General features: G+C 55.9%; 2 protein-coding genes and 1 long non-coding RNA gene across 3 annotated transcripts; all 3 read right to left on the bottom strand.

The window, feature by feature from the left end:
• Positions 1-20,206: 20,206 nt before the first annotated feature.
• On the bottom strand, positions 20,207-44,199 carry LOC307177853 (disintegrin and metalloproteinase domain-containing protein 29-like). Its single transcript, XM_079905300.1, has 4 exons — positions 43,781-44,199; positions 26,173-26,360; positions 24,367-24,483; positions 20,207-21,811 (listed from the first exon to the last, which is right to left on the bottom strand). Exon 4 carries the CDS (start codon positions 21,501-21,503, stop codon positions 20,316-20,318), a length of 1,188 nt encoding a protein of 395 aa, XP_079761426.1. The 5' UTR covers positions 21,504-21,811; positions 24,367-24,483; positions 26,173-26,360; positions 43,781-44,199; the 3' UTR covers positions 20,207-20,315.
• Positions 44,200-63,347: 19,148 nt separating this feature from the next.
• On the bottom strand, positions 63,348-96,046 carry KCNJ12 (potassium inwardly rectifying channel subfamily J member 12). Its single transcript, XM_079904314.1, has 3 exons — positions 95,542-96,046; positions 70,386-70,507; positions 63,348-65,024 (listed from the first exon to the last, which is right to left on the bottom strand). The coding sequence occupies exon 3, from the start codon at positions 64,960-64,962 to the stop codon at positions 63,679-63,681; it is 1,284 nt and encodes a 427-aa protein (XP_079760440.1). The 5' UTR covers positions 64,963-65,024; positions 70,386-70,507; positions 95,542-96,046; the 3' UTR covers positions 63,348-63,678.
• Positions 96,047-110,049: 14,003 nt separating this feature from the next.
• Positions 110,050-112,744, bottom strand: LOC307177952. The gene is made up of 3 exons (XR_013825114.1): positions 112,617-112,744; positions 110,796-110,916; positions 110,050-110,142 (listed from the first exon to the last, which is right to left on the bottom strand). It is a non-coding gene; the product is annotated as an uncharacterized lncRNA (long non-coding RNA).
• Positions 112,745-142,031: the final 29,287 nt, after the last annotated feature.

A 142,031-nucleotide genomic window follows, 5' to 3' on the forward strand; every position in this document is an offset into this window, starting at 1 on the left:
CCCAAATGTTTCCCCACTTTCGCTAGGGTATCTGCCGGGAGAGACATCTGCCAAGGCCCTGAGAGTCCCCAGCATCCCCACTAGGCTGCTGGCTCCTGAGCTCCCTGACAATGGGCACCTCAGCAGGCCGGGCGACACGGCAGGAAACCCCAGAACTGCTCACCTCAGGACGCGGCAGGCACCACCACGGCCTGATCAGAGACAGCAGAGAAGGGCTCCCCAGCTGGGACACACACTCTGCATGAGTGGCCTCTCCTTGAGCCATTATATCAACTCGTGTGACTTGAGGGAAGGAAGGACCGAAGCACACCTGGTTCCTAAGGAGGATGGTATAGGCTCGGTCACGTCCCCCCAAATCCACATGCTGAATCCCTAACCCCCCGTGCAGCTGGCCATCAGAACCCATTTCCCTTTTTCCTGTTCACAGCTACCCTGCACCTCCCAGCCTTCCCACCCCTTCCAGCTGGGGCGTAGTGTCTCGTGTTACCAAGGTAAACAGGTGGAGGTGGTGAGGGCCTTGACCAGCCTGCATCCTACGACGGAGGGCATGATGCCCAGCTGTTCACTGCACCCTGCTGGTTGGAGCCCTCACCTGGAAGCAGGGAGGAGAAACCAGGGGGACAGAGACTGGGACCTGACACCCACCTGCCCTGGACTCTCACAAGAAGGGGCCAGACACATCTTGAGCTTCAGCCCAGTTTGGGGAGACACTTTGTTCCAGCAACAAACTTTTGCCTTAAAAGCCAAGGTGCTTTACAAACCCCTCCCCAGCTGTCACAGAAAGGCTTCATCTCATCACACATCTCAAACCCCAGCTCACGCTGAGACCTCCTCTCAGGTGATGGTGCTTCAGAGCAGCCCCTTTAAAAGATCGCTGGAGTTCAGCTCTCCCAGCCCTGCCTTCAGTTTAAGCGAGAAGTTTCCTTGACAACCTTGACAAGCCTGCTCAGTTTCCTTGACAACCAAGCTTTTCAATCTCCCAAACTCTTCTCCTTCAAACATTCCTATTCTAGGCTTGATGAACCTAAAGTGACAGTGCTGTCATCACGTGCCAGAGAGTGACTCCTCCAAGCCCGTAGTTACTGGTTACATGATGCTATTGATGATGAAATCCCAGAAGAGTCAGCTTTGCAATATAACCATTTCTGGACTCGGCACTGGGTCCCTTTCCACGGACAGAGTGGAGTGGCTGTTTCCACGGACCCCGTGGTGGAAGAGCTCACCTAATGCAGCCAGGACTTTATCCCTTCCAGGTGATTCCAGGGTCCTCATTCTCCCCACCCCAACCCACATGGCTACTGTCTGTGCCAGTCCATACGGGACCTTGGCAATCTCCTAAAATGAGGGTTATTTTATACCCAGGTAATGGGTTGAATGCTGGCCCCAAAAGATGTGTCCCCCCAGAACACGTGAACAGGACCATATCTGGGAAAAGGGTCTTTGTATATGTAGTTAAGGATCTAGAGATGAGGTCATCCTGGGTTAGGGTGACCCTCAATCCAATTGAGAAAGTCCTTATGAGAGACAAAAGAGGAGAAACACAGACAGCGGAGAAGCCACGTGAAGACAGAGGCAGAGACGGGAGGGATGCAGCCGCAAGCCTGGGGATGCCTGGAGACCCCCAAAGCTGGAAAAGGCAGGAAGAACCCTATCCTGGAGCCTTTGGAGAGACTTCCGTCCTGCAACACCTTGATCTCAGATGTCTGATCTCCAGGACTGGGGGAGGATGAATTCCTGTTGTTTTAAACCACCCAGCTTGTGGTCATTTGTTACAGAAGCCACAGAACGGTCACACAGACCCTGCTCTGTAGGATCCTGGATTGCGGGTCTCATTAAAGGCAGACAGAGGCTGGGTTACAGAACCCTTAGAGTCAGCACTGGGCCCCAGAAATCCTAAAGCAGTGGCTGGACACCAGAATGTTGAGGGGTCAGTCAGAAGCCCATCCCTGAGGGTGCCGGCTGCACACGGCCTCCCCAGGTTTTTACACCTCTACATACTGGGGATAAGTATTTCCATCCTGATTCAGGACTTCTGATGTCACCATTCAAGTTGCTAATCAAGAACCCACTAGTTACACAGATGAAAACCCTATCAGGACACTTGCTCCAGCGGTAAACAATTCTGAAGTTGGTCAGAGATGGGGAATCGTCTCCCATGCAGCCAGCAGCCCCCCACCCCACAAGGAGCGGCCTCATTGCAAAGCTGGGGGACCGTGCGGAGGCGTCTGTGAGTAAACGTGAGCTGAGCCCCAGGCCAGCTGCTGCTGAACTGTTCCCACCCGTCCCAGGTAAAACACCTGAGTATGTACAAGGACTTGAAAGCCTAGAGGAAGGGCCGTGGAGCCACCCCAGCGACAGCACACCAGCCGAGTTGGTGCCTGCAGGCCAGCCAGGATGGTCCTGGCCCCGGGCGCTCTTCTGGAAGATTTCCATTTCCCTGCCTGAGGTACCCCTCCTGTCCCGGCCCCCACTGCTTTTTTCCTTCCTCACCTCTGCCCGGGGAGAAATTCCAGCGTCACTTATGGGTGACACATCCTCTTCTTTATCAGGTGGGAGCCTGGCAACTCCTGCAGAAAGTCCAGCAGAGCCCCACTCACACCGGGCCACCCACAGAGCCGCGGCCCCTCACTCCCACCCACCAGCCCAGCCCCGAGACTACTGACGGGGCAGAGAATATGGCGTCAGGCACAGCTGCAGGAGCCCTTGCTCCCTGGAGCGGTGTTTATATTGACCTCAACCCAGGCACACCTGGGGAGGGCTGGCCCGCACGATCAGGCTGCCCAGGTCAGCCAATCCTCGCCCCTCAGGGGCTCACAGTTGCAGAAAATGGGCCTTGCTGCACCGGCCAGGTCCAAGGAACAGGTGTGGGCTCCTGAGTCAGGATAGACAAGGGGTTGCAGTTCTGGCTTGTTTTCTAATCATTTTATCTGGCCCATGAGTGGGAGACAACTTCAAGAAGGCCCTCTACTAATGAGAGGAACCCAGGAGTCAGGGAGAGGAGGGGTGGTGGGTGGAGACAGAGGCCTGGTGCCCCGGCTGCAGTGGAAGCCTCTGGAAGACCAGGCGTAGGGAGGCCGCACAGAGTGAAGCCCAGGGTCACAGACCTGTCCAGGAGCTGCTGTTTGTTAGTTCAGGTCCTGCTCTGAGGTGCTCTGTGTCAGCTCTGATGAACAGGTGAGCTGGGGGTGCTCTGAAATGAGGGCTACGTGCACGGTTCCTGTGTGCACAGCCTTGCCGGGGTACCTGCCCAGGGGAGCTCTGTATCCTGGGAGGGGCCTGACCACGAGAGTCCCGTGGGCTGCTGGGTGCCTGCTCAGGTGAGCTCCATATCCTGGGAGGGGCCTGACCACGAGAGCCCCGGGGGCTGCTGGGTACCTGCCCAGGTGAGCTCCATACCCTGGGAGGGGCCTGACCACGAGAGCCCCGTGGGCTGCTGGGTGCCTGCCCAGGTGAGCTCCATACCCTGGGAGGGGCCTGACCACGAGAGCCCCGTGGGCTGCTGGGTACCTGCCCAGGTGAGCTCCATACCCTGGGAGGGGCCTGACCACGAGAGCCCCGTGGGCTGCTGGGTACCTGCCCAGGTGAGCTCCATACCCTGGGAGGGGCCTGACCACGAGAGCCCCGTGGGCTGCTGGGTACCTGCCCAGGTGAGCTCCATACCCTGGGAGGGGCCTGACCACGAGAGCCCCGTGGGCTGCTGGGTACCTGCCCAGGTGAGCTCCATACCCTGGGAGGGGCCTGACCACGAGAGCCCCGTGTGCTGGGAGGGGGGGCGTGTGTATGAGCGTCCTCTCTGTGCAGCCGGCACAGAGTTGCTTAGCAACTTCCCTGTGGGCAGTGCTGGGATGAAAAGAGAACCAGGAGATACCACAGACCCCTTGAACCCCTGTCCATCTAGAGGGATGAGGTGAGTAGGCAGGTGCTGGCCACTGTGCTGCGTGAGGGAGGCCCCACAGGTACCTCTTGTGTCGTCCACCTGACACCACAGAGGCCTCCCCGGACAGAGCAGACAGCCTGCCTGGGGCAGGTGGCAGCTCCTGGTGATGCTGCAGGGGACATGAGAGGGACGGACCAGGCAGGAGGGGGTGGGAGCCCAGGCAGAGCCATGGGGCTCGAGGCCGAGGGGGCCTTTCTGGGTCTGAGCTGGGAGTGGACGTGCAGGTGGTGCGTGTGATCCAGGAAAGCTGCCCTGGTGACGTGAGGCTGATTGTGCTTCAGTGACAAGCTTCCGGGTGATCCCAGAACAGCATAGTGAGACGGATCCTGTTAGAAGAAGGTAAGTGAGTCCCCCCAAGGGGAGGCTCTGTGAGCTGGTCCCGGGAGGGGGTGAAGGGAACAGGCGTGGAAGCTGCGGGGAGTGGGCAGTCTCCCTGGGCGGGCGGCGGGTGCAGACCCCACTCCGTGTCCCACAGCTGTGCTTCCGGCTGGATTACCTGGCTTCTCGGAGCCTCAGCTTCCTGGTCTGCTCATGGGGTGATGGTAGCATGGACTGACTGGTAATTTGCTCAGAACAGGGTAGGAAGGGGTCTAGTGGAAATTCCACAGAACACCGTCAGTGTGGGAATCGCAGGCCCTGTTTCCCGCAGGTCTGTCTTCAGGATCGGGAGAGCAAATCCAAGCAGACTTGCAGCAGAGCCTGGGGACGGGCTCCGTTTGGTGGGTCCCCCTGTTTCCCGAATCTCGGAAGGAGCAGCTCCAGCGGGCAGTGGCAGGTTCATCCCACACCTGGAAGCATCCAGACCTCAAGGCCCAGCAGCCCCGAGCCCTGTGTCTGGGCCCCCGGGAGGCAGACGGGACAGGCCGGCGTCCTCCTTGCCCTCTTCCTGCCCAGAACATTCGGGATCCGGGCCGTCATTAGGGAGAAGCAGGGATGGGGGTGTCCCATGTGGGAAGAGGACACGGAGCGGCTTTTGCACGTGGACGTCCACACTGGGAATGTGGGTCGGTGGGACGCGGGCACAGGAAGGGGCAGGCGGGGGCCTGAGGAAGCAGGGCGGGGCCGGGGGTCCTGGGGGTGCGTGCGAGCTTCGCCTGTGCCGGGCCTCACACTCCACGGGGCTTCCCTCCCCTGGTCACTGGGCAGCAGGGGCCGAGCAGCGTTGGTGGAGGGACCCCTCGTGTCCCCAGGCCCTGGCAGCATCAGCCCTCCAGGTTATGGGTCGGGGAGCCTGAGGGGCGCAGGTCCAGCTGTGCCCACAGGGAGGCCTGGAGGGGTCGGGCGGGAAGCACGGGTGTGGTCTCGCCTGTGCGGAAGCTCCCGAGCTAGTGTCCAGTGGGAGCCCTCACCTCGCACTTGGGTTTCAAGTCCACAGCTCAGATCACCTTCTAGCCGCTTGGTTTGTTTTCTAGACACAAAGTCCTAATATCTCCTATGTCCCCTGCCCGTGAAAAGGCACGTCTCACCTGGCACCAGGTGCTGCCTCTGGTCCCTCCTGACTGGACGCCCAGCAGCCAGTGTCACCACGTCACGACTGTCAGGGGGTGTCAGGCGTGGGGGGATGAGAGCACACGGTCCAGGCCCACGAGGGGCCGTGCCGTCCACGGAGCCGGTGCTGTGGCTGTAGCTGTGCCCTCCCCACCCCGCGGGCAGAGACCCCCGTCCCCTTACAGACTGTTACCAGGTGAAGTCATGTGCACCCTGCTCGGGCCCCAGCCTGCAAGGCGCTCTGCCTCAGCGGGGAAGGTTTCCTTTTCCCACGTGGGTTCCAGTAGGCAAATAACAAAACCAAAGCCGAGACCAACACAGCACAGGCTCTACTCAGTGGCCAAAGAATGGAGAATCGGGAACTGAGTTCACAGATCACCTTCTGGCCCCCCTGGAGAGAGTGGTTTAATTTTAAAGAGTAAAGACAAAGGGAGGAGGAGGGAGGCTAGTGATGGGATTAAGAGGCCTTCCGGGGGGAAGGGGCGGGGCTTTTTCCAAGGGGCTGGGGTACCACCTCCTTTTACCCGTTTCTGGTCCTTCATGTCCAGCCATGGCCGCCAGTGGGTGTGTCACTTAATATGCTGATATAGTAAATTCAACACGTGATGAGACTCAGGGTCGGTTGGAAGTCACATTCGTTGCCTTCTTGGTCCCAGCTGGTTCCATCTGTTTGTTTCTGGCTTCCTTTCTTACCTCTGGACCCCTTCACTTAAATACTTAGGTGAACTCCTGCTGAAGGTGGGGATGGAGGACAGCCCTGTGAAAGGTGGGTGCACGGGGCTTGAGCAGGGCCTGGAGCAGCTCTGACAGCAAGAGGAGGCTGAGACGGGCGGTCAGTCTGACGCCCGCACTGGGACCTGTGGTCGGCATGCGGAGGTGGTCAGCTGGGGGCACATGTCAGGGAAGGTTCTCGGTGTTTACACAGAAGATGTGAACGTGGGCCCAGATGCCGAGCTGCCTGCAGACGCTGCTACAGAAACCCGATTCTTTCCTGAGAAAACTGGTGGACGGTCATTCAGGCAACAGGGCAAACTGCTTGCTCTGGGTTTCTTGTGGGGAAGTGAGGGCGTAGCAACAGGGGCTCAGACTGCGTAACCCCACAAGCCCTCCCAGGACAGCCCCAGAACCACTTCTGGAATGGCAAGCAGAAGCGGGTCTTCCACCTACTAGACGTGGAGGAAAGGGCCGGGGGCTGCAGGGCCGCCCTCACCTTCAGGGACTGGTTGGGAGGCTCACAGGACTCGGCACACGCTTGTGGCTTGTGTGCTCACAGCTGAGATGGGTCACAGCACACAGTACGGATGCCTGGGAGGGAGGGCCCCTGCTCCGGTCAGCTCATGACCCTTCATGCACCCTCCTTCCCTCGAGAGTCTCTAGGGTCTCTCTTCCCCCAGCGACAAAGGGCAGAACCATGACAGTTACCCGCACCCCCGTGACCCCAGGGAAGCTCACTAGAGACTTGGCACCCGGCTGGGGGCTGGTCACATGGTGTTGTCTGCCCTCACCCTCCAAAATGCCAGTGCCCAGAAGGGGAGCCGGGGTTCAGCATGAGCCACATGGTTTGTGCAAACAGCACAGGCGCAGCGGGCTGCCCCTAACGGGAGGCGGGAGGGTTTAGATCAGGGCAGGGAGCTGCTCACCAGCTGCATTAGCTTCCCGGGGCAGCTGTGACGAACGACCACAAACGGAGGCTCAGAGCAACAGAAACCTGTCCTCTCTCAGTCCCGGAGACCAGACGTCTGAGGTCAAGGTGTCCCAGGGCCGCGCTCCCTCCGGAGGCTCCAGGGGAGGGTCCTGCCTGCCTCTTCCAGCTTCTGGGGGCTCCAGGCGTCCCTGGGCTTGTGGCCTCATCCCTCCCATCTCTGCCTCCATCTTCACATGGTGTCTCCTGTGTGTCTGTGTCTCTCCTCTTGTCTCTTAGAAGGACACTGTCACTGATTCAGGGTCACATGGATCCAGGATGACCTCATCGTCAGATCCGTAACTAATTATACCTGCAAAGACCCTACTTCCAAATAAGGTTCCATTCTCAGATTCTGGGAGCCATGACGTGGACATAACTCTTTGGGGGCCCCCCCCATTCAACCCACCATAGCACCCAGTTCCCAGATGCCAGCCGACCTTCCTCAGGACAGCATCAGGCTGGTGATGTTCTGTCTTTCTGCATGGAGTTGTCTCTCGTTTCTTGTGGTAACAGTGAGGTTGGGTGGGTGGCATTGCCGGCTGACCTCCCAGTCATTCCAGGGACCATGCTGACGTGTCCTTCCTGGGAGGGTGCGAGCACGGCCAGGGCTCCCTGTGAATACCCTACACTGACCACTCGGTGGTCAGACACCTGCATGGGCTGGACCGGTCCCCGGCACCTTCTACCACATCCACAGCCTGGTGGACTCTGCGGGCCTATGACCAGAAGGTGTGGACCGGCAGGATCGGTGGGAGCCCTCCTGCCTGCCACGTGACCTCCAGCCCACCACAGACCCTCCAGTCCTGCCATGGACATCTCCATCCCATTAACCCCTAAGACGCCTTCTGGGAGGGGTGAGAACTTGGCCGTGAAGAAGACAGGGCAGGCCCTAACTGCAGCAGGTGGAGGCAAGGACTGGGGGTGCTTGGCTATTTGTCCCCCAAAGACCCAGGATGTGGGCTCTGACTTGATGGGTCCACCTCCACCTGGGCTCACCTGGGGGGTCGCTGCAGGGAGAGCGTGTCCTTGGGTGATTTCCAACTCTCCCCACATCAGCCTCACTCCCTGGGCCCCCCTGGTCCCATTAATAGTCTTTAAATAGTGTCTCTCACCCATCAGGCCTGCGTGGGAGATTTTAATATTGTGCGGGAGTCCAGCCACCAGCGCCCATGTGTCCTGTGTGTCTTGGGAGGGGAGGGAGCCTCGCTCTCACATTCCTGCCCCAGTGCACCTGCGGTCGGGGGCAGGAGACCCAGGCTCTGTTCCGGCAGAAGCTCCCTTTCTGTGAACAAGTCTTCCCCCACTCACGTTATCCTCACTGGAGACTCAGGAGGCCACAGCATCGGGGCACCTCCAGCACCAGGACCCCACCCTAGGGAATCTCTCAAGAGCAGGGACTAGGCCTGGAGGTGGAGGGGAGGAGGGAGCTGGTCTCTTCAGGATCCCCGGGGCTAGGATGCCTCCTACGCAGGAGGGTCTTGGACTCAGCGTAACTACCACCCAGGGTCTCCTACCCCTCCCCTGGTAGAGGGGCCCTTCAGATTCCAGGGCCCCAAGATCCTCCCCACCGACTTCTGACCCCAACTGTGGAGCTGGGGACCCAGAGACCCCCTCCCCGGCTTCTTTTTCCTTGGAGGCTCCCAGAATTCCCTGAAGCTGTTATACCCAGGGTTTATTATGGTGAAGGATGCAAGTTAAAATCAGCGAGGACAGGGGGACGAGCAGGGTCCAGCCTCCTCGGCTGTGGCAGCCCAGGGAAGCCCACCTGAGTCCTGAAGTGCAGGGCTTATTGGGGTCTGTCACGTCAATGTGGGGACCACCATGTGCCTGACCTTAGCCTCCAGCCCCCGGGGGCGACTCAGGAAGCCCCACCGTGTATCACGCCGTCAGCACAGACCAGCCTGCAGCGAGGCCCACGGAGCATGGACACTCCCGTCAGACTCAAGGTGACCTCTGGAGCCAGGACAGAGGGCCGGCCTCTCAGTGGGCAGGTGAACCCACACCACACAGGCCCTGGTGCAGTGCCCGTTCCGTGGGGTCAGCTGGGTGCACGCGGGTCAGCCAGTGTCTGTGTGTCTCAGCCTGTGACCACAGACCACACTGTCCTGCTCTGCTCACAAGAGCGAGGCCAATGGAGGGAAAACGGGGATGGGAACAAAGCCGGGTCATGGTCCGGCTGGGTGAGAAAGGGTCCAAGGAGCGAGAACTCGGCTGCCCTTGCCTGGTGAGCCGAGAGCTGACGTCCACCCTGTGGGCAGCCCCTCTCCCCACGTCCCGAGGTAAGGCTGCCTTTCCTGCACCCTGGGCAGTGTCATGCCTGTGTATACAGCAGGACGCACAGCAGTGCACGCAGCAGGCCTGATGCCTGCCCTTGCCATGTACTTGGGGGCTTGGTGAGGGTGGAACATGCCGACAGGACATGGGTCGACCCCGGGGAGGATGTAGGGGTGAAGCGTTTGGGAGACTCTGGAGGGGATCCTCACCTGTTTGCACAGGTGGACTGAGGATACCGACCAAGGATGGGCAGGCGGGGAGCCCAGGAAGGGTCCTGGGTCATCCCTGAGGCTGGATGAGGGGTGTGGAGCTGGGGGTGATCACAGGACAGTGCGGAGACAGAGCATCCGAGGCAGTGGGGAAGGTGGAAGACTGTGCCCGGCGGGAGGATGGAGAGACCAGCAGGCGTCGCTGCAGGCGCGGGTAGCAGGGCTGCTCCCTGCAGGGCAGCGCCAGAGCCCCTCACCACTGGAAACCACGCAGTGTCCGGATAGAACCCTAGAGGATGGGGGCCGGTAGGGCGGGAAGAGTTTGTAAAAGTCACCTTATCTCCACATGTCCTGGGGGAGGGGTCCCCGCTCCAGCCTCGTTCCTTAAGAGTCTCCCCACCTGGGGAAGTCGACACACTCAACAGCTGGTCGTGCACGGCTTGGAATTTGTCCGGAGGATGAAGGGGAAGGGGGGGAGAGAATGAGAAACAAGCTCTACGTGTTTGGATGGCACATACCACTCAAATTTCCAATCAGGAGGAGGAATTTCCCAAAGGCTCAGGCTGCCCCCGTAACCAGAATGGGGCTTAAAGCGATCCTGCCACTTTGTGGCCGGTTCCAGAAACATGTTGAAGACAGGTGCTCAGGGGCACTGCAATCCACAACGCCTGCAGGGCTGTAAATGACAACTATGGTGGAAAAATGTCTTGGGGTAAGTAATTGAAAAGGACTTGAAAACAAGGCAGAATTGCAGGAACCGGCTTGCATGACGTAGACTGGACTCGCCGTTAAAGCACATGAAAGCTGCTCAACATTGCCTACGAGTCAGTTGGCCAAAAAGGGCGTAAAGGTGTAAATCCATACGGCCTTGTGCCAACCAAACATGCGGGAAAAACAAATCAACACTACAGAGATGCGTCGCTTTGCCCAGTCACAAGGGCCGCCCTCACAGTGTGTAAAAACCAGACATGGAGGCGAGGACGTGGAGAAAAGGGAACGCTGCTGCGCTGATGGTGGGAATGTCAACTGCTAACAGCCACGCTGGAGGAGGGTATGATGTTTCCTAAAAATGCTAAAACACAGAGCTATAGGGACTTCCCTGGTGGCGCAGTGGTTAAGAATCCAACTGCCAATGCAGAGGACACGAGTTCGAGCCCCAGTGCGGAAAGATAACACATGCCACGGAGCAACTAAGCCCATGTGCCACGACTACTGAGCCTGTGCTCTAGAGCCCATGAGCCACAACTACTGAGCCCATGTGCCACAAGTACTGAAGCCCGATGCCTAGAGCCCATGCTCCACAAGAAGAGAAGCCAGTGCAATGAGAAGCCCACGCACTTCAACGAAGAGTATCCCCAACTTGCTGCAACTAGAGAAAGCCCACGTGCAATAACAAAGACCCAACACAGGCAAAAAAATGAATTAATTTAAAAAAATAGAGCTACAGAGCATACGGCACTTCCAGTCCTGGGTGTATATCTCGGGATAACCATAAATCCATAGGACACAGGAACTTCAACTATTAGTGCAGCCCTTTTGCAGGAGCCTCGACTTGGAAACAATGTAAATGTCCTTGGAAGCAAAAAATGGATAAAGAAGATGTGGTACTTCTGTACAATGGAATATTACTCAGCCATGAAATCAATGAAATAAGGACAGTTGCAGCAACTCAGGTGGACTTAGGTACGATCATTCTAAGTGACATAAGTCAGACACAAAAAGACACTTAGCATAAGATATCACTTATAAGTGGAATCTAAAAATGGCTACACATGAACTAAATTACAAAACAGAGTCACACATTTAGAAAAGAAACTTATGGCTGCTAAAGGGGAAAGGTGGGGTGGGGTGAGGCATAAACCAGAGGGTTGAAATAAGCACAGATACGTTCCAAAGACCAAAGAGGTAATCGACAAGACCTACTCTATAGCTCAAAGAACTGGACTCAGCACACTCAAGTCACCAGGAAAGAATATATACGGCTGGTAAGAATCTGAAGAAGAATTTATGGATGTCTCTCTGTAAGTGAATCAAGTGGATGTGCAGCAGCAAGAAAGACAGCATTGAAAATCAGCTACACCCCCTTATAAAAATAAATTTAAAAAAAAACCACAGGGAGAAACTTACAAAATTCGTTCAGGGGCTGTGATGAAACCTGCATTGACCCCATCTAGATCCACAGCTAAACGGGACAAGAGCAGAGGGCTCAGTCTCTGTCTCTAGGTTTACAGTCTAAAGCTAGCTCAGTCATTTTACCTCTGTTCATACACTGCTGATTATTTTCAACAAATCACAAAGGTATCAGCATTTTATATTGACTATTTGGTGCTTGAGCTGGAGTACCAGGCAGCACCTTGAGTATATTCATCCAGGCTGAGCTACGCTAACCCGGAGCGCTACTTGGAGATGCCCAAATCTGTAAGGTAGTCATAACAGTCCCTGCACTTGCAATAATTTTCTTTATAGTTGTACCCATTATATTGCAGGGTTTGAAAACTGACTTGGGCCACTAATAACTGGGGCACCTGAGGTAACATTTCCCCAAATAAATCATATAAACTTTTGACTACTTCCCCCATCATTCTTACTCCTACTCATATCACCAGTAGAAGCTGGTTCTGGCACAGGTGGAGCCGTGTATTCAGCTCTAGCCTGCAGTGTGGCCCACGCAGAAGCCTCTGTCGACCTAACCATTTCCTCTACATGATACATGAAAGCAATAACTCTTCCCAAACCATACAAACTATGGGTCAGTAATGATACTGACGCTACAAATACACAGATTATGAAGATTTAAATGTTGACTCCTCTGTAATCCCCACATCAGAGCTAAAACCAGGAGAATAATGACTAATAGAAGTCAACAACCCAGCAGTATAGAGATAGTCACTGAATATTAGTTTCATCTGAAATTGCTGTACACTCCTGAGCTGTTCCTTCTCAGGCCTAAAAAGAGCTGCTAACCCAGGACGCCTAAATTAAAGAATCCTAATACCAACAGGACCAGGCCGATGTGGGCAATGATCAGTAGAGGTTGTTTTCCTGAGTTCAAAGACAGGACAGAGGGATATGGCTGAGATATGGGGTGAATCTGGAGCCCATGGGGATGCACTCTCCAAGCTCCATGATAGGAATGGGGCCTCTGGGGTCCCAGGCCACCCACCGCGCCCTCCCGAGCAGGATCTTGGCAACATCCCCTGTCAGTGATGAGGCAGCCCTAGCACTTGTCATGCCCCAATGCTGTGTCCTATGTGGGTCCCATGCTCTTGGGACCACACCCACACTCTGCAGGTCCATGCTGCAGGGTCCTTCGTGCCTCAGGAGTAGAGACCACACAGCAAGCAGCTCGCTCCCCAACCAGCAGGAGGAGGGGAGGAGAGCAGGGGCACCAGGGGAATCTCACTCAGACAACAACACCACAGGGGTGCCAGCAGGGCCAGTGATGATGCAGATGAGGCCCAGGACAAGAGGTGGAACCAGAGGACCCAAAAGGCAGCTGGTCAGGTCCTGGCTCATCTGCACCCCGGACACCTTTGTCCCTCACACACCCCCTTCCTCATACACACTCTCCTTAAATGCAGATTCTTCAGATGCAAACAGGCAGAGCTTCAGACTGAAAGTCAGCTCTTCCAAAGTGACCCGTCAGCAAACACTGCAGGATCCCACTCCAGTGGGTGCCCTGGAGTTGACAACTCAGAGACTGAAGTGGATGTCGGTGCCAGGGGCAGTGGGAGGGAACGGGGAGTGAGACTTGCATGGTTGTGGAATTTCGGTTTTGCAAGATGAAAAGTTCTAGGAATGGTGGTGACGGCTCCACGAGAAAGTGAATAGATCTGATGCCTCAGAAACGTGCACTTAACATGGTGACGATGGTAAAGGGATGTGACGTGTGTTTTATTTCACTTAAAATAAATTCCTAAAATACTGTCTTGTTAATTGAGATTCCATTTCGACTCCCCTTCATCACCAATGTCGGAGGCCCAGACACAGTCCCCTACCTTAGGGGCCATCATGGTACCCTCAGAGCACGTGGGAGACCATTCTTAGGGAGGGCTAGTCTGTGCTCACCTGACCTCTGTCCAGGGGGACCCAGGCAGTGGAGACCCCCATAGATTAGACATATGATATGCTATGATATTAATATGATACCACCAAGCATCGTCACTCACCAGAACACAGGGCAGCAGCCCACTCAAACATGCCTGACCTCATATGAATGTGACAAGATTAAGAGAAGAAAAGGTACCACAGGTTAATCAGGGCAACATCCTTAGTGCAGAGGTTGGAAATCTCAAAGGGGAAAAGACACACTGCAGGCAAAGAGCACATATGGGGTCTCCCCGTACATGATCCTGACCCATGCAGATGTGGTGAGACCCACACAGTCCCCGCACCCTATACCTGGGGTCGCACATCCACACTCACCACGGTGACCCACCTCCCCAGACCCTGCACCTAAAGTCACACGTTCTCACTCAACAGGTGACCCCACCTCCCCAGACCCCCCCACCTGGGGTCACAGGTCCACACTCACCAGGTGACTCCACCTCTCCAGACCCTGCAACTGGGGTCACACCTCCCCTTGGTCAGGACACCATGGCTCTGCTGGTGGCTCCCCTACTGTGGAAACAAGCTGGGTCCCTGGGACCTCCTGGGATGGCAAAAGAAGTGGCAGGTGGGTCTCCTCTCCCCACACTTGTCCCAGAGAAGTCCTCCTCTTTTCCCTTTGGTTCTGTTGATTTTACCTGTGTTTAAAGCTTTCATGCTAGAGGTGAACACACTGCTTGGTTCTGGCAGGCTCAGTCCCTTCTTGTCTCACATACTTGTTGAGATAACTCACAGGACAGCAGGGCTGAAGCCGAGGGGCAGCTCTGGACGCTGCTGAGTAGGGACGGGAGACTGGAAGGAGAGCTCAGCAGCAGCCTCAGCTGTTGCCCATCGGCCTTTTGCCCAAACTGCGTGCCCTGCAGTCAATTCACCAGCTAAACCTGCCTCCCTCCGCACCATGCACGTGCTGGTGAATTGGAATCATCGGCAGGTAGCCCCCCTGCAGATCCTCCACAAGCCCCAGGGAAGGTGAACCTTGCAGGGATTAAGACTAAGGCCCCGACCACAGCACTGACCCTTGGGAGGACCAGGTAACCACACTCAGAAGAGAGGCTGTTATGTAGACAAGCCCACCTCAGCTCCAGACCCCAGACATCTAAGCACTGACCTTCAGATCCATGCACGGATCTTCCCAGTACTGAGGCCAGGCCGGGTTTCTACCCAGGTCCCCATAGTCCTAGTGTACACAGAACATGGTCAGGTCTAAATCTTCTTATTATAGACAACACATGGTCAGCTCTAAACATAATCAGTAGACAGGACAGACAGAGGTCTAAATCTACCGTGTAGACAGGACTTGATCATGTTTAAACTAGCTTAGGGCTGATCTCATAGGAGATACAGGTCACACACATGGGTCTCTCATCTTTGGACACCCACATCAGGAAACTGAACAAAATCTTTGTTATTAAACATTTCAACAGGCAAAACAAAAATGTTACCGATTTCTCTGGCCACCTGATGGTCAGGATCCACGGGTGAGCCACGAACTTCTTAGAGTGCAGCCCAGTCTGCTGCCAGGATGGACAAGAAGGGGCCTGATTCCAGCCTCCCAGGCTTCCAGAAGGAGGCGGCCGCACTGGAAGCCCGGGCAGGACAGTCCTGCATGGTCCGGGCCGGGAGATCCGGTCTGTCCATTCTGCTGGCCGATTCCGGGTGGGGCGCTCAGGGCCGCTGAGAGCCCTGCACTCAGGTCCTGTTCCCTGCAGCGTGTGTGTGTGTGTGCGTGTGTGTGTGCGTGTGTGTGTGTGTGTGTGTAGAGGGGGCGGTGGCTGACGGCTCCCATGGCTCCCGTCCCAGGCACCGCGCTGTCTTCGAGGGGAGGCACGGGGAGAGGTAGGGGCACAGAAGCCTTTGGAGAGGAGAACCCACCGCGGAACTCCTTGCACACTGGCTCGCCCCACCCGGGGACCCGCCTGCCCATCGTGGGCCCCATGTCACCCCCCCAGCCCCCACCCCCGAGGGCAGGGCGCCTGCTCTTTCAAAAGCACAGGGTCTCACATGAAGGAGACCCAGTGAGGGCGGTCACCCCCCTCCTGATGCTGAGTTGGCGAGAAGAACCCCCTTGACTGGGCGATGGGACCCTGTGAGGAAAGAGGTGGCGGCCCCAACCAAGTCGGGGCCCGGCTGAGAGATGGGAACACGGGAGCCAAGTGCAGGGCCTGGAGGCCAGGCCAACAGGAGGGGCACCCCAGGCCCTGGCCGGGCTCTCCAACTGTGACATTGTAGCTTGAGGGGACCTGGGGCAGGTGACTGAATGTGATGGGGGTCTAAACTGGACCCTGAATGGGGCTTAAAGAAGGTGTGAAGGATGTTACTGAGACAGTGACAGTCATTGGAAGACAGACTCTGTGTCAGGACGTCCTGCTCCATCCATTTAAATCCCTGAGATCTGTGACCTTTGCGTGGCCACACAGGATTGTTAGGGCAGGTGCGTGCGGACATATCTGGGGCACGATTCAGTCTGCAACCAGCTTGCAAGTGGTTCCAGCAAACACACAGTGTGCGCACAGGAAGCACAGCACACACACATGCAGGCGCACAGCACAAATATATTCACACGCTAGCATATGAACACACACGCACGCATATGCCCATGCACACACTAACGTGTGCAAGTGCACGTACCTATGCACATGTATGCAAACAGGCACATGCACACGCATAGCGCACACACAGGGAATAAAGTGAATTCGTAAAGCATCAGTTCCTGAACACAAGTGAGGCTGACATGTATTCTTCCCTTTTTCTTAGCTTTGATGTTTTTCACGATAAAAAGTTTAAGAAAAAAGTTAATGGCAAATGACTTTTGGTTCATAGGACTTTCCGAAGTTACTCCACAAATATTATAAAACATGAGAAATGAACGTAGATATTACATGTGTCCATTAACGGACGAATGGAGAAGCAAAACATGGTCCATCCATAAAAGGGAACGTTATTCAGCCTAAAAAGGAAGGCAATTCTGACACAGGCTGCAGCAGGGATGAACCTTGAGGGCATTATGCTCAGTGATGTAAGCTAGACACAAAAAAACAAACAGTGCTTGATCCACTCATACAAGGGCCCTAGAGCAGTCAGAAACAGAGACAGAAAGTAGGGTGGTGGGTGCCAGGGGCTGAGGGAGGGACCATGGGGAGTGAGTGTTTAACGGGGACTGTTTCAGTTTTGCAAGATGAGAAAGTTCTGGAGGAGGATGGCGGTCAGGGTTGCACAACAGTGCGAATTACTTCATGACCCTGAAATGTGCACTTAAAAATGGTTAAGACAGTAAATTTTATGTTACGTGTATCTGACCACAATTTTTAAAACATTTTAAAAAACAACAGGAAATAGTCCATGAATGCGACAAGATGCACAACTTCACTAACAACCGAGGGATTAAAACCATAAGAAAACGACTGTGCACACACCTACCGGAATGGCAGACATGAAGACACAGGATCAAATATCAGCAGGACGTGGAGCAATGGAAAGCCTGGTGCGCAGCGGGCGGTGCAACCACTTCTGAAACAATCTGGCCTCAGAGAGCGCACTCCGTGCACACAGACCCACAGTGTTCCTCCCAGCTGAACACAAACCCCCCAGCCCTGCACCAGGACACACAGACATGGACTCTGCAGCCACAGGAGCCAAACCTGAGAGAACCTGAAGGCCATCACAGGCGGATGCAGAAATAAACCATGCACGCTCCTAGGAAGGAATATTCCACAGCAATGGAGTACATTGTGTTTAAAGGTAGTAAAACTATAAAAATTATTTTTTAAAAAACTATATTCACAAGATGAAAGAATCTCATGGACACAATGCTGAGCCATGAACAGCAATAAAGCAGCGAGCACGGTCCACCCACTTACGGACTTTGGAACTAGGCAAAGCTGGGCTGCGTTGTTTAGGGACGCGTGCTTGGGCGTAAGCTATGAGGACAAGTCACTGACACTACATCGGGAGAGCAGCTACCTCACGGCGGGGGGGAGGCTGGAACGAGGGAAGGGCACTCCTGGGTGTCCACTCATCAGGTTCTGTTTCTTGATCTTTATGATTATCTTTTACTTGTATATAACCTAATCCTTAATATGTACTTACAGCTTATCATTATTCTTTATTAAAAAGGTGGTCTCCCCAACAAAGTAGAAGGAGACCTGCTTCTCCCAAGGAAGAAAAGGAATAGTTTCTACCAGTGAGGTATCGATACCATGGCTGCTTCAACCATCAAGCCTGACAGCAACTCCCGTGAGAGGGGCACCGGGGCCACAACACTCAGAAGGAGGCTCTGGGGCCTCAGTCCTGGGTCACTGCCTCTGAGGAGCCCACGGCACCTGGTCAGAGTTCTCAGTCATTCTGTGCACGACCCTTTTGCCTTGGTTGCTCTGGCACAGCTCGGCCGGCACCATCGCTGGGAGAGAAAGAAGAAACGTGTGGAAGAGGGAACCGGGCTTCAAGCTGACCCACCTCCTTCTACGGAGACGATGCCACAGTCCCTAAGAGAGGACAGCAAGGCCACAGAGTTATTTGTAGTGAGGTGGATGGACCTAAAGTCTGTCATACAGAGTGAAGTAAGTCAGAAAGAGAAAAACAAATACCATATGCTAACACACATATATGGAATCTAAAAAAAAAAAAAAAAGCGTTCTGAAGAACCTAGGGGCAGGACAGGAATAAAGATGCAGACGTAGAGAATGGACTTGAGGACATGGGGAGGGGGAAGGGTAAGCTGGGATGAAGTGAGAGAGTGGCATGGACTTATATATATATATATACATACTACCAAATGTAAGGTAGATAGCTAGTGGGAAGCAGTCGCACAGCACAGGGAGATCAGCTCGGTGCTTTGTGACCACCTAGAAGGGTGGGATAGGGAGAGTGGGAGGGAGACGCAAGAGGGAGGAGGGGATATGGGGATATATGTATACGTACAGCTGATTCACTTTGTTATACAGCAGAAACTAACACAACATTGTGAAGCAATTATACCCCAACAAAAATGTTAAATAAAAAATAAAATAAAAAAGACTAGTGTCTGTTATTCATCAGGAATTCCTCAGCATACATTCACTGAAAGCGCACTGAAATGTAGGTGCAAGAAGGAAGGGAAGGATTAACATTCACAGGACTCCCTCTGAATGCCAGAGTAATGATAGGCATTTCTACCTACCTTTCTGCTGGAATTTCAGTGAATGCTACATTCAGCCTTCTGATCTCCATGTCCCACCTTGGGAAATATGCTCTCCAGAGTGTCCTAGTTTATGCTTGGTGGGAATGGAGCCCACATCACTCTCACCCCACAGACCACAGCCACCCCAGAAGGAGACAGACAGTGCTGGTTGGGAGGGGCCCTCTATTACCCTGAACCCACTTTGGGTTTAGAGAAGAAGAGAGTAAATAGAGGAAGCGGAAAACCCCAGTGTTCAAGAGCACTGATTTGGAGAAATGTCATGAAGCTGCCCCGAAAGAAGCCCATGAAAATTTTTGTTATTACTGGGACCAGTGAACTCAGGTCAAGACCCAGCTGCTGACTCAGGTCCCTCTCCGGGCCAAAGTCTCAGGCTCAATTTGCTCTCTTAGAGTTTACAAAATATTAAAGGGCACCAACAAGTGGTTTTTCAAGATTTATTTCGGAGTGCTGATCAGCGACCTATCAAAGAGACCTGATGTGAGAACATCGATGCCTCTCGACCGCCCCTGATGTCCAGAAACCTGCCGTCCTCTCCTGCAGACTTCAAGAACATGGTATTCATCTTTGCCATCTTATTACTGATTTCATCATATATATTGATATTACTTCTACATTACCAATGGTTGTACAGGGGTCGGGAGGCTGGTTTATAATTTATTTATCACCTACTACACTTCCTTAACTCTGGAGGTCTTGACATTTTTAACACTGGTGGCCACACCAAAGAGGAGTGCAGCTATGAAGGCATAAATGCGACCAAAGACCAGTTTCAAATATAGGATCGAGGCTTGGCTTGTTTCTACTGAGCGAATTCTCCTTGAACTGGGTCCGCTGTCCGTGCTCCCTCCAGGACCTCTCTTTAAGCACAGTGGAGGCTCCCAGCCTACACGGCAATGGCAATTCCTTCTATTGTTGCAAATTCCCCTATGATTGCATTTCTTAGGGGGACAGTCATAAGTTATTGCATCTATACGAGCACTGCAGGTGCTATTGAGACAGAACCTCTCAGGAGCACAGGGGGTACCACTTCTCACATGACCAACATCAGTTGTTTCTGGGGAATAGTGACGGCCTACTCCCCAACACCAGACCCCTGAGATCTCTGACTGATGGAACGAAACATGTTCCTGCAACCGGGGAACATGAGTGACATTGCTACACTACAGCCTTCCACATTTTATGTCTGCTTCTCCACAAGCAGCATGGTTCAACACCCTATCATTTCTTGTGCAGTGTCCAAATCGACTGGCTTTTCGATTTATTGTACAGCAGACATCATGAGCGTTAGTAGCGTGTCTTCCAAAGATTTCTCTGCAGTGCATGGTGCGGTCAGTGCAGTTTCCATGATAGCAGTAGCCTTCTTCGGTACAGGGCGTTCCATCCTGCATATAAAAGTCTTCCGGGCATTGACTGGTTGTTCCAAAACAGTACTCTGGAAGATCACATGTATTTTGGATTGGTCTGCAGTGTCCCAGGTTCAGAGTAGATACAGTCTGTACAGCACAGTCCTTCATTACAAGTAGCCCCTTCCGCCAACATACAGTCATACTCGCAGCATTTGTTGCTATAACACTGCTTGAAGGGGCCACGGTCACACTGCTCCCAGTCCTCTACTATATAGTTTCCACAACGCGTCTTTATCAGGCTTTCATTAAAATCGCTCACCGTCGTGTTAAATATACAACTGCCCCGTATCGCTACTATGTTCCACCAGTGCCCGATGGAGCAGTCACTGAAGGCATCTGTCAAGCCTGGGTATTTTGCCATAAGGCAGGTGGTCCTTCGCATGCAATAGCAGTTATCACCGTCATACCACAGACCAAAACTTCTCCCAATGAGTTGAGTTGACACAATAGCTAACATTAAATAATGTCTGCCTAGATAACCAACGAAGAGCAGGCTACGACTGGTGTTACACACGGGATAGGTCTCTGGCTCAAACTGGCCTGGCCGTGGTCCATCACGGATTACCATCAAGGAGGAAGCGCTTTCTATGACTCGTCTGAAATTCTTTGCGTGATAACGAGCGTATGCACCACCTGGTGCTCTATAGTCATTCATGACAGTTGGATCTCTTTCATTAACTAGTGCCACTGCGACTAGATAGAACCTGACAGCAAGACCTTGTTGAAAGGAGTCCACTATACTACACATACGTACCAGGGTTTCCACACACTTAGACACACTGTTGTATACACGATACATTGAATTAGAATATTGAACAAATCCTTTCATAATTCCCTTATGTGCTGCAAACACCCTAGCACCACTCCTGGGGGCTACACTGACATCTGCTTCAGGGGACGGTGGGTGTCTATCCTCCTTGTGTCCCGGTCCATACGCAGGTCCTGTTGCACCGGCATCTGCCACTATCTGAGAAACCACATGTTCAAACCTTTCCGAATCCTTGAGGGGTTTGATTTCATGCGCAAGGTCATCCAACTTCATAATACCTTCAAGACCCCCATAGCACGTGTCCACGGTGACCATGGAAAAAGGAATCTCCTCCAGGTAGCCGAGGTAGTAACAATCTGAAGGGACGAAGGGGTAGTCCATCTGCAAGGCTCCTTGGTCATCCAGAGTCATCAGCAGCAGGTGTCCGGGCCAAAATAATTTCTTGCGCCGCATGTGGATAACGTGCCTCTGGCCCCCAAAACGCAGGCTGTAGGAGAGCCAGCCTGGCGTCTGAACACCCTTGCCTCGGTGCAACTCCTTCCTGGGTATCACCAACTCCGAAGAGAGGTAGCGCCACGAGGGACGGCCTTGAGAGCACTGGACTGGAGCCAGTACTGCCCAGAGTCCAAGCAGCAAGACGGCTGCCCCCAGAGTGACCTGGCCCTCTGCCAGCCTTGGGGCTCTGCTCAGGGACACCTGCCAGTGAGTTAAAAGCAGGATCCCAGGGGAGCCAGGTCGACACCATCTGCTGTGGCCACTTCCTAAAAAGGAGACAGGGATAGAGCAAAAGAGGTCACTGGGTGGGTCTCCTAATGGGATTAGGTAACAGTCCCAGGGCGTGGCAGTGGATAGGTCTGGATATGAACTCAGCCAGGGCTGAGGTGGGAGAGCGGAGGACTATGTCCATGAGTGCCACCGTGGAACTGAGGGCTTACGGGGTCAGCATCGTTCCTCAATGCTCTGTAAAACCCTTCAGAGGCCACCATCTGGTGCTCCCTTGTTTATCAGATTTTATTTTCCTTGCCCCAGCGGGTGAGGAGAGCCCCTGCTCCTGACCACGAGAGCCCCAGGGGTGCGCCCTCTAGTCCTTCTCTGTGGTTCTTTCCTGGACGGCGGTAGGTTCCTCCCGCGCATGTGCTGATCCCTTCTCTCTGTTGGTTCCCAATGTGAGAGAACAAATATTTCACTCTTGTGAAATTTTGTACTTGTTTTGAGGGGAGGAAAAAAATCGAGTTATCAGGTCATGATCAGAAGAAAAATTTCATTGTCCTCCAGACTACGAATATTTCCCTGCCGTTTAAACCGGATGTGATCGGGGATGAACTTCCAAGGGAGGACATTTACTCCTTGCCTTCTGCCTGCTGTTCTGTATTCCTCCCCATCCCAACTGGGCCTGCTCATCCCTGATGGATCTAACACACCGGCTAATTTTCCCCTCTGAGAGGGCGAGAGTTAGACGCTCGTTCACTTCCACATTAGGGTTTTCGCAGAGCACAGGATGAGGATAATTGACGCATAGAAATCTAATGATGTTTCCCTTACCCCCTGTGCAGCCCCAGGGCTTCACCCTACATGCTCCCAGTTCTGCTGTCTCAAACGAATTCCCACTGACCTTCTGAATGTTAATTCTACTCTTTAATTAATTTATACCCTGTACAAGATGACGTACTCTTTTCCCTCTATTCACCATTTAATTATGCTTACACATATGGCTTTTACCTTTTTGCTTCTCATTTCTTTCTTCTTCTCCCATCTTCTATCTGGGCCTGTTTTCATTTTACTGTAAAATTATATCTCACAATCTCCTTTGGTGCCTGTTAGCTGACAATGGACGCTAACTTGTTTTTTCATACTATGTCTTCCATTAAAGTACTTTCTTCAGCATGGAATGCTTTCTTAAGGCCCAGTTTCATAGGTACGGTACTGCAGACCTGCACTAATCCCCCCCTCAGAATCCGGAGGCCACAAGCCCTTCTGTCTGCCTACACATCATGATGAGAAGCCTGACTTAACTACATATCTTAAACCACTTGAAGAGAATCAGACTTTTCCTTCAGAAATGGGATGATGGGATGAGGCCATGTGCCCACGTGACTCAGGATTTTTCTCTCTTCCCAGGTACCCAGGCTGAGAACCACATTGTACAAAGGCATGAGGGAGAGGCTCGGCCTCACCTGTGTCGTCCACATGTTCCCAATTTCAGAATATCCCCTGTGGAGGATCCACATTCACCCAGGGAAGGGGCTGGAGCGGCTGCTGTGGCCTGGGCTCAGGGGCACACTCAGGACAGCATGACCTCCAGTCCTGAGTCAGCATCTCCAGGGACACAACCAAGAAGCAAGTGTTCTCACAGCTGTGCAGCTCCAAGGCCAGGAGTGCAGGCAGGTACAGCTGTGCCCGAGCCACTGCAGTCCGAGTGCGTGGTGAGCCAGACACAAGCCTCCTCGCAGGGGCAGGTGTGGGGGCTGCGGGTAACAGTCAGGGTCTCCCGGGAGATCTCAGGGCCTCAGAGGGAGGTCAGCGCTGCCAACGCAAGGCTGATCGCAGGAGCAGGCGCAGATGGAGGTTCAGGGCTGCTCCCTGCCGGGGTCTGGGGCTTCCTCTCCTTAGAGCAGTCTCCCCCAGCCCATCTCTGCCTCGTGATTCTATGCTTAGCTCTAAAACCTCTGAATCAGGAAGATGTGCTGCTATAGGAGGAAAGCACTCCCATGCACAGAAGGCAGAGTCCCTCACGACTGTTTACTCCTGTCCATAAATACCAGTTAATTCTCAAAACTTCTGAAGTCAGTTGGCTAAATCCATACAAGAGGCTCTGCTGCAGTCAACGACGCGGCACTACACGGCACGGCTCAGAGCACAACCAGCCAGCGAGCAGCACCTTAGAGCGCATGACGGGTATCAGGCGACACCGGCATCACACACCCAGAGCGAGAGGAGGCAGGCCCTGGTGGTGGCGGTTATTGACTTGACACCACGCTCACAGCACCAACAGCATTAACAGTGGACATCAAGGCGATGCATGGTGACACCCATCCCCCCCCAAAGCTCCATATAGAAGTTCAGTCTGATGATGCCACAGGCACACAGGAAAGGAATTTGAAAACTTTATCACCTCCATTATTGAGGTGTCTGTTGAGAGCAGGGCAGACCTCTCAAGAACATCAGAAATGGTTTGAGAGCACCAGCAATGGAGACGGATTAGGGTTTTTAATGTGGTTCCTGGGTGTGGGAGGGTTAAGTGTTATGCTCACAGGCGGGGCTCACGTGGTTTTGATCTCCCACCTGCATCGAAGGAGGGAGAAGCTGTGCTTCTTACCGAATTTCCCAGCAGTGGGCAGAGGAAGAAGAGAGGAGTGAACTTCAAGGTGTCAGCTCTCAAACAGCAGAAGATAGAGTAGGACTATTTCTTCCACTTAACACCTGCAAAAACTAACTGAGAAGAAAGGAGAAAAGGGCCGTTATGGATAGAAAACAATCTGAGTCCTTAGAAAGTGGGGAGAATGATTATATGTTGGTTAGCAATAATAAGAAATAGCAGACAAGAAGTTCTTCAGTCTCTCCCCACTTCTAAGGACAAGGCTTCCAATATGAAAATTCCTCGTCAAGCTCAAGGGTGAAGTCCACCCATGGGCTGCAGGAGCTCACAGCTCCCTCCGCAGACAGGGCTGAGGTCCCTGGGGAAGGCAGAGCTGTGGTCCGGAAGAAGAGGAGGCTGTGGGTTCTTCTCCTCTGCCTGGTGACACCTCCCCAGGTGTCAGGTGTCACCTGACAAGGGTTGCAGGTGTCAGACACGGGGCTGTGGGGATGGCTGTGGCCACAGGTGACTGACAGCGACTGATTCTCCTTGTTGCCAGGTGTCCTGTCCCAGGTGCAGGTACAGGAGTTGGGCCCAGGACCGCACCTTGCACACCCTCTCCCTCACCTGTGCTGTCTCTGGATTCCTCATCCCAACCAGTGGTTATTGCTGGAGCTGGGATCCATCAGCCCTTGGGGTAGGGGCTGCACTGGTCATCAGGAATATGCTAGAAAGATGACACAGCCCCAGCCCCAGCCCCTAGGAGTTAACTCCCCATCTCCAGAGACACACCCAGGAACCAGTTCTCCCTGCAGCTGAGCTCTGTAACCACCGAGGGCATGGCTGCAGACTGTTCGAGGGACACAGGGAGGGGAGGTCAGGGTGAGCCCAGACAGAAACTTCCCTGCAGGGAGACAGGAGGGTCTGGGCTGCAGGTTTCACTGAGGACCATGAGGCAGGGCTGAGGCCCCCAGGGGTGCTCAGGACCCACTGAGCACAGAGACCAGCCACACGAGCAGGTGCGGATGAAGGCGGAGGTTTCCTGCCAGAGCCTGTGGTTCCCTCTGCGTCTCACCATCTCTCGTAGACCCTCTGTACGTTTGTAATTGTTCGCCAACCATAGATCTCTGATTAGAAGTTTCTGCTCTAACACGAGCACACAGTCTCGCGTGCGCCAATGCAGAGTCCCACCTACGGAGCCAGTAATGACTGCTCACGGCCACCAGAAGCAGGGATGTGGGGAGGCCTGAGGATGTGTGGGACGAGGGATGTGTGAGGCTTGGCTGCTGCTTTCCTATCAGACTGGGAGAACAGACCTCAACAGAAATCCTAGACAAGGACAGTCTTTGCTGTCCTGGTCCCAGCCAGACGGAGCCTAAGGCTGGGCGAGTCCCTGAGAGAAGCCGATGGATTTTCGATCTAACCTTCCTCTCACCAGACTCAACGCTGAACAGTGAACACTCATCAGGCTGTCTCTTCTTCTGTGAATCAGTTTTCTTTCTCCTTCATCTTTTTGTCCCCAAACCCTTTCTCCTTCCACTCTCTGAAAAGGGGTCGTGACCTTTCTGTGGTCTAAACCCCAGGGGCAGACCCTTTACCTGGAGCTTAGGTGTGGCCCAGGCTGTGGCTCCTGCAGGCACCTGGGAAGGTGTGATGGGACTTTCAGACTTGCTGTGGACCAGGACGTGCCTGCTGTCCTTTGCACGTGCACTCGCTGGGGAAGCTAAGTGGACACGAGTACTCAAGGGAGTGATGTTTGTTTAGACACAACGGGATGTGGAGTTTGAACTTGTCCTGATCAAACTCTTGTGGGGTCACCACCCTGACCTGTGGCTTCCAGCAAAGCCTGATGGACACTCCGCTGTGCTGGGAGCTCTGGAGGATGGAGGCTGTGCGGCCGGTTGGAGACATACAACCTTCTTGGGGCCAGACGTCAGTCAGGAAGGCCAGGCTGGAAATCTCGAGTAGCAGATGAAGCTGCCGTCCACTGTGGAATTGCATCTTCTTCGGGTCTGCTGTGATTGAACCAAGCCCAACCAGGTTATTTAGGATACTATTTCTAGGTTAGAGTAAAATGATGATAGAATTTAACAACATCTACAAAATACCTTCGGGGTAACACCTGGATTAGGGATTGACTGAGTAACTGGAGACGGAGCCCAGGCCAGCTGACACATAAAACTGACCATTGCCGTTGTTATTTTATATTTGCCTAAAGAAGCAGGTTCATATTATCAATAACTATGCTAAGGTATTTTTTCAGTTATTTCAGGTCACCTGAAAAGCAGTCATCGAAAACGGATTCCATGTGCACAGAATTTGTTTTTAGGAAAGTATGTTTGTGATGCTGAGAGTGACGTCAGCCCTGATGCAGCTCTGACCCTGAGTGACAGAGAGAGAAGTAAGATTGGATGGGACACCAAGTGTCCTTCAGTCCAAGGAAGGACCAGCTGGGGCATCTTCGAGCCCAAGTCGTCCTTCGGAGGACCCCCACACCTCACTGTTACGGCCCTGCCTCGGCATCAGCTGTGCAAGGACTGAACACAGACACCTCACCGTGGAGTCTGGGCCGAGCTGCTTTGTCTTTGTTGCTATTTTACAAGGTAACTGATGGAGAACAAGAGATACTGAGGATGTGAGGGGATACGAGTGAGGGAATCAGTGGATGTGTGACAGTCTCCTGACCAGGACGTCTCTGTGTTTGCAGAGGTCCAGCTGGTGGAGTCTGAGGGAGGCTTGGTGTAGCCTGGGGGGTCTCTGAGACTCTCCTGTGCAGCCTCTGGAGTCACTTTCAGTAGCTACTGGATGAGCTGGGTGTGCCAGGCTCCAGGGAAGGGGCTGGAGTGGGTCTCATCCATTAATACTGGTACTGGTAGCACTAACTATGCAGACTCTGTGAAAGACTGATTTGTGATCTCCAGAGACAATGCCAGGAACATGCTATATCTGCAAACGGACAGCCTGAGAGCCGTGGACAAGAACCATGCATTACTGTGCAAGAGACACAATAAAGGGAGATCAGTGTGAGTCCAGACACAAACCTCCCTGCAGGGAGACCGGAGGGGCTGGGCTGCAGGGTGTAATCAGGACACCAAGGAGTTCTCTGGATTCAGGAGCACGAGGTCTAGTCTCAGGGACAGGGCAGGTGCAGTGGCCTTAGCAGTAGATACCCTGGACAACAAATAACCCCATCTTCTCATTTATAATAAACTATTGGGCCATTGTCCAAAAACTGTCCCCTTTGGTGTAAAAGTATCTGGGAATCTCTTGCCTCAAAGACACCTAAAACGTAAATCAAAATGACGCATATTTCCATGTACGCTAAGACCTACAATGCCTTACTAGGGCAGTATGTATTTCCTTTGGAGTTATAGACTTTACTAATAGCAACTAAACTATACATTTTATTTTCAATACACACAATGTAGGGTCTTGGAATATCATTCAATAGAACCATCATGTCCCTGATAGGTCCTAGGCAGATGTTTGATATTAGAAACATAATGCTCTTCTCAAATAATTCCTTTCCAAATTCAAGTCTGACTCATAATCCCCTGAATGTTTCTCTCCCTTTCCCCATGGCTTGATTTATTTTTTAATATATTTTACTATCTTTCCCCCATATCCTTCCCTAAACTATCATGACACATCCTTTCCCCCATATCCTTCCCCCAAAAGGGTTGGACACCAGATCTAGGGCACATACTCTCCTGGAAGCACTAACCATAACCTCCTACAGGGCAGGTGGCTCATTTGATACAGGACCCTATATGTCCACAAACAACAACAATACCAGAGACTGGTCAAGCACAGCTCACATCATCCTGATGATTGCTGATCTACTTAGTAACGGTCTAGTTGTTCTCAGTAAATTATAATTGGAAGCCCACTCTGCCAGAGACGCTGCTTCAAACAACCATGGCAAATGCTGAGACCCACATCCACTGCAACAGGAACTCACTTGGAGGTTCTCCAGTCCACATCCCGGATGATACCTGTCCAACTCAAGACCTTCCCATTGGTGATGACTTCATCCTGGATGCTAAATCCTAAGCCCCAGTAAAGCCTGTGGACGTTCCCTCTTAAAACACAAATGATGAACACAGAACCTTTACTGCTTTTCTTCTTTTGATATTGGGATTTCTTTTATGTGTCTGGGCTCACCCTCTGCTTAGACCACAACCCTGGTATAATCCTTGCTCTCTGCCACAATGTACACCCCCATTTTCCCAAGATTAAAGCAAAGTCTGGAAGACATTACTCCTATCTGTGCCGTTCTGAAAATTAATGGGGCTTTTTAGCAAATGGAACAACTGGACATCCACATGCAAAAAAGTGAATCTTGGCAAAGACCTTATAGTCTTCACAGAACTTTACTGAAAATGGTTCACAGAGCTGAATGTAAAATGGTTCACAGAGCTGAATGTAAAATTCAAAACTCTAAAACCTCCATGAGATAACACAGGAGAAAAACTAGATGATTTGGGGTAGAATGAATGATGACTTTTTAGGATCCATAAAATAAATCTTTGATAAGCTAGATTCTAATAAATTTTAAAACTTCTGCTCTGTGGAAGACAATGTCAAGACAATGAGAATACAAGCCACAGCCTAGGATAAATTATCTGTAACAGATTCATCTGGTAAAGTACTGTTACCCAATTATACAAAGAACGCTTGAAACTCAACAATATGAAAACAGAAAACCTGATTAAAAAGTGGACCAAAGGGACTTCCCGGGTGGCGCAGTGGTTAAGAACCCGACTGCCAATGCAGGGGGCACGGGTTCGAGCCCTGGTGCCACGGAGCAACTAAGCCCATGCGCCACAACTACTAAGCCTGTGCTCTAGAGCTCTCGTGCCACAACTAATGAGCTCGTGTGCCACAACTACTGAAGCCCGTACACCTAGAACCTGTGCTCTGCAACGAGAGAAGCCACTGCAACGAGAAGCCTGCGCACCGCATCGAAGAGTAGCCCCACTCACCACAACCAGAGAAAGCCCGCACACAGCAACAAAGACCCAACACAGCCAAAAATTTTAAAAAATTAAAAATTTATTTTAAAAAAATGGGCCAAAGACCTGAATAGAAACTTCACCAATGGAGATAAACAGATAGCAAATGAGCATATGAGAAGAAGCTCTGCTTCACATGCGATCAGGGAAATGCAAAGTAAAACCATGATGTGATGACTATACACAATTATTCAAACAGCCAAAATCTGGAACATGGACCACCCTACATGCCGGCAAGGCTGATAAACTGTCATGACACATCGCAATTACCTGCCACGTGCCGGCAAGGCTGCAGAAGGAAAGGAACTCATTCAGCGCTGGTTGTAACGCAAGACGGTGCATCCACTTTGGGAGACATTTTAGCAGTTTCTATGAAAGGAAACATGCTCTTACCATATGACCAAGCAATCGTACACCTTGGTATTTACCCAAAGACATAGAAAACATAGGTCCACGTGACAACCTGCACACAAATGTTTATATCAGCTTTATGCATGGTTGACAAAACTTGGAAGCAACCAAGATGTCCTACAGTAAGTGAACAGATAAATAAACTGTAGTGCATCCAAACAATAGAATATTACTTGGCAATAAAAGAATGAAAAGACATGGAAGAGGCATGCATATTACTAAGTAAAAGGAGCCAATCCGAAAAGGCTTCATACTGTATGCCTTTAACTTTGTGATATTCTGGAAAACACAAATCTATGGAGACAGTAAGAAGATCAGTGACTGTGTAGAGCTCGGGAAGAGGAAGATGGATGAACAGGTGAAGTCAGAGGACGTTTAGGGCAGGGAAATACTCCTTATCATTCCTTAATACTGGACACATGTCATACATTTCTAAAGTCACGTGAAATGTACAAGAGTGAACCCTAAGGTAAGCTATTGCCGTGTGCCGTGACAGTTTATCGGCTATAACAAATGTGCCATCTGAGGGTAGTGATGATGCTGGAGGCTGTGCATGTGGGGGGTCAGTACGTATATGGGATAGCTCTGTACTGCCCCCCCATTATGCTGCAAACCTAAAACTGCTCTCAAAAAAAATAAAGTCTTTATTTAAAGAAAATAATGGATGAGGCTGCGCTCTAGAGCCCACGAGCCACAACTACTGAAGCCCGCACACCTAGAGCCCGTGCTCTGCAACAAGAGAAGCCACCGCAATGAGAAGCCTGTGCACCGCAGCAAAGAGTAGCCCCTGCTCACCGCAACTAGAGAAAGCCCACGCGCAGCAACGAAGACCCAACACAGCCAAAAAAAAAAATAATAATAAATAAATAAATGAATGACTGCAGGGAGCAGAAGTTTAAAAAAGAAAGAAAATAATGGACATAAATGTTGTCTCCAGGAAGCACCGGCCTCCTTGCAGTCAACACCTTGACCTCTATGGAGTAGGACCACCCGCTCCTACTACAGCCTTGGCTGTACACAAACACTACTACCTTTGTATAAACTTACTTACAGTTCATACTCTCAAAGGGCATAACTTCTGGACCCGTCTCCTCGACCTGAGCATATTCTAATACTCTTCACAACTCCGCCCAGGTACTGTTAGAGAGCCCCAAAACCTCAAATCTATTTTCCTGGCTAATGCCATACAAATAGGCACTTGGTGATGAGCCAGTGTACAAGGAATCTTTATATTTTTACTTGTGTTTGTTCTTCCTACTCTCATAGTAAAACGTTTTATTCCATTTAGAGTGACTTCTGCCATATTCTCTGAAAGTCACTCACCCAAAGTTCCCTTAATTTGAAGCCAGAGCACCGCAGGGACAACTGTAGCAACTATATTTCCCTATTTCTGTATTCTCAATGTTCTGATCTGGGGGGGCTTGATCTTGCACAGACTGCCCCTTCCTGGGCTGCAAACTCCTGCAGGTATCAGACACCTTCCTGCAGGTGTACCTCTGATATACAAGCCACCAATCCAGAGCACATCTCTATTTTCTATCTCTCTTACAAGCTCTCACACACCTTTCCACATTCCTCCCGACCTGGATCACCCCAGGGCCAGGTCTCAGACAACCAGGAACCGCACATGCCCAAGAGCCTGACAAAATTATTCAGGCTATCCAGTGCTAATTTTACTCAGCATACGTACCCTGCCTCATCCATTCCAAAACCCCAATCAGGTCTCTGGTGCACGTCCCGCCCCCTCTTCTGTCTCCTGACCAACCCCAGTGCCTCCCTGAGTGGCCCCTGTGTGGTGTGTGCCCGTTTCTAGGGATCTGTGAGTGTAAACTGACAATCACTTCCACGTCCGTGTGTCTCACCATACCTGATGAAAACAAATCTGGCTACATTTTAACACACACACACATACACACACAGGTTTTTACGTATATTTTAGCAGAAAACATACTTTGACAAGTTAAAAAAATAACAGATACATAATGTTTCATTTTCTTTTTGAAAGAGAATTTCTGATACTGTTTATATTTATTAAATGCCTTTCCTTCGTTTAAGTTTTTTAAGTATTCATGAGTCACATATCTCTATTTTCTTTCTCCCTAAAATTAGGAAACATTTTTGTGCAACTAATAAGGTCAAGCTCCCTGGTCATAATTTTTTGTGAATCAGGTGGGTAATCAGAAGGGAACCAGTCCCACCCTGACACCACCGCAGAAACCCTGTGAGAATCAGATTAGAGACACGGGATAACTGCCTCACTGAGATTTAATCATAAGAATATATAAGACTCCTCTCCCCCAGATGACTAGCACAGTGCTGAGGCCCCAGGATAACACTAGTGGATGAAAGCTGTAAGTGCTGCACGACACAGACCCTCCAAGGAGGAGAACTTAGGGATGCCCAGAGACCACAGTGAGACAAAGTCCAGAACAGGAGATCAGGTTGAAGCCTCTGACACCTGCAGCTTACAGACCAAACTCAGGATCCTCGCTCGTCAGCCTCAGTCTGTTCTTCTCTCTTTCCTTAGTGTTCTGTGACAAAGTTTCCCTCCTCCTCCAGGAGTTTTTGGTGGACCCAGGTGTAATCACAATCCGGGTTCCACCGGAGATGTAGAAGACGACGCAGGTTTCCCACAGTTGGCGCAGTTGTGGGTGATTAAGCAGTGGGTCTGTGTACCTGTCAGATGCTGGGGTCTTAGGTCCACAGGGCAGGCGGTCAAGAGGAAAGATGGCCAGCAGGATTGAGCCCGAGGATGGAGAAACTTCTGGTGATGAGGTGTCCTGCAAAAGCCAGGGCATCCCTCACGGAGCTGACCTAGCTCATCTTCCTGCTACTGTCCCACCCACCTGGTGACCCAGTAGAACAGCATCACCTGAGTCAGCTGACAACAACGCTGCCTCTTCCTCCTCAGACTTCTCAGGGTCCTCCTTCCTGCAGGTGGGGTCTCTGGGGTCCCTCAGGTGCAGCACTATGAGTGAGAAATGTTGTGACTGTGCCCCACTTCTGACAATGTGGGGCAAGCCTGTACCCTTCCCACGGGGCAACTGCAGTGTCCAGATTCTTCAAGAACAGGCAAACCCAAAGTGCATGCACACTCCAGTCTCCACTTTACTGTGTTTGCTTTTGTTTGTCAAAGCAAGTCACACACTCAAGCCTAGGGTCAGTGTGTGTGAGGGCACGGAGGGCACTGCCCGTGTGCTAGGTATAGAAAAGAAGAAAGTTCAAGTGCATTACTATGATAATTAGCCACTGTGTGTTTGTGTTGTGTGTGCGTGTGTGTCTGTATTATTGGAATATTAGATGTTATGTGTGCATTGAGATCCATGGCTTCTATGTGCAGGTGTTCTCTGACATAATATTAAACCAGAGGAGCCCAAAGGCAATGAGAGGAACCCCCAAAGCCCCTGATTGACTCACACGGCTGTCAACTGTATCAATGCATCTGGCACCTCCAGGGAAAGGGCTCCCTTGTGCTTTCATAAAATTCTTGCTTGGGGTCTCCCTGTAAAGTATGTGGGTTTAGTAAGGCCGATTCACTATTTCAAGAGATGATGTAGAAAGAATATGGTGTCACTGTAAAAGGATTCTGAAGGCAGGGCACAGCCACTGAATACTGGACTAGAGATACTGAGGTAAATACAGTGTGAGACCAGGCAGGACCCTTCCCTGCAGGGTGGTAGTGGAGGTGCTCAGGACCCACCCAGCACAGGATTGCAGTCCCAGGAGAAGATGCAGAAGGAACTGACGAGTGGTTTCCTCTCAGGGACTGAGTCTTCTCTTTTCAGCTAAAACAAATCTAAATTAAGAGTTGTTAAGGACTGCTTACTCCTGTGTGATTAATATTGGATTCCATTGGGAACACATACCCAACTCAATAAGGCAATGAGAACTGTGCTTAACAGGTAAATTTGTAGGCCTTCTAGATATCCTAATTCTTAGAAGTGGAAAACAGGATTTTTTTAATCCAATGGTTGCACAGTTTGGGGAGACGGTCTGACCCTAGGAGTAACATTTAGTTATCAAAGCTCAGAACATGTTCAGGTTGTTTCCCTGTCATTCAAAGGTGGGTTCATAAAGAGAAGCAAGGGGGTTCCCTGGTGGTGCAGTGGTTGAGATTTCACCTGCCGATGCAAGGGACACGGGTTCGTGCCCCGGTCCGGGAAGATCCCACATGCCGCGGAGCGGCTGGGCCCGTGAGCCATGGCCGCTGAGCCTGTGCTCCGCAACGGGAGAGGCCACAACAGTGAGAGGCCCGCGTACCGGGAAAAAAAAAAAAAAGAGAGAGAGGCATGTCCTGTGGGGCTTCTTTCTCAGTTTGAAGAACTCTGTCTGCACAGAGGTCAAGGATGTGATGGGGGACACATATTCTCAACGAGGATTAGGACTTGGGCCTTGGCATCCCACTGAGTACGGCCCATGGGATATCCATCTTTCCTTGGCTAGACAGGCACTGGATATGAAATATTCTGCCTCATCAATGGGCAAATAAGTTGAGATACCCTAGGTTAAATACGGGTATGTCTTGCCCTGAGAGCATCATCCAACAACCGTGCAGCATCCTCCACAGAAGTCTCTCAGCCCTCACCACAGGCTGGACTGGCAGGGTCCTCTTCTGGCACCAGCGGCTACGTGTAAGGAACTTCCCAGTCCCTGGGCTGAAACCTCCTCCTGAGTATGTCAGAAACCCCGAGGGAGAGGTTGGCTGTGCTGGGGCTGAGGAGGTGACAGAGATGTTTAGGTTGAAGGTGCCTCAGGAAATGGGTTTATGTAATTGAAATTACCCAATAGATATGAGTATTCACTAATTATTTTGGAAATTTTCCATAAACCAATCACCATATGAGCAAAATTCAGAGACTGGAAAACGGTTCAAATGAATAGAGCTGACATAAGCATTCCCATGAAGGCATTTGTGTGAACATAAAATTTTTTTTTTTTTTTTTTTTAGGTTATGATGGGTCGTTGTTGCTGCGCGTGGGCTTTCTCTAGTTGAGGCGAGTGAGGGCTACTCTTCGTTGCGGTGAGTGAGCTCATTGCAGTGGCTTCTCTTGTTGAGGAGCATGGGCTCTAGGCACATGGGCTTCACTAGTTGTGGCACACAGGCTCAGCAGTTGTGGCTCACGGGCTCTAGAGCGCAGGCTCAGTAGTTGTGGCGCACGGGCTTAGTTGCTCCGCAGCACGTGGGATCCTCCCGGCCCAGGGCTCAAACCCGTGTCCCCTGCATTGGCAGGCGGATTCTTAACCACTGTGCCACCAGAGAAGTCCAAACATAAAATTTTAACTCAGTTGGGTAAGTACTTTGTAGCCCACTCCTCAGTCGCATGGTAAGTGTATGTTTAACTCCATAAGAAACTGTGAAAATGTCTTCCAAGTTCGTAATGCTCCACTTCCTGCCAGAATTTGATTTTTTGCGTGGGTTTATTCAGAATCTACCCTCCTTATAACAGAACATACTTGGAAATATTGGCCATGTAACCAAGGCTTTGACTGGACTGTCATATTTTAGAGCGATGTGTATAAAATCAGATGTGTCCTGAGAGTTCAAGACACTAAGGTTGATTTTTATTGCCAGTGGTTACAAAGACATCTCAGGATAACTGGCCTGCATCCTGGCTCACGTGGTACCCAGCCTTACAGGAAAGTAAGGAAAGGCACTTCTTGATAGGACCAGGAACCTTAGAATATTTTATAGAAGAGATAATGATGACAGAAGAGAGGAATTCACCCAAATCTATAGCTACTGCATATGAGGTCTGGTGGTAAGTTCTTGGCATGTCTTCCTAACCTCAAGAGGCTTTTAAGACTACAACCTGAGATTCCTTAAGAAAAATTCAACCAAAACAAACTAAAATGTTCATATGGTCAGTAATCATTCTTGCTGAACATGTGTGAATAATCAGGCCAAATCTAATTAGAACAGATGAATTTTGTAAAAAAGGATAACCTTTGTTAAGGTTTGATCACAAGTAGGGTGACTATACGGAGAGATTTTATGTTTCAGTAGAAAACCACAGCCAGTCCTATTGGGTTATCAGATTCCAGCCCAGTTAATTCTCTGAGAAGGTATTTATCTACCTGTAAATTTGTCTCGATCCTGCCATTTCTCATATTTAGTTGGCCCTTAACAAATTCTCACCTCTTGTAGCTGCCTTCACTATCTGGCTACGTCTCTCCAAAGTAATGTTCCGAATTTTATCCCACCCTCCAGAATTCACATCATGAAGAACCAAAACGTGACTACCCAGATCCTCACTGTGACTCTAAGCTGTCTGTAGCTGATCTTCCCCCCCAGTACCTAATGAAGCTGTGTGAGCTGATGCAGGACAACTTGACAAAAACTTCAAAGAAACTTCAGAGGATGGTATGCGAATAACCTTGGTGCCTGGAGCTGCTGCTGTGTAAGCTCCTCAGGAAGTTCACCTAATTTCTGCACCTTTTAGTCTCTGCTCCAGGAGATACCATGACTGTGGACAATCTTATCAAAATCCCTCTGATGTCTATGCCACCACCTGGAACATTCAGTAAATCCATCCAAGAAATCCATCAGACTGGCACTGATGTTGGCACTCCACCATCTAAAGATATTTTGTGCCAAATGTCTAGAAATTTTCTTGATTAGCTGCACTCTGGACTAAGAAATTGTCATTTCAGTCCGCCTCAACCATTAATCTTTTTTTTAACATCTTTACTGGAGTATAATTGCTTTACAATGGTGTGTTCGTTTCTGCTTTATAACAAAGTGAATCAGTTATACATATACATATGTTCCCATATCTCTTCCCTCTTGCGTCTCCCTCCCTCCCACCTTCCCTATCCCACCCCTCTAGGTGGTCACAAAGCACCCAGCTGATCTCCCTGTGCTATGCGGCTGCTTCCCACTAGCTATTTTACGTTTGGTAGTGTATATATGTCCATGCCACTCTCTCACTTTGTCACAGCTTACCCTTCCCCCTCCCCATATCCTCAAGTCCATTCTCTAGTAGGTCTGTGTCTTTATTCCCGTCTTGCCCCTAAGTTCTTCATGACCTTTTTTTTTCCCTTAGATTCCATATATATGTGTTAGCATACGGTATTTGTTTTTCTCTTTCTGACTTACTTCACTCTGTATGACAGACTCTAGGTCCATCCACCACACTACAAATAACTCAATTTCGTTTCTTTTTATGGCTGAGTAGTATTCCATTGTATACATGTGCCACATCTTCTTTATCCATTCATCTGCTGATGGACACTTAGGTTGCTTCCATGTCCTGGCTATTGTAAACAGAGCTGCAATGAACACTTTGGTACATTACTCTTTTTTTTTTTTTTGCAGCTCACGGGCCTCTCACTGTTGTGGCGCACAGGCTCCGGACGCACAGGCTCAGCAGCCATGGCTCACAGGCCCAGCCGCTCCGCAGCATGTGGGATCTTCCAGGACTGGGGCACGAACCTGTGTCCCCTGCATCGGCAGGCGGACTCTCAACCACTGCATCACCAGGGAGGCCCCTGAGGGTTGTCTTTTGGTGTTGTTTAGGGTTTCCTTTGCTGTGCAAAAGCTTTTAATGGTGAAAAACTGAAACCATTTCCACTAAGATCAGGAACAAGACAAGGTTGCCCACTCTCACCAGTATTATTCAACATAGTTTTGGAAGTTTTAGCCACAGCAATCAGAGAAAAAAAAGAAATAAAAGGAATCCAAACTGGAAAAGAAGAAGTAAAGCTGTCACTGTTTGCAGATGACATGATACTATACATAGAGAATCCTAAAGATGCTACCAGAAAATTACTAGCGATAATCAATGAATTTGGTAAAGTAGCAGGATACAAAATTAATGCACAGAAATCTTTGGCATTCCTATACACTAATGATGAAAAATCTGAAAGTGAAATTAAGAAAACACTCCCATTTACCATTGCAACAAGAAGAATAAAATATCTAGGAATAAACCTACCTAAGGAGACAAAAGACCTGTATGCAGAAAATTATAAGACACTGATGAAAGAAATTAAAGATGATACAAATAGATGGAGAGATATACCATATTCTTGGATTGGAAGAATCAACATTGTGAAAATGAATCTACTACCCAAAGCAATCTACAGATTCAATGCAATCCCTATCAAACTACCACTGGCATTTTTCACAGAACTCGAACAAAAAAATTTCACAATTTGTATGGAAACACAAAAGACCCCGAATAGCCAAAGCAATCTTGAGAACGAAAAATGGAGCTGGAGTAATCAGGCTCCCTGACTTCAGACTATACTACAAAGCTACAGTAATCAAGACAGTATGGTACTGGCACAAAAACAGAAATATAGATCAATGGAACAGGATAGAAAGCCCAGAGATAAACCCACACACATATGGTCACCTTATCTTTGATAACAGAGGCAAGAATATACAGTGGAGAAAAGACAGCCTCTTCAATAAGTGGTGCTGGGAAAACTGGACAGGTACATGTAAAAGTATGAAATTAGAACACTCCCTAACACCACACATGAAAATAAACTCAAAATGGATTAAAGACCTAAATGTAAGGCCAGAAACTATCAAACTCTTAGAGGAAAACATAGGCAGAACACTCTATGACATAAATCACAGCAAGATCCTTTTTGACCCACCTCCTAGAGAAATGGAAATAAAAACAAAGCTCAACCATTAATCTTTGCTTTTATTTTACTCTCTTGATAATCCCCCTTATTGCAGGTTTAAAGGCTCACATCATACAAACAATATCCTCTACTATAAACTCTCAACACACAGTACAGGAAGCCCTTAACAATCAAAAACCCACTGAACAAGAAATGGACTTCTATTGTACAGAGGAAAGAAGAATGCCTCTTCTTACCTTGAGCCAGAGAGGTGGATTGACAAAGACTCCCTCCTTGATCAAACTTTAGTGATGCTCCTCTGAACGCCCTTCTTGAGGAGACCTCAACCTTGGCCTGCCTTTAGTAAGACTCCTGCTAAGTCAATTTACTGAGAATTTCTCCACCCTTGATATGTGATCAAATTCCTGATCTTCCACCCTTGAGATATAAGACCTTGACTGCATTTAGCAAGAACCTCTTAAGCCAGTTTAAGAAGATCCTCTGACCTTTGTTACCTCCTATAAGTGAGTTTACATCTGATCACTCTGCCAGTTGGTATAAATCCCCACTTGTCCCTGTTGTATTTGGAGTTTAGTCCAGTCTGCCTCGTGTTGCAGTAGTATTGAATAAAGTCTCACTTGCTATTTTAATAAGTTTTATAATTTGTTGTTCTTTAACCCAAGTTCTTTGCTTTCAAATTACACTGGTGGGGCAGGCATAGGATAGAGTTTCCCATTCCCAAAGCAAAAAAGGAAAATGATGTAAACAAGGTGTCAAGCAAGTCAGAAAGAAACAGAGCAAATTCTATTGGATTTTAAGATAAGCAAAAAAAATGTATTGGCTCTATCAAGGAGGAAGAAATTTTCCTCTACGTTTCTAGGTCCTTCTGGCTGGTCTAAAAATTAAATTGACATGAAACAGATTAAAAGGAAAAATTCCAATAAACACTCAATAATATGTATACATGGGAGAGACCCAGGAAACCTGAGTAACTCACCTTAAATATCATCTTAGGGTAAAGACGAAAGAGCAGGTTGGGGTTAGTGGTTTGGGACTTCAAAGGGGAAGAAGGCAATTCACATGAAAATGGAAAAGTAGATGTTTGATAAATAAATGTTTGCTGGGCCAGTGGAGACAATGGGACACAGAGTGGACTCTGATCTCTAGGCCCTGCTGAGTCTCCTGGCCCCCACACCACCACACCTAGCCCACGTTTTTTGCACATATTTCTGCTGACAGCTCTATTTTGGTAACAGGTCCTCTATCTAAATTCTATAGGTAGCTAAGGGGGAGGTCAAAATTTCTTCCTGACTCTTCTGTTCTTAAAAAGAATGACCTTAATTTAATCCTCAAGACAATGAGACACACTGGGGTGGCAAATTTTGCTCCCTTTCATCTGCATGCTCTGTCCTCTGGGCCCACCTGTCTGTGACCCTGGCACCTCAGCCTGTGCCCTCTGAACACTGGGTGGCAGTAGCAACCAAGCGAGCCACTCCGTCTGTCCCTGTCCTCAAATCAATCTTTCTCTACTTCACCCCATTTGGTTATTTCAGTCCAGAGGAACATTGTGTCTGCTACTGTCAGACTCTCAAAACCCTTCTTGGCCTTCTATGCAGTTCATGAGATTCAGGTCACCAGACAAGAGGATCCTCCACAGGCCTTTCCTGTATGACCACATAGCTATTCCTGGTTCTGCTGAGACGGCTGACTGTATGAATCACATGCATCAATCCTTTAGCGAAAGTTTTTCCAGGCACATCCTTGGCTCTATTTCAAACGTAGGTTATCTGGATAGACTGAGATGTTACCAAAACTTCAGGATTTCTTTCTGCTTTTCTTAATAATTGTCTCTTCAGTTCACTTTCTCTTCTCATAACTGCAAGCAGCAAGAAGAAATCAGGCCATACTTTCTTCAATACTTTGCTTAGAAATCTCTTCAGCTAAACATCCAAAATCATCACACTCACGTTCTAATTTGTATATGCAACCTAATACTATTCAGAAAAGTTTTCTGCCACTTTATTACAAGATTCACCTTTCCACATGTTTTCAATGGCACGTTCTCCATTTCCATCTGAGATATCACCAACATTTATTTGTTTATGCTTATATATGTATTTCTAAGATTACAGAAGCTTTCTCTCAGCTCTCCTCTTTCATTTCTGATCCCTCACCATAATCTCCATCGATGTACATTTTCTACCAACAGGTCTTCCAATCCATCTGAGCTTTTCCTATTAAGCACACCAACACCAGCCTCTTTTCATTACCCAAATCTAAAAATACTTCCACATGTGTAGGTAAGTGTTAAGCAGCCTTCCTCTTCCTGATACCAAAATCTTTATTATCTTCTAGGGCTGCCATACGAAATACCACACACTGAGCAGCTAGATGCGATAGAAATTTATTATCTCACAGATCTGGAGGCTTGAAGGAAATGTGACGTGTCGGCCAAGTCGATTTGACATGTTGGCCAAGTCAAACATAATTGTCCCTCACAGCCCTGTCTGTCAAGCCTCTCTCCGTGGCTTGACAATGACCAGATGCAATCCAGAAAGTGAAAAGACAGCCCACATAACGGAAGAAAATATTTCCACATTATATATCTGATGAGTCTTTCTTTATCCAGTGTATATCAAGAACTTTCATAACTCATCAACAAAAACAAACAACCCAATTTTAAATAGGGACGGAGGACTTAAATAGACCCTTCTTTGCACAAGACATGAAAATGGTCAACAAGTAGACGACAAGACAGGAGGGAAATGCAAATTAAAACCACAATTTGCAATAACTCCTTCACACACTCTAAAATGGTTATCATCATGAGAATTAAAAATAACAAATGTTGGCAACAATGCAGAGAAACTGGAACCTTTAAACATGACTTGTGGAAATGGAAAAGGGTGCAACCTATGTTTACAATATGAATGTACAATTATCATATGGTTCAACACCTCCACTCCTAGATAGAGACCCCAAAGAACTGAAAACAGGTGTACATATAAACTGAGAGCCGCACTGTTCACAAGAGTCAAAAGGAAGAAACAATGCAAACGTCCATCAGTGGGTAAATGGATAAACACAATGGGGCTGACCCAAAAACCGCCATGTTATTCTGTCATGAAAGGAATAAAGTGAAATGGTGCAGCCCCTGTGGAAGACAGTATGGCAGCTCCTCAAAAAGGTAAACACAGAATTAACATATGATCCATCAGTTCCACATCAGGGTATATACCCAAAAGACTAAAAGCAGGGATTGGAAGAGATAAGGGTACACCCATACTCACAGCAGCATTAATCACAATAGCCAAAGGTGGAAGCGATCCAAGTGTCCATTGAAGGATGAGTGGATAAACTAAATGTGGTATACACACAAAAGAATGTCATTCGGCCTTAAAAATTAAGGAACTTCTGACACGTGCTACAACATATATGAACCTTGAAGTCATTAAGATAAGTGAAATAGGGCTTCCCTGGTGGTGCAGTGGTTGAGAGTCCGCCTGCCGATGCAGGGTACACGGGTTCGTGCCCCGGTCCGGGAAGAACCCACATGCCGTGGAGCGGCTGGGCCCGTGAGCCATGGCCGCTGAGTCTGCGCGTCCGGAGCCTGTGCTCCGCAACGGGAGAGGCCACAACAGTGAGAGGCCCGCGTACCGAAAAAAAAAAAAAAAGATAAGTGAAATAACTCCGTCACAAAAGGACAAAAATGATATGATTCCACTTATATGAGGGACCCAGAAAAGTCAAATTCAGGGAGAGAAAGTAGAATGTGGTTGCCCTCAGGGGCTGAGGGGAATTCGTGTTTAATGGCTACAGAGTTTCACCGGTGAAAACTGAAAAGATCTGAATGTGGATGGTGAGGATACTTGTACAACGATGTGAGTGTGGTTAATGCCCTAGCATGGTGTACTTAAAATAGTTTAAATGGTAAATGATCGGTACATTTAATCACACACACACAAAACAAATGAAGTACTGATACCTGTGACAATACAGAAAAGCCACCCAGATCATACTCATCTTGTGTGCTTCAAATCCATCAAGGTTGTGAAAATGAGGGGAAGTATCAGTCATTGTTCCAGAAAAAGAAACCTGGATCAGAATGGGAAAAGACATTTCCCTAGAGCTGGAGCAGCTGGTGAAAGCTGAAGTGGGCCCGTGGATTGGACTGCAATGTGGAAACCATCATAATTTCCTCATTTGGAGGTTACGTGGTAGTTCCCTGGAAGGGGGGCCCCGTTTTGGGTAAAATGCACTGGAGTATTGTGTGTTCAGTGGCTAAAGCAGTAAAGCAAGGAAGTCTGGGTAATCTGAGTGTGCAGATACCCAGTACCTTGTTCTGCTATCCCAAGTTTCTGTAGGTTTGGAGTTACTGCAAAGTCAATAACTTTCCAAAACACCATGTCAAGACCACACCAGAAAGGCAGAGAAAATATTACACTTTCTTATAGAGGCCAAGCCTTAACCCAGACCCACTTCACACAAAGTCATGAACCTAACTGCCCTTATAGGAGTCCACATGGAATTGACAGGCACTGTGGGAAGATTCTAGTAGGAGACACTGTGTCTTTGGTGTTGTGGATGACCTAAATATGACAGAAACAGTGGGATTTTCGAGTTCCAGTTTTCTACATCGCTCTACCAAAAAACTATTAGAACTAATAAATGAACTCAGTGAAGTTACAAAATCAATACCCAGAAAGTCAACTGCGTTTCTAAACACTAATCACGAACCATCAGAAAGAGGGAAAAGACAAACAAAAGCTATTTACAATTCCATCAAAAAGCACAAAATACCTAGAATAAATTTAACGAAGGACGTGAAAGACCCGCACACTGAAAACTTGAAGAAACTGAAGACACAAGTCAATGGAAAGATATCCCGTGCTCACGGAACGCAAGAACTCATCGTGTTAAAATGTCCATTCTTCCCAAAGCAATGTACACAGTGAGCGTAACTCCCGCCGAAATTCCAATGGTAGTTTTCACGGAAACAGAGCAGATCCTCCTAACAGCTGTGTGGAGCCACAAAGGACCCCGAAGCGACCCTGAGCGAGGAGGACGGGCTGGAGGCATCTCCCTCCTGACTGCACACTCTGCTGAGAAGCTGCGGTCCCCAAACAGTGCGGAACTGGCACAGAGACAGGCGCACGGGCCCGACGGGCGGGACGCAGAGCCCAGAATCCAGCCCGCACGCGTGGGGCCCGTTAATTGATGACAAAGGGGCCAAGGACACACCGAGGGGAAGGGCAGGCCCCGCAATAAATGGTGCTGGGGAAACTGGACACCCCATACCACATGCTGGCTACACGGCACGCCGAAGTGACCGAAAACCCGGCTTCGCACACCAAGCCCTTCCTGGGTCGCGTGAAGACGGACCCCCGTCAGCCGTCAGTCCCCCCAGGAAGCTTCTCCCCACTTCTTCTCACCTTTATCTCCCGGCGTCGCCTGGGTCCTCAGGAAACCCAGCTTCCGTCAGCGTGGACTCAGCCCTGCGTCGTCCTGAAACCGAAACCCCAGCGAGTCCTAAGGAGACTGAATTGCTGTCAGCAGAGACGCTGAGCCGGGCGTCCCAGCCGAAGCCTCGGCGTTGCCTGAGGAGACAGAACTCCTCTCAGCTGCGGGCAGGGAGGGGGAACACGCATGCGCCCTGGGTCGGAGAGGCCAGCTCAGCGCCACCGTGTGGTCAGTGAAGGAACTGCAGGCCGCGCGTCCCTCACAGTTCACAGGACACAGCGCTCCCTGCAGGCAGAACTGCGGAACCCATTCAACTTTGGGCGTTCACTGACACGGAGACTGTGTCCCATAACTTCTCCAAAAATAGTTAAGGAACCGTTAACTGGAAACCGTATGACATGAAATGGAGGTAGACACGAACTTTACAACTTATGCCAACTCATTCAAAATTATTCTTAGACACATTTAAAAGGCACAACTTCAAAATTATAGAAGAAAACATAGGAGAAAATCTACATGAACTTGTGTTTGATTAGGTAGATCATGATCTTTGGGTTTTAACACACAACACGAAAAGGAAATCCACGAAAAAAAGAGCAAGTAATAGCATGGACTTTATAAACTTAAAGATTTCTACTCTGTGAAAGACATTCAGAAAATCAAAAGACAAGCCAGAAGCTGGGAGAAAAATATTTGAAAACACATATCTAATAAAGGATTTGTCTCAAATATACAAAGACCTCTAACACAAGCAACCCCACTAAAAACAGATAAAGATATGAACAGACACCTGGACAAAGAAGATATACAGACAGTATAAAAAGTGCTCAGTATCATACAACATTAGGGAATTACAAATTAATACAACAATGAGATATCACCGTACATCTATTAGAACTGCTGAACCCCAAGAAAATGACAATGCCAGTTACTGCAAGGTGAGGAACAACAGGAACTCTCCCTGCTTACCGGTGGAATGCACGTTCAGCTAATTTGTAAGACAGCTTGGCAGGTTTTTCCCTCCTCTTTGCCTTGTAGCTGGTCTTCCCTTTCTCAGACATGATTTGGAGTCTTGGAAAGAAATGCTGATTCTGTGAGGTTGGCTTTTTCAAGTGGTTTCCTTCCCTCTGGTCCTGAAGCAGAAGGTTGGGGCCAAAGATGACTTGATGTTGCCAGGGATGGGCCAGAGTGGGGAGAAGTCAGACCTGGGGCAGTTTGCTGCCGTCCACCTCCCGGGCTTAATACCCCCTCACTCACCTAGAACTGGAATTCCTAGTCATCCGTTTATGACAGGAGGAGGTGGGGTAGCGGGAGACCAAGGGGGTCATTTCAGCACCACGGATGTCTCCTTGTGTCAGAGCCACACACCCAGGTAGCTCTGCTCTGCGGGCTGGATCCCCTTAGAAATTACATCTGGGCTCAGAGATTGTTAGTTCTCCATTCCAGCTTCCATGCCAGCGACCCATCTGGTTGTGCTCAGGCCGTGTACGTGCCATGGACGGAGGCCAGCCCTAGGAGTTGATCGCCACCCGGCAGCAGCAGCAGGAAGTGTGACTCGAGCCATGGAGGGGAGTTTATAGGAGGTTCTCAGCTACAAGCCAAGTCACTGGGCTGTGAGTTCCTGCTCCATAAGTCGTGGCTTTATTTTCTGGAAAACTTGCTTGTGGGGGCAGCCTTCTCTGTCAACTCAGATTTTCAAAAATATCTACTTTGATTTGCTGCCAACTAATGTAATATGATAGAACCCAATCTGATCTTATTAACGTTGATGAGGTTGCATTAGCTAACGTCAGGCCCATTTCCAAAGTGCACACAGCTTGCCGAGGAGGGGACCCCGTGAGAGCGCTGCACTGGGGGCCGCGTCTTTGTTGCAGCCCCTGGAGGCCTGGAGGCCTGGGGTGCAGTTTGCAGAGACCACTGATGCACTTGTCCCTCGGACAGTGACAAGGGCACCAGCTGAGTCACGGCTGCCAGGTACCTGGCACAGGGCCTGGGAAATCCCTTGCCCACCGGGGGCCATGACACGCATGTCTGCAAGATCAGGCTACAGCTCACTGAACAACAGTGCAAGGACGGCTCTTGGACCCAAGGAAGCAGCCCTGACACCACCTGCCCTGTGTGCTGGGCTTTTTGATTTCTCAGATCCCCTGCTCAGTCTCCCGGTCTCTTCCTCTGGTCACCGCTGCCAGCATGCCTCTCCTATAGCAGCAGATGCCTCCTGCCTTCCGTCCTCTGTGCTCCAGCCGTGCTGCAGCTGAACGTTTTATAACAGAGCACAGAGAACAAGTGCCTTGCGAGCACACCGTGAGTGAAGCGGTGGCCTTACTGTGACCGTCGAGATGTGGTGTGGCTCCTTAGGGCTTCCTGGACGTCTGGGTCAGCTGCACACGTGTGTCACCTGGTCACGTGCACGTACCCGAGTGCCTGCTGTTCCTTGCCCTTGTTTGTCTCATTAGACAAAACGTCTGATCTCAGGGAGGCTGCACACCTGTACGCCAGGTGACCATCTCCTGAGGTCCACAACCGTGAGGGACAGATGCCATTGGGGCCTTGTGTCTGAGTCAGAGAGGGAGCCCAGGGCTTCCCTGGTGGTGCAGTGGTTGAGAGTCCGCCTGCCGATGCAGGGGACACGGGTTCATGCCCCGGTCCGGGAGGATCCCACATGCCACAGAGCGGCTGGGCCCGTGGGCCATGGCCACTGAGCCTGCGCATCTGGAGCCTGTGCTCCGCAATGGGAGAGGCCACAACAGTGAGACGCCCATGTACCGCAAAATAAAAAAATAAAAAAGAGAGGAGGGCAGGGCATCCCGCCTCCCTGCCTGGACTGGGCGTGTGCTCTTCCACAAGGAGAGGAGCCCACACCACGGACCCTTTATTTGGAAAGGATAAGCAAAATCAGGTGAAGCAACTGGATACCTATTGAGATGATATCTTCATCCCGAATACTACCCGAATGTATTTTTTAGAAGGTTAATGTTATTTATTATAGCTTAAAAAATGGAATATCCAGCAGCATGGCACTAATAAAGGAACACTCTAGAACCTTTGCACACCAAGAGAAGATGCTCACGTAACGGTGCTCCTGAGATGAGAAGAACACAAAGACTGCAGAATAGATGTGAACAGGTGCCTGGTTCTGCACATGCAAGACAAGTTATGTGACAACTGTGGACCAAGCCTGGGGACAGGCCAGGGGTTCTGATGTCAGGCAACAGTGACCTCAAGTAGGGGCCAGGTTTCCATGGGGAACGCCCATCTCCCCCCAAACCTAGATGTGCTTCCTGAAAGCAGTGAACACGGGAAGGTAGTGTAGGAGAAAAAAGAACTCATTCATGGGCTCAACATCCCCAAGACCACTTGGCCTTTGTCCTCCAGCCGCAGATCTAAGCATCTATTAAACAGGAGCTAACCAGGGCCAGCGACAAACACAGAAGCTGCCACACAGTAGGTGCTCAATAAAGAACCGTTGAATTAATGGAGCTGCTCCTAAGTGGGGTCCGAGTAAGGGATCTGACACATCTCACCGCTCTTTTTTTTTTTTTTTTTTTTTTTGCGGTACGCGGGCCTCTCACTGTTGCGGCCTCTCCCGTTGCGGAGCACAGGCTCCGGACGCGCAGGCTCAGCGGCCATGGCGCACGGGCCCAGCCGCTCCGCAGCATGTGGGATCTTCCCGGACCAGGGCATGAACCCGTGTCCCCTGCATCGGCAGGCGGACTCTCAACCACTGTGCCACCAGGGAAGACCTTACTGCTCTTTATTGACTGAAAATGTCAGCCCGCTAACGAAGTCTAGGTAAATTAATTATAGAATTTAACACATTTATTTTAAAAGGCATTGCAAAGTGTCTTGATAAAGAACATACAATACCTGTCACATTCATTATCCTAAAGATCGACTTACGTGCATTGTAGCCACTGAATAAAAAGCTAGCATTTACTAGATGTCTATTATTAGCAGGTGACAGCCGGAAGCAATGTTCTATGCGTGCGTATCTACTCACATGCTAGAGCATGGATACAACCATCTCTCTGGATGCAGCAAAAGACACACATGAGTTGCCAACTTATTTCTACAAGTTCATGATCACATGGTAGGGGCACGGGAAGAAGAGGAAAAACCTTTCAACTATGGTCCTTTATTCTTAGAGACCTCAGTCCCCCAGCCACAAGGGACATGCTTCGTTGAAATAATGGCTAACGTAGGTAAAAATGAAAGAGGAACTTTGACTTACCCAGGAAAGTCCAAATCAGATGTTTTCCAGTCTGAAAGCATGTGAAGCAGGTGTTTTCAGGGTAGGTGTGCATCTGGGACCAGGGTGGGTGTCCACCAGCATGGAGGAGACAGGCCCAGAGCAGGGGGGACATGGGGCTGCTCTCCCAGCGGCCTGCAATGGACTCCAGTGCCCCCAAGACTTCACTGAGACCCCAGCCACCCACATGGAGTAAACCCCTCAAGGCAGACTCTTCAGATGTGGCCCTCAAGACAGCACCAGGCCGTGTCTGCACCCTCCAGGGCCCTTCAACGAGCTGCAGCTGAAGGCGGTGGTGATGCCTCCCTGCCCCTCCCCACACGGGCCCTGCATCTCATCCCCACAGCCTTTGCTTCTCTCTGCAGAACAAGCTCCCTCCGGCCCACAGGTCTCTTCCAAGGCAGCGATGCTGGGAAGTCTGGTGCTCAGACCCAGAAGGAACCAGCAGGGAGGTTCTGTGGAGGCATCACTGACGATCTCCCCAGATTGAAAACGCTCACTTGGGAGAACAGGAAACTCCTGTGCACCTGCTGGTGGAAGTGTAAATTGGTGAAGCCACTGTGGAAAACAGTAGGAAGGTACCTTAAAAAATTAGAAAAGACCTACCATATGACCCAGCAATCCCACTTCCGGGTATATATCCAAAGGAAATGAAATCAGTATCTCAAAGAGATATCTGTGCCCCACGTTCACGGCCACGTTCCTCGCAAAAGCCAAGATATGGAAACAACCCGTGTCCGTCGATGGATGAGTGGATAAAGAAAATGCGAGACACGTATATATACATATAAATATATATATATAAATATATAAATATAATGAAATAGCTGTCCGGGAGGAAGATTTTCCTTTACGCTTCTAGATTCTTCTGGTTGGTATAAGAATTAAATTGACATGAGGCAGATTAACAAGAGAAAATCAAACGAAGTTTAATAACATGTATATATGGGAGAGACCCAGGGAAACTGAGTAACTCGCCAATGGCCAAACCTTCCCCTTAAATACCATCTTCAGCTAAAGACCATAGAAGATGTCGGGTAGGGATTTGGGGCTTCAAAGGGAATGCAGTCAGTTCACCTGGTGACAGAAAAGCAGATGTTTGGTAAATCACCGTTTCCTGGGCCCTGCTGAGGCAGCGGGACGCAGACTGGACTCTGGTCTCCAGGCTCTGCTGAGTTTCCCCACCACACATAACCCACGTTCTTTGCAGATTTCTCTGGTGACAGCTCTGTTCCAGGAACAGACCCTTTATCTAAATTCAACAGGCAGCTAAGAGGGAGGTAAAAAAAAAAACAAAAAAACAAAAAAAAACACTTCCTGAGTCTTCTGTTTCTTAAAATAATCAGCCTAAATGAATCCTCATGCCAGAGAGATACATTTTGGGATGACAGACTTTGCTCCCCTACACAGTCAAGGACTCAGGCCCCCTGGCTGGCACTGCTCTTCACAGATGTACATTTCTAGCCCCAGCACTTCCGTTCCCAGGTCCCTTTATCTGAAGCCTTGGACAGGGGTCTTCTCCAGGCGCCTCTATGAGGCGTCTTCGGGGAGGAGGGGAAACCTTGAAGGCACTTTCCCCACTCTGACTTGGCACCCAGAACGTTTCCACTCCGAGCCCACCCCCTCACACGCACCCTCATCCTTGGGTCCGTAGAACCGACAGAGCCTTTTGCTGGGCTTCCCCCTGCAGTAAGACGGCCCCTACGAGGCTCTGCTCTGCATAACCCTCAACAGGCGCACCATTTCCTGGGGGGAAACGGAACAGCTGGAGATGCGTGCATCGTTCATCACAGTGATTAAAGCTTTAGCGCTTCCATTTGCGGCTTGTGGCTTTAATCGCTTACACCTAGCAGCTCAGCTCCCTCTCCGCTGAGCTCCTGGCGCTCCGGACTTGCCCTTGTGCCTGTAGCCAGAGACAGCAGTCAGTTTGCAAGGGCTCGTGTGATTAGATTAGGCCCACCGGGGTCTTATCCCTCCGAAGGTCATTGATGAGGAACTTTAGTTACATCCGCAAAATCCCTTTGCTCTGTGAAATGACATAATCACAGGAGCAGCAGCAGGGGCAGCCACCCTGGGAGGCAGACTTCTCCGTGTCGCCAGCTGTCCACGGACGCCGCTGTGCGTTGCCTGCTGGGCCTTCAGCAGGCTCCTTATATCCTGTGTCCCAGCCCTCAGACTACCCGGGGACATACTTGCTCACGGCATGATCAGGGTGACCAGAACAACCAAGTAAAGACTTTGAGCAGTGTTGAATTTATGGGCTTGGCCAGCAGCCGTGCTGCAGGGGCTACACAGCTGGGTGGTCCCCTGGTCCAGCAGCATCCCCACGAGAGCCCCGGTCCCCTACAAACATCAGATGACCTAGGGCACCACTCATCTACTGAACTGAGTGGTTAGTGCCTGGAACTCTCAGCAGGACAAGATAATGTGTGGGCCATCATTTTATACAATTATACCAGATGCTTCTCTGTACAGATCAACACTTTCATACCCTATCTGTCCTGTTCGGTCCGTACAGATTCACCTCATGTTGTACATCGGAGGTGCCAGTTTGACAACTGTCCCGTTATGACGATTTACATCCAAACCACGTGTAGGTGATCATGCCAGTAAGAGTCTTCCTACTCAGGTGAGCGTCTTTCTCTAGAGGCAGGGGTGGCATGAAGGAAAAGTTACTGGTCAAATCCATACACATCGTAATATGACCATGTACCGCCGAATGGCTCCTCAAAAACTAGCACTCGTATGTACTCAAAATAGTGTAGAAGTATATATATTTACCCATGGTTTGACCACCCCTAGATATTGCTGATCTTCTCAGTTGTTACCCATCAGACAGGTAACAAGAACTGCAAGTAGCTTCAGTTTACATTTTCCAGGTTAGTAATGGTTTCTTCATTGTCCAGTGCACGTAGGGAGCTGGAGAAGCTCGCAGGGGGGACCAGAGACAAGAAACACCCCACTCGGGGAGCTGGCGCCGCCCGCGAGGTCGCAGGAACAAAGGACAGGGCTCGGGCTCCAGAGCCCATGCCCTTGGGGAAGGGCCGTCACCTGGCTGCGCTGAGACCTCTGTGGCTGGGCAGGCAGAGGGCTACTCAGAGCCGGGACGCAGACCTTGGAGAAGGTCCTGCCCAGGCGAAAGGTGGGATTACAGAGGTTCTCGAAGAAAACACAGGAGTGTGTTTTCTTTCTGTTACAGCATCTGTGAATTTGGTGTCAGAAAAGCGTTCTCAAATGGGACCCAAAACATGCAATAACCATAAAGTAAAAGATTGCTAAATTGGACTTAGTTAAGATTAAGAACTTTAGGTAAAAACAATAGACACAAACGGGAACGATGTATTTGCAAGGCGTTTATCCCATAGAGGATTCATACCCAGAACGTCTAAAGAACTGCTACAAATCAATTTTCTTTTTAAAGAGAGCCCAATTAAAAATAATCAAAAGTTTGAACAAGCCCTTCAGAAAAGATGATATCCAAATGGCTAAGAAGCCTCGGACAGCCAATTCTACAGCATTGCTGTTCAGGAAATTCAAATGAATGTGTCATATACAGCACACACATCAGAATGACTAAAATTAAACAGACTAAATAAAATATTTTAAAACTGGCAAGATAAGCATTGCTGATGGGAGTGTAAATTAGTACAACAACTTTGGAAAACTGCTTAGCAGTATCTATACAGCTGAGCATACATACATACCCCCTCTGACACAGCCTAACAGAGATTATGGCTTATGTCCACAAAAAGACGTCCAAGTACGCAAAAGCTAGAAAAATTAGACAATTAAAAATTTTACGCCAGTAATCGAACAGATACATATATTTTGATATAGTCAAACAATAGTGCATAGCAATGATGAAATGAATGATTGCTGCATGAAATAATACGGATGAGTTTCACAGACGTAACCTTGAGTGGAAAAGCTAGATATGAAAAAGTACCCGGGGGGCTTCCCTGGTGGCGCAGTGGTTGAGAGTCCGCCTGCCGATGCAGGGGACACGGGTTCATGCCCCGGTCCGGGAAGATCCCACATGCTGCGGAGCGGCTGGGCCCGTGCGCCATGGCCGCCGAGCCTGCGCGTCCGGAGCCTGTGCTCCGCAGCGGGATAGGCCGCAGCAGTGAGAGGCCCGCCTACCGCAAAAAAAGAAAGAAAGAAAAAAAAAAGATCACACTAATAAATGTATACTTTAAAAAAAAAAAAAAAAAAGTACCTGGGGCTTCCCTGGTGGCGCAGCGGTTGAGAGTCCGCCTGCCGATGCAGGGGACGCAGGTTCGTGCCCCGGTGCGGGAGGATCCCACATGCCGCGGAGCGGCTGGGCCCGTGAGCCATGGCCGCTGAGCCTGCGCGTCCGGAGCCTGTGCTCCGCAGCGGGATAGGCCGCAGCAGTGAGAGGCCCGCCTACCGCAAAAAAAGAAAAAAAAAAAAAACAGGTACCTAATGTGTGTTTGCATTGCTTGGAGGTCCAGAAACTGGCAAAGCCCAATAGAGAATACAAGCGTGTCTAGCTTTGGGACAGGGTGAGGTTCATTAAGAGGGCACAGAGGGCCTTCCTTTACCTGAAGCACCGTACGGTCTGCTCGGTGTTCTAGCCTGAGTCCTCCTGTTTGTTTCTTAACTCTTCACATTCATCAGTATTCCAGCAGACTTTATTGACTCTAAGCTAATTTTAATGGGAATACTTCTGTTTCGTAATTTCTGTGTTCAAAGAGAAATATGCTTGATCTTATTCGTATGATAAGATCAGCCTATCCCTACTTATTCCAAAGTCGTAAAAACTTAAGGATGCATTTATAATTGCAAATTACATTAGAGATGACGGTGGGTGGGGTGGGGGGGGCGGTGGAGGTGTGAGGGGTCACCCGTAAATACTGACGAGTACATGTCTAATTGTTGCCAGCAATTGGATGAAGAGACCACATTGCTGGGGGGTCGTCGATTGTAACGAGCTCAGATACACTTTGATTCCTTATCTTCCAAAAGTCGTTCTTTCTGAACAGCCAACTTATTTCTGTGAATGCAGAATTTAGTAAATGATACAATATAAAGGAAAAAGAATAAGCTTAAAGTTGGTAATCTCAGTAGGATATTCATTCTGGGTTGTTATTTATTCTATCCAATATAACCCCATTGGACCATCCATAAAGTTAATACTGAGTGGATATTCGTTGATTTTCCACCCTGCTTTGAAGAACAGCTGTGTCCTCTGATATCTCATCGCTAAGAAAGAGCACAGACTCTGAGTGCCATAAATACTGACGACTCGGCACGTTCATTAAGGGTGGATGGGTGTGCGCAGGTCCCGGAGTTAATTAACCAAATGCTCAAGAAGCAAAGACACAAGAAAACCTTGAGTTTACTATCCACAGGCCAAGCAACACCATCTAGTGACTAATGATTCCCTGCCCTCTGCTGGTTCCAGTAGATATATTCCAGGAAAAAGGCTGCAGGGTAGAATTATTCTGGATGTTTCCTCTTAAACACACAACAAGCACAAATAAAAATATGACAGTCCTTGATGTATATCCTTAGTCAAATATTCAAAGGGCAGAAAGCGCTCTGATCCCACACGAGATGTCAGAGCTACATCGTTTTGCCCTTCACATCATTCGAAGTCATCAAAACGTTTCACCCAGAATCCAAGGCTCCCAGTCAACCGTGAGCTCATAATGGCGCCGCCTCTTGTGGGCGTGGCTTTCTCGGGCCCGTGCCCCACACAGCGCCTCGTCCCCAGAGGTCCCAGTAGAGGAACTCTGTTCAAAGGCAGAAAAAAATCAAAAAAAGAGAGAAAAAAATGCCGTCTGCCCCTCCGTTCCACTGGCTGTGCATCTCTCTCTGTATCTACGTCTGTGTGTGTATGACTCTATGTACAGATGTGTGTGTACATGTCTACCTGTCCTGCCTGTCTTTCTGTGTTGTCCATCTGTCTTTCTGTCTTTTTGTTAATATATCTGTTCATTGTCCGTCCTTCTGATTCTATCTCTTTGTCCATCTATCAGGCTGTATGTTTTTTGTTCTGTCACTTTATCTGTCTCTGTGTCTGCTTTTTCTGTCTGTCTATCTATCTATATACATATATATCTATCCTTTCTCCTCACCGAGTTGTCCCGTGTGTGTGTGCGATGCACATATTGATAAAAACCTGCTCTTTGCTGGGCAGGACACATGGACCCAAAACCTCTCCTTGTCGGGCCGTCCCTCCAGATCCAGGTGCTGCCTGTTCTCTGAGCCCAAATCCGCCAAGTTCTACCCCCAGCACTCAGTTACTGGCCCACCTGCTCCCACAGGCAACCTCCCACAGACTCATGTCTATCCTAGAACTCGAGCAAGTCTCCGTCTGTGACCGTGAGGCCCCTTCACGTTGGTGCACGCATCAGGGGCTGCTCCTCTGCACTACTGTGTAATACGACGTCCACTGTTGTGTGTGTTTAGTGCGTGTATGTGTTTGTGTACATTTTAGGTGTGTGTGCATGTGTATGTGTGGGTCTGTATGTGGTTATGTGTGTGTGTTGCAATGAGGCCGCACCACCCTTTCACTTTCCAGCTAGCCAGTAGGTTCACAAAGAAACATTGTCGGTGTCTGCAGTAGCAGCTCCCATCTGGGCCCCGGGCATCCCACACATGCTGTGGCTCCCTCCCCACGGAGCCCGCGGGCAGCAAGGAGAGGCAAGAGGCCTCAGCGGTTGCCATTGCTGTGCACGGTTGAGTAGGTTGTGAGTGGCACCCTGGGGTTGTACAGTACATAACCTCGGGCCCTGCCCTGGCCCAGGGCTGCGGTCTCCAAGCTCCAGCTCACTTTCTGCACTGGGCCTCACTAGGGAATAAGGACAGTCCCAGGCCTCAGCACTGAAGGAGCATTGATCCAGGAAGGGGAAGGAAGAGCCCTTCAGCATGCGAGCCTGACTCAGGGCCTCAGAGAGCATCATTCCTCATGTGTCAGAAACTGAGGTTTCCAGGAGGGTCTGGGGCTGGCAGGTCACTCAGAGAGGATGGTGCCAGGATCCAGGCAACTCGTGTGCTCCTTTTGGCCCAGCCAAGCTCTCTGCCTGCTGGTGGAGCCTTCGTGCAGTACCCCAGTGGACCCATCAGGGTCAGGGAGCCCAGGTCACCCAGAACCAAAACCCAGGGGACTCTAATAGTTTTGTGCAGGTAGAGAAGGGCGAGGGGGCCCAGGGGACCAGAGAGGAGATAACTGAAGTCATCCAAGTCAGTGATGACAGTGGCCTGGACCGGGCGGTGGCAGCGGGATGGAGAAACGTATTGGGGCTGAAAACAAATTTTAAAAATGTAAAAGGTCAGGGTATTGCACTAGAGTGGGAGGTGAGGGAAAGAAAGGGTGCATCAAAAACGAGGTGCAGAGATCTGGCTTGAGCACTGAGAGGCCGGCCCACTCCTTCTTTTCCTTGAATCTCAGTTTCCTCATCTGCAAAGCACTGTTGAGATTCTAAATTCTAACCATCCTTGTCCGCCACTCATCACTGAGTTCTCCCATGTGTATGTGCTATGGATATGTTGATAAACTCCTGCTTGTTTTTTCCTTGTTCATCTGTCTTTTGTCAGTCCACTTTGCAGGGTACCAGCTGAAGGACCCAGGAGGATAGATGGGAAAACAATCTTTTTCCTCTCCTACATCAGAGAGGGGACACCTCTGTAGGGAACACCGGCCACCTATCCGGAATGGGTTATAACCATGTGAGGGAGCCAGGGCAGGGGGTCAACACGCAAAGCTCCGGGGCTCCATCCCCCAGGCAGAATTAACAGCAGTTCTCAAGGTGAGGGAACTTGTTAGAAATGCACATCTGGGGACTGCCACCGGCCAGATGAATCAGAACTCACAGCGCTGTGAGTTTAAAGAAGCCCTCGGGGAGGTTCTGGTGTAGCCCACAGCCTGTTTCTGTATGGCCCTTTAGCTAAGAATGGTTTTTGCATTTTTTTAATGATTGTGGGGTGGGGGCAGAATCAAAGGAAGAGTCATAGTTTGCGCCATGTGAAAAATATATGAAATTCGGATGTCAGCGTCCATAAATGAGGTTTTATTTGAACACAGTAACTAATAACTAACGGGTTTGCTTTCATGCCACCACAGAGCCACGCCGCTTCCAGAGACCTCACGGCCACAAAGCCTACGGTATTTATTCTCGGGCCTCTGCCGGCAAAGTTCCCCTGTCCTGCCTGACAGCAGTAAGCCTGTCTCCAAACCACTGGGCCTGCAGGGCCTGAACCCGGGCCCGCACGCCCACCGGGGCTCAGGGGAAAACCCGGGGGCATGTGTACCGGGACGAGAAACGTGCCCGTCTCTGTGCTGCTCACCTCAGATGGAAATTAGCCATCCTCTTCGTCTATGGATGGAGGCGATTCTGCTGCCTGCAGAAGAGGCGGCGGCGGGGGGGGGGGCGTTCTTCGTCAGTGACTTTCCGGGACCCCCGACAGTGAGGCTGTGCTCACCACCAGGAAGCTGGCATCAGCGGTTAGTGAGGAAATGTGGTTATTAATATCCCACAAATTTTTTCGTTTGTCTTTTGGTAACTGCTTTGCACGAGGATGGGTTTCCTCTGCAACCACAGGTATTTCATTTTGTGCATTTCAAAATGTTATTCTGAGAAGAAGACCACGGCATAGGAAAATTTAAAAGTCTGCAGGCAGTGGCTCCCCGGCACCCCACAGCCTGGGCTGACACGGACGAGGCCTCCTGGACCCTCCCACCCCGGCCGGCCCTGCGGCAAGGCCCCAGGCCCCTCGCAGGACAGGCCAAGAACAGCTACTGACATCTTACCTCCCGCACTTCTTTCACATCTCGCGGGAGTAGCCAAAGCTGAGCCCCTACAGGGTGCCGGCACCGGTGTTCTGGGTGCTGGGTCTCCGTCGCGCACAAGATGGAACCGAAGTTCCCGCTCCGGAGAGGCTGACTTTGCAGGAGGAGGAGGGCGATGCAGCAAGGCTGCCAGGGAGGCCCGAGGGAAGCTGAGTGCTGGGGAAGGAGGCCGGGCCCTGCGTGGGGCCCACGGGCCCTGGGTGGTCTTCCCTGCCGCAGCCAAGCGGCTCCTTTTGCTTCTCCCTGTGCTCTCCTACCCCAGGGCCTTTGCTGGTGCCGGTCTCTCTCTCTCTCTCTCTCTCTCTCTCTCTCTCTGGGAAGCTCCTCCCCACATACCTGGCAAACCTCTACCCACCCTTCAGATCTCAGAGGAAACATCACTTCCTTGGAGGACCCCCCGCCTCGGTCCCTGCCACAAGGCCTCCCCTTGCCTTACCCACGGCACCCTCTCGTGTCCCTCACTCAGGGACCGCACTGCATCGCTACCGCTGCAGCAGGCGTGGCTGTGCGCCACCTGGACCCCTTTACCGCGATGAGCCCGGCGCCCAGGTGCTGTGTCATTTGCTAATGGCGCTCAGCTGCCCCCTCCCCGGAGAACCACTCTGGGCCAACAGGAACCACCCTGGCCCGAAACGGCCCGCTCGGCAGGGTGGCAGTAGCCACAAAAGCCCAGCCCCCGCCGGCAGGTGGGGCAGCTCACATTCCCGAGCCCAGGGTCAGGCCAGCCGGCCGTCGGCTGGACCCACCTCGGCCCTTCAGCTCCTCCCCTGCTTCTGCTGCTTCCCTGCCCCCAACCCCGCAGTGAATCACGGGCACACGAATCCCTGTTGCGGGCTCTACTTCTGGGGACTCACACAGTTGAACGCCTGTCCCCTGAGGCCCTAGACGGACGTCAGGGGCTGGGCCTGTCCTGCCTCCTCCCAGGGGGCCAACGCCTGCCCGGCACACAGTGGCAATTCGTAAACACTTGTTGCAGGAATGGGTGGAGCTCCCATTTCTCACGTAGGGAAAGTGAGGCCCAGAGCTGGCCGGTCATGAGCATTTAGGAGGCAGAAGGCCTTCGAGACCCAGTCCAGGCTTCTGTGCTTTCTCGGCAGCGCTGAGAGGGAAGAAAGTAGGGCTCGGAGCCCTCGGTGGGCTCAAATCCCCCGTGGCACCAAGCTCTCCACCCTTCCTGCCCCAGGCCGAGCTGCTCGCTCCTCAGCGTGGCTGGTGGCCGGGCTATGCCCGGCTGGGTCAGTGGGAAGGTGAAGCGGGGGCTGCAGGTTGGTGAGGCCTGAAGACACTTGTTTGGGTGGTGAAGCCCACGGGGCCTGCCCTCCATCCACCCACCATCCGTCAGACGAATACACAGGGCCTAGCCCTGCTCTTGGCACTGAGCACCCAGGAGTGGACGAGAGACACGGCCATCCCTGCCCTTGGGGAGCCTCTGCACGGGGGCCGGGAAGGGTGGGAGGCAGGTCTGGGGGAAGAGGGATCCAGGCAGAGGGACCAGCCCTTGCAAAGGTCCTGGGGTAGGGGCAAAAACGTGCTCTCAAGGAGCTAGAGCGAGGCAGGGTGTCTGGAGCAGAGGAGGGGGCAGGATGGGCAGGATTCCAGGGCTGGAGAAACAGTGGGGACTTTAGTTCCAGTGTTCAAGGAAGACAGAGGGGGTTTCAGGCAGCAGGGTCAAGAGGACTGATTCTGGTTTTGAGACCCCTCTGGTCCTGGGTGGAGGGTGGGCCGTGGGGGGATGGGGATGCCCTTTGAGGCCCCACCGCTCTGACCTTGGCCCCTTGACACTGAAGAGAAGCCCACTTCCGACTTCCTCCCAAGTCACAGGAGGTGGACCCGGGGAGGATAAACCGGGGCAGACCCTCTGGCCGGGCTATCCCTGAGGCATCTGGGTCAAAGGAGCGGACGTGAAGTCCGCAGTGGGGGCTGGGGGCTTGAGGCCTAGCTCCGACCCCAGCTCAGATAACTACCCTCCCGTTGCCCTTGGGCAAGTCCCTCGCTGACCCTGAACTGACTTCCTCGGGCCCTGGTCCTGATTCCCCGTCCACCCCATGTACCGGTTTTCATGCGGATTCTCTCATCCTCAGGGAGGCAGGAAAGTGCAGAGGGAGCCAGTGGTGACGGCCACGCACGGAGGGGACCTGGCCGCGTCGCCCCTACCCGAAGACCTGTGTCCACACGGGAGGGCAGGGGTCCAAAGCACTCGCTGCACAAAGGGCTTCTCTCCTCCATTCTTTTCAACAAGTCTGCAGGCTGGCCGTTGCTGGGAACACCCTTTTCCACCGACGGAGAGACTGGGGCCGGGGCGGGGCGGGGACCCACTTCTCAAGATCACTGAGCAAGTGCGCGGCCTGGCGTCTGACCCGGAGTCCCAGCCAGGACGGGCCCCAAGGGACTCCTGAGCTCCCGCCGGGGCCAGGTCTTCCTGCCCAGAGGCCAGACCTGTCAGTGCTGTGGAAATAGCTCTCCGGGCAGCAGGGGAGGCCACAACTGGCTTAGACTCTGGTATTGGGGTCGCGGGGGAAGCTTCAGGGCCAGGCAGGGAAAGCCCCGCCCACATAAGGCCGAGCATCTCCAGGTCCGACTCACAGGACATCCGCCAAGAAGTCTTCGCAAACACCCCAGCTCCTCCCGTCACCCGGCTTCTTATCCTGTGGTCTGGGATGTCACCTGGACCCCACGGCGTGAGGGCCCCGGTCCTTCACTGACACAGAGGAGGTCTCCACTCAGGGAACGTTTGGGCAAAGGGAAGGACTCTCTCCCTGGGGGCTACTCCCAGAAGCCACCGAAGCCCTCGGGGCGATGACGTTCTCCTTTGCCCGGAACGGGCTGTGCACGTGCACGCTGCTCTCCCCGACGGCGGCACCTGCCTGCCCTCCGGCGCCATCGCCCCAGCGCCCGCACGCCACCCGGCTTCCTGTCCGCCGGTGAGAAGCAGGGCTGCCTCGAGCTGGGGGCCCAGATCGCGCCTGCCCTAACCTCGTCAAACCCTTGCAGAAGAAAGGAAAGGGGAGGCACGGGCCCGGGGAGGGCAAGGCAGGGGCGCAAGTCCAGGCAAGGCGGGCGGTCTGGCACACCCGGGCCGTGTGGAGAGGACGGTGGTGGCGGGGGGCGGGAGGGTGAGGGCGTGTGCGACGGTCTGAGAAGCACGCGGGGGTCCTCGAGGAGGCCAGTTCTGTCCTCTCTCCCCTCCCCCGCCGGGCCAGGCGGGGCCTTTCAAACACACGTCTGCACGCAGTGGCACTCCGAGAGATCAAAATGGTTTAATGCGGTCTAGTCTTGTGGCCTACGTCTTTAGATACTGCTGTGTATTGAAAATAACATGAAAATTCTCCAGTTTCACCATTTAAAATAGATTTGACATCGATTTGACCTGTGCAGGGGCCTCCTTCCCACCAGGCCCCCTGCCCCCACCAGGACCCTAGGGCGGCAGGGACTGGGTGGCACAGCACCCGCAGGTACGGGGCGGGGGTGGGGTGGGGGGCAGGGGGCGCCGTGCTCTGAGACACTCGCCCATCTGGACGCACAACCTCCGGGACCCAGGCGGGTCCGCGAACGCACACACGCCATCCCCAGCAGGCAGGCAGCAGCCCTGCTGACGGAGCCCGGCACACACACGCACGTGCGTTCGTGGACAAGTGCACACAGGCCTCCTACGTGCAACTGCGTGCAAACGCTCGCCTTTGGAGGCCATGTCCTCACACACACGTGTACCTTGTGCCCAGGTACACAGAAGCGTCATCCTGTCACACGTGCTCCACGCCTGCCCACGTGGACAGAATCGGGGCAGAGGGCTGGTGGGACCACGGCCGGTGTCCGTCCTGAGTACTGTGTGCCCAGCCCCACAGCCTGGTAAACATTTAAACCAACGCCTGCATACACAACGAGCACACAAACAGACCTATGGGTAGATATACACAGAACTGTGTGAGCCTGTGTGCAGTTACACGCATGTACACATCGTGTATAGACACCGTCAGCCCAGGTCACACATGCACGGAGATCGTCGTGGGCACACGTCTGCACAGCACTCCCACGTACACTCGTGCACTTACAGGAAAAGCCACAATTGGACACGTTTCACTGGCACACGGATGAGACGATTCCACACAGGAATTCACGCCTCGGTGCTCACACACGTATCTTGTCCCCAGGCCCCTCCCCACGTAAGCAGCTCAGTGTCTCAGGGCAGAGGGCGCCTCAGCCAGCTCCAGCCTCTGCACCACTGGGTCCAGGCTGTCGAGAAACTTCCTGCAAATACCACTGCCGGGGCTGGGTGACACAGCACCAGTAGGTACGGGGTGGGGGGGGCAGGGGGCGCCGGCGGGGTCAGAAGCAGGTTTGTACACCCACCCGCTCAGCACACAGGCCACACGTAACATACACACGTGCTCAGCGCACACACAACACACGGCACACCGCACACTCGCTGGGTTCACATGTTCCACGCCCCACACACAGGCACACGCGCCCCAGGGGCCACGTGATCCTGCCTCTGCACACACGGCTCCTCCCATCCGCCCTCCCGCTTCAAGGGCACTAAGGAGGGAGGCTATTTTGGTCTTTAGCACAAGCAATAAATAAATAAATAAATAAATAAATAAATACACACAGAGGAGGCAAAAAGAGGGCAGCGGAGTTTGAAAACGCAGCATCTGCCTTTGGTGAGAGATGAAAGGCAGCTCGGGAAGGCCCTCCTGCAGGGTCTGCGGCCTGAGCCGTCCGGCGTGGGCCTGGGAGGGGGACAGGCCTGAGAGGAAGCGCCCCCGGCCACCCGAGACAGCTCGGGCCTTGGGGGACCCAGGGCCCCGGGGCTCTGCCCTGGTGGGGTGAGTGGAGGGCTGGCCCAACGGGACCACGTGCCAGCCCCGAGCGACCAGGGCCACCTGCCACCCCCCCGGCAACCACAGAGACTCCTCATCACCGCCCAGGACTAACGCTGAGGCAGCAGGGGCTCAGGCCAGGAAGGAGCAGAGGCCTGTCCAGCGGATCCTGAGAGGAACGAGGCCTCCACCTGCCTCGGGCTGACCCTTCTGACTCCTCCTGACCGGAAGTTAGGGTGGCGTCTGAGGCCAGGGCAGGGCTTTCTGGGTGGGAATACACAGCCGGTGCCCGGACCCTGCACGGCCCCTGACTTTAGGGCCAGGCCTCCCGCTGTTGCAGGCGTTGGAGGAGGGGAGAGGCAGAAGCCCCCAGTGCAGCCCCTGGCCTCTCCTTGCCCCTCGCCCATCTGCACTCGGCCTCTGTCTCCTAACTTGGGCCGGAGCCCTGGCATCTCCTGGTGGTGAGCTGTCCCGCGCCAGCCTGGACAGGCAGGCTGGGGCTCTCTAATGACTGACCGGCTTGGTCATTTGTGAGGAAAACACTCTCAGCAGCCCTGGGAAGGGCCCAGGCGCCGCCCTGACGGCTGTTCCCTTCGCCAGGAACGAGCCTGCGTTGGGCAGCTCTCGGGCTGGCGGAGGCAAGAGCCAGTGACAAATCGGGGGGCCCGAGCCGCCACCTGACCGAGGTGCCCAGACGTGTGCGCTGACCAGCCCACGGCTCTCCTAGGACGTTCCTGTGCGTTCGGCACCAGGGCACAGCCTGGCTGAGCCCCACCCAGGCTCACCTCTGCTGCCCACCTTGGGGGGATGGGGTGCCGGCCCGGCCTGGCCTCCGCAGACAGAGGGCCATGGTGGAGTCGGGGGCAGCAGGGAGGACGGGTGAGTCCCATAAAAACAGTGACAACTGGAGCCAGACCCCCCCTCCCCAGGGTCTCTAAGGCACGACTCATGCTGGGCCCCGTGGGGACTGGGCTGAAACACTTCCTTGGAGTCGGGGAAGCTGACCCCCTTCCCATGGAGCCACCCCTACGTTCCCCAGCTGCCCCTCTCTGGGGAAGGGGATGGAGGCCACAGGGCAGAAAAGGAGGGACAATCCGGCGGGCTGGGGTCGTGGAGGGGGGGTGGGGCTGGGGGGAGGGGGGGAGCAGACCTTCCACCGCAGGCAGGTCCCATCCCGGCCCTGAGATGCACCTCAAAGGAGGTACAGAGTCAAACTTAAAAAGCTCAGACTGGATTCTTCCCGGCCCTGACTCCCACCCCAGTGACACTGAAAAGCTCTTGTTATGATCATTAACAAGGTCTTGGTTTTGCCATTCCAAAGGAAATCCAGTTCACCCCGTGCGCGTAAAGCACAGAGGGGTGGGGAGGTGGGGTTGACCTCCATGCCTGCCCTCAGGCCGTGGCGTCGGGCACGTGCCCGGCCTTCATGGAAGAGAGGCCAGCCCAGCCTCGGGGACCTTCTGGAAACCCCCCCAGCTACTTGCATCCTGGCAGACTAATGGAATTCTAATTGTCCTTTCCCACCCCCCCTCAAATTATAAAACTTTTTTTCAATCACATGTTAATTTTTTTTTTGTAAACAGTCTTAAACTAAGGTCGAGAAAGCCCAAACCCGGTGTTTCTCCCCAAGTTAAAAACCAGCGAGGTGCACTGCAGCCCGCCGGCCTTCGCCCACAGAGGCCGGGCAGCTGGTGAGCCGCTTCTGGACAGGCTGTGGCTCCCCCCTGAGGCAGAAGCCCCCAGCTCCTGTGGCCCGGCCCCCCCGGGGGGCCACCTCCCCGCCCCCAGGCCTGCTCTGGCCTCAGAGGCCACTCAGGCCACCCACTCTTCCACCAACATTCCCAGGCCGCTGTGAAGAAACGTAAAACATCTAAAACGCTACTGAGTCTGCAACCAGGGCCCAAGCCCACTCCGCTCTGGCCCGGGGCCCTCGCGGGAGTCGGGGCCTTTCCCCGGCGGGGCGGATGCTGCACCTTGGCCGCTGGCGGCTCAGATCTCGGACTCCCGTCTGTAGGGCCGCTGATCGAGGGCGGTGCCGGCCTGGGGTCTGTCAAAGTCGCGCCTGGCCTGGGGGCCGTGGCCGTCCTGCTCTCTGTCTGCCTCGTCCTCGTCGTCGCGGCTCAGGAAGGCCAGCTCGTTCTCGTAGCAGAAGGAGTTGGCGCTGGGCAGCAGGAACTTGTTCTCCACCAGGTCCTTGGCGCTGCAGCGGGGCGTGGACGGCACCTCGTACGTCTTGTGGAAGTGCGAGTAGTCGATCTTGTACTGGTTCTTCTCCTCGAAGAGGACCGGCTCGAAGCGGTGGCCCCACAGGATCTCGTTGGCCAGGTAGGAGCTGCGGGCCTGTGTGGTCATGGCCGTAGCCTCCACCATGCCCTCCAGGATGACCACGATCTCAAAGTCGTCCGTCTCCAGGTCCTGCCGGCTGATGCCAAACAGCGGGCTGGCCTCGTCGATCTCGTGCAGGATGGTGATGGGCGACACCAGGAAGATGCGGTCCAGGCCCTTGTCGAAGCCAACGTCGATGTCGATCTGGTCCAGCGGGATGTACTCGCCCTCCTCCGTGACCCGGGGCTTGATGAGCTGGGCCCGCACGTGGGCCTCCACGATGTGGCTCTTGCGCAGGTTGCCCACGCGCCACATGAGGCACAGCTTGCCGTCGCGCAGCGCCACCACCGCGTTGTGGCTGAACAGCAGCGTCTGCGCGCGCTTCTTGGGCCGCGCCATCTTGGCCATGATGGCGCCGATCATGAAGGAGTCGATGATGCAGCCCACGATGGACTGCGCCACCACCATGAACACGGCCACCGGGCACTCCTCGGTCACGCAGCGCAGCCCGTAGCCAATGGTGGTCTGCGTCTCAATGGAGAAGAGGAAGGCCGCCATGAAGCCGTGCACCTGCAGCACGCAGGGCGTGCGGCCGCGGCCCTCGGCCGGCTCCAGGTCCCCGTGGGCCACGGCGATGACCCAGAAGATGACACCGAACAGCAGCCAGGAGGCGAGGAAGGCCAGCGAGAAGATGAGCAGCATGTAGCGCCAGCGGATGTCCACGCAAGTGGTGAACATGTCGGCCAGGTAGCGCTGCGACTTCTCGTCCATGTTGGCGAACTCGATGTTGCACTGGCCGTTCTTCTTGACGAAGCGGTTCCGGCACCTGCGCCGAGTGTGCACCTTGCCGTTGCCGAAGCCATTGGCGCCCGACATGGTGACCAGGTGCAGCCCGTCCTCCTCGGACGACACGATGCTGTAGGGGTTGGCACGGCCAGATGCGGTCATCCCGGGGGCGGGGGCGGCGGGACCCCAGCTTGCCCCCGGGCCGGCTCCAGGCGGGTCAGCTCCTGCAACAGAGGGGACAGCAGGCTGGCAGTGAGGCCGGCAGAGCAGCCACCCGACCTGCGCCTCCGCCCCGACCCGGCCTCACCCCAGCCAGCTCCTCGGCCACCTCCCCTCTCCCGGCTGCTCCAGACGGGAAGCCTGGCTTCTTCCTCAGTTTCCCTTTCCCCCACCAAGGGCTCTGCCTGCAAAGATATTCAGGGTCCAGCCCCTCCTCCCACCTCCCGGCCTGAGTCCCTGGCATCACCCGCCGAGAGCAGCATGACGGCCACCTCGCCAGCCTCCCCACTCCCACGCCGGTGCCAGTGCCCACGGCAGCCGCCAGGAGTCAGTGCGCCCTCTGCTGGGACCCCTCAGACCTCACCTCCAGTCTCGCCCTTGCTCGCCCCCAGGCCCACCCGGACACCGTCCTCCCAGGCCCTGGCTTCTAGGCCACAAGGGTGTCTCAGGGCCCCCCTGCACCTGGGCAAACTGTGCACCCCACCCAGGACCCCACGGTAATCCCGCTGCTCCGGCCTCTGACCTCGTAACGATAGTAATAACGACAGCAATGGCTCGCTGGGGCTGCACCCACCGTCCCACCACGAGACCGCGAGTCCCTGAGCGCGGGTGGTTTGCCGTTTGCTCACTGCTGTCTCACCCCCAGGGCCTAGACCTGGGCATGACAGACGCCTCAAGCCGGGCCCCACCCGTCCTCCTGAGGCTCACGCTGTCCCCGCAGGCGCCCACTCTCGCTGCCCACATGCTGTGCTCGTGGCCACCCCATCACCAGGGGGCTCGCTGACCCTGGACCTCAGCCCGGGGGCCTCCGCCACCCCGCCTTCCTCAGCGCTGAACAAGAGCAGGTGGGGAGCCTCAGACCCCTCGGTGGAACACCGGGCCGGCGCACGTCCTCACACACGGGGCACACTCCACAGCGCCGCTCCCCGTTCTCACGGCTGGGGGCAGGCACCCCAGCCCCAGACGCGCAGGCCAGTGGCCACCCCTCCCCCGGTGCCCCGCCGGCTCTGGGCTGGCCTGTGAGTGCCAGGCTGAGGCATCCGCAGACCGGAGACCCCGACACCACTTGGCCCCGCGGGCACTGAGGCCGGCCGGCCGGCCGCGCCGGGTGCCCCGTGGGAATGGCGTGGCAGGGCGCTGAAGAGGTGGGCCTGCGCCCCCTACGGATGGTCCAGGAGCCGGTAGTGGTGGGAACCCCGTGGACTGTGCCAGGAAGACAGCTCAGCACTAGACTCCTGGGCCTTCCAGGGGGAGGTGGCCAGGTCTGGGGCACGCCGATGCCAGCAGCAGGCCACTGGATCACCAGGGGCAGGTCTGTGTGGCCAGGAGGCCTTGAGGGACGTCCAGCGGGTCATGGCTGCCCCAGGTGGGGCTCTGAGCAGCTCGAGGCCTGCGGGGGACAGAATCGCAAGACTCGAAGGCCAGAGGAGCCCAGCCTGGCACACTGCTCCCGGCAGCTGGGCAGCCTCCCACCTGGCCAGCTCGCAGTGACCACTGGCATCTCTGCCTGGGCTGGGCACCTGGGCCGCACCCAGACTGTGCTGCACAGTCCTGGGAACCCCTCTTCTACTGGTCTTCCTCCTAAAGCCACAGCGAAAATCAACAGGTCACATTCGCGGCCACTCCCTCACTTCTCAGAGCTGGAAACTGGTACTCGCAGCAAAGTCACCTGTGCAAAGTCCCCCGAAGCCAAGGAGCAGAGACACAGCGGGTGGCTCTGTGTGCACGCGTGTGTGCATACGTATGCGTGCATGAGATGCCAAGGGTGGGGCAGTACCTCGCGGGCGCTTGGCGAACACACCACCAGAGAGAAAGGCCGAGAAGAGGATCCACGGTAGCAGCTCCGGCACCACAAACTTGCCAAACGTCCAGTGACCCTCTGCACACCCAAGGCAAGAAGGCTACAGGGCTCTGTGGTCTTTAAGGACTCGGTTTAAGAAATGTGGGGGACTTCCCTGGTGGCGCAGCAGTTAGGGCTCTGCGCTTCCACTGCAGGGGGCCCAGGTGAGATCCCTGGTCGGGGAACTAAGATCCCGCAAGCCGCGTAGCATGACCAAAAAAAAAAGAAAGAAAGAAAAAGAAATGAGGGACAAGATTCTCAACCAGCCACGTGCGGCCCGGTGTGGCTCCTGTCCAACGGGTGCACACGGATCAGACAGAAAGGAAATTAGATTTGCTTTGCTGGAAGAGACTTTAGCAAGCAAGGAGGCCGGCTCCCCATTTTATAGATGAGAAAACCGAGGCTGAGACTTGTCCCAGGTCACAACACACCTTGTGGGCCAGGATGAGATAGATGGTAAAGACGATAATTAAGACTACGTTGGTCGGACGCCCAGGTTGGCCAGTGGGGGTCCCAGGCGTCGCTGGGAGGGAAAGGGGAGAGAGGCACTAGGGTCCCCTACCTGAGCCAGCCTAGGCGACTTCGGCACTGGAGACTGGGAGTGAGGCAGGCCCAGCAGGCTGGACCCAGAGACCCCGAGGGGAGGGGGAGCTGTCCCGAGCCCGGCGTCTCCGGGGCCCGGCACCCGGCAGGCTTGGCGCACCAGCAGGGCCTGGGCTGGGAGCTTTTAGGGAGGCAGCTAACACATGACCCGAGGGCCAAGAGTCATCGCAAAGTGCCCCCGGATGGAGCGGGACACCCCATGCCAGGTCCCCTGAGGCTCTGGGCCTCAGGTTTCAGCAACGTCCGGAGGAGACCAGGCCAAGGCCAAGAAAGCGCGGACTAGTTGGATCAATGGAGGGGGCACCGAGGAGAAGCTCAGTGACCCCCTCCCTCGGGAGGCCTCCCAGGCGGCAGGACCCCCTCACAGGGATGAGCAGAGTAACCAAGTGCTTACTACCTGCCAGGCGCTAAGAGCTCCAGTAGCTCACGTAATCCCTTAGTGTGACTTTCTGGATGAGGAAACTGAAGCTCAGAAAGCCTGAGTCACTTACCCAGGGTCACACAGCCTTTCAGGAGTGAGCTCCTGGTCTGGGGGGGTAGGAGAGAACTCAACTCCCCCATTCCCCTAGGCCAGACTGTGGACATGACACTGTGATCCAAGCCTCGGTCCTCAGGGTCCCTGCAACGCCACATGGCGATGAGACACAAATAACCCCAATCTGAGCCCGTGAAAGCAGAGGTAAGACCCTCACCAGCACTCCTGACCTGTGGCCATTCAGGCCCTGCTTGGAACATCCAGGGACAGGGCACTCACTACCTCATGGTCAAGTCCTTCCAAGTCCGTGGTCTCTCCTTAAAAATCACTTGCTTCAGGGAAAGCCAGCACGCAGCCACATACACCTCCCCCCAGCCCGTGCCCGAGGCAGACATACTAATCCATCACAGAGCGCTTTCGCACTGCGCCCTGTGGTGGCCACAGGATCCTTATGCAGTTACTGCCCATCAGACTCAGCCCGAGAGCTTGCAAAACCCAGTCCTTCATCTGCAGGCGGGAAGACGGAGGCTCCAAGAAGGGCGCCCTTGCTCAGCCACGCAGGAAGTGAGAGGCGTGGGCCAGGCCTGGAGGCTGCACTGCGTGAGACGGGGCAGCTCAGGGGCGGCAGGCTCCAAGGGCTGGGGCGCAGAGTGGGGGCGGGGGAGCACGCCTGGGGGGAGGGGAGAACAGGCTGGCGCCTCAGGGTCCAGTGAAGAGGTTGAGGCTGGCTGAGGAGAGCCAAGAGCTGGCCTGGACAGGAGGTGGCGGGTTAGGGGGCCGACACTTCTGTTCTCACACTCTGGGGAGACATCTCCTGTGCCCACCCACCTTTCCCAGGCACATTCCCTCCCCTCCCCAAAACATTCAGCCGGCCTCGGTCACCCATGGCCTGCAAACGTTTGGGGTCAACACCGTGCAGGCCTCCTGGGCCAGGCCCCTGCAAGGCCCCTGTGAGGCCGGAGGAGAGACGTGTCGCCTTGTGCTGGGCATGGGAATGGCCGGTGCTTGGCTGTCCCCGGGCCCTCACCACTTCGAGGCCCACCTGCCCAGCTTCCAACCACCAACACCAGTCTTTCCACCCAAAAGACCAACACCAGTCTTTCCACTCTGCCCGTGCACCGGCATGCCAGGGAGTTAATGCCCCAGGAGCAGCTGCCTGCCACGACGGGCATACTCAGGGCACCTGCTCTACTCGGCCTCCCAAGGCCCCTCAGCCCCTGGGCCCCCCCCCAGGCCACGTGGCCAACATGCTCCCCCTCTCCTCCAAAGCTTCCTCCCCTCTTCCCTCCACTCGTCCCCACTGTGGGGTCACTGGGCAGTCCAGCCACTCCCCCAGTTAGCCCAGCCACAAGCCTGGCCTCCTCCCTCTCCTTTAGCCCCCAGATCCACTCCCTTCCCAGGTCCTGTGTATTTTAGCTCCTGAATGACGGAAGCTGTCCGCCCACTCCTTGCCCACAGACACCTCCTGTCCAGGCCGTTCCTACCTACACAGCAACAGGTTCCTGAGGGTTTTCCTGTGGCAAGCCTTGTCCAACCCCCCAATCACAGCCAATGGGAATGCTGGAAATCCCCCTATCGGTCGGGAGTCAGCAGAAGCCCACCGCTTTCACGAAGCCCTTTCACATTCTCTGGCCCTGGGCTTCTCCTGTTAGGGCCAGAAGCTACTTTCCGCCTTGTGTGAGAGTTGGCCTTGCCTGGGCCCCACCTCGGGCCAACCTCAGAGGTCCAGAGAGGCTGGTGCAGGCCTGGCACAGCGGGGGCACCCAGGAAATGCTCAGTGTTCAGACAAAGACGAGGGAATGAGCTGCTGAACAGAGGGATGGCTGAAGAGACAGTTACTCGTACAGGTGGGGGGTCAAGCGTGCGGATGGAGTACAGGTGGGGGGTCAAGCGTGCGGATGGAGTACAGGGCCGACGGACGGGGATGGACGGATGCGGGGGACCAGAGGCATGGTTCGTTTAGGTGCGTGAAAACTGCTTAGATGAGTTGGGCGAATGGATTAGTGAATGGATGAATAGATGGATGGACAAGTGGATGGATGGATGGGTGGGTGGATGGACGGATGGGTGGGTGGATGGATGGATGGGTGGGTGGGTGGATGGATGGACGGACGACGGACGGGTGAGTGAATGGACGGACGAGTGGATGGATGGATGGATAGATTGGGTGGGTGGATGGACACATGAATAGATGGATGGGTAGGTGGGTGGCTGCATGGCTGGGGGGATGAATGGATGGAAAGATGGCTGGCTGGGTTGGGTGCGTGGGTGGACAGTTAGATGGATGGGGGGATGTGTGGAACTAATGGATGGAAAATGGGTGAATGAGAGGTCGAACAGGCGGGTGGATGGGTGCGCGGGTAGGGGGACACAGAGATGAGTGGGTGGGTGGAGGCACAGATGAGCGTGACTGCGTGGACAGGTGCATATCCGTGACCTTAATCTTACCTCTGGAATCCTATCTTCTAAGTAACGGTGCTCACCAGGCAAGTGACTGTCTTCAAGGCTGCACTAGCAGAGGCCGCCATTTCCCAGGCGCCAGCTGGAGCGGACTCAGCGGCTGGAAGACCCTGAAGGTAACAGAGCACAGTCACCACTCTCCTTGGGGGAGCTCCACCGTCATCAACCTCCACACAAACCCCCATTTCTGCTTGCTCTGTCCCCCGGACCCTCCCAGGACCCCAGGGGAGGTAGAGGGGGCCTCCAGCCCACCCCAGTGCCCCAAAGCTTCACAGCCCATGAGACTGTCCATAACAGCCCTTCAGAACCAGAGGAGGGCAGAGCAAGGTGTGCCCCCAGAGCTTCACAGCCCATGAGCCTGTCCATAACAGCCCTTCAGAACCAGAGGAGGGCAGAGCAAGGCGTGCCCCCAGAGAAAATGACTGCTGCTAGCTACTGAGTGCCCACTGCATGCCAGACACTTGGTAGCTGCTTCACGGACGCCAACTCAGGCAAGCCTCATGACAGCCCCAAGAAGTTGGACCCGCTGCTGTTCCCGTTCCAGAGAACGGGCACTGTGGGAACTCTCCTCGGGCCACAGAGGACCTCGGGGCCCAGCCTGTGCGCCTGGCCACCTGCAGAGCCTTCCCCACGCCCCCCACGGGCCCCGCTGTGGGCGGACGGCCCCCGCCTTCCACGGCAGTGCGCTGTGAGGTCAGGGCAGAGAGCAGCGGGAAGGGGCTCGGGAGCCTCGGAGGCGAGCCAGCCCGAGATGCCCCGTCACCTCTGCCCTCCCGGCCACGGCGTCCATGCGGGTCACCCTCTTGCAGCCGACGCCGGCGGGAGTCCACAGTGGCACTGGATTTTCCAGCTGGGATTAAGGGCACTGCTGTGAGTCGGCCCACATCACAAGTCTCCTGGGGCAGCGCCAGCAGTGGGTTTAGAAGCACACGGACCTGGGCTCCAGTCGCAGCTCCGCCCCTCACGAGCTGTGTGACCTTGGGTGCGTCACTTCCCGGCTCAGGGCTTCTGCTCGCTCTGGTAGCGGTGGCCTGGCTGGTCCCTCTTCACTCCAGGCTCCCACCGCAAGACGCCCAGTCCTCAGGCCCTGCTTCCCCACCCTCGTTGCTCCTAGAGCAGCAGCCAGCGGCCCTGCCGTTGGCCGCTCTCAGCCGTTTCCTTCTAAAGCCAATGGAGGCTCCATCCCAGACCCCATCGCGCAGCTGGACTCCCCACGGCGAGGACCCGTTCCCGGGTCACTGACCTTGTCCTTGCCCTGGAGTGGACACCCGCTGTGCCCGGCCCTGTGTGCTGGGTCTCGGCTTCAGTCATTCCAACCTGCGCAGCCCACCCTGAGGGACAGACGGGGAAACTGAGGCTGGGGGAGGTGAGGTCCCTCGTGCCGGGTCTCCGAGAGCAGAGGAGGTGTCACAGGGCCGTGGGGAGGGAAGGGGGCGGTAAGCAGGGGAGCACCTGCCCTCCCCGCTTCCCATGGTCACTCAGCCCGCCTGCCCCAAGCCCTCTCAGCCTCTGACTCCCTGCTTCCTGGAAGGGGCGTTCTTCTAGGAGGGAAGCAACACCAGCTCCACTCTACACAGCAGGAAACGGAGGCTCAGATCAGAGAAGGGCCTCGCCCAAGGTCACAAAGCCATAGAGTGAATGGCAGAGCCCAGGACCTGACACCCCATCCAGCGCTCCCCCTGCCCCTGCAGTGGCCATGGCCCACGAGACGTGACCCCCAACCCTCTGAAGTTCACCAAACACTTTCCTGGGTGGCGGTCACAGTCCTGGACAGGGGGGGCCGGAGCAGGGGCAATGTCTGCAGGTGACAGGGGTGACTGGATGTGACAGTGAGGCTGTCCCTCAGCCTCCCAGCAAGGGCCGTCCTGTCAGCCTGGGGCGAGGCACTTCCGTTTCCTGCCCGGCCTCCCCAAGGATGTGCCTGTGAAATTCAACCTGGGGGGAGGTGTGCGCTGAGCACGGGCCTGGCACCAGGTGGCTCGGTCGCCACCATCACAGCCTCCCCCGGAGCGGCGGGGCCCAGGCTCCAGTGAGCTCCCAGCCCTGCATTCGAGGCCTGATCGCTCCCCAGCTCCCAGTGGGAACTTCCCTGGGCCTCAGGCTTCTCATCTGCAAAATGGGTAGATCCCACGTGCCTGGGGAGGCTGTGAAGAAGGCAGACCGAGGCCCTGCCGCAGCGTCCGGTGAGCAGCAGACACGCGGTAAGCACCGGTCCTCCCAGCGTTGTCTGAGGGGTCTTCCTGCTCTGACAACCATCGGGGCGCCCGACACGATGGGAAGCTGGGGCACCCCGGACCCTCCCGTGCGGCCTGGTGTGATGCTCTCAGGACGCACCCAACAGGCTGAGCTCTGCGGGTGCAGGGGCCTGGCCGCCCCGCTCCTCTGTGCCAGGGGTGTCATCGCTGGCAGGGGCGCCCAGTAAACGCTGGCCACAGCAACCACAGTGACCACGGCCCCTCAGATTCCACGGCCTGGAGACAGGCTGCACGCACCGACACAAGGTTAGGCTGCGCCAAGCGGCCGGGAGGGACAGGTGTCCACTCTCCGAGCCCCGAGGTGAAGCCAGGGCAGGAAGTTCTGGCCCCCACGGCGGATGACAGGTCACGCCAGGCACCAGGGAATGTTTCCGAGGGTATTTTTATCTTGAGAACATCCTTCCCTGGGGGGTAGGGGCAGGAGAGAGACAGGGTGTCCTTGGCCCCAGGCCCTTGGAAGCAGCAGAGGACAGAGACCCCTGGTGCCCTCTGCCAGACTGGCCATTACATCACTGCCCCATCCCTGGGCTTCCTTGGGTCCCAGGAGCAAGTGGGACCTGGAGGGTCTTGGGGTTTTCTTGGGGCTCCCAGCTCTGCTCAAACTCACTGTGCGACCTAGGGTAGGCCCCTGTCCCTCTCTGGGCCTCCCTCTGGCAGGCAAACTTTCCTGAGGGCACCACGGACTTGGCGATGGACCAGGAGTGCCCGCCTGCCAGGGGCGTCCCCACCGGGCAGGAAGACAGCGAGTTAGGCCGCACACACAACGGGCAGGATCGGGGCCGCGGTCAGAGCCCTCGGAGCCCAGGGGAGGCGTCTGACCCAGTCGCGGGCAGGGCCTCCCCGGAGAGAGCCCGGCTGAGACCGACCACAGCACAGCGCAAGGCACTCAGGGTCCCCCAGGTCAGGGTGCACATCGGCTCTGCCCTTCACACACTGGGCCTCGGGCAAGTCCCGCCCACCTCGGAGCCTCCCTGTTCCCATCTGCAAACGAGGGGGCTGGCCCTTCCGGTCCCAACATTCAGGACCCTACGGATTTGGGGCTGAGGCGGGTATAGAGAGACAGGCAGGGGCACCCCTTGTCACCCTAGTAACAGCGAAGGCGGAGGTGTGCTGAGTGCCTGTGTGCACAGGCGTTGCACTGATGCCCGCGGAAATGGAGGCCCGGAGAGGCCCTGTGAGTCATTTCAATGAGCTCGGACTTGACCCCAAGGGCACTGGGGTGCCAGAGAAAGTATAAATTCTGAGGCAATACGGCTTGCGTTCCAGTCTTGTCTCTGTCCCTTCCTGGGTGACCCTGGGCAAGTCATATAGCCTCTCTGAGCCCAGTTTTCTCACCTGTGAGATGGGATTAATAACGTTATCTGTCGATCAAGTTAGTACAAGGAGCTGGAAATTTCCTGGTCCCCCACGCCCTGCCCTCATCACATCTCTGAGCCCCGGACTCACTCTGAAGAGGGGCCACAGGTCCCTGGAGGGCCTGGACTAGACCTTACCTCCAAGCAGGAAGGAGAGACCAGATGGACAGGATGGGAAGGACCCAGTGCACAAAGGCACCATGGTGTCTATTTTTCTTACGGCTGTAATTTTTCAAGCTTCAACTTAATTCAAGCCTCAGACATTTTCTAAGTGCGCAGAGGAGAGCATGGACCTGAGATAGTGACAAGAAACAGCCTGGGACAAGAAAGACCATGAAAGAAAAGGCTGGAAAATTTGCCAACATAAAAATATTTATGATATTGCTTATCAAAACCCACTGTAAGCTAAATAAAAGGGAAATGATAACATGTCTGTTATGAAAAGGATTGATGTACTTAATATATAAAGGGTTCTTATAAATCAACAAGAGAAAAGCACACAGTAGGAATGATCGTGCGATCCTGCGATCCTCAGTGGGTGACGTCTCAGGAATGTCCACACCTCAAGCCTCAGCCTGAGCTGGCCCCTCACCATGGAAAGCCCCTCTCTGCCTTTCATCTTTCAAGCTCAAAGGATGCCTCCTCCAGGAAGCCTCCCGAGGTTTCCCTGGAACTGCTGCTACTCCTTGCCAGGTCCCCACAACATCTTTCTTGGACCCCTGGAACCAAATGCCTAGCTTCTGTGAGTGCCTGGCATTGCACCCGAGAATGTTCCAGGTGAGATGGCCCAAGCGTCTCTGACCAAGGAGGAAGTAAGTCACGGAAAAGAGCATGTGTGTCCACAGTCACCAGGCTATGAGCCACGGCTCCAAGCCCAGCACCCAGGGGTCTGGCCTCTGTCCCTCTGCATCCAGCCGCCTCCTTCCTAAGGAGCCCTCTCAGCCAGGGGCTGCCTAGCTTCACAGCAGGCTGGGGCCAGCACGAGGCCTGACAGGCAAAGGCCAGGCAGAACACGGCCTGACCCCCGGCCGCTTGCTGGGGGAGCACAGGGACAGTTGCTTTCTCAGCTTCCCTCCTCTTCCCCTCCTCACTGTGTAAATCTGGCTTTATTTGGGGAACAGAAGATTCACTGGGAGGGCCTGACAGACCTCTGAGGGCTGGGGTTCACCCTGGCACGGGCTGGAGGCCGTGCTCTGAGATCAGGAGTCTGGGAAAACAGGGTGGGCTTCCGGACGACCCACCACTCCACCCAGGGTCCCCTTGCCAGCTCGGCTCCGGCAGCACTGCCAAGGCCTGGGGCCTCCACCCGCACTCGGCGTTCACTCACTCAGCGGACACCTACTGGGCCTCCACTATGTGCAGACACGGTGCTCAGGGCCGAGATCCAAGTGGGACAAGACGGACAAAAAACATGCCGGGGAAAAAGGAACCCGCGTCATTCCAGAGGCAGGGTGGGCATAGGAAGACCTCTCCGAGGAGGTGACATTTGACTCGAGGTCTCTGGAGGAGAGAACGTGGGAACAGTGTTCCCAGAAGTGGGAACAGCACGGACAAAGGCCCTGAGGCCGGAATGTTGCTCCATGTGTTCAAGGGACTCAAGGGAGGGCAGTGGGGCTGCAGCCGAGCGTGCCAGAAGGGAGAGAAGGTGACGGGGGAGGGAGCGCTCAGAGGGAGAGCCGTCCTGCCTGGGACACACGGCCTGACGCCTGACGGCCAATGGGGGCACGCGAGCCTCCTCTTTCTCGTCTGCCAGAGGCAATAACAATCCACATTGCAGAAATGGCTTTCAGAGGAACTGCTTCCACCTCCTGCCTTGCACGAGACCGGGACCGAGGCTCAGTGGGGGAAAGCGCCAAGCCGGAGGGCGCCTGACCTTCTGACCCACCGCAGCCTCCCACGCTTGTGGCCTCAATGCCACACACGCTTTTCCAACCCCACAACTTGAACTGTACACGTGAACACCGTGACACGTGCTACCTCAGCTCACACAGTCGCAACAGACTGGGGCTCAGAGAGGGTGAGCGCCATGCCCAGGGCCACACAGCTGGCCCACCCAGAGCTGGGTGGGATTCATCTGAACCCAGATTCAGGGCCATGGGAACAGAGGCCCGGGAACTGACCACACATATCTGGCCCTGATGTCTCCAGGAGAAACCACAAGTCTCTCCAAGGGGCTCAGGACCACCTCCTACAGGAAGCCTTCTGCCTGGCTGCCTCTCCCTCATGGCTAACTGGTGCTGTGGGAAGGCAGGGGCTGCTGAGAGCCCAAGACTGGTGGGGCAGGGGCCTGGTGTCTGGATCCTATGAGGCCCTGCTGTGCTGTGTGACCTTGGCTTGAGCCACCAGCCCTCTCTGAGCCCGCGCCCAGGAAGAGAAGGTATATTTGCGGGGGCATGGCTCCTGGTGCAGGGGGTGTGAGCCGCAGGTCTCTGCCCCAAGCGCAGGAAGGGTGGCCACTAAGAGCCCCAGGAAAAGCTTTCTCACACCTGGAGCCTTTATTTAGCACCAACTGTGTGCGCCCCTCAACAATCCTGTGAGACACTGCCCAAAGAGAAAGCAACAGGGTCAGAGAGAGAATGCAGTGCCCCAAGGCCACAGGCCAGTCGGTGCCTGGGGCTGTGCCGTCCTCAGGCAGGGAGTCCCGGGGAGGCTGTGTGTACCCAGTGGCCGGGGGCCCGTGGGACACCCCCACACCTGGTCCCGACCTCTGCCAGCTCCAGCTTGCCCTCCTCCACCTCTAAGGCACGTGTTTACATGACTAATGCCTGCCTCAGTTTCCACATCTGTAAAAGGGGCCCGATTCTAACTGCCTGCCTAGTACAGCTGTTAGTCTACGCACAGGGTGCAGAGCCGGGACCAGCACACCAACGTGCTCATGGGTGCACACATCCTGCACGGACACACGGCCTGGGGTGCGGGTACGTGTTATTCCAGGAGCGTCGTGGTACGTACACACCTGGCCTCACTTTGTTTCCCCAGAAACAGGTTCTGAGTCAAGGATTTGGGGGCAGGTAGTTTACCTGGGAGGGGGACCCAGAGAGGTGACCAGGGAGGGGCAGCAGCGGGAAGGCAGTGCATGGGAGGCGGGGCTGCAGTGGCCTGGAGTCTGGATATGCTGTGTTTCACTCCACAGCCGTGCAGCCACTCACACAGAGACCAGGGCGCGAGGGACGAAGCTGGCAGCCCGCTGCTCACACCGGGCAGCGCATGTCTGTGCGTCCCTGCTCCCCCGCGGGAACACACCAAAGGCACGTGGGCTGTGTCCTCACGAGAATGCATCTGTGCCTACGTCACGCCGAGGCTGGACACAGGGGGTGAGGCTCCGTGCGCCTGCTCTTGCACATGTGTATGCGTATGTGCGAGCTGTGTGTGCGCACACGTGTGCACAAGGTATGGCACAGGCACGCACACACGTTCAGGCTGCGTGCGTGTGCACGCACCGAAGCCCCTCACCCAGCCCTGCCCGTGGCTGTGTGGCGGTGGAGATGGTCTGGTCACCTTGGTAACTGGCTGAGCTGGGGCAGCCTTGCTTCAAAAGAAAAAAAAAAAAAAAAAAATCAAACCACTGAACACAAAGAAGAGAAGGAGCTGGAGGGCTGTGAGGGTGAGGCGCAGCCCCAGGCTCCGCTCACGGCTCCCACCGCACCCCGGCCCACCTGTCCCAACCCAGCGAGGGCTGCCACAGGTCCCGGGACCCAGCGGGCGGACAGCCCCTGGTGTGGGGGGTCCCTTCAGAGTCCCGGGGAGCCCACCAGGGATGGCAGCAGTCAGGGACCGGGTGGGCCCCCCACTCTACAGACTCACCAAGCCCCGGAAGAGGGCACCCTAGGCACCAGGCACTTTGCAGACCAGGGGACGCTGGGCCGAGCCGCACACAGCCACCCTCTCTGGACAGTTAACGCACTAACGGCACGCGCTGCCTCGTGGCCAGTGCATTAGCCCAGATCGTGTGATGATTTATTCACGAGCTCCTATCCCCTTCCCATCCCCGCGGCCAGCTCGCCAGCCTCGCTGCCTCTGCTGGGTGGGGAGGGAGGGCCCGGCCAGACGCTTCCCTATCTCGCTCGCAAACATTGCACGCTATTTATATCTCATCAGACAGCGTGCACGGGGATGAAACCGCCGGCGCTCTGCACCCCGCGAGCAGCCAGGAGCTGAGACCCCGACACGGGCTGCGTCAGGCAGAAGTGCGAGGTGCTCACACCGGCCTGCGCTCACATCTACAGGGGCTTTGCCCTACCTGCCTCCCTGTGCCCTGAGAAAGCCTGTAAGGAAGAGTCTGCTGTTGTCCCCATCTGACAGATGAGGAAACTGAGGTTTGGAGAGCCGAAGTGACTCACCCGAGGCCACACAGCCTGTAGGAGGCAGAGCTGGGCACTAAACGCAGCCAAGCCGCCCCAAAGCCTGGGCCTTTACTGCACAGCATCTGACCTCCCTAACTGAGTCCCAGAGCAGCCCTATGATTCCCGTTTTACGGAAGAGGAAACTGAGGCTCAGAGAGGTGAAGTGACTTGCCCAGGGTCACACAGCCAGGAACGGAAGCCAGATGTGTGACCCTGATAATGTGCCCCAATCCATGCCCTGTGCGAACCCCCTGACGCGTGCAGGGAACAGCCCCAGGGGGATGAGAATGGCTCAGGGCAGTCAGTCCCCACTGCTACCTGAAGCAGAAGCCATGTGGGGCCCCTTCACGTTGTGAGGCGACCCTGCCTCAAAGCCCAGCCCACCTTCCAGACACCAGGGGAGGGCAGCTTGCCTGGTTCTGGTACCTCCAAGGACCCAGCTACCAGCACAGTGTGAAGGGCCCTCGAACCCTAGCGCTGACCTCCGCTCGTCACCCTCACGGAGAAGGTGCCTCTCGCCTGGCCCTCGAACCCTAGAGCTGACCTCCGGTCATCACCCTCACGGAGAAGGTGCCCCTCGCCTGGCCACATCGGCATTAGAGCAGGGAACTCTGGAAAGCCCCTGCCGACCTCCACCCCCTGGGCAACCCCTGACCTTGGCTTCTCCTGAGACCCTGGGAACGGAGCCAGCTAGAGGTCCGGAGGGCAGTGCGGCCGCCTCGCAGCTCCTGTGTCCTCATGCGTACGACAGGCACCAGCAGGCCCTCTGAGGGTGGGGTGGGCACGCAAGACGTGGCACCCAGCACAAGGCCTTCACGCAAGAACCCCTCAGCAAGCGGTCATGGCGCTGGCTTTCACGTCGTCTGCAAAGCACGAAGCGGCCCGCCTGCCGAACCAGAGCTGCACGGGCTTTGCAGGGTGCCAGTTCTGAGTTCCAGTTCCAACTCCGACTCCTTGGTTGTGTGCCTCACGCACCTGGCAGCCCCCCTCTGAGCCCTGGTGTCCCTGCCTTGCCCACGGGCCTGTCCAGGTGTGCTCCGGCCTCAGCGAGCCCTTGAGAGCCAGACAGCCCCTCACCCCACCCGACTCCAGGCCAGGGCAGCTGGGACCTCTGAGTGACACCTCGGCCCGGGCCTGGCCGCGGGGGCCCAAAGAGCGACCACGCTACGTATCCCCTCACCCCCAGCCTGGAGCCCTGAGCCTCTAGATCTGACTGTCACCCAGCCCAGGGCCGGGCACGAGCAAGGGCAGATGGCGGTAAGGAGTGCCCATGCTCTCTGGGCATCTGCCACACGCCTACCTGGAACCCGGGGACTTTACCTGGATGTCCTCATTTAAGCCTCACGAGAGTCCTGCTTTGACATCGGAGGAAACCGAGGCACAGGAAGATGGCCTCTGAACATTGGAGACCATGTGGGCTACAGCCCAGACCCCACCCCCTTCTCTGTTCCTCCTGTGGGGTGGCAGGAGAAGCCAGCACTAGTGACCGGCAATGCCCTGCAGTGGGGACGGCTCCCTTGACTCTCAGTGGCACCCCCGGCCCCGAGCTTTGGGGAGCCACGTCCTGGCCCAAACGCAGGGCCCTCAGTGCTCGGCGTGGCAGCTGGAGGGTGGAGCAGTAGGTGCCTGGGGGCTGCACTCCCGGCCTCTGAAGCCCCATCTGTATAATGGGTGGTAGGGACCAGCCCGGCACCTGGCCAAGTGGGAGGGCTGGAGGGGCCCTAACGGCCCAGCGTCCACCAGTCTCCCGCCACTCAAACCTCCACCTCCTACTGGCAGGTCAACCCAGGCAGGGGTCTGGGGCCCCCAGAGGGGCACTCAAGGTCCCAGCACCAGATTGATGGCCATCGGACCGTGATGGCCCCATAAGCAAGGAAGAAAAGGCACCCCAGGCCTTGCACAAAGGCAGGGAGTCGCAGAGACTCTGTGCCCACGAGGAAGGGCGGCACAGGGGCGGGGGTGAGCAGCGACGCGGGGGCAGACCGCGTGGGGCCCTGAAGCTGGCCTTCTGACGGCTTCCCCATCAGCCACAGCCACACTCCCAGACAGGCTCAGAGGAGCACCTCGGGCCCCAGAAAATCCCTTAACCTTTCTGAGCCTCATGCTTTCCTCTGTAAACGGGGGTAAAGAGAGTACCGGCGCCTTCCGGGGTCACCACAGCAAAGCAACGTGTCGACATCCACCAAAGTCCGAAGCAGCGCGAGCTTCCAGGAACGTCCTTTCCTGAGACCCCGGAGCCCACACCCTCCCTCCAGCCAGGGGTGTCGGGGGGATCCTGAGGCGGGGTGACGGGAGCCACAGAACCCACGAGCCAGGGAGACGCTGGGAGCAGAGTGATGGGACAGGAGACCACGAAAGACACGGGGACCTAAAAGCTACCGAGGGTCAAAACACAGAGCACGGGGCGGCTCGGCCCTTCCCCACCTGTGCCATCGGTCATACCCGCCTCACTGGTCACAGCGCACGCACTCCTCGTGCCCGCTTACACACTCAGACACGCGCCCGCCACACAGTCAGGGGCCTGCACGGCCTCAGCACACACAGCGAAGCACCCCGCACTGTCTACACAGCCTGCCATTCGGATGGCCCGACTCCGCCTACACGGCTGGTCCCAGGCCCACCCTCTGAACCCACGTGCTTGGGCTCCACCCCCTGAGGATGCTGTGCTGTAAGGAGGGGCACAGAAAGGAGGGTGGGGGTCCATGAGACCCTCCACTCCTGCAGCGCCAGCCCCCAGACCAAGGGGAAGCAGGTGGCTGGGACTCCCTCCGAATCCAGCCACCGGCACAGCCCTGATGGGAGCTCCTGCAGGCTCCTCGGCACTGACAGGCTGATTAGGGGGTGGGGGATCAGCTGTGCCCCCGCCTCCCACCCGGAGCAGCTGCAGCCTTTGTGGGGTGCAGAGAGAGGGGCTCCTGTCCCCTGCCAGCCTTTCTGTCCTCCCAGCAGCAGGCAGACCCCCCCTTCCCTGGGGAGCCCACCCATGCCTGCTGGGCACACACACGTCCACATCTGTGCCCCTCAACTGAGCACCTACTGTGTGCCAGGCCTGCGGGACCCCGGGGTCCCACGGCTCCACTGGGACCCCGAGTGGGTGGCGTGACTCCCACCGCACGCCCACGGGCTCAGGGGGCTCAGCCCCTCGACACAGATCACCTTGGTTCACTGCGATCCGCTTTTATGAGGAGACACGTGAAAGAGACATGAGCCCAGCTGCAGCCCGCCAGACCCCGGCCAGCTCCTCCCCAATTCCACGAGGGTCTCTGCTCAGACGGCCCTACCCTCTCACATGTTCCCTGATCACTAATTCAGGAGTCTATGCTCCGTTGCCCACGGACACGTGAGGGCAGGGATTCTCTTTTTTTCTCAAGAGTGGTTTTCAGAGCAGTTTTAGGTTTACAACAAAACTGAGGGGAGGGCACAGAGATTTCCCACACACCCCGACCCCGCACACGCACAGCCTCCCCACCGGCAACACCCGTCCACACAGCGGGACCTTCGCCGCCATCAGTGAACCTGCGCTGACAGGTCAGCATCGCCCGAAGGCCACAGTTTACCTCGCGGCTCACCCTTGGTGCTGTACTTTCTGTGGGTCTGGACAAATGTACAAAGACTTGTATCCACCATGACAGTGTCACACAGAACAGCTCACTGCCCTAAATATCCCGTGCTCTGCCTGTCCGTCTCCCCTTCGCCACCCCGGCAACCGCTGATCTGCCTGCTGTCTCCACCGTTCTGCCTTTGCCGGAACATCATATAGCTGGAATCACACAGCATGTAGCCCTTTAGGACCGGCTTCTTTCACTGAGTCATATGCATTTAGGGTTCTTCCACGTGTTTCCATGGCCTGACAGCTCGTTTCTTTTTAGTGCTGAAAGATACTGCACTGTCAGGATGGACCACGGTTTATTTATCCATCACCTACTGAGGGACATCTTGGTTGCTTCCAAGTTTTGACAATAACCAATAAAGCTGCTGTGAACACCTGCCTGCGGCGTTTGGTGTGGATGTAAGTTTCAGCTTCCTTGGGTAAATACCAAGGGTTAGAGTTAGGGTTGCTGGGTCACACGGTGAAGTATGCTTAGTCTTGTAAGAAACTGCTGAACTCTTCCGAAGTGACTGCAGCGTTTTGCATTCCCATCAGCAGTGATGAGGGTTCCACGTCTTCACCAGCCATTCTGAAGGTATGTGGTGGTATCTTACTGTTGTTTTAACTTACATTTCCCTGCTGACAAATGATGTGGGGCATCGCTTCTTTTTTTTTTTTTAATATTTATTTATTTGGCCACATGGGGTCTTAGTTGAGGCACGCGGGATCTCTCTTTGTGGCACGTGGGCTTCTCTCTAGTTGTGACGTGCAGGTTTTTCTCTCTCCAGTTGTGGCACGCGGGCTCCAGAGCGCGTAGGCTCTGTAGTTTGAGGTACGCGGGCTCTCTCGTTGATGTGCACAAGCTCAGTAGTTGTGGCATGTGGGATCTTAGTTCCCTGACCAGGGATCAAACCCTGCACTGGAAGGCGGACTCTTTACCACTGGCCCACCAGGGAAGTCTCTAGAGCATCTTTTCATATGTTTACTTGCCATCTGTATATCTTCTTTGCCGAGGTGTCTGTTCACATCTTTGGCCCATTTTTTCCTATTGTCTGTTTGTCGTTTGTTCTCTATTGTTGAGTTTCAAGAGTTCTTTATTTTGGATAACAGCCCTTCATCAGATGTGTCTTTTGCAAATATTTTCTCCCTGTCTGTAGCTTGTCTTCTAATTCTCTCAACGTTGTCTTTCCCAGAGCAGAAGTTTTTAATTTTCATGAAGTCCAGCTTGTCAATTATTTCTCTCATAGATCATGCCTTTGATATTGTATCTAAAAAGGCACATCGATACCCAAGGTCATCGAGGTTTTCTCCTTCTCTATCTTCTAGGAATTTCATAGCTTTGTGCTTTACGTACATTTAGGATCCATTTTGAGTTAATTCATGTGAAGGGTGTGTGGTCCGTGTTTAGATTAACTTCTTTGCGTGTGGACATCCAGTTCTTCCAGCACCATTTGTTGAAAGACTATCCTTGCTCCACTGTGTTGCCTTTGCTTCTTTGTCAGCGATCTGTTGACTATATTTGTGTGTGTCTATTTCTGGGCTCTCTACTTTGCTCCATTGATCTGTCTGTCCTGTTGCCAACCCCACACGTCTTGATCACTGTAGCTTTATAGTTAAGTCTTTTTTAAAAAATAAATTTATTTATTATTTTTAAAATTTATTTATTCTTGGCTGTGTTGGGTCTTCGTTGCAGTACGCAGGCTTCTCATTGCAGTGGCTTCTCTTGTTGCGGAGCACAGGCTCTAGGCACACGGGCTTCAGTAGTTGTGGCATGCGGGCTCAGTCGTTGTGGCTCACAGGCTCAGTAGTTGTGGCGCATGGGCTTATTTGCTCCGTGGCGTGTGGGATCCTCCCGGACCAGGGCTCGAACCCGTGTCCCCTGTATTGGCAGGCGGATTCTGAACCACTGCACCACCAGGGAAGTCCCTATAGTAAGTCTTTAAGTCAGTTAGTGTCAGTTCTACAATTTTGTTCTTCTCCTTCAGTACTGTGTTGGCTGTTTTGGGCCCTTTGCCTCGCCATATAAACTTTAGAATTAGTTTGTCGATATCCATAAAATAACTTTCTGGGATTTTGATTGGGAATGCATTGAATCTATAGATCAAGTTGGGAATAACTGATGTCTAACAATATTGAGTCTTCCTATCCATGTACGTGGAATATCTCTCCATTTATTTAGTTTTTCTTTGATTTCATTCATCAGGGTTTTGTTGGATTTATACCTCGGTGGTTTATTTGGGGGGGGTGCTAATAGAAATGGTATTGTGATTTTAATTTTAGATTTCACTTGTTTACTGCTGGTATATAGGAAACTGATTGACTTTTGTACATTAACCTTGTATCCTGCAACCTTGCTATAACTGCTTATTAGTTCCTGGAGTTTTCTTGTCGATTTTTTCATATTTTCTACATAGATGATCATGTCATTCGTGAATAGAGACAGTTTTGTGTCTTCCTCCCCAACGTGTATACCTTTTATTTCCTTTTCTTGTCTTATCTCATCAGCCAGGATTTCCAGTACGATGTTGAAAAGCACTGGTGAGAGAGGACTTCCTTGCCTTGTTCCTAGTGGGAAAGCCAAGCTTCTCATCATTAAGTATGATGTCAGCTCCAGGATTTTTGTAGGTGCCTTTACCAAGTTGAGAAAGTTTCCCTCTGTTCCTAGTTTACTGAGAGTTTTTACTGCAGATGGATGCCGGCAGGGCTTTGTTTTGTCCCCTGGCGTGTCCTGGTGCTTGGAGGCAGTGCCAGCCCATGGCAGGCCCTCCGTGATCTCCTTTGGAAGGAACAGGTGCAGGGTGTAGGGAAGGGGCTAGCGGGGAGAGGGAGACACCACAGCAATGGCCTTGGGTAGGTGAAGGCAGAGGGGCCAAGTGGCCATGGGGGACAACAACCCATCCACAGGAAAGGGATGGAGGCACAGTGAGGGGCTGCAGGTGGCGGGAGGTGGGAGCTGCAAGGTTCTCCTCTTTCTCAGTAATGAGGAGGCCACACTGTCAGCTGAGACTCCAGGACCCTGGAGAGCCTCAGGAGGCAGGGCCCCCGGACCAAGAGGCCAGGTTCTGGGTGGAAAGGGGGCAGGTCTGGGGCCAGAGCCCCAAGCTTGGAAGCAAGAGAGGGGTCCATGAGGCCCCAGGGCAGTGCAGGCTGCAACTGGACTCAGGGGCTCACGTCCTTTAAGTCTGGTTTCCTGCATGTCCAGGAGGGATAAGGTGGGCTCAGGAGGCAGATGGCAGGGGACCAGGGCACCAGGGGTGGTTCTGAAGGGCTCTCTAAGGTCCACTGGCTGGACACTCACCCTGGGAGGCCTCCTGCTGGACCAGGCCAGAGCCCCTTCCCTGGGGCACCTTCTCTGCTCCACAAGCCCCAGCATCCCCACTTCTGCAGAGACTTCGCTCAGGCCACGCGGATGCATTTCCCCCGGGTTCAAAGTCGAGCGGTGAGTGAATCGGCCACCCTGCTGTCTCCCCAAGCAGCAAAGGTTCGCGTGCAGGTCTGTGGAAAGCCCAGCATGCCCACGACGCAGCCACGGGAGTGGGGGGGTCTCCCGGGACATGGGGCTCTCGGACAGATGTGAGCCCCACCGCTGCCTGAGAAATGGACAGAGGGGGCACGACCCGCACGCCGAGAACTTAAATCTTTCCCTTGCACGAGCCTCCCAGTACAGAGCAGGCACTCAAATAATGGTCTGTCTTTCTATCCTAGTCCGGTGAGGGTAAAAATGAGGGAGACTGGACCAGCCCCATGTCCTGTGGCTGAGGTCACAGGGGATGGAGGGTGGCAGGTCATTCAGTCCCTCCCCCCTTGGGGCCTCAGTCTCTCCACCTGTAAAGTGGACAGGACTCTGAGAACCCTCCTCCATCATCTAGATTTCTGAAACAGTTCTAACACCAGGCACACACAATCACAGTTTGAACGGGGCAAACTTGGCCCCATTTCTCAGAGTAGGGAAGTGAGGCTCAGAGAGGTGAAGCTGCTTGCCTGGAGTCACACAGCAGGGGGGCATGGGGGGCTGCCCCATTTAAATCCAGGCTAACCTGGCTCATGCCCAACACTGCACCTCCCAGATCCTCAGCCCAGGTCTCGGCCTGCCCTCAAGGGAGAGCCCTTCTTAAAGGCCCCTGTGCCTTTGGAGGCGCCGGGGGCCCAGCCGTGGGGCTCCCCGGTCTGGCCACCTGCCTCCCTCAGCACCCCATCTCTCAATCCCTGCTCCACTCCTGGCCAGTACATTTTGAGAATTAAATGAGATGATGTTCGGGAAAGCACTGAGCGCAGCGCCTGGCACCAGAAGACACCAAGTAAACAGTCATTTTCATTGTTTTGGGCGCCAAGTCTCAGTGAAACATCGCGGCACTCCCTGAGAAATAAAGGCGCCCAGTGACACCGCAGGCTGCTGAATCTACCACCAAGGCGGGCATTTTGCTGGAGCCCCCAAAATATCCTGCCGGTTGCCAGGAGCCGAGGGAGGGGGCTGAGGACACCCAGGCCCCCGGGGCACACGGCCTCAGTCCAGGGTATCACAGTGGTCTGTCAGCACACCAGCCATCTCCAGAGGGACTCTGCCTGGTGGCCCAGGGATGGGGCCAGGGCAGGGGGGCAGCAGGAGTGAAAGCTAGCCCTCTCCCTCCAGTGAGGAGAGTGCTGGGGGGTTTTTAATCAATTTATTTATTTAATTTTGGCTGCACTGGGTCTTCGTTCCTGTGTGCAGGCTTTCTCTAGTTGTGGTGAGCAGGGGCTACTCTCTGTTGCGGTGCACGGGCTTCTCACTGCGGTGGCTTCTCTTGTTGCCGAGCACCAGCTCTAGGCGCACGGGCTTCAGTAGTTGTGGCACGTGGGCTCAGTAGCTGTGGCTCGCAGGCTCAGTAGTTGTGGCGCACGGGCTTAGTTGCTCCGCGGCATGTGGGATCTTCCCGGACCAGGGGTCGAACCAGTGTCCCCTGCCTTGACAGGCAGATTCTTAACCACTGTGCCACCAGGGAAGCTTGCAGGGAAACCAAGACACCTGAGGAGGCCCCTCGGGCTCCAGGCGCAGACAGACCGCTAGAGATGGGCTGGGCTGCTACGCGATCTCTCTGAGGCCCAGTGTTGGCATCTGGAAATAGGGCAGCTGCTTCCCACCCCTGGGGCTAGCCATGAGGACCCAACGGGATGAGAAAGGGCCTCAGGGGCACCCACCCAAGTCCCAAAGACCTCAACCTGGGGGAGGGCAAAGGTCAGGGAAATGACCACTCTGCCAGGAAGGGAACGACAGGAAGGGGTTTCAACAGGAAGAAACGCTGCACTGGCTCTAAAACAGACGCGGTGGAGGCCACAGTGGGACCCAGGCACGCTCAACTCTCCAAGGGGCGGGGACCACCCCTGGAGGGCGCAGCGGTGCTATTTCTAAAAGCTACAAAGGCACAAGCCCTCCGACCCAGCAGGGCCGCTCCTGGACTTCTTGCTTGGACAGCGCTGGCACGAGGACCTCAGTACCCAGGTGATCATGGCAGCGTTACACGTGATAACAGCCGAGGGCTGGAGGGGCCCCGGAACGAAGCAGGCTCACGAAACAGAAATCCAGCCCAGCGCAGGGAATACTGGGCAGACCTTAAAACCGTTCTGCTGGTTGATGTACTAATCAAAGGGGTCACCTACTACACCTCTCCTGTGCATACCCTTTCATCGCCCCCGGCAGCCCGATGCGGGGAAGAACCGTTCATGCCTCCATTTTGCAGATGAGCAAACTGAGACACAGAACAGTCAAGCAATCTGCCCAAGGACACACAGCTGGTAAGCGGCACAGACCAAGCATACCGTATCTGCTTGTGTCTCCAAGATACGTTGCTAAAAACTATGTTTTTCTTAAAAAAGAAAAAGTCGAGACACAGGGCAGCATATCCAGGTTGACCACGTGTAACGGGTTGAGTGACGGCTCCCCCAAAATATATGTCCACCCAGCCCAGTACCTCTGAATGTGAGTTTGTTTAGACAAAGGGTCTTTGCAGGTATAACTAAGGATGTGGAGATGAGACCAGCCTGGATAAGGATGCCCTGAGTCCAATGACAAGCGTCCTCATGAGAGGAGAGAAGACACAGGGAGCAGAAGGCCACGTGAAGACAGAGGTGCAGACTGGAGGGACGCCAAGGAACCCCGAGGGCCGCAGCAGCCCCGGGAGCCGGGAGAGGCCCGGGGTGGATCCTCGGAGGAAGCGACCCTGCCGACATCTCGATTTCGGACTCTGGCCCCCAGAACGGAGAGACAATAATGTTTTGTTTTAAGCCCCCCAGTTTGTGGTGACTTGGTATGAAAGTAGTACAGACCCCACCCGCTCCCCCCGTCATCCCACTTCTGTCTTCTCCTCTGGACCTGGCTGATGGACCACCCCAAAGGACGGCTGCCCCTCGCAGGGCAGGGCAGACACGTCGGGTGTGTGGGTTTGCTCAACCACCTCGCCTCGTGTCCCCAGTTCCCAGAGGAGGAGACTGAGACCAAGGGCTCGGGTCACAGCCCCCAGGGGCGCTGCTCCCCCTTCACTCCCCATCCACCGGTGCTCGATCTGTGGCAGGGTGACTGGGGGACCCGAGGCCCACCAGGAGGGCAGCTGGGTCAGGACAGGACCCAGAGCCTGGTCACCTGGCTCTGGAGCCTCAGGGCTGGGGCATCTGCTGTAGGATCGGGGCCAGAGCCCACAGGTGCCGCAAGGCTCTGGCTGGCAGGGCCGGCAGAGGAAAGGAAGAGGGTGGCTCGGGTCTCCTCTGCTGTGAAGCCCCGAGGGAGGGGCTGGGCCGTTCCGGGGCTGTCCGGGGACTTTCGGAGGCACTGCCTCCAGTGGTTCTGAAGGCTCCTGGGGCCTGGGGTGGGGGTGGGGGCAACTTGGCTGCCCCAGCCGGGCAGGTGCTTCTGACAGCTTGAGGCACAGCAGGCCGAGGTGACGGGCACGGTGAGCCTCCGGCCTGTGTGGCAGAGGGGCCGGGGGCAGGGAGAGCGGAGGCTGCCCTGGCTGCCCTGACCGCAGAGCTGAAGTGGCAAAGGGATGAGAAAGCAGATGCCCAGACGGGGCACGATGCCCACGTCCACTTCACACGCGGGGTCACTGAGGCCCGGGGCCAGCACAGGGGTGACCGACACCCCCTCGAACTTAGCCTCTCAGACCCTTTCCACAGGGGCCCTCAGTGGAGCCGGGCGGGGCGGCCCTTCCAATATCCTCTCAAGCCAGGTGACAGGAGTGACGGTGCTGGCACCCGACAGGAAGCTCAGAGGTGGGGGGGGACCGAGTCCCCAGCAGAGGCCTGCCCCTGCCGAGGACCTCGGACGGACAGCCTGGCCCGCGCCTTCCCTGCAGGGCTCGAGCACAGCCTCAAATTTGTCCACGCTGGGCCGGGTGGGCCCTGAGGCCAGAGGGGACGGGGCCAGCCCAGGGTCAAGGACTGGGCTGCAGCAGGGTGACCTCCCCGTGGTGGCTGCACTGCTGGGGAGACCGAAAAGTGCAGGTTCCCAGGCTCCACCTCAGCCCTCGGAACCAGAATTTCTGGGGACGGAGCCAGGAGATCTGCATTCTCCAACCGCTTCCCGAGGGGGCTGAGGAAGGAGGGACCCCAGCAAAGATTCAGCACCTCTCCCGGGAGTAAGACACGCCAATTCTGCAATTCCAGGTTCTCTGTCCCAAAGAGGCCACAACTCCACGACTCAGCCCATCGCCCAGGAACTCGGGTGGCTGAGTGCTTTCCTAGACTCCACAGCTAAGATTCTGTGGTCCCAAGACTCTGAGATTCAGCCCTCAGGTCAATCAAAGGAGAGAGGATGAAGCCCCCGAGTATGGGGCCTGGGGCAGCAGCAGGGACAGCAGGGACGGGAAGATGAGAAAACACGGAAACAGGGAGGGGGAGACAGACAGAGAGAGGGCGCTGCAGCTGCTAGCAGGTGTGCACAACTACATCCACATGTTTGTTAAACACTCAGACAATCTCAAAGGTTCTCTAATGAGTCCCCTCAAAAGCATAAAGCTTTGGGGAGGGGGGAAGGGGGAGACAAGGTTTGAGAAAAAGAAATTCATTTTCTGTCCTTACGATCGTGCGATGCTTTACCGTGAGCATGTTAACACGCTCGTCATTAAAAACTGTGATAATTAGCAAGAGAATATGACAAACTCCGTGCTTCCTTAAATGTCTGTTCACTGGTTTCTTTACCCTCCCCCAATCCAGACATCAGTTCCCAGCCCCCAGCCCCAGGCACAGGGTAAAAGCAAAGACACCAGCTCCAGACTCAACAGTCAAAAGCATGAATAAGGCTGAATTCTGACCTCCTCAGGGCCTGTGTCACTAAGATTCACCAGGCAGAGACCTCTAGGGCTCTCTGAGAAGGAAAGGGAGAGGCCAGCAGGGAAAGACATGTCCAGGGGCTGGTCCCCAGGGCCTTGTGCGAGGGGGTCCAGGGCCCTGCCCACACCCTGCTTCCACAAGGCCACGGGCCAGGCCCCTGCGAAGCCCCACCTTTGAGCCCCCTCACCTGCCCCGGATCCCGGTCCCCTCGGGAGTCGCCGGCTTCCATCCACCTCTGCGCGTCGCGCGACCCAGCCAGGCCCCGCGCTCTCTGGGCCTTGCCAACCTCTCCTCCTGAGAAGGGGCTGGACGGAGCCAGCTCCCCGCGGGGCCCCCAGTCCTCCTAGCCCCCCCTGGCCCGGCTTGGCCTGGAACCAAGAGCCCACAGGCACAGGGTCGGGGGCAGGGGGGTGGCGCGGCTGCTACCTCCCAGAACGCCAGCTGCCAGCAGCGATTTATTTTTGCCTTAAGTGCCGGAGAATTGCAGGGCTGGAACCGCCAGCTCAGGGGGCTTGGGCTGCAGCTGGAAGGAGAGGGAGGTGGGCAGGGTGGGGGGCGCACAGCCCCTCCGTGACCTCGGCCGTTCACGCACACGCACACACACGCGTGCGTGCACACACACAGAGCGCGGTACCTCGCTATCTCCACATGCCCCCCGCCCCCCCGCACCAGCCCAGCTCTGCTGGAGAAGCCACCAAGCAGCTGTGAGGAGGCTTCGGGGGCAGAGGGTCCCAAGCGCTGTCCCCCACTTGCTGCCACCTCTGGCCGGGGCTGCCCTCTTGGGCCGCAGGCTGCCCACTCCCACCGCGGGGACGTCCTCACAACGTGGGGCCACAGCCCCAGGCGAGCTGCAGGGGGCCCGGCTCCGCCCCAGAGGGGAGCTCAGGAGACAGGGCCTGCCCTGCACCCAAGGGAGACCGACAACAAACAAGAGGAAACATAGCGTGGCAGACTGCGCTAAGTTCCACGGAGAAGAAAGCCGAGAAGGCGCGGGGAAGGGAGGCTGCCGTGTTGCCCAGGGAGCCAGGAGAGGCGCGGGGAGTAGGCGGCGTCTGGGCAAGAGCTGAGAGCAGTGAGGGAGGGCCCCGTGGAGCTCCGGCGAGGGCAGCTGGGGGCACGGGGCAAAGGCCCAGGCCGAGGAGGCACCGCGGGCGGGAGGCCGGCGGCCTGGGCGGAAGAGGGGAGTGCAGGCGGCAACAGGGCCAAGCTGCGGGCCCGGCGGACCAGGGTGAGGAGGGTCCAGACCCCAAGACCCTAGAGGCCACGCCAAGGGAAACGTGGCTGGCGCTGCAGGGCTGAAGGCTAGTCAGGGGCTGGACCAGGGTCCCCAGGGCGCCCACAGCCTCACGCGGCCTTTGCAGCTGCTACTTCAGCAGCTGGGCAGGAAGCCTCGAGATGCAGAACATCGGTGGGGTGAGAGGAGGAAGTGGGTTGGGGAGGGGGTAGAGCTGACACACTAGGAGGGGGAGGCCCTCTTCTCCCATAGAACCCTCGCCTACCCTCTCTGGGCCTCAGTTTCCCCCCTGTCCAAGGGAAGGCTGGACTGGATGGCGGATACCAAGGCTCTGGCGTCGCAGAGGCTCACATGCCCTCCTCCATGGAGCCCCGCCTTTCCGCACCCCATTTCTGTTGAGACTCCCCCAAAGGCACACGCAGAGGTTCACATTTCCACTCTCCCATCCTGGGTGCTCTCAGAAGCCTCCCCACCTGGCGCTCCGATCCCACTTCACAGATGATAAACTGAGACCCAAGAGAAGTGACCGGGCCACAGTCAGACCCCCGGCCTCGCTCACCCTAGCCGTCTGCCCTAAAGTCTCCCCCGAAAGAATGAGACAAGCGGCCAGGTCAAGGGCCAGGTCTCCATTTACTCAACACCCATTTATTAGGCACCTTCTGTATGCCAGACACTGCACTGGGGCCACAGCTGAGCAGCGGGCCACAGGGCCACCACCCCAGGAGCTCACGGCCCCACCACAGCCCCCAGTGAGGCCTCAGCAAGCAGCAGAGAAAACAGCCCAGACACAGACCCACCAATTATTTACTGAGCACCTACTACACGCCAGGCCTTAACCAGGTCCCGAGGACACAGCAACCTGGAATCTGGGATGGCAGGCAGGCACCAGGGCCCGCAGGGGACCAGCCCTGGGCGGGTAGGGGGGCAGCCCCCACAGACGGTGGGGCACACGGATGCATTCTGCGCAGGCTGTCTGTGGGATGCAGGAAGGCGGGCTCTGGGTCCGAGCCGCGTTCCAGTCTCTCCCAGAGCCTCCCTGGCCTCACGGAGCTCCTGCCATCCTCTGCACTAGCAGACCATTAGGAAATTAAATCAGCCGGCAGAGTGCTGGGCCCTCAGCCAGTGCCCAGCGAGGGCTCCAGTTCTGCCCTCGGCCCCAGATCCTCTGGAAAACCCTCCTGCCTGGCCAGCCCCACCCCCAGCCCCAGCCCCACGGCTCCTCTGAAGCCTCCGGGCCTCCTGCCCTGCCTGCGGCCCAGTTTCAGCCTGGCTTTCTTTCATCTCTGGCCTTCCCCTGGCTGCCTCCCTGCCACACTGCCAACTCCCCTGGAGCAGCCATCCCGTGGACCGAGCCCACATGTCGCACACCTTCCGAGTGGCCAGCCAGCCTCTACCCCTCTTGCTGCCCACGAGCTGCCTCTCTCCCAGCCTCTCCTCCATGCCAGCCCGAGACAGGGCTCCAGCTGCAGCCCCAAGGCAGGGGCAGGTGTGCCCAGGCGTCACTCACAGCAAGAGCCCCGGCAGGGACCCAGCAACAGGCACCAGTTGCACCTGTCGGAGGGACGGCCCAGCCCGAGCTGGGAGCAGTGAGCCCGAGAGTGGACACCAGGTGGGCCCCCAGGGGGCTCCAGCAGCCTCCGGCCTGGAGCCAGACAAGGGCCACAGAGGTTGCTGGGAGTGACGATGCAGTTGCTTCCACCCTAGACGCTGTGCCAAGGCCTCCTGGTGCCGGGCCCGGTGCTGCCAGCCGTGGCCCAGGGCACCGGAGGCCTCGCCAGGCCAGAGGCCTGCCCGCAGGCAGAGCCGGTCCCAGTGCTGCATAACTGCAGGGCGCTGCTGTCACTGTTAGTGTTGTTACTGTTACCACCGCTGTCACTATTACTTCACTGCCTGCCTCGGGGCCACCAGTGCTACCTTGTCCTGCTCTGGGCAGACTTGAGAGGAGGGACACCACGGCCCTGAGGCAGGAAGCCTGGCAGGGCGGCCCTCTGGCCTGGAGAGAGCTAGGTGGAGGCTTCCGCTCAAAGCCCTGGCTTGCTGTGTGGCTTTGGGCAAGATCCTGCCCCTCTCTGGGCACCTTGTCCTCACAGCACAGCACAGTTCACTGAACATCCTTCCACCAGGCACACACCTCGAGGAGGGGTCGCCTCCTAAGCAACCTGAAGGCTGACGGGGGTCTGACACGGCAACTGGGCTTGGGAGGGGCGTCCAGGGATAGGCCGACAAACTTAGGCTCTGCCCCTTTGGCCGAGGGAAGGTCCCTCCCCTTCAGGGCTGGGAGGGGGCTCTGCTGTGCCCTCATCTGGAGAGGGGGGCACAAGGAGGGAGTCCGGGACTGGAAATTCGGGTCTGCCAGGTGAGTGCCAACACCCAGCATCTATAGAGTGCCCAGTACACGCGCTCAGCGGCACACCCGTAGAGAGGAGGGCCCTCCCCTGTTGTCCAGCACGCTGGAGGCCCCTTCTTGTCCCCAGGGGTGCACAAGCACCCTGCTCTCCCTCAGGGGTCTGGGGCCCACATGACTGCAGCCCTTCCGAGGCCCCCTCCTGGAGCTGCCGACACCCGGCCCCCTACCTGGAGGGGAGGGGCCGCCAGAAGGCTGAGGGGCGGATCACGCTGAGGAGTTTCTCTGGGGGTCCCAGCGCGCGCTGAGGGCGCTCTTCTCACAACGGGGGGAGGAGCTGGCCGCAAAGAGACCACACGCCCCCACCGCTCCTCGGGCTCTCCCCTCCCTGGCGCTCTCCAGCCACGCGGTGGCGGTCCAGGGCGGAGACCTGCGATGAGGGGCTGCAGAGGAGCACAGGCAGAGGCTGAGGTCCGAATGGGGCGGCAGCCGGGGCCTGGCCGTCCTCGGCACCTAGGGAGCGGGCGAGGGGTAGGCTGGAGGCTACCGCCTTCTGGGTTCGCACCTTCGAGGAGGCGGCTGCTGATTTCAGCGGCGTGTGGGCGCCTCTGCGCTCCCCGGAGACGGAGCCTGCGAACCCGGGCTCCGCGACGCGGATATGGGGGGCTGGAGGTCCCCAGCACTTTATTCCAGGGTCCGTCCTGGGCACGGGGAGCAGAGAAGGACGGAGCAAAGGTCCCAGGCAGTGCAGGGCTCCCGGATGAAGAGCTGCTGGCGAAACGGGGAGCAGGGTGGCCCCGGTCTCAGCAGATCCAGGCCGCGGGGAGGCAGGAGAACCTCCCAGAACCAAAGACCACCTCCAAAGAGACACTTTCCTGTGACCTCCAGTCCTGAACACAGGTTTTAAAAATGTTCACATGACATGTGCACACTCCACCGGAACAGGCAGCACAGACACCCACTGGGGCCTCAAATCCCATGCGAAGCCCCGCAGGAACTCCCCACCCAGTTGCCGCTGGTTCCCCCGCCCCGCGCCCCTCCCCGCGCCCCAGGACAACCAGAGCAGACGTCAGCACTGTGAGGGGACCCCGGCCCTGAAACCCGCGGGGCCTCTCAGCCGAGCGACCACCCCTGAGCGATCAAGGCCGACTTGTACAAGCGAAAAAAGGTGCGGCTGGACTCCTCGGCTGGCGCCCTCGAGTGCCAGAGGACCACACCGTTTCCAGAATATCTTTACTCCAACAGAGCGCAGGAGGTGGGAAAGACCGACGACTCCAAGGACCCGCAGCCCTTGGGCCTGGGGGCATTTGCCGGGCCGCCCGTAGTCCGCGCCCCGGTCGGGGGGTCTCCGGGGAAGGTCACTCGTAAGACTGACACCGCCTGCGGAAGCGCCTCCCCACGCTCCCTCCCGAGCCCCCTCGTGCGAGGCGTTCAGAGGGGGGCCGAGGGCGCCTCAAAGTTTCCCGGAGCGCCCCCAAGACGAAGGTTAGCAAGGAGCAAAGTTCCCCGGCGGCGGTGGCTGGAGACATGGCAGAGGAGAAAAGCTCGCAGTCAGCATTTCCTGCTAACGCTCACCAGGGAGGGGGAAGAAAAAAAAAAAAAAAACAGAAAACGAGAGGTCGAACAGACCCCGCCGCCCCACCTTCCCAATTGCTGCACCTCCTCGTGCTCGCTCGGCCGGGAAGGGGGCCCGCGAGGAGCTGGAGCCGGGTCCCCCGGCGCTTACCTCGGTCAGTGCCCCGGGCGCGGCGCGCTCCGCGTCCTCCGAGCTCCGGGCGGCCGTTCCTGGCCCCGGCAGCCGCCGCGCTGCCTGCATCGCCGCCGCCGCCTCAGGGCAGCCCCCGGGGGCGCTCCATGCTGAGGGGAGCGTCTGTGCGGGGCGCCAATCGCCCCGGTCCGGTCGCGGGGCGGGGGCGCGCGCCTGGACGGCGCCCCCAGTCGCGGGGCGCACGCTCCGGTCGGCGCGGCTGGCGTCCGTCCCTCCGTCCCGCGGCGCGTGCGGCCGACCCACCCCCTCCCCCGCCGGCTGTTATCTGATCCCGGGCTGGGCCGGGCGCGCTCCCCCACGCCCAGGCGCCCCGCGTCTCCACGCCCGCTCCGGCCCCTCCGGCTACTCGCCCTCGCCCTCGGCTGCCGTTCCCGGGAAGGCGGTGGCAGCGGCAAGGCCCGGAGAAGGCGGGGAGAGCGCAATGGAGGGCGAGGAGGCGGCGGGAAGCTGAGGCTCGGCGCGCACCCAGCTCCGCGCCCGGCTGTCACCAGAACCCAGCTCGGCAACAACTCTAACTCTCCGCGGAGAGAACGCCCGCCCCGCGCCGTGCCGCCGCTGCCCCCGCCCACCCAGCCCAGGCCTGGCCCGGCGTCCCCGGCCCCGGCCCCCCTCCACACACAGACACACGGCCAGCCACTTGCGCACTGGAGCGCGCGCGCGCGTGCACACACACACACACGGAGGCATGTCCGCCCAGAGACCCACACAGGTGCATGGCGAGCGCACACACAGGAAAGGAAATCTTGCACACACACGTGTGCACACAGCCGAGTACACAAGCTCAGGCATCTGGATCCACACATGCAAAATGCATGCCGTGACATGCGTGATGGTTGCAGGTGCAATACACACTCATACGTGCACGTGCAAGGGTGACAGCTGCAGGAGGGCACATGTGCACACAGGTCCCAGCCTGTACATTCCCATGGACTCCTTTCCCGTTGCGCCCCAGGCATGCACACTCGGACACAAGCGTTTCCCCCTCTTTAATAGCATCTCTCTCCTCATCTGGCGCTCTGCTTGGCTTTTTCCTCTCCTGCTTTCTCTGTGCTCCTCCCCCTGCCCGCTTTCTCTGCAGACCTGACCCCCATGTGACCCTCTTCTCTTGCCACCCCTGCCTCTGCCTCTTCCCAGCCTGTCCCCACAAGCCCTGCCCTCCAAGCCTCCTGGGGCCTATTGTCTGGGCCTCAGATCTCTCAGCCTTGGGCAGGGCCCAGGCCTTTCATCCCGGCAGACAGACCTGCCCAGCTGGGCCTTGGCCTAGGGAGACCCCATTTTCTCACCAGGCCGACCCCTTGCTCAGCTCTGGGGCCACAGATTTCGGCCAAGGAGGCAGGTTTGTGCTCAGCACACAAGCCTCAAAGGGCTCTCTGGCCCCCTCAGCCTCCAGCTTCCCCTTTAATGTGAAATATAATTATGTGTCTGCACAGCAGGGAGACTGGCTGCAGGATTCTAACCGAGGAGGATGGCTTTCTGGCCGCCGCCCAGATCGCTGACGGCTCAGACAGAGTGGTCTGCAGTCCCCACCAGCCCCAGGCTCCCGGCCCCAGGCAGCTGGTGGGTTCGGCCTGGCCGAGGCCACCCGGAAAACTCACCCCAGGCTGTCCAGACTTGGAGCCACACCATGTCCTCTGTCCAGCTGCAGAGGCAGATCCCCTCGCCTCTCCGTGCCTCACTTTCCTCGCCTTCGTCCTGCAGCTGCAGTGAGAACTGAGGACAGAGCACACCTGACGGCCTTGGCAGGCTCACGGCTGGGTAGATGCCGGCCGCTGACCAAGTGCTCGCTCTCGAAGACACTTCATCGTCACCACGACAGTGGCCCTATTTCACAAGTTCGGGAGCATATCTGTCCCCAGTATGAGAGCCCCTGCCCCTTGCCTTGAAGGCTGCGAGGGGCTACGGCAGAGAGAAGGGGCATCCCAGTAGATTCCAGCCCCATGCCCCCAACCTGTCCTGCCCGACTGGTAGGCAGTGTCCTGGTTTTCTCCTCCTCAGAGGCCAGCTCCCAGGGGACCAAAAGCTCTCAGGAAACTTTTCCTCCCTCTCCCTCTCACAGTGGCCGCGGAGGGAAGTGGCTCAGCTCCCCACCCTCCCCTGCCCAGTTTCCCAGAAGACAGAGGACACGGTTCTACCGTAGGAGGAAGGGGCCCCAAGACACCCATCCTGTGAGACCCCACCCAGGGTCCCCAGAGGAGCCGGGATGCCCCTCAGCTGGGAGACGCTTCCAGAAAATGGTCTCAGCTGGGGAATGGACAGGGGTACCTTGGGGCAACACTGGGTCTAGGATTCTGGCAGCTCTTGGGACAAGGGGGTGTACCCAGGGCCTCCTCGGCCCCAGAACACCCCCCACACACAGAGACCTCACCCAGCTGCTCACCAAGAAGGCCAGCGTGAGGCAAGCTGGTCATCCCCCCGGGCCCCAAGCCTCCCCCAGAGCCATCATCAGACCCATTTCACAGAGACAGCGAGTATCCTCCCCAAGGTCACCCAGCAAAGAAGGCGCCGCAGAGGTGTGAGCCTAACTCCTTAGGCTGCTGGCCTCCAGGCTCTGCACCCCTCCCTCCCGACCTACCAGCTGGGTGGGAACTCAATTCCTAACCCTAAACGCACCCCACCAGCAGTCGCTGTTCCCTGGACACACAGTCCCTGACTGCACAACAAGGGGAACCAGCTTCCCAGGGGGAGGGCGGCCGGAGGTGGGGGGGGACTCGCCCTCGTCCCAGTGCAGGAACTGGAGCACAGAGGGGCCCAGGGCTTCCGGTCTGTGGGCAGAGGGCTCTCGGCCCTCCCAGGGCACTGGCCAGAGCAGTGGGGGGCATCACACCTCCCTGTGGTGTGGAGGAAGGCCAAGCAGGGCCGGTAGAGGGACCTTGGACATGTTCCCTGTGAGGTCCCACTTCCTTCTCCATAAAATACCCGCCCTCCCAGGACTGCATGAGAAGCCAGTGAGACAGAGGAGGCAGGTGTCCTGCACACAGCAGGAGTTCTGACTACAGACGGCCCTTCCCAGCACCCTCCGAATGTGCCCAGCTTTCCCGAACCCTGAAATTCTCCCCTCCTCTCCAGGGTGGGACCCAGGCCCTCCCAGCCCTGGGCGGAGCACACAGTAGCTGTTCACGAAAACATTTGCTGAGCCGGGCATTCTCAGAGCCACAGGCCAGGAGGCAAAGAGCCCCTGGTCCATCTGGAACCACTCCTTCATTTGAGGAATGTGAGGCCCAGAGACGGGAGACTGCTCCCGAGTCCACAAAGCCATGAGGAGCAGGGGTGGGGTGGGTAGGGGGCCCCCCGCAGGCTGGGGTTTACTGGTCTGAGTGGCCACACGCTCAGAGGTGCCGGCTCCTGTAATGCTTGTATCTTAATATGATGACACCAGCATAAATTAACCACTGACTGAGATGTGAAAACTGGGCACCCCACCCATCAGGCTGCTGCCTCGATGCCCCCAAGACCCCTCTGAGCTCCACAGCCCCGAGGGCTGCCTCCTTCCAGGAGCCTGCCCGGGTTTCTCCTTCCTCAGCAGGAGACCCTCGCAACATAAAATGGGCTCATGGCCTCCCAGGGCACGACTGAGAACCAAAGCTCCAGTGCACCCACTCCTCAGCCCCCCTGTTCCCAACACACCGGCCAGCCAGCTTGGTTCTGCTGCTGGGCTCTCTCCCCAGACCGTTCTTCCTTCGGGGGCAGCTCAGGGCCCCTCTTGGAGAGGTCTGCACACAGTCTCCCATCCCCCGTTTTACTTTCTTCCCAGCTGGCCACTTTCTGCGGCATCTCGGCATCTCGTTTACTGTCTGTCTCCTCCAAGGTCTGTCAGCTGTATGAGGGCAGGGGCAATGTCCGCCCAGCATGCTCACAGCCCAGGGCCCCCAAAACAGTGGGAAGGGATTGCCTGGGGAAGACATGACAGGTGTGCAGGCCGAGGCCCTTTGTCAGGGGTGCCGCGGAGACATGATGGCAGGGAGAGGTCAAGAAAGTGACAGCCTGCGAGCTCCCGGCCCTGCGCTCCCCGGTCCCCAGGCACCTGCAGGCCCCGGGCTGACCCTACGGCATCGATCTGAGGAGAGCAGAACTTCAGGAACGGAGTACAGCCCTGGAAACAGGACACTGAGTCCCGCCCACCCCGTCAGGAAGCAGGCATCGATCTCAGCCTGGAGCTGGCCGGCTGACGCTTCCCTCCTGCACAGGCTCAGCACGCGGCCTCCTCCCCGCGCCCCTGGAGCTGCAGCTCTCTGGAGGCCAGGGGGCAGCACCGGGGTGAAGGCCGCTGGATCCAATACCTTCTGTGCGTTGGGCGGGTGCTGTCCTGGCTGGGCCACTTTGGGGGCATCAGTGGTCCACATTCTCCCACTGTTTAAGCCCCTCTCCTGAGAACCTTACCCACACCTACCCATGCCCTCTACCATCTGCTTGCTGGAGGGATGGCTGGGACCACAGCCGGCCCAGGATGCAGGTGACCCAGGCCTGGCTGTGAGCTTTACTGTGATTGGTTGGGGGTGTGGACATGTGATCAAAGCCAGCCAAGGAGAACCGGCCCTAAGACTTTGGCTGGATCAGCTGGGAAAGGAACTCTACGCCCAGGGGCTGCTGGGGACACCTTTGCCCCAATGTGGGCTGAGCCCACCTGAGAGGACCCCCACCCAGAGGAAAGCAGAGGTGAGGGTGCAAGAAACAGACTCCAGACACGGCCTATGGGGCCCTTAGGTCCACCCCTGAACTTCGAGTTTTGCAACGGCAATAATCCCTTTTGTAACTTGAGAGATTTTTGAGGTGGGTTCTAAGACTCCCCTCCACGCCCTCGAGGGGTTGCTGGTGGATGTAAGAAGACCAGCAAGGCCTCCACAAAGCCCCGCAAACTTCCCAAACCTCTTTCCTCTTCCTTGGCAGAACCGTGAGGGTAAAGGACTGGGTGCAGGTGAGGCCACCTGCTGCCCTTCCCGTTCACCTTCTCCCCTCCTCCAGAGGGGCTGGGATGGCCTGCAGGCCCCAGGATGACGGGAATAAAGGGCAACAGAGGGAGAGAGGGAAGTGGCCTCAGCTCTCAGAGTTAAAAATAGCCTTCCCCAGGGAGGCCTCCCCGCTGGGACAACCCGGCCAATTACCAGCCCCTCCACTCCAGGTAGGCACTGCCCGCCTCTTCCCTGTGCCTGCCCATCGAGATCCCCACGGACGGGGCCTCTGTCCCCAGGACCAGCCCCTCACCCCTCCATCCTACAAGGGGGCGGGGCTGGAGCCCGCTGCCTCGGGCTCCTCTCTGAATTGGGCCTGACTCCGAAACAGAAGTAGGTCTGTAAGGCCTGACAACGGAGAGTGAATTGGCCAGGACACCCTGACTCCCCTTCCTCGCGGCCCCTCGCCAAGAATCAAGAGGCAGCATAGGGCCCATTACATGATCCTATTTCTGTTAAGAAAAACGACAGATATATTTGCATCAGCAAAGCAAAAACCCTGGAGGTTTGGAGACTGTGCCCCTCGTTCACTTCTGTGTGGAAGCAAACGTCTACACCTGCTTCCTGAGTGTTCTGGGCTCAGGCCCACCTGGTGGGTCCCCGCTGGGCACCTCAGCAGAGCTCAACCTCCACTCCGAGTAACGAGAGTAGTTCGCACACTCAGGACAGGGGGGCTTCAGGGCCGCTTTTGTTGGTTCTTTAACTCTGTGCAGAAAGCATTTATCACTGCAGCATTTTTTAACTCAAGTTATCTTGTAGATGTAATAAAGCGACGGGGTGGACGAAGCTCCCTGGTGTCCTGAGGTCCAGTTCCAGGGGTCAGTCTGGGTGGAAGCTCCTGTTTAAGGAGCACCCACAGCCTGGGCTCTTCTCAGGGACAGGGGGCGGAGTGGGGGGAAGGAGGAGACTGGGTTTCTGGGGCCTCAGCTCCTGCCTTCCCCGTCCAAGCCTCCGTTTCCTCTGCTGTAGAATGGGTACAGTGCTGCCCGAGTACGGTGCCTGGCGCTTGGGAGGCCCTCGGGGGATTCACTGGACGAGTGGACAGAGGACGCAGCTCTCCAGGCGACAGTGCTCGGACGCGCCCAGCACAGTGGGGGCTCCTGCGGCCTCCCTGGTACCCTGCCCTCCCCGGCTGGGTCCCACACCTGCTCTGGGCACCCACAGCCTCCCAGGCTTCCCACATCACATCACTGTCCCTCTCCAAGCCTGCCTACCCCTCAAACTGGGGGCTCCCTGAGGCCAGAGGGGGCTTCCCCCCTCCCCCAACACGTCCCACTTCCAGCTTCCGTATCTCGCTCTCCACCAGAATGGGCATCACCTCCAGCCTGGGTCACCTCCCTGCCTCAGTCCAGGCCCTGACATTTCAACCACGATCTGGCCACAGCTGGCCAAGTGAAGAAGACACCTCCCTTGATGCTGGGAATTCATCCCACCGACGTGCTTGCACACGGGTACCAAGACGTACCTCAGAGGTTCCCGCTCTGTAGTAGCACCGCTCTGCACTGCTCCCTGGAGAGGGGAGGACACCACGGCACCGGGGCGGGGGACACACAGCTGTGGGGAGCAAGGACTGGGCTCCATGAGGACAGAGGTCTGGTCTGTCGGCCACAAGACAGCACTTAGTAGCTGCTCAATAAACATTTGTGGAATGGATCTAATGAGGCAAATTCTTTAAGATAGAGTGAAAAAGCACAGTGCAGAAGAGAGGGGATTGAGCGCCATCATTAGGATTTTATTTAAGCAGGATACGTACACACACACACACACACACACACACACACACACACACCCTAGGGTGTTGGATAGAATCTTCTGGAAAGACACCAGAAACTGGCTCCCAAGAAGAGAATTGGGAGGTTAGGGGACAGGAGGGAGGTGAGCTGCTCTCTGTGAGTTCGTTGTGCCTTTACACCACCTTCAAGGGTTCTGTGCGTCCCCCCCACCCCGCCACATTAATTCATTTAAAAAGTAGCCCAGAGCTGAGGGGAGAGGGAGACTCCCCACTCTGGGGCTCTCAGCTGCCCAGGAGGCTGGTCCAGAAAGCCGTCCTGAACCCGCCCCCTCACTCCTTCCCATGACCAGCTCCTTCAGCTCCAGATTCCCTGAGGAGCTGCCCGACCCCATCCTGTCTGTGGGATTAATAAACATTCTGTGATGACCTGAATCTCACAGAAGCTCCTCGGGGACAGCCTCGCCTAGTGCCAGGGGCCAGGAGGACCCACTGGTCTGAGGGACGTGCACGGTCCCCCGGTGGTCTATAGGGTCCTGACACACCTTTGCCACCCTGTTCCCTTGGCCCCGGGGCGCCACCCCGACTGGCATCGTGGCAGTAGGTTCAGTGCAGGTCTCTGTTCAGAGCTGGAGGAAACCCTCCCACCAGGCTGGCCCATCCACAGCACGGGGACAATCGTATCGCCTCCGTCTGGAATCCATTAGCCAGCCTAGGGATGGGGATGATAAACACAGAATCAGCTGCATATCCACGGAGCCCAGCCCAGCCCCAGGGAATGTCCCTCTGAACACAGAGGATTCAGTAACGACCACAGGTCCTGGGGTCAGACAGGCTTGGGTTAAAATCCCGACACCATCACTTACAAGCTGTGTGACCTTGGGCGAGTCATTTAACTTCTCTGTGCCTCCGTTTCTTCCTCTGCACAATGGGGACCGTACTAGTGCCTGCCCTGCAGGGCTGTGGTGAGGATAAGAAACAGGAAGAGCAGACACAGCTGCCGTGAGGCGCAGCGCAAAGCCCCCATAAAGACCACTGACGGTGCCACTTGTCACCGTCCATCACTGACTGTGGCATTATTGGTGTCGCCGCTCCTCCTGGCAGGGCGGGCGGGAGCAGGCGGAATGTCAGGGATGGAACTCGGGGCCGTGTGTTTGATGGGAAGAGTATCACTATTTCTACCAGGCACCGCTGAAATGTACCGTTTCCTTCCACTGTAAATTGAGGCAGCAAGTGCTGGTGTCAGCGGCAGCGCCTAGGACTTCATTACCCAGAAAAGTCACAGATGTATTCATATCCCACTCTTGGTGTTACAGACCTCTGCAAGCGTCATTTACATCCATCTCTGGCCCCAAATTATGGTGGGGATTAAATCTGCCACTCAACACTATCATCGATGCGTTCAGAAAAAAGCACACATCTTACCATATCACAAACGTGCTTTTTAGCCACTGTGGTAACTGGCTCCTTCGGCATCCTGGGCGTCATTTGATGCTTTTAAGACCAAGATTCTGAGGAGGGGCCTAAGGCACAGGAATGGGCCCGAAGCCCCCAGAGGGACGGCACCACGAAGGTGCTGGACCCACCGGCCACACCCCTGCCGAGACTCCACAACTCCAGTCCTAGGCCTGTGGCCACGTGCCTCAGAGCCCCAAGCTCACCCTTCCTTGATCCGGGCCTTGCACATCTATCTGCACAAGCTCCAGTGTCCCTACGCCCCTTCAGGGGGTCAGACCGAGAAGGGGATGTCTGAGCCCTGGGGTTGGGGGCCGGGCGGGGTGTTGTCATTCGGGGGCCCTGAGAGGCCCCACACATTCACTCCTGGCCTCGCCACTTCCGAGTCTGCCGGGGAGCCCTCCTACCCAGCCGCAGGTCTCAGTCCCTCCCCGGCATCTGGGCCGAGGCTCCTGATGCCTCTGGCTACTCCAGAAGGCCCTGGAAAGCCAGCATCTCCAGCACCTGAAACTGGCACTCAGAAGACGAGTTAGGGAGAGTGACCAGAGGGTCTGGGCGGGGGAGCCCCTCCCAATCAGGAGGCCGGGAAGATGCAGGAGTTGTCCACAGTAAGGGGCTCTGGAATGGAGCAGGTGGACTGCGTGGAGAAAGCAGTCCCCTCCTCGAACTCCCAAAGCAGGCAGCTCAGCTGAACATGGAGACCCAAAACCCCTGCCTCCTGGGGAGGCCCCAAGACCTCAGGGCGATTCAGCTCAGCCCTGGGTCCCATACACTGCATTCTCCAGGCAGCCTCTCCACCCACATCTCCGTTCTCCCACTTAGAGCATCTTGGCCAGCTTACGCTGAGGGAAACCGAGGCGCAGAGATGTGAAGTCCGATGTCACGCAGCCACGAAGCAGCTGACTCCACACTCGATGCTCGTAACAGCTGCACTGCTCCCTTCCCCGAGGAACGAAGTTTCAGGGTCCCAGTTCCCCGCAGTCCTCGGGTGCCTAAAGGTCATCACTGTATGAATGGGAGCGGGGAGGGCATTTGGGGCAGAGAGAAGAGGAAGGACAAAGGGCTGGCCGTGGGACCAGGCAGTGTGTGTGGAATCAAGGTCTCTCGGAGGCCACAGCTCAGCCTCTTTCTCTTCCGTTCTTTCTGCAGAAGACAGAGCGAAGCGTTCCTGCGACCCCAGCAGCTCAAAGCCAGACACAGCTGCCGTGAGGGGTAGTGAGTACCATTATTACAAGAGGTGTGCAAGCAGCCAGGACCCTTCTGTCCTTGCGCAGCAGGCTGCAGATATCTGGGCGGGGACTCTGGTCAATTTGTCTCGTGTGTGTGTGTGTGTGTGTGTGTGTGTGTGTGTGTGTGTGTGCCTGTGTGCCTGTGTGTGTGTGTGTGTGTGTGTGTGTGTGTGTGCGTGTGTAGCGGGATGTGGGGTGTGCAGAGATTGAGCCTGTCCATGCATGGCCACGAGGTCAGTGCCCAGAGCTGGGGCACCATTGTCCTGGGATCCCTCCTGGGCCTTCAGTCGAGCCAGGGCTTAGGCACAAAATGGGTGCACTGAGGGAAGCAAGATGCGGAATTCAGGCCTTTGTGTCAGCACATAGCTCACGCTGGCTGAAGCAGGCACTGCCCCCCACCCGGGCCCCCCACCCTGGGTGGGGCCCTTTCAGCCTCGCCAGTCTCAGGGGCTCTGAAGCTTGGGCACACCCCCACCCCCAGCATCATTTGAGGAGCGCAGAGGGAGACTGAGAAAGGATTTCTGTCGTTTCGCTTTAAAAACCGTTTCGGTTTATGCCCGGCTGTGTCATGCACATCCTTAGGGGTTTCTGCCTCGGGAAAAACCTGGACCACAAAGCATTTCCAAATGGAAAAGATAAAGTTCCTGAAGGTGACACTGGGTTACGCGGGTTAGGCGTGGAGCCGGGCAGCCGCTTCCAGGCACCTGCCCTCCTGCCCATCGCAGTCTCCTCCTTGCAGGTTGGGGGTCTCAGGGGAGGGGCTGATGGAGGAGCTGTCTCCACCTGGCTCCTGGGGCTCGTGGGCTCCTGATGCCAGCCTTGCCCGAGCCCTGGTCAGGGGCAGCCGCCAGCTTCCTGCAGCCTCCACAGGGGTCACCGGGGGTGAGCGGATGGGGCGAGAGGCGGGAGGGCAGGGCTGAGCTCTGAAAGGCCCAGGAGAGGGGCTTTTCTGCTGGGGAGAAATGGCCCTTTCCTCACACATCACCGACTCGGCGGCCCGTGAAACCCTCTGTTCAAAACCCTCCCACGCCTCCCAACTCAGCCGCAGCCTCAAGACCTCCACTACCTCTCGATCTTATTTCCTATCCCCTCCTCTCACACCTCCTTGCTATTCCTAGAACACACCAGGTCCTGCCTACCCCAGGCCTTCGCACTTGCCGCTTCCTTTCCCAGAAGTCTCTTCCCCCACATCTCCGCAGGCTCCCTTTTCACCAGCCTCAGGTCTCTATTCACATCTCTTCTCAGGGATATGCCTTTCCGGATGTTTACTTAAAACTGTACCCCTCCCCACTCCATCACCCCTTTCCCAGCTGTACTTTTCTCTATACCACTAAACCCCACATAATATGGTGTAATTTACCTATTTGTTATGTTATCTCGCCCCAAAGGCAAGAACGTTTGTCTGTTCTATTCTCTGCCGCATTCGCAGCACCTAGAGTTACCTGGGAAAATAAAGCTTTGTTCAACGAATAGAATCTTCTCAATAGAGCTGCAGAGGAGGCATCCACATCCCTGTTTTCAAGAGAAGGAGACAGGCTCAGGGGGAAGTGACTTGGCCAGAGTTCCCAGCAGAACACGGCAGAACTGGTTGGAATCACCGTCACTAGAAGCTGAGCACCGACTGCGTGCCACACGCTTCACGTTCATCATCTCACAGTACGTTCCCAGTATCCCAGGGAGCGAGCTGGGCGGCAGGATGCCTGTTGTACCCACTGGGCACTGAGGCTCGGGGCTCTGAGGCTACGGGGCTGGCTGAAGCATCGGCCCTGGGATGGCGGGGCCAGATGAAACAGGCTCCCTTTGTCTGCCGCGAATCACGCCTGTCGCCCTCCCACCCACACCCCCTTTCCTGGAGGCAGGGCGCTGGGTGACAACCTGGCTGTGGGTGAGCTGCTCTCACTACCTCACTCCTGTGGGGCCAAACGACGCTGTAAGCATCAGACTGGAGCCTACAGGTCTTCACAGAGACTTCCTCCCCCAGAGGCCAGCTGGAGGGAGCTTCAGAGATGGCCAGATGGGTTGCCCGTCCCCAGAGGGTGCCCGCTTGTGTGCTGGTGACCCCATCGAGAGCAAGGCGGCCCTTAAGGCTAAGCTGACCTGGGCACCAATCTGGCCTCAACTTCTCCTCAGCTGTGAGGCCTTAGTAAGTCATTTCACATCCCTGAGACTCGGTTATCTTCGTCCGTAAAATGGGGAGATAAATGCCTCCCTCACAGGGTTGTAATGGGAATTAAATGCGATTGATTGTGTGAAATGCAGGCAGGGCACAAAGGAATCACTCAGGACATAATAGCTGCTTCTTCTCATCCTTCTCCGAGCCATCTGTTCACCCACCCAACCACTCATCGATTGACCCATCCATCATTCATTTGTCCGTCCATCCATCAACTCATTTGTCCGCTATCCAGCCATCTATCCAGCCACCTATTGATCCATTCATCTATCCATTTACCCATCCATCTGCCCTCTCATTCACCTACCTTTCCATCGGTTTCCTTTCTTCATCATTTAGAGCATCAGTTTTTTCATTCATCTCTCACCCCCATCTGACCTCAACTTTCCTAGTACAAACCCTTCCTCTGCCGCTCACTGCTGACATGGTCAGAGCCACACTTCACACTTACCTGAATCTCCACCTTCTGGACGCAGTGGAGGCCTTGGGGCTGACATGGTGGGAGAGGGCAGAGGAGGAGGGAGGGCCACTGCCCACCCTCAGCCCTTCACACTCTTCTCCGGCTAAGCCCAGACTGGCAGCTAGAGCAGGCAGGGTGCCCTGGAGGCAATCAATCAATCAATCAATCTATTCGTTCAAGTCACGGTCGTTGGGCACCCACTGTGTGTCGGCACTGTGCCACCTGCTGGGGACAGGGCACTAACAATACAAACAGAATCCCTGTCCTTGAGCAGCTGAGGCTCTAGTGCAGGAGACAGGGAATAAACAAGCTGAGAGAGGACTTAGAATGTCAAGTGTTATGGAGAAAAATAGAGCAGGGGCCGGGGGGGGGGGGGGGCGGGGAGGTGCAATTTTAGGTTGGGTCACAAAAGTTTCACTGCGAAGGAGGTGAGGGAGGGGCCGTGAGGATAACTGGAGAAAGAACAGCCTGCAGAGCCAGCAGCACGTTCAAAGGCCCTGAGGTGGCACTCGCCCGGCGAGCTCCAGAAGCCCACGGGGCTGAGCAGAGGGGGCAAGAGGGGCTCGGGAGGGGCTCCTCTGGAGCCTTGAGAAATCTGTGCCTTTGTCTCCAAGGGAGGCGGAGCTATGGGAAGGTTTTGAGCTGAGGGGTGACCTGAGCTGACTTAGGTTCCAAAAGGGAGGCAGGAGAAGCCTCTGGAGCAAACAAGTGAGCCTGACAGGCAAGGCCCCTGGGCTCCTCCCCCAGGTCACTCAAGGGGGCTGGTGGCTGTAATTGTGGATTGTCACCCACAGTTCCTGGAAGGTGCTTGAGAATCTGCCTCTCCCCACTCCCCCCCACCAGCTGCAGGGGCCCAAGGGCGGAGCCTGTGTCTGTCCAGTTGTCCCCAACGCTCCGCAAGCTGTCTGGTGCACAGTAGGAGCTGGGGAACGTTTACTGAAATAAAGAAGGGAGGGAAGAAGGGGTGATGTGAGCAAGACAAGAAAGGAAGGAAGGAGGGAGGGAGGGAGGGAGGGAGGGAAGGAGGGAGGGAGGGATGGAGGGAGGGAAGGAGGGAAGGAGGGAGGGAGGGAGGGAAGGAGGGAGGGAGGGAAGGAGGGAGGAGAGGAGGGAGGGAGGGAGGGAAGGAGGGAGGGAGGGAGGGAAGGAGGGAGGGAGGGAAGGAAGGAAGGAGGGACGGAGGGAGGGAGGGAAGGAGGGAAGGAAGGAAGGAGGGATGGAGGGAGGGAAGGAAGGAAGGAGGGAGGGAGGGAAGGAGGGAGGGAGGGAAGGAGGGAGGGAAGGAGGGAAGGAAGGAAGGAGGCTTGGAGGGAGGGAGGGAGGGAGGGAAGGAAGGAAGGAGGGAGGGAGGGAAGGAGGGAGGGAAGGAGGGAGGGAGGGAAGGAGGGAGGAGAGGAGGGAGGGAGGGAGGGAAGGAGGGAGGGAGGGAGGGAAGGAGGGAGGGAGGGAAGGAAGGAAGGAGGGATGGAGGGAGGGAAGGAAGGAGGGAGGGAGGGAAGGAGGGAGGGAGGGAGGGAGGGAACGAGGGAGGGAGGGAGGGAGGGAGGGAGGGAAGGAGGGAGGGAAGGAGGGAGGGAAGGAGGGAGGGAGGGAAGGAGGGAGGGAGGCCAGGAAGGCAGGAGGGCATAAGGGTCTCTGCTCTCCCTCCTTGCCCTCCTCGGCTTCCCTGACAGCTGAGGCCCCCGCTGCTCACCTGTAAAATGGAACAATGCCCCCACCCAGGGCTGCAGGTCTCAGGGCCCCTGGCAGCGTCAAGCTGCAGCCTTTAGCTTTCATGGGCCTTTGGGGACATGTGCGTTTCTCCAGCAGAATCCTGTCCTGCGGCTCCAGCAGCTGCATCCAGGCTGCTGATCGTGGACCAGGGAGGGATATTGGGAAAGACTCCAAGGAGCCCCCAGCCCTGCCTCTGAGGTACAGGGCTGTTCACACATTCCACCCCCAGACCGTTACAGCCACTGTCAGAAACACTGAGCCTCTTTCATAGAGCTCAGCGGTCCCTGGAGGCTTCATTTTGGCCCCAGCACTAAGGAGACAGTCAGTGTTCCCATTTCACAGATGGAGAAGTGGAGGTCCCTGGGGCTGGCTCCTGAGAGCCCCCAGCAATGACTCTGCATAAGGTTCCCATCTCCCAGCCACCGTTCCATTCCCAGACATATTTGCGAAGGCAAAATCATGTTTTCAAAACTTCGTTTGAAATTTAAAATTTAATTGTAAAATGGAAACCGTAATGTTCAGCTTTGCCTCCCTCATCCTGACCACCTGCCCAGGGCCAGGCTCTGCTGGGGGCAGAGCCCCTGAGGGTGCCTGATCTCTGGCCAGCCGCTGTGGAAACCTTCTCGGGGCCCTTGGGCTGGAGATCCTGTCTTTCCCGGCACAGGCGCTCCAGTATTCCGAATTTTCAGCCCAACCCCCGCCCCAGTTGCATAGATGCGGTAAGTGAGGCCCTGGCAGGGGTTGGTTTACCCAAGGACTTACCAGGGACTCCCGCCAGCAGGTGAGATACACATGACGGTTTACTGACGAGAAAAGTCGAACCGAGCCAGGAAAGAAGACATAAGGTTCTCCAGCTATGAACAGAAGGAAGGTGGAGGTCCAGGCGGCAGGAACCTCCCAGGCCTGGTTAAGAATCAGAGTGGCTCAGAGCAGGGAGCGGGCGGGGCCTGAGGGAAGCTGAGGCAGGCTGCCCAGCGCCACTCCCGCCGGTGGAGCCGGGACCTCATCAGGAGGGCGCTGGGGGGCCATGGAAGGTGGTAAGCTGGTAGTGACCCAGACAGAGATAAACGGGGGTCTGTCCTCCCCAGGGTGCCACCTTTCCACCCAGCGCCGTCAAGGAGAGAGGGTCTGGAATCCTCACCAAAGCGTCCCCCACGACGCCTGAAATTCCTCCACCAGAGGCTCATGAGGGAGTGAACTGTGGGGCAGGAGGACCCTCCTGGCTTCGCAACCAGAAGGAAGGACCTCCATCCCTCCCGCCACCAACACCTGTGTGCCCCCCCCCACACACACACACACACCATCAGCTTTGCCAACGTCTGGGGCTCTCTGCTTGCACCGGCGGGCTCGGTGTAAGATAACTGAGCACTTGTAACAGTTTTTCTCCTCGAGCGTCCCAATCAGACACCACTCGACGTTCCTCCTCCCTTCAAGACCGTCTTGCCGGCCCCCCGCAACCCAGGAGGCAGGGCAGGTATGCGGCCACCCTCCCGCCAAGCCCACTCACGCTCCTCTGCCGCCTGTCCCGAGGCCGGCCGAGCAAGCGGAGGCCGGATCCGGACCATCGCTGAGCCTCGGTTCCTTCCTCCACGAAGCCGGCAGGAGAGCGGCCCGCACCTCGCCAGGACCTCACGAGGAGCCAGGAAAGGAATATTAACGAAGCGCTCAGCGCGGGCAGCCTGGGCCACTGGCCGCCCTCCCACGAGGGACGCTGGTCGGGGTGGGCCCAGGGGCTGAGGCCGCAAGGCAAGGGACCGGGTCTCCCTGAGCTTCCTGCCAGCATCTAAGGCCAAGATGCTGCGAGGCTTCCCGTTCTCGCCCCAACTGGGGGAATCAAATTCTAAGATTCCTGAGGCTTCTAATTCCTGATGACTGGGAGTCCAAGCAACCCCCACGCTCCGCTCTCCTTGCTGGCTGGAGCCCGTGAGGCTCACCTAGACACAGGCAGAAGCCACCCCTCAGCCTCCCTGCCAGCCCCTTTCCAGCCACGTACAGCCAGACGGGTCCCAGGAAACCTGAGCTGGATCGCGTCCCCCGTGCTCTGAGCTGGCCAGCAACTGTCCTGTGCGTGACAGGAAGCCAGACCCCTGGGTCCCCTCAGTCCTCCCTGTGCCCCCTCCCACCTCTCTCTCTCCCTCTCACTGGCTTCCTTGTTTCCGTCCCCACCTCAGGACCTTTGTACTTGCTGTTGCCGCTGCCTGTAGCACTCTCCCCCTAGCTCTCCACTCACCAGGCTCCGCACCACCCAGGCCTCAGCTCCAAGGTGTCCTCCTCGAGAGCCTCCCCGCAAGTCCTCAGACCATAGAAGCCACCCGCCTTTGTGTCACGTGAAACCTGTCCCATTTGTTCCTTCACATGTTCATTTTTCATCCCCCAGGCCCAGAGTATTTGTCTCTTTCACCGCTGTGCTCAGGGCCTGGCATACAGTGGGCGCTCAATAAATACGTGTTGGTGAATGAATGAATTCTGTAATTAGGGGAGCCTAAGTCTTGCCCTCGCACGCAGGGCGTGATAGAACTTTGTTGGTTGTTAGCTCAGTGGGCGTTTGTTGACTGACTGCCTGACCTGACACAGCTGCTCCTGGATAAAAGGCACTTCACATATGCTGGAGGGGAGAAAGCAGAGGACAGCGCACAACTTCTACTTGGCAAAGGGACAGAGGGGACTGTGCTGAGTTGCTGGCCCCACGACCCACACCTCTCCACCTGCCATCACCACCTGCTCTGTGGGTCCAGCCACCAGCTCACGGCTGCCAGCCTCTCCCTTGCCTTTGCTCTCCACAGCCCTGTACAGGCCGACCGGTCCTTGACCAGAGGTGGGGGCCTCTGAGGCCTGCAGGGGTTGGTGTGAGGGGCCAGAAGCTCTGCCAGGAAGTGCAGGCCCTAAGGCTGGAGTGAGGGTTGGGATGGGGCTAATGGCCAAGCAACTGCGACCCTGGTGGCCGCTGCTTCCGCAGGGGCTGTTAACAGTGTTAATGGGGCTGAGATGCCCCCTCCAGAAGCAGGCCTTCCCCTCCCGGGCTGTTAAGTGGATAAGTGGCAGGGAGGGAAGGAAAGAGCAAGCCCCCCCCCTTCACCACCCTGGTACTCAGGCAGCCTAGGGAGTCTAGAAACCAGCTTAAAATGTGGGGGGACGACACCGCGCTCTTCCCCCTCATTTCAAGTGAGAAAACCGAGGCCCAGTGCACCGACCTGTTTCCATTCGTCCCCTCCCCTCCAGCCCCTGTGATCATGGCTCACCCCTCCTCTCTGGGCTGCAGGAGCCCAGCCACAGACCCTCAGGAACAGCGTCCAACCCAGGCCAGGGGGGACATCTGAGGACAACCTACCCGTTGGGCACAGTAGCTGCAGTGCCCCGGGCCCACAGCTTCTAGGATGAACGGTGCGAGCAGTGAGAGAGAAGAGGCAACCTGGCAGGGCCTTGAAGCCCAGCGAAGCTTGAAGGGTGGCTTGGATCTGTCGGCAGTAGGAGGTGAAGAGGGGGGTTTGTGCTGGGAAGGTTGGGGTCGGATGCTGGAAAACTCTCTAGAGACAAGAGAGGAATGTAGAGACTGACACAGTAAATGATGGAGAGATAAAACAGATGGACATGTGAACAGATGGATGAGCGAACAGATAGGTGAGGGTATGTAAGGGAAGGATGGACAACTGGATGGGGTGAGCAGGTGGGTCAAGAGGGAGGCACGGATGAACAGGTGAGTAGACAATGAACAGATTAAAATTCATCTTTATACCAATTCAGTCATAGAAGCTAATTTTCATTGTTTTTCACGGAGGACGCGGGGCTCACGAAGGCAAAAGTGCCCGGGGTGCTTAAAAGTCATAATGGGGCCCCAGAGGAAGGCCTGATGACTCACTGGGGGCCCTGTTTTCTTCCCCACCTCCCTCCAGCCTGGCTCAGCCTTCAGGTCTCCATTTCCCCACCTCCAGGGCCATGCTCAGGTGGTTTCTTCTGCAGGGGAAACCCTTTCCGGAACCTGCACCACTCACCCTCTCCTCCTCCAGGAAGTCCTTCAGGGCTGGCTCAGCACCTCATCTGGGCTCCCACAAGACCCTTGGTCTTGTGTTTGAAACAGTCTCCACCCAGACGTGAGCCCTGGGCGCCGGGATCTCTCCTCAGGGACGGAGGCCTAAGGACAGGAAATAGCCCCTGTTACCCCAGCATTTCCCAGACACGGGTCACGTGCCCAGTTGCCATGCAAAGAGGAGGTTAGCGGACAAGTGTGGCCCAGGGAGGCCGCGAGGCAGCCACTGGCCACATCCAGTGAAGCGATGGTGGCAGGAGAAGCTTTGGAACTTAGCAGGTGGAACGGCAGGGTTTACTGAGGGGTGGGGTACGGGGCGAGGGGAAGCAAGCCGGTGAAATCCCACCTCAGGGCTTTTGCACCTGCTGTTCCCGCTGCCAGGAATGCTCTTCGCCAAACGGGTTCTCCTTCAGTCATTCACCTGTTAGTCTTTGCTCGGCTGTGACCTGCTCAGGGAGGCCTTCCCAGACTCCGCCCCAGCAGTACGGGCCCCTCTCTCCTGCCGTTTTCTTCTCAAGGCACCGTCTCCCCCTGGTATTTATTAATCCCCAGCTTGAATGTCAACTCCACGAAGGCGGGGCTGTTGTTCTGTCACCACTTGGTCCCTAGCCCCTTGCACAGGGACTGGCACACCATAGGGGCCCAGCAAGTGTCACAGACAGGGAAGACTGACGGGGAATGGGCTTGGCGGGCAGAAGTCAGTGAGCACAGAACTGACAGTCATTCATTCATCCAATTCCTTCATTCGACAGCATTTATCCAGCGCCCACCATGTGTCAGGCACTGCTCTGGGCACGGAGGGCTGAGCACATCAGACAACGTCCCTGGCGTCCTGGAAGCAACACTCCCCAGGGAAGACGAGACATAAACATGCCAGTGTGGCCATGAAACACGGGACGGCTCAGGCGTGCTTAGGGCCGGGAAGGAGAGAAGCGGAACACGGGGTGCTGCTGGCTGACGCCCCAGGCCTGGCACACCGGGGTCGGCGCACGGGGGACCCCGCCTGTCCTCTGCCTGGACCTCACTGGGGGAGCGTTCCCGACGTTCCCTCAGACATGTGGGAATGTGGTGCGCCCATGGCTGGTGTGCAGTAACTGCTCCGGCCGCCCTGGGAGCCTGGGGGACCCCGCTGGGAGAAGCCCGTGGGCCCCAGCAATGCAGACAGCTCCGCGGCTCCTGCCCACTCACGGCGTCTCCAAGTGGCAGGTGGGAAGCTGGGCAGCAAGGGCACTCACATTCGTCTCTTTGCTTCTTCTGGCCCTTCAACCCCAGGCCGGGAGGGTCGGGTGCCCTGCTCTGGCGGGGGCTCAGGCTCATCCCCGAGACCTCCGGGGTTGTCGTGAGGACCGACCAAGGTTCAGGCAGCCATGTGGCCTCAACACCATGGGCACAGAGTAAGGACAGATTATATGTGCTCTCTCCCCTCCCTGCCAGTGCCATGCTGTGTGACCTTGGGCGGATTTCCTCCCTCTCTGAGCCTGGAGCTAGTTGGTCCTTAGAGGGAGCTCAGCCAGGATCCCTGAGGTTCTGGGATTTCACCAGTTGTGGTGAGCAGATGGGGGGGACGTTCTGCGGCCCCCAGCAGTGCCCCAGAACTGTCCCTCTCCACGGCCTCAGTGGCCAGCCGGCACAGGGCTGGCACAGAGGAGAACTTCAGGGGCGTTTAGGGAATGAATGAGGGAGCCGGCACTGGAGCTGGGCCCTCCCAGAGGGAGCTTGCTGGGCACAGAGCTGGGGAAAGTGGTGACGGCTGGGGCCAGCACCAGCTTCGTCTCTCGCTCGTGATGGCCTGTGTGATCTGCAGCTGTGTACAGCACCTGAGGGCCTCCAGTTCCCCCGTCGCATGGGAGGAGCAAGTGCCATCTGCCTCGGGGGCTGCGCGGGGGGGTATGAGGGCCCTGGTCCTTGGCTGCACTAGTGGCGGCCTCACGCCTCTCTGAACCTCAGTTTACCCAGGTGCTAGGCGGGAGTGGACCCACACTGCTGGCCTGTCACCTCGAGCCAGGATGAGTGCCCCCACCCCAGGCAGGGAGAGGGGCCTGGATGACGGGGGAGGCGAGGCCGAACCCAAGCCCAAAATAGCCTGAGGTGGCAGGATGATGGAGGTGGCGGGGCTGGGCGGCTTGGCGGTGACGGATGGCTCTGCATCGGCGTGAATAAAACATCTGCCTTCCACCGCCCTGGGCCCAGTGTCCGGGCCTCGTAGGCTAGGCTCGCCCCGCCCACTCTTCCTGGGTCCTCCCTTCTCCCTCTCCTGCTTGACTCGCCAGCGCCCAGAGGACACGCGGACACGCCGAGGCTCTCACAGGCCTGTCCTTGTCCCCTGCTGCCCAGCTGACAGCCTCACTGCCCCCTAAGCCCACCCTCCCATTCACACCTCCCTGCCTTGCCCGCAGTGATTCACCTGTCGGGAGGCCCGGCCTCGTTCTCACCTGGGGCAATAACCCCCCATCTCAAGGGCCCCATGAAGTGAGTCTTTCAGGAAGATCTGCCCGCCCCTGACACGGAGGGCCACCCCGTGTGATGGCTGGTTGCCTGCTCGCCCAGGGGTCCCTCCCTCCAGCCCCTTCCACTCTGCCAGCTCTAAGAGGTGCAAGTCAAGTGCAGGCTAGCCGGAGGTGCATTTTCACCGGCGGATTTCCAAAGACCTCAGCAGGGCACGGGGAAGTGGGCAGCACACTCCTGGCTGGCCTAACAGCCACCGCTCCCAGAGGGCCATTCAGGCAAGCTCACCAGAAACCACCGACCCACTGAAGACTTTAGCTCGTGAACTTCCTTGCACGTGTGTGAAACACCTGAGCAAAGATGCTTCCCGCAGCCTGTTTGCAAGAACAAGACGTTGCACAGCCAGGATGCCCAGTGCAGGGCACTGATGGGACACACACTGGTGCCCTCGGACACAGAAGGTTACAGAGCCGATCGCTCAGGACAAGAGACACTTCCAAAGGTAACAAGTGAAAAAAATATAAGGTGTGGAACAGCGTTCACACGTGCTGTTTTTCTGTTCAAAATAAGAACCACAAAAAAGATTTTGTATCAGTGCTGTGTGCGTATGGGAGCCTCCGGAAGTACACACAAGAAACCCAGTGGTTGCCTCTAGAAGGGAGAAGTGCGGGGCTGGAGAAGGCATCCACGCTGCTCCCTCAGACTCCGTCCCCATGTGTCCGTTACAAACTCAATGTAAAAACTGAGTAAATGGAAACCTGCTGACCCACTGACACAGGGATTTTACAACGGTGCACAAACCCTCTAGAAATAATTAAGACGCGAAGTTGTAACCTCAGGGTTTGTTTTAATGGCTAAGAGGTGGAAAGGGCCCGACGTCCGGCAGCAGGGGACAGTGTCTGGCATGTGTGCGGCAGGGCTGTGGCAGCCTCGACCACCATCCACACAGGACCCAACGGCGTAAACGGCGCCCCGCACAGCCAGTAAGCAGGAAGGCAGACTGCAGGTATCACAGAAGGAGAGTAAGATGTGCTCAGGTGCAGAGAGAAGTGTCTGGAGGGCAAGCTTAGCCCTGGGCCCGCATCGTTGGTATCTTCTCCTTGTTTTCTCTGTGTCTTTGAGAATGTGTATGGCTGGTGGGGGTAAAAGGACCTCCCCCGGCGAGTGGCGTGGACGCATATGCACGACCAAATGTAAAACAGACAGCTGGTGGAAAGCAGCCGCACAGCACGGGGAGCGCAGCTCGGGGGTCTGTGACCACCTAGAGGGGTGGGGTAGGGACGGTGGGAGGGAGATGCAAGAGGGCGGGGATATGAGGATATATGTATACGCAGAGCTGATTCACTTTGTTATACAGTGGAAACTAACAGAACAACGTAAAGCAATTATACTCCAATAAAGACGTTTAAGAAAAAGGCCCTACCCCAGGCTCACTGCCCCCCAGGCTGAGCCGGGCCCCCACGGCACCCCCGAGCTTACCTTAGCACAGCCTGGGCTTCGTGGGCAGGGGGCATCAAACAGCATTGCATGCTGTGCTGTGCGTGACCCCACAGACAGGTCCCTCCTGCGGGCTCCTCCAGGACAAGGCCACACCTGACCGTCACTGTCCCTACCACGGGGCTGGGCACGAGGGAAGCACCCAGCTCGGGCCCCACTACTGGCCCACCCTGCAGGCTGCCGTCCCTGAAGCCGGCCGCTCCACTCACAGTAGCGGCCTCCACTCTGGGCTCAGAGACAGGCCCCCCCGCTGTCCCCACACAACCAAATCGGCCTCACAGAAACACACTCCCACCGCTCCTCCCAGTCTCACAACCACACGGAGAAATTGGTCGGGGGACAGACGGAGGCTGCGAGGAGCTTTGAAAGGCTAGTCACCCACCCACGCCACACTGCGCCCCTCCTTCCACAGACGGGGTCCTGCCGGCGCCCTCTGAGGACCCGGCCCCGCAGAGGTGGCGGACTCACGGCCTCTGGGGTACCACCTGCCAGGTGACCCCAAGCAGAATGGGCACGTTCAATTTGAGTGCTTGGGACCCATTTGGCCCCCGAGTTCCGAGCTTCTGAGGAAAGAGGAGGAGAGGAAAGGAGTGAGGGGCTGGGAGGGGCTGCAGGCAGAGCACAGCAAGGGCAGGTGCTGTGTGACCCCAGGCAAGTGGCTCAGCCTGTCTGGGCAGCCTTGTCAGAGTGTGTAACAGGACCCTATGAGCTCAGGGGCCAGGCCCTTCAGGGTTCCTGGAGCTGCTGGGGTGAGAAGTTCCTGCCAGTGAGGGCTGGCCTCAGCTACAAGCCCTGGGACGCAGAGTTGAGGCCACAGAACAGACCCTCCGAGCCCCACACACCTGGCCCTAAAAATGGGCGGGGCTCAGGGAGTAAGTTAGGCCTGAGGGCTGCGAGTCTCCGAGTCCGTCAAGAGTGCGGAGAGGTCCCGGGTCCAGGGCCCAGAGCCCCGCACGCCTGCTTCCGAGAGGGCAGGAGAACGAGGTCGAGGCAGGGTTGCTGGCTGGGCCAGTCTTCTTGCCCAGAGACTGGAGGGCCGGGGTCTCCCGCCCAGCCGCCCGAGCTGCTGTGTGGGCAGCGCCCAGCCCTGGACACTGGACCTCAGGGGGTGTCTGCTGGGGCTGCAGGGTGCGCCCTGCACGCATGAGGCGCCACTGAGGGGCCTCCAGGGGCCGCGCTCAGGGCAGGGGGAGGGGGCTGGCTCCCATGACGCCCTTGAGCCTGCCTGCTGAACTTGCCCTGGTCCCACCCCCTCCAGGAGAGACCGGAAGTGACACCCCCAGGTGTGACATCATCAGAGGGCTGGCAGCTGGTGTCTGCCGCCCTGACCCCCTCACTGGTGGCCTTGAGACAGTGCGTGTCCTCCACAAAGCTGGCTCTCTCCTCTCTGAGGGAGGGTCACCCCTGGAACGTCAGGACCGTCGAGGTGAGCCATGGGTGCGTCAGGCCCCTCTCTGCCCCACTACCACCTGGAGCCCTCGTTCTCACCTGTCCCTGCAACGGGGCCGCGTCGTGGGCCACTTCCTCAACCGTGCCCACCTCAGGGCCTTTGCACTCGCCCTCCCCTTCCTGGAAAGCTCTTCCTCCAGACCTCTCGCCGTGTGCAGGTGTCCACTCAGGTGGTACCTCCTCTGAGAGGGCTTCCTTCCCTGTGTTACTCGCCTTCCCGTTTCCCAGTGTTATTCCCACGGTGCTCGCCTCTTCCTGGCATTTCACTATGTTTCCCCAGTGAGAACGTCAGCTCAGGGCTACCGAGCACGGGGCGGACGACCCCGGCCCGAATCCTGAGCTGCTCACCAGGCCCATCCCCACCCCTCACCCTTAGTGGGTAACCCCACTGGAGGCCTCAGTTTCCCCACCTGCACAGTGAGGGGAGTGGTAAATACAGCCCCTCGGGGGCACTCAGGGGCTCCCTTGGCCAGGCCAGGGGGACAGACTCATTGGTCAGCTCGATGTTTATCAAGTGTCCACGGCTGATCAGAGGGTCGGGGGAGCTGCAAACTGCATGGGGTCCGGGATCTGGAAGAAGGAACGTCACCGCCACGGTCCCAAACATGCTGGCGCCGCAGGCAGGGGGCTGGGCCCGTGCTGGCGGGTCTCCTTCCCTGCCACCTTGAGGCTTCAGGGAGGCCAGGTGAGCTTGGGCAGCGCCTCTCTTTGGAGGAGGAAGGGGATGCAGAGACCCCTCCCACGCGCGCATCCCGGGAGCCTGTCCGGAGTGTCGATCACACCCTGGTCACTGAGCAGCCAGGGCCCTGTCCCTGGTGTGTCTTGATGTTTCTTGGCTGCCTCTGACTGATGATGAAAAACCCACGCGAGGCTGGCGTTCCGCTGCAGAATCTGCCCGAGGTTTGTTCTCACAGGAGGTGTCACGTCCTGCCCTGGATTTTCGAGGGAAGCCGATGCCCCAAGCAGAGGGGTCGTGAGTGCCCTGCGGCTGGGCTTTCTCCAGGGTAAGGCCGCCCCAGGACACACAGTGACAGTGGGAGAGCCAGGACCGGGCGTCCCGCGCGCCTTGGTTACTGGGGTCGTGAGTGCCCTGCGGCGTGGCTTCCTCCAGGGTAAGGCCGCCCCAGGACACACGGTGACAGTGGGAGAGCCAGGACCGGGCGTCCCGCGCGCCTTGGTTACTGGGGTCGTGAGTGCCCTGCGGCGTGGCTTCCTCCAGGGTAAGGCCGCCCCAGGACACACGGTGACAGTGGGAGAGCCAGGACCGGGTGTCCCGCGTAGCTTGGTTACTGGGCCACAGCTCCCCTGTGGTCCCCAACCTGTCTGTGACCTGGTTCCTCAGAGCCCTGGGTCCCCGGCCGCAGTCCCCCGGATAAGGGGGGAAGGAGCAGAGTGCAGCCTGCTGGGGACAGAAGGAGGTTGAACCCTCCAAACACCAGGGACGGTGACCCAGCAACGCCCTCCAAGGTCTCTGCCTGAAAGAACTGAATCCCGTGTTCTCACAAAACCATCTGAGAGGGACTTCCCTGGTGGCGCAGTGGTTAAGAATCCGCCTGCCAGTGCATGGGACACGGGTTCGAGCCCTGGTCGGGGAAGATCCCACATGCCGCGGAGCAACTAAGACCATGCGCCACAGCTACTGAGCCTGCGCTCTAGAGTCCACGAGCCACAACTGCTGAGCCCACGTGCCACAACTACTGAAGCCCGCACACTGCAACAAAGAGTAGCCCTCACTCACCGCAACTAGAGAAAGCCTGCACGCAGCAACGGAGACCCAACACAGCCAAAAATAAAAATTAATTAATTAATTTAAAAAAAAAACCATCTGAGAAGGTTGAGAACGGCACTGCCCACAATGGCCAAAGGAGGACACAAACCGAGTGTCTGTCAACAGATGAACGGACACACAAAAGGCGATCTGTCCACACGGTGGAATATTACTCCACCCCGGAAAGAAGGAAGTTCTGGCCAGGCTGCAATGTGGATGAACCTGGAGGTCATTATGCCAACTGAGATGGCGCAAAGGACAAAGACGATGACCCCTTACACGCAGCATACAGACCAGGCAAATCCACAGACAGAAAGCAGCCTGGAGGCTGCCCGGGGCTGGGTGACTGCTGGCGGGCACAGGCGCTCCTTCTGCAGAGCGAAAATGGTCTGCAACTAGGGCGTGGAGACGTTTGCACGACACTGAACACACTCGACACCGCTGAACTGTACACTTTGGGTAATTTCATGTCGTGTAACTTGTACCTCAATAAAAAAGGGGGGAACCACCAGGGCCACGGCGGGACCGCGGCAGCGACAGCAGGTGACACGGAGAGCAGATGCCCGCGTGCAACTGCCTCCTGCCACCTGCCGGCTGTGTGACCTTGGGCACGTTCCTTCCCTCTCTGAGCCCCCCTTTCTCCACCTGGGGAGAGGAGAACACACCAGCTCCAGGACTGCGGGGAGGACAAGTGGGCGTGTCTGGAGCAGGCCTGCTGCCGCATTACCGCCACCAGCAAGGGCCACAGCACCTGAGCCTGGCTGCCCTGGGTGGGCGAGGCTGCCAGCTGCCCCAGACCATGTCTGCGGCCACGGCCACCCCACCCCCAGTGGCCAAGATCTGAGCCACAGCGGCCGTCCCTCCGCATCCTTGGTCAGCTGGCGTCTCGTCCCTGGGCTTTGCCCACCCGTCTGTGAAGGGACCAGACACCAGCCATCTGCAGAGCTCCCAGCCCCAGGACCTTTCTGCTCCCGGAGCCTCACGGGGTCAGCAGCGGGGATGACGCAACAGGGGAGGGTTCAAATCCCAGCTCCCCCACTGCGCAGCCCTCCGCCCTCGGGACCCAGTTGCCACAGTCAGTGGCTCCCTGCCTCAGTCTCCCCACCTGTAAATGTGGGTAATAATTTCAGCCACTCTGTGGGGTGCAGGGAGGCCTGCATGAGTCCTGACTCGTGGCACTGGCTCCACAGGTGTGGGTCAAACGTCTAAGTCTTACAACCCCTGTTCTTCAGGTGAAGAGACAGAGGGTCAGGCTGGAATGTGCAACGGGGCCACAGGCTGGGCGGCTCCATGCCAGGTAGCCTGGCTGCGCTAAGCCCAAGTCCGCCCAAGGGTGGAGACTCAGGCGGGCTGGGCGGAGAGGGGAGGCCAGGAAGGAAGGGGGCTGGGGGGAGAGGGCGGGGGAGGGAGCTGGCCCTCACGCGCACACATGGACGCGCACACACGCTCACACACGGACACACGCAGAAAGAGCTGCCCGGAGGGGACGGGCAGCGTGGCCTGTGCCGGGGGCGGATTCAGCCCTACCAACCGTGCTTTATAAATTTTGCATCATCTCAGCTATGAATAGCTTCCTCCACAGCAAGACAGACAGTTCAAAGGGAAGAGAAGTGCTTGCAGTGGGGGGCGGGGGGGGAGAGGAGGGGTGACAAGGGAGCCTCAGGATGGGAAGGGCCAGGTGTGTCTGGACCCAGGAGGGTGCAGCGGGAGGCCTGGAGACCCCATCCTCCCCTGCCCTGTGGGGCTGCAAGGCCACTTCTCAGATGGGCACACTGAGGCCTGGGGAGGTTACCCTCCACCGAAAGTCACACACGCTGGCCTGGTCCTGAGGTGAACACATGAAGTGGCCAGCGAGCTGATAGGGAGGGGTGAGCTCAAGGGGGCTGGCCGGGGCCCAGGGCAGCCTCCAAGAGCCACTTCATGGCTGGGGAGCCCTGGAAAAGACGCAAGACCTCTCTGTGCCTCAGTTTCCCCGATAGTAAATGTGTGATGATAAAACTACCTGCCCCACCGTGGGTGGTTGAGGTACAGCCTCCAAGCCCCCTGCCCAGGGTTCAAGCCCAGCCCTGCTGTCCAGCAACCGTGGAACTGGCCCCCTGCAGAGCAGCCCCACGTGCTCGTGAGAACGAGCCTGGTGCAGCGCTAGAGCCACGTGCGTGTTTATCACCGCTGTTAGTTTTCTGGTCAGCGAAACGTGAGGGGGCCCCTCTCCCGTAAAGTCACTGCTGGGCAGCCCCACCGGCCACCAGGGTGTCACCCCAAAGTGTCCGAGGCACACGTCCGGTCCCCGCCGGGCCGGCGCCGGTTGAGGCCAGGGAATGCAGTGAGGGGACGCTCGCCGCTGGCGGGGCTGGGGTGACGGGGCCACGTCCCCGCGTTCCTGGTTCAGGGGCCTCAGGCCATCGCCTCGACCCTGCGCCTGGGGAGCGGGCTTGTAAACTGAAGGGTGCGCCCTGCCTCGTCGGGTTTCCATGGGAACCGACACCCGGCACCGCCTCCAGGCCAGTTATGAACACGCCCCCGACAGGGGCTTCACCGGCGTCACACGCGCCAGGTGCTGATCAGATGCTTGACGTGTCTCTACTCACGTCACCTTCAAACCGCTCTGCATCCTGAGGAGATGCCCTGAGCGTCCTGTCTGCCGGGTGGGGAAACCGACTCCCCGGGGAAGCGAAGGGTTCGCCCAGGACGTGGGCTCATCCTCATCCCTCTGTCACCATGCTGGGTCCTGGCTCTTCGTTCAGGCACTGGGGGACCAGGGTGAGACCCGTCCTCTCCGCAGGCCTCCGCCCCTCAGCAGCGTTGGCTCTGAGAGGAAAGAGCAGGACGCAGGTGCCGCCCGGGCCCTCCCCTCGCCGGCTGGGGAGGCGAGTCCTGCAGCTCTGCTCTCCTCCACAGGACACGGCCAGCAGCTCCTGCCGCAGGCCCGAGTGAGGCAGAGTGCACGAAGCCCTTAGCAAGAGCCCAGCTGACAAGAGTCGCCTCTGAGACCGAGGGGAGGCCGGGGCTCCGCAGAGCCAGGGCCCTCGTGGCCCTCTGAGCAGGTGCATCTGGGGCTGCTGTCCCCACCGTCTCCTGTGTGCCACAGCCCTGCCGGCCAGGCAGAGGAGACCCCAAGGGAGCAGAGGTTTGGGGAGTGGACCTTCCCCAAGGAGCAACATGGCTTCTCCAGCCCCTCAGAACCCGCTCCCCGAGCACCCGCCAGCCACAGGCCCTGGAGCCCGGACGGTTCCCCGCCAGGCAGCTTGGGCTCGGGACTCACCCCGGCTCCCCGCTTCCAGCCACACGACTGTGACGGGTGGCCTTCCCGTCCCCCACGTGGCTGGTGGCATCGGCCCCACAGCAGAGCTTGTCGTGGAAGCTCAGGGCCGTGACACAGACGATGCGCCTGGCTGGGCCTGACATTCCGGCCTCTGAGGCCAGTCAGTGAGATGAGCAGGGCCGCCGAGTCGGACACTCCTAGGGCCACACCTTGACTCACCGTGTGACCCTGGGCCAGCTCTTTGCCTTTCTGCCTTGGTCTCCTCATCTGCAAAACGGGCTTAATAACGCCTAGTGCGGGATGCTGTCGCGAGCAGGAAGGGAGGTGAGACCAGGGCGGCGCCCAGCAGATGACACTGGCGCCACCATTGCTGCTGCTGCGGCTGGCGGGGCCCCTCCGTGCAGGGGACGCCAGCGTCCCGTCCAAGGGCCTGCAGCTCTCCTCAGGGAGAACCTTCCCTCACCCCCTTCCCGGCATGACTGACACAACAAACACGGCAGAAGGGAAAGGAAAGGTGTGAGTCGTCTGGAGAGGTCGGCAGCAAAGCCAGAGCAAGTGGGGCTAGGGACCAGGCCCAGCTGGAGGCCCTCACCGTGCCTGACTTGGGGGCTCTGCGGGGGTCCAGTCCAGGCACACACACCTGCGTGTTGGGACGTGAGGTCAGTGGCTCACCTACTGAATCACTGCGGTCAAAGCCGGTTGGGCCATGACCGACCTCAGGCTAAGTGACCTCAGCTGCCTGGGCCTCAGCTAATAGCCCAGAGCCGACAAGAGCATCACGAACACCTGTGGTGAATAATAAACAAAATCAGCACTTTTTATCTCATGAAGCCCGTTAGAGCTTCTTTCCCACAGCCCGCCTCCATGACCTCATTTCTGTTAGGTCAAAACTTCCATCAACTTCCAGCACCCTAACTTCTAGTCCCCCCCCGACTGTGTCTGCCCCTTCCATCACACCAGAGCTTCTGGGGAGCAGACACTGAGTTTGATTTCTCTGTGGCACCAGCGACACCCAACATAAGGCCTGAGAGCTCAGAACATGTTTACTGACTGAATGCATGATGGCTTTTCACCACACGTAAATTGCAAATATGGCCACACATTCCTCGCAGTGACCGCCACCAGAAGGTGGACTCTATCTCCCGTCGCTTTGAACCGTGAGTTTTACAGTAGCTGTAGGATAGGCAGAGGTGAAACCGGGCCGAGACTAAGAGTAGGTCTCCAAAGGGCCTGCAGCTTTCCAGTCAGCTGGCCTGGGCTGGCCTGCTGGAGGGCGAGGGGCCTCTTGGAAGTGAGGCCCAGGCACCCCACCTGAGCTGGCCAACAGTGAGCTAAGCCCAGTGGAGAACAGCCGAGCCCAATGCAAATCACCAACCCACAGATGGTGAGCAAAATAAAAGCACTGTCGTTTTGTACCCCTGCGTTTAGGGGATGTATGCTACAGTGCGAGAGCTGATTGGTACGCATCATATCCTCATTTCTCAGGTGAGGAGATTTGAGGTTTCAGTGGGCCAGATCTCCAGGCCTCATCTCCATCTGCAAGGGGGCATCCTACCCACTGTCCCGTCACGAGGAGCTGAGGGGATGCAGCCGCAGTGAATGAAGAGTGCGCACGCTGGGAATGGACGGCTGTGACAGTTCTGTCAGCAGTTTGGCGGCTCACTGATAAAGACGTGTTGCTGCAGATAAAGCTCACGCCAAGGGCGCCTTCTCAGCCCTCCTGACGTTTGGCACTGGCTGTTCATTGGCCGAGGGGCAGCTAGGCCCCAGCAGACAAGGGTACAAGGACCAGCATCCGCCCCCTCCCCACCGATTTTGGACCCGCGAGGAGGGGTCTTCTCCTCCATCTGAGAGTTGGCTGTGGCCTGCGTGGGGGCAACGGGAAGGTAAGGAGGAGAGCTGAGAGCCTGCCTTGCTTCCCGCTGGCGGGCAGGGCCTCCCATGCCCCTGCAGCCCCGGCCGCACCAGGCCGACCACACTTTCTGCACCTGCCACGCCTTTGCAGCTGTCGCTTCCACTGCCTGGTGCGCCCTTTCCTCTTTCCGTGTCAGACCACGGCCAACTTGTGTGCAACCCTCAAAGCCCAGCCACGTTAATGTCCTCTTTGGCCCTGATTGCAGGCAGGATCCTTCTCTCTGTGTCCCACCCCCAGGCCCGGGCCCTGAGCTGAAATGGTCAGTTCAGCGGCCTCTTTCCCGCCAGCATGGAAACCTCTCGAGGGCAGAAGCCACTCTGTCCACACCCTGTCCTCCAACCCCGCACAGGCCAGGTCCCAGCAGGGACTTGACCTGAATTAAGGTAAGTTAGAGGAAGTAAAACTCAGGCACCAGCTCTGACTACACTTCTCCAGGAAAATGCATTCCCCAGGCACCGTGTCCACTCATCCCAGCCATCTCGAACCCGGTCATGATTGTGAGTCACTGGGTGAGGTCCAGGGGGGCTGGGGGAGGGCGGGAGGTCCCGCCTCAGACCGCAAATCAAACACTGTGTGGATGGGGCTCCGGAACCTGTATTTTAACACGCCTTGCCCTGTCTGCCTGTGCCCATGACTCCTACCCATGGCCAGGGCTGGGAAGGACTGGGCTGGAACAGGGGTTTAAACTGGGTCCCAGAGCACCCTCGGATCCACAGGGTGCCAGGCACAGGAGGTGAAGGCTCCCCCCACCTTGAACCTTGCTCCAGCTTCCAATGTGTTTTACATATCGGGGCTTGGAGCACGTTCCTTCTTTTTTTCTCAATAAGTTTGTTAACTTCCATGCAGTGTGGGTACGAGTGTAATTAGGATAAGCGCCTTGGAAGCCATCTGACAGCATCTGCTAAAGATGCCCACAGCCTGTGACCCAGCAGATCCACTCTTGGGTGTGAACCCGCAGGAAGTGAATCCACTAGAAGGTACACAGCAGAGCGTTCTTGCTGCTTTATTCGGAATCACCCTAAACTGGAAGCAACCCAGCAAGAAGAGGAAGGACGAACACACCATGCACATCCACACGGCGGCACACAGCACGGCGGCGACGCGGACCAGTCACGTGGACCAGCACTGCAGACGCGTTCCCGGCGAGGGACCCAGATGCAGAGCCACACACATGCCTCCAAACGGGCCCGTTGGTTCTCGGCGATGCTGTCGGAGTGGGGCTGCCTGCGGGGTGCCGGGGCCTGACCTGGGTGGTGGCCACGTGGCGGACGCGTGAACACGTCGTGAACACGCTTTATTTAAGCAGAACCATGAAGAAAAGGTTGACAAAATGAGTCCACTTAACCCTGGTGTTGTGGAGACACCTGCCCCAGAGGCTTTCAGATCTGGGCTCACTCTGGCTCTGCCCCTTCCCAGCCACGCAGCCTTGGGCCTCCCTCTGACCCCACGAGACTGCGGGCCCAGGTCAAGCCAAGTCAGCCATTGGAAAGGGACACCACCATCCTCCGAGGGGACCCCCAGGCCCTGTTGCTGCACTCTAGCCACAGCCACCCCCGGCCCTGCCAGCCTGGACGTCCAGAGGGCTGCTCTCTCCATCCCTCCAACAGACCCTGCTTATTCCTCAACACAGGTGCTTTGCACCTGCCCTGCCAGGACTGCCGTCCACATCTCCGTCCACTTCGTGTCACCTCTTCTGGGGGGCCCCAGACGGCTCAGCAAACCCTGGGAACGCTGGCCCTGCCTCACCCCTCCTGTGACTGCGATTAGGACGACTCGTTTCTCTGCCATCTATTCGCCCTCCCAGCCTGAGCCCCCCGGGGCAGGTCAAGTTCGGGGCCGCATCCACAGGCAGCCTGCTCACAGCGGGGCTGGTGGACGCGTGCTGGATGAGTGAGTGGACGAGAGAGTGAATCAGGGCCTGTGGAGCCGAGCTCAGAATCTCCTGAGACCACAGGCAGGCCGGGAGGTCTCCAGGGAGCAGAGGCAGTGATCGGCAGGGCAGGACGAGGCTGGGGGGCCGGGCCTCAGCGGAGAACGGGAGCCGCGGGCTTCAGGACTGAGGAGAACGGCACTGCTCTAATGGCCCCGGAGCCAGCCCTGCCTGCGGGGTCACGGCAAGGAGCGCAGCCTGGAGCCGCCCACCTGGGGTCAGACGTCTGCGCCGCGCCCTCGGGAGGGGAGCTGTCCCGTGCAGGCTGGCACGGAAGGTGCTCAGAACAGAACTGGCTGCACAAATGTTAGTGCTTTTGAGTGTCTGCCGTGGGCCATGGCCTGCTCGCATCCACCCCCGAGGCAGTGCTGTGACACCATTTTGCAGATGAGGAAACTGAGGCCCAGGGAGGTAAAGCTACCAGCCTGAGGCAGAGCCGGGATTGGAGCCGAATCCTCACTCCAGAGCCCAGGACTCCACCCCTAGGCGCTGTACCTCCCCGCTCTGCCCCACACACAGTGCGACCTTGGCCACGTCACCACCCTCTGGGCTCATCGCCCACCACCCCCCCCACCCCCGACCCGGACTCTCTCGGGAGGCCCAGCAGTCCGAGGCCTCTGCCCACCGCCGAGCCCATTCATCCTCCCTGACGGACGGCCGGACTCCGACCTCTGGCTCTGGCCAGCGAGGCTGAAAACACACCCACACAATGTTTCCATTGGCTTTCCCCGGCTTACGGGCTGGGGTCTGCAGCTGCTTCCAGTTCTGACTCCAGAGGCCCTGCAGGCTCCGGAGGAGCCAGGCCGGGTGACACCCCGCCTTTCAGCCCAGGGGGACCACCACACCTCTCCCCACCCCGAGAAATGGGCTTGCATCGCCCCGCCCCCTGAGGGTCCACGTGGCGTTTCCCTGGACGCATGTGCACCCGGCTCCTCTCGTCCCCACACCGTGGCCTGTGGTGACACAGATTCAGCGTGACTCAGCAGAGGATGAGGGCAGTGGGCACTGTTGCTGAGTCAGTGTTTGTGCTCTGGAGCAGGGCCTCAGCTGGATGCCTGAAGAGGGGTCAGGACATTGACCGGAAGGTGGAAGTCCGAGCCAGAGGGTCCTCGGAGACGCCAGATGGGAAGCTGCACTTTCTACAGCGCTCGAGGTGGGACCGGAAGCCGTGAGCCCAGTGCACCGGCCAACCCACCCACGGGTGAGTGTTCCCCAGCTCCCCGCCTGGGCGGAGATGGAAGCGCCTGCAGCCGCGGGGCCTCACCCTTCACACACACACCGGATCCTCATCTGCTCACAGGCCGTCCTGAGCAGACCCCTCGCTGACCCTCTCAGAGCCTTCTCCCCGGATCCCTGAACCCAGACCTTACTCCGGCTGTGCTGGCCGTTACAGGAGCGTCTAGCCACATGTAGCTTTCTAAATTTAAATTAATTAAAGTTAAATTTAATAAAAATTCAGTTCCACAGTCTCACTAGCTACATACAGTTTAGTGCTCAGTGGCAACGTGAGGCCAGCGGCCACCACACCGGGCAGCACAGATTCAGAGCGTTTCCGCCTTCGCAGAAAGTCCTCAGCTCTAGAGGATAAATCCTGATGGGTCTAAACCAGTCATAGAATCCCATTGCCCAGAGCCAGTGGCTGGTCTCTTCTATTGAACAGGGAGACAGAAGGCAAGGCTGAGAAAGATGATCTCCTGGTACAAAGGGATGGATGTGGGAGGAGCAGACACTTTACACATTGGTGACCCACCCTTGCCTGCAGCCTTTGAAGACTGTAGTGAAAGGATGTGAAGGCTGGAGCTAAGGCAGCCTTCTTGCAGCTATAAGGCAATAAGTCTCAGAACAAAAGCCAACACACGGCAGGGGGCAAAACAGAAGGATGGAAGGAGACTGGGCCTCCACTGACCAGTGGAACTTGCCGCCTCTGAACTTTTCTTGGTATGAGACTGTTTATTATTCAAGCAGCTGTAGTTGGGGATTTCTGTCCCCTGCAGCTGAGTACTTTCTAACTGATAAACTATGAAACGATACCTGCATCTGACTTCCAGGCCTCTAAGTCGTTCCTTCAAAGTGAAAGGTCCCTCTTCTCAAGTCTCTGCAAATCCCAGCCATGTTTTAGGGCCCAGATCAAGGGCCACCTTCTCTTAACATCCCCCACAAAGCAGGAAGTGACCCCTTCCTCCTGTAACCCATAGGCTGGTCCCCATCTTTCAGCACCAACCCACGGCACAGCAAGGACAGGGTCGCTATCCATCCTCGTGGAGCTGTACCCCCAGACCCTACAAAAGTGCCTGGCGAGTAGCAGGCACTCAAATAATATTTGGTGAAGAAAGAACAGATGCTTTGGGACTTCCCTGGTGGTCCGGTAGCTAAGACTCCATACTTCCACTGCTGGGGGCACAGGTTCGATCCCTGGTCGGGGAACTAAGATCCGAATAGATGATTTATCTTAGCATCTCCACCATGCCCTACACGTGATGTATGTTTACACTAAAGTTTGTGAAGAAGTGGAGAAATTCAAAGGGAGCTGTCTACCCCTACCTCACACCATCTACCCAAATACAGTCCTGGTCAATTAAAGGGTCAAATGCAGAAGCAAACGGTTCATATTTTTATTTATTTCTTTAAAATTCTATGTGGAGCCCACTGATGAATGAATGGATCAACGGAATGTAGTATATGGATACAACAAGATATTATTCAGCCTTAAAAAGGAGGCAAATCCCGGGACTTCCCTGGTGGTCCAGTGGTTAAACTTCCCCTTCCAATGCAGGGGGTGCAGGTTCGATCTCTGGTTGGGGAGCTAGGATCCCACATGCCTCTTGACCAAAAAACCAAAACATAAAACTGAAGCAATATTGTAACACAGCAGTCCCCAACATTTTGGGCACCAGGGACCAGTTTCGTGGAAGACAGTTTTTCCACGGAGCAGGGCCGGGTTGGGGGGCGGGGGTGGGGGGGGTGGAGGGGAGGGGTGTGGTTTCGGGATGATTCAAGCACATTACATTTATTGTGCATTTTATTTCTATTATTATTACATTGTAATACGCAATGAAATAATTATACAACTCCCTATAATGCAGAATCAGTGGGAGCCCTGAGACCCCTCTGCTAATGAGAATCTCTATTTGCAGCCTCTCCCCAGCGCTAGCATCACCACCTCAGCTCTACCTCAGACCATCAGGCGTTAGATTCTCGTAAGGAGTGTGCAACCTAGATCCCTCACACGTGCAGTTCACAGTAGGCTTCGCGCTCCTATGAGAATCTAATGCCGACGCTGATTTGACAGGAGGCGGAGCGCAGGCGGTAACGCGAGCGATGGGAAGCGGATGTAAACACAGATGAAGCTTCGCTCACTCGCCCACCACTCACCTCCTGCTATGTGGCCCGGTTCCCAACAGGCCACAAACCGGTACCAGTCCATGGTCCGGGGGTTGGGGACCCCTGTTGTAACAAATTCAATAAAGACTTCAAAAATAGTCCACACCAAAAAAATCTTAAAAAAAAAAAAGGAAGCAAATCCTGCTACAACGTGGGTGAATCTTGAGGACATTCTGCTGAATGGAATTAAGCCAATCACAAAAATACAAATATCATACTTGTATTCATAGAGATAGGAAGCAGAATGGCAGATGCCAGGGCCTGGGGTGGGGGTGAGGAGTTGTTTTATGTTGGGGACAGAGTTCAGCTTTGCAACGTGAAAAGAGTTCTGGGGGCTGTGGCTGCACGACAAGTGAATGTACTTAACAGGAATGAACTTAAAAATGCACTTAAAAATGGTTAAGATTGGGCTTCCCTGGTGGCGCAGTGGTTGAGAGTCCGCCTGCCGATGCAGGGGACACGGGTTCGTGACCCGGTCCGGGAAGATCCCACATGCCGCGGAGCGGCTGGACCCGTGAGCCATGGCCGCTGAGCCTGCGCATCCGGAGCCTGTGCTCCGCAACGGGAGAGGCCACAACGGTGAGAGGCCCGCATACCGCAAAAAAAAAAAAAAAGGCTAAGATACTCAACATCACATTACATGTATTTTACCACAATTTTAAAACTTTTAAATGATACGTGGGATATACACATACAGAAGGGTACATAAAATGACTGTCCAGGTTGAACCAGAATGCAAAGACGAGCCCCCGTGGGCCCAAACCGTCTGAAGAAATAGAGCATCGTAGCCCCTGTGAAGCCGAGCGTCCCTGCCTGATTTCACCGCATCCCTTAGAAGAAACTACCCTTTAGATGCCGTGTTCACCATGTCCTTGCTTTCCTTTACACTTTTGCCAGGCATGTTCTTAAACAACAGATAGTTCAGTTTTGTTCAGTTATAACCTCTACATACATAAAATCAATAAAGCAAATGCGACATCTCTTCTGACACTGCTTTTTCTCCTGGTTATTTTTGGGGTAGGCATTTTTATTACTATTATTTGTTAAACTTGCATTCGTGTCATAGACTCTTTGGTACGTCTCATAGATTTCACAGTTAAAAATAAATACATACAGTGCTAAATGTAAAGATAGAAGTTCTTAAAAATAATAATAATAAGGGGATCTAGGTAACTGTTTTTATAATCCTCAGCTGAGGAAGGATTTTCCAAGCATCACACCAAAGACAGCCCCAAAGGAATAAGCCGACATGCTGGATGACAAAACAGTTAAAAACGTCTGTGGATAAAATATGCCTGAAGCAGAGTCCTAAAGGCAAAACAAAAACTGTGAAAAGTATTCACAACATAAGGCAGAAGAGATTAACATCACCGCTATATGAAGGGCCCTTCCAAATCAGCTAAGAAAAGATGAACACGCTCCCACACTGCTGGTCTTGATATAAGTTAGTCCCACGGTTTAAGAAGGCAGTACGCCTTGATGTATGTCAAAAGTCAAAAGAAAAGTTTAGACCCTTTAACGTCATAATCCCACTTTTAGGAATTTTTGCCTTAGAAAATAACCAGAGATGTGTACCAGCATCGCATAGAGGTCCTTCCCAATCATATCTGTAATGAGGAAAAATGCAAGTGTCCTAAGTGCTAAACAACAGGGGATGGTTTGAATTATCAAAACCATTGAAATCCTGTTTCAGGGAAATATTGCTGATATAGGAGTTAACTTTAGAAGCAGGTTATGCTCTGATAGACGGCTGATTGGGAAACAATGTGGTGCGGTCGCTTTGGAACACAGCCTGGCGGCTTCTTCTAGGGTCAAATATGCATTACCACAGCACCCAGCAATTCTACCCTTAGGTATTCACCCACGAGAAAGGAAAACGCAACCACACAAAACTCGGGCACAAATGTTCATCACAGCTTTCCTCACAGCAGCCCAAACTGGAAAGAACCCAATTGTCTGTCCGCTGGGGAGCAGTCATGCATACTGTGGAGGGCTGCTTGGCAACAAAAAGGAACAGACTTTCGGGTAAATCTCAAAAGCATCACGTTAAGTGAATGGAGCTAGACATAACAGGCTACGTACAGTGGGATTCCATTTATACAGCACTCTGGAAAAGGCAAAACCACAGTGTCAGGAAACTGACCAGCGTTTGCCAGGAGCCGGAGGTGGGACTGGAGGTCGACTGCCAATTGGTCAGAGAGAATTTCGGGAACGAAGGAAGCGCTGTTCCTAACCTTGATCAAGGCGGCGATTATACGGCTGTCGACACTTATCAAGCTCATCAAGGTGTCACTTAAAATTGGTGGATTTTATTATCCATAAATTATGCCTCAATAAAGCAGACTGTTAACAGCCTTTTTGAAAAGAATGTTATAAAATAACATGGCTGGGGACTCCCCTGGTGGCGCAGTGGCTGAGAATCTGCCTGCCAATGCAGGGGACACGGGTTCGAGCCCTGGCCCGGCAAGATCCCAAACGCCACGGAGCAACTAAGCCCGTGCACCACAACTACTGAGCCTGCGCTCTAGAGCCCGCGAGCCACAACTACTGAAGCCCGCACGCCTAGAGCTCGCGCTCCACAACAAGAGAAGCCACCGCAATGAGAAGCCCACGCACCGCAACAAAGAGTAGCCCCCGCTCGCCGCAACCAGAGAAAGCCCACGCACAGCAACAAAGACCCAATGCAGTCAAAAATAAATTAATTAATTAGCTAACTAAAAAAAAAATATCATGGTTGGTAGGGCCTCAATTTTGTGTGAAAAAAACCAGTACAGGGCCTCCCTGGTGGCGCAGTGGTTGAGAGTCTGCCTGCCGATGCAGGGGACACGGGTTCGTGCCCCGGTCCGGGAGGATCCCACATGCCGCGGAGCGGCTGGGCCCGTGAGCCATGGCCACTGAGCCTGCGCGTCCGGAGCCTGTGCTCTGCAACGGGAGAGGCCACAACAGTGAGAGGCCCGCCTACCACAAAAAAAAAAAAGTACACATCTGTGTTGGTTAGGACTAGGATACGCTGGGTGGCAAACGCCCACAGTCTTGGTGGGTGAGCCAAACCACGCTTCTCAAACTCACGTCCCAGCCTAGAACAAGCTGGCCGATGGTCACGGCTGCTCTCCCCTGCGTGCTGACTACAGCTGGCATCCGGGCAGCCTCCACCCTCTCGTTCAGAACCTGCAGAGTCTCTGTCCACAAGGCTGAGGATGGAGGAGCTCCAGCTCCCACCTGTGTCATCCTGAAATTAACATGCGTCACTTCTGTTCATTGCCCATGGGCCAAACAAGTCACGTGGCCCCAACCCAATGGCCAGGGAGACTGGAAACACAGGCCTCCAGTGAACGCTCGCGGCCTCTGCTGTAATCCTCCAAACACGCCTGCCCCCTCCTTCCTACACAGAGAACACACCCCTCGTCCCGTCCAGCACGGCCTCCAGCTCAGAGCAAGGGATCTCTGGGGACATGCAGTGGCCACTGTCTGGGCGGCTCCTCTTAACTCCAGAGCCTTGTGAACTAAAACAGTGGGTTATCGACCCTCTCCACACACACACATGAGATACGGGCATCAGACAACAACAGTAAGATTCCCATCTGGAGCCCATCAAGACACTTCCAAGTTCAAAGCCACCAGGCACACTTTGTGCATCCCCGTCTTGAGGCATTGGGCCCTGAGCCCTCTCTGCACCGCAAGCCATGTTCCGGTGACCCCTCGCTCTGCCTTTTGGGGGTGCGCCTCTTTCTCTCCTATCTCGTTTCCCCTCTCGGCCGCATCCGGAGTGACTCTCCTCACTGCTCAGCCCACTGCCCGTCTCCAGGGAGGGTGAAAGTCCCCACGCCACCTCATCCCATTTCAAGTCTCCAGTCACCGAGGCTTCTGCGGGCCAGGAATGGGATTCCATTGGAATTACACTCCCTTTGGAAACCTAGCAGGTTCTGACCTGCTCGCCTCAGGTCTGTTCCACGTGCCAGTTACTACACCTGAACTTCTTCTTCCCAAGAAACAGTTCTCACCTACGCAATTTCCCTTTATCATCTATGGGCCCCTTTCTCTAGTTACTGGTTGAATCTATCTGAAACAGAGCTGGGAAGGCCAAATCCTCACTCTAACGTTCACCCAGCGAGAGATGTTGCTGGGTTTCTGGCCCAAAGCCTTTTAAACCCCACTTGACTGTCAGGAATCAGGAGGCCCCCGAGTGTCCCCGCCCTGCTCTCTCCTGAACCTCTGACTCACCCCAACACCTTTCCATTCCTTCTGAGCTGATTTCCTTCCTGTCACCCTTGCCAAATGCAGCTGATGGCAGCAAAGCAACATTACCGACCCCTTCTTTCCCAACTTCTCCCCGGGAACCATGAACTCAGAAGCCGTTCCGTGCACCTTCCCAACCCTCATAGGAGGCTGGTCTGCAGATGACTTACCTCTGCGGACGCGGCTCTGTCTTTCCAGCCCCGGATGTCGGTGTCCCGGCCGCCTGGCCACACTCAGCTAGGCCAGCGCCCCCCGCCGCGGGTCTGCAGTGGCAGCATTTCTCCTCCGTGTTGGTTTCTCTGTGAGTCAGAACAGGGAAGGCTGTGGAATGAGCCCCAGAGTTCAAAGGCTCCCCACTCTATAAGGTCACTGTTGGCTCCCACGTGGTCTGGCATGGCCTGATGGGGGATCCGGGCCCTCCCGACGCAGCTCTGCCTCCCAAGAAGAGCACAGCAGTGATGGAGGTGGAGAGACCGTGTACGCAGCCTGGGAACTGGGAGGGTTCGCTGCACACGCCCAGGTGTGTGTGCCTGTAAGCAGGCCATGTATGAAGGAGCTACGGCAGGCCTGCAACTCTCCACACAAACTAAACTCGCCTCCAGGGCAGGGCCCTACACTGAGAAGGAGGTGCTGAGAACAGAGTCCAAAATGGGCAGAACAGAGACAAGAGGGGCCAAAAACTAGAAATGAAAGGTGTGGGAGTGAGGAGAACAGGAAGAAAGGAAGGGATGGAGGGAGGGAAGAAGGAGGGAATACAAGACCATTTTTTTTTTAACGTTTCATGAAAACAGCAGAAAAGGAAACTAAAGATTATGACGTTCTGAAAGGCATTTCAGATAAAAATGAACAACAGAAAAGGTTACGGTTAAGTCCCATACCAAGTTACTGGAGAAATGAGAAAACCAAGCAGTGCCCCTACGGATAATGAAGGCAGTGTTCCAGAAACACACACCACAGAACCACAGCCAGAAACAAACAAAAAAATGTATCCTGAAATTTTTGCATGAGTCAGCAAAAAAAAGAAAAGATACAAAAGAATAACAAATCAATATGTGAAGACCTCAGAAAAGATGTGCTGGAACTGAGGAAAGAATTAGGAAGAAGAGAAAAAAACGCATTTCAGGACGACAACCGCAGTAGAAGGAGCACAACACAACGAAACACTATGAGATGCTGCCTAAGAGAATCAGAAGTTAGAATGGAGGGAAATTTTTAAACAATAAAAAAATGGGAGAGAGAAGTAGGATTCAAGAGAAAGTGACTACTAAGTGAGATCTAACGTGTGCAACACCAGTCCCGCAGAAGGAGTCCAAGTGTTCAGTCGAACGCTGAACGCTGTAATTTAAAAAAAGAAAAAAACTTTCCTGAAATATATGAAAACTTGAAACAGCTTGGGTACCTGGACAAGCTGACCCAGAACAGCCAACAGAGAGGCATATTCTACAACATAGTCTACGGCTGCCTTTGGGAATTCAGGCAAAAAAAGATGAAGTCACTTCCGGGAAAATCAGGCTGTCGTCAGACTCTCTGATGTGAGCACTTCCTGCCAGAAGCCCCGGGGGCACATCTAGACACCAAGGGCGGGAGCAGAGCGGGGCAGGTCCCGCTAAACTGCCTTTCAAGTACAAAGGTCGTAAACAGTTATCAACAGGCAAGAACTCCGGGACGTTATTCCCACATGCCCTCTGAGGACCCACCAGAAAACAGGTCTCAACCAACCAAGACAACCAGAGAAACATAATCCTAAGGTCTGACTGTGAGAACTAAATGGGTAGAACACATGGGAACTTACACAGTTAAGACCAGTGATGGACACACCAGATAGAGTATATTTGAGGGAAAGTGGGAAGAACATGGAGAAAATAGAATAAGCTTACTGACTGCCTTGTAGTTAAAGTCTGAGAGTAAAAGGATATTAATTCAAATCAGATGCTGTGCGCAGAGGATTGTAGCAAGTTTCAATATCGCTCATAGTAGGAAACCAACAGACAAATAAAAGAGAGGACCAATATTGCGTACAGATATTACTGTAAAAGTAACAGTTGCAACAAAAATAGGAACCTTTCCTAAGTACCAAAAAGATAAAGTCCAGTAAGAGAGAGAGAATATAAAAACCACACTGAGGGCTTCCCTGGTGGCGCAGTGGTTGGGAGTCCGCCTGCCGATACAGGGCACACGGGTTCGTGACCCAGTCTGGGAAGATCCCACGTGCCGCGGAGTGGCTGGGCCTGTGAGCCATGGCCGCTGAGCCTGCGCGTCCGGAGCCTGTGCTCCACAGCGGGAGAGGCCACAACAGTGAGAGGCCCGCGTACCGCAAGAAATAAAAAAATAAAATAAAATAAATAAAATAAAAACCACACTTAAAGACAAATTGTTTAAAACTCTTGCACGGGTAGGTGTAAATGTAACATAAAACACCATGCAGAACTGAGGCTAAACATACTGATCGATTGGTCTTAACTCACCTATGAATAGAAAACAGATTTTCAGGTTGGCTAAGAAAGGAAGCTCCAAAGCTGGAGTGACCGCCAGAGCCCGCCATCCAGGGAAAGTCTGAGGCGGAGGGAGCAGCTGTGCCGTAGGGGGAGATGCACGCGGTAGGGGTCAGCTCGTGTTCCAGTGTGCAAAGCTCGGAGGAGAGAGTTCGGATGACCTATTGCCCCACCACCACCCCATGGCTGGCGTAGACGATCAGTTCACTGTGCAAACGATTTCGTGGTCAGGAGCCCAGGCAGGCCTGCCGCGTAGGTCCTTTTCCACGTGGCGTTGACGGAGGTCCCTCACTGGCATCCAGCTGGAGGACAGGCTGGCCTGGAGGCTGGGCTCGCGGGGACTCTGGACTGGTGTGTCTACACCTGGCTCTCCAGCACAGGGTCTCCGCGGAGCGCGGCTCTGCGGGCGTGTACACCCAGCTCTGCGGGCCCCCAGCGCCCGTCAGCCACACTCTGCCGGTGGCTGGGGCAGGCCCAAGTTCCCCAGAGTCAAGGGGGGGACAGAGACCACACTTCTCAACGAGACGTGTGTCCAAGAATTCGTAGCTGTGTTTCACAACTAAAATGACCACCAAGGATAAACCATTTTTTTTGATGGTTACATACAGGGGAGAGAGCCTCAGTATGGGTGATTATCACAAACAGCTGAAACACATAAAGTATCTTTAAATCCATGTGTTCCTAATTGTTTTTTTAATCCCTACTTGATCACCACTGGAAGACCAACTTAATCAGAAAACTGTTACAGGGACAAGGCAAGCATGTATCCTGCCTTTCCTCTATAAAACGGCACCACCAGGTAGCCAAACACTGGGGAGGGCAACTTTCTCTCCGAGAAACACTTCAGCTAACAAATGAGGCAGGAATGGTAGAATTAGGATGTCACCAGTCTACAACCACTAGTAAAGTAGTGAATCCAGGCGCTGAGAATCAGCAGCTGCTAACACAGTAGAGATGGTAGGACGCCGCGCCTCCCACGGGGGGAATACAGTTTCCCCAACAAGTAAGGTACAAGGAAGAAAACACGGGCTGAGCCTTTAGATGAAAGATACTTGGGAGTTACATCAGGCAGTGTGACGTGGGGACCTTATTCAGATCCTGATTCAAACCATATTTTGTTCATTTTGACGTTTAGGACACAATTGTAAACTGAGACTGGATACCTGCTGATATTAAGGAATGGTTGTTACATATGAAGTTCTAAACAACGATATGGTCTTTTAAGTCACAACCTTTCAGAAATACACTCTGAAATATTTGTGGATGAAATTACACAATGTCTGGGATGAACAGGACGATTGTCCCAACAGTCTGGGAGGGAAAAAGTGGCGAGCGCAGAGATGAGACCAGACTGGTGTGTGCTGATCACCGTTGAAACAGGGTGCTGGGTGCCTGCAGGCTCATTACTGAACCTAATGTCGTATACGTTTGACCCTTTCATAATAAAAGCTTTATGTATGTAAATTTTTGCACAATAAAAACTTATATATAGAAAAAAAGGCTGGAAGGATATAAATCGAAATGCTAGCTGTACACCTTAATCTCACACAATGTTATGTGTCAATTGTATCTCAGTGAAAATGAATTCTAAAAAATGCTAGCCATAAATACTTCTGGCAGATGGGATTATAGATACATTTTCTTTTTAAATTGCTCATTACTCATCTTCTAAAATTTCTACAATGAACACACAGCACTTTAAAAATCTGGTAAAGAAAGATTAAACCAAACTGGCTCCCTCTCGCCCGGGCTCTGCAGGCGGGTGGGCCCCTTGGCAAGACCCAGCCAGGAAGCCATTTGGCTGCACAAGCCGTGGCCGTACAGGCAGATGTGGTTGCCTCCGCCCCACTTCTCTTCTGGGAATCGTGCCCGGGGAAATCATCTAAACCTGAAACGCCAGCCGCCCTGCCCGCTCGAGGATGCCCACGTCGGCGCAGTTACTGGGGTGACAGCTTGGCGTTGGGGGGGCCACATCCCGCGACAGGGGTCGTGTCGGTGAAGCACGGACATCATGGCGATGGACCGCTGGGCAGCCACCAAAACGGAAATTGGTGGACTTAACGCTGGGTGAACCGAGGATGCACGTCTGTACGTCTGTCAGGAGTCCAGTTTTGCAAACACACGTGGAAAATGAGCGGAGCCCTTATCAGCTTCATGGGACGCGCTGTGAGTATGAAGCGTGTTAAGATGCCCTGACCCTGGCCCCTCATGGGGAATCGGCTTTCCCTGAGATCCTCCAGAAGCCCTCAAACCCAGCCTGCTCTGGCCTGTGTCTCTCACATTCCCAGGTCAGCTTTCTTTTGCAACTCTCCCCTCTGCCCTCGGACAAGCCCCGCCCAGGCTGCAGTGGGCACACTTCCATCCAAGGGTGGAGGCTGGTGGGTTCCACAGGGAGGGGCCCCTCCCACAGGCCACTCTTCCTGGCCCCTTCCTGTCTCTGCCTGCCCAGCCCCGCTGCACCGCACAAGCCCTAACCTCCCCTGCACCCACGGGCCCTCCCGAACAGGAGCCCCTTTACTGCCACAGGAACCTAAGCATATTTTCTTAAACAGAGACCATTATCTCTGAAGGAAGAATTTTGTTCCAGATTTAGAGTAATATTCTGTCCTCCTTACGTGTGCTGAGACGTAAGACTTCCCCCATTTCTATCCCCCTCTTCCCAGGCCATAGAGCCCCTGAAGCTTAGGTGGGTGCTGGGCTGCCTGTATGGACTACACTTCCCAGCCTCCCTTGCAGCGTGGTTACCATGTGACTGAAACAGGATGTGAGCCAATGATGCCTGTGTCTTTCAAGGGAAGGGATGTGCCACCTCTCCACCTCTCCTGCCGTCCTGCCGCCCAGTACTGTGGGCTGGTGCCGGGGACCGTCTGGGGTCACGTGGATGAAGGCATCAAACACCCAGGATGGGAGGAATCTAGGCCCTGCTCCATGAAACGGCCCTTTTGCTACAGACCACTGACCCTCAAACTGTTACAGGAGAGAGAGATGATCGTCTCTCTGGTTTAAACAAACATTAGCTTGGTTTTGTTGGTGTTTTTAATAAGCCGCCAAACCTCGATCCTAACCAATAAACTCGCCTGATTAAAATGCCCCCAAGACACCCAGCGCCAGCAGGCTGTCTAGTCAGATTCTCCCAGAAGCAGAACCTGAGGCAAGGATTCAGGTGCCAGAGCTTCAGGAAGGAAGTTCTCCCAGCAGAAACCAGTGTGGAGCAAGGGGAACAGGAGAGAGCAGCAGAAGCCCACCAAGGGTGCATTTCTTTCCTGGCCGTGGCCCGACCCCAGGGAGCTCTGCAGTGTCCGTCACACCTCTGAGTTTGTGCTGCTCCAAGCGAGGAGCTGGGCTCTCCCACTGCAGCAGATGGGCCGGAGGTGCCCAGGGAGGCAGGTGTCAACTCCCAGGCCTACCAGCTGTTCAGGGCAATGCAGCTCCGGAGGCCTGAGGGCCACTCTCTGAAGCAGGTCTGAGATGTGGGTGGCCAGCTGCCAGGCCCAGGACAGTGGGGGGACCAGGTAAGAGGTTCCCTTGACGGCTCTGGCAAGGCGCCGACAGGGCTCCACACACAGAAGGAAGCCCCCCAGACCTTTTGCGATTCCCATCCTGTCAGCCTCTCCACCCTCCTCACACTGTGGCCCCAGACGAGGTGAGTAACGCCCCACAGACACTTCCCTGGGACCCTTAGCCAAGAGTGCTGTAAGATGCCGCGACACTGCGGATTTGGTTGCCCAGGAAGCCATGCTGGCGTTTGCCCTGAAAAGGCAACAAGTCCCAGCACGGAGAGAATCAGAGAGGCGCAGCGACTTGCCCATGGCCACACAGCTGAAGTGGAGGGACTGAGGTGGGTGGGCCAGGGGAGGGGCAGTGTAACGGAAAAGCCCTGAGAGAGCCCGGGAGAAGTAGACCCCAGATTCTGTGCAGAGACGGGACTGAGCTGATGGGGAGGAGACAGCGCCGCGGGAGGATCCCTGTAATGACTGCAGGTGTCACTTACCGAGCACATCTACGGACTGAAAACCTGACCTCGGTTAGCGCCTGCGTCCCCACCCTCATTCGCAGAGGCGCTCCCTCTGAGGTAGCAGACACTGAGGAGGATTTAGGTGCAAGGAAATCCTGGGAAATGCCCACAGGAAAGCGAGACGGGGCGTGTTCTCAACACAGTTCCCCTGAGCGCCTGGAGCTGCATCCAGCTGGGGCAGCTGGGGGCCGCGAGGGCCCAAGAAAGCTCGGGGGCAGGGGCGGCGGCCGCAGCGGCGGCACCGACACAGACACCGGTACCAGGGCGGGGTCTGCGAGGCGGGGCCGGGGCCTGTGGGGAGGGGCTGGGAGGGGGCGGGGCCTGGCACC

This window comes from Stenella coeruleoalba (genome assembly GCF_951394435.1).
Source record: "Stenella coeruleoalba genome assembly, chromosome: 19".
Classification (NCBI taxonomy): Eukaryota; Metazoa; Chordata; class Mammalia; order Artiodactyla; family Delphinidae; genus Stenella; species Stenella coeruleoalba.

Coding starts and splice junctions, on each gene's coding strand:
- LOC307177853 (XM_079905300.1), bottom strand. CDS start 21,503: ATGCGGCGCAAGAAATTATTTTGGCCCGGACACCTGCTGCTGATGACT.
- KCNJ12 (XM_079904314.1), bottom strand. CDS start 64,962: ATGACCGCATCTGGCCGTGCCAACCCCTACAGCATCGTGTCGTCCGAG.